General features: G+C 40.3%; 3 protein-coding genes across 3 annotated transcripts; all 3 read right to left on the bottom strand.

Moving 5' to 3' along the window:
• Positions 1 to 11,865: 11,865 nt before the first annotated feature.
• vat1l (vesicle amine transport 1-like) lies at positions 11,866 to 96,847 on the bottom strand. The gene is made up of 9 exons (XM_079838062.1): positions 96,543 to 96,847; positions 93,690 to 93,819; positions 93,198 to 93,413; positions 86,886 to 87,028; positions 83,187 to 83,290; positions 72,297 to 72,352; positions 72,011 to 72,205; positions 21,380 to 21,463; positions 11,866 to 16,577 (listed from the first exon to the last, which is right to left on the bottom strand). Exons 1-9 carry the CDS (start codon positions 96,824 to 96,826, stop codon positions 16,479 to 16,481), a joined length of 1,311 nt encoding a protein of 436 aa, XP_079694188.1. The 5' UTR covers positions 96,827 to 96,847; the 3' UTR covers positions 11,866 to 16,478.
• A 226-nt stretch (positions 96,848 to 97,073) lies between these two features.
• Positions 97,074 to 105,128, bottom strand: bola3 (bolA family member 3). The gene is made up of 4 exons (XM_079811252.1): positions 104,965 to 105,128; positions 104,679 to 104,808; positions 104,520 to 104,608; positions 97,074 to 98,066 (listed from the first exon to the last, which is right to left on the bottom strand). Exons 1-4 carry the CDS (start codon positions 104,992 to 104,994, stop codon positions 98,001 to 98,003), a joined length of 315 nt encoding a protein of 104 aa, XP_079667378.1. The 5' UTR covers positions 104,995 to 105,128; the 3' UTR covers positions 97,074 to 98,000.
• A 4,969-nt stretch (positions 105,129 to 110,097) lies between these two features.
• bco1 (beta-carotene oxygenase 1) lies at positions 110,098 to 124,613 on the bottom strand. Its single transcript, XM_079801978.1, has 11 exons — positions 124,441 to 124,613; positions 120,487 to 120,615; positions 120,224 to 120,353; positions 117,636 to 117,783; positions 116,989 to 117,130; positions 113,215 to 113,435; positions 112,845 to 113,096; positions 112,551 to 112,653; positions 111,090 to 111,184; positions 110,829 to 110,940; positions 110,098 to 110,694 (listed from the first exon to the last, which is right to left on the bottom strand). Exons 1-11 carry the CDS (start codon positions 124,502 to 124,504, stop codon positions 110,540 to 110,542), a joined length of 1,551 nt encoding a protein of 516 aa, XP_079658104.1. The 5' UTR covers positions 124,505 to 124,613; the 3' UTR covers positions 110,098 to 110,539.
• Between the last annotated feature and the right edge of the window lie 8,371 nt (positions 124,614 to 132,984).

Genomic DNA, 132,984 nt, shown 5'->3' with positions numbered 1-132,984 from the left:
GCAATGTGGATTGTGTGCCTCTCCTCTCTTCCTCCAGACTCTGGGACCCTGATTTCCAAAGGAAATGCAAAATTTACTTTCATCAGAGAACATAACTTTGGACCACTCAGCAGCAGTCCAGTCCTTTTTGTCTTTAGCCCAGGCGAGACGCTTCTGACGCTTTCTGTTGTTCAAGAGTGGCTTGACACAAGGAATGCGACAGCTGAAACCCATGTCTTGCATACATCTGTGCTTAGTGGTTCTTGAAGCACTGACTCCAGCTGCAGTCCACTCTTTGTGAATCTCCCCCACATTTTTGAACGGGTTTTGTTTGACAATCCTCTCCAGGGTGCGGTTATCCCTATTGCTTGTACACTTTTTTTCTACCACATCTTTTCTTTCCCTTCGCCTCTCTATTAATGTGCTTGGACACAGAGCTCTGTGGACAGCCAGCCTCTTTTGTAATGACCTTTTGAGTCTTGCCCTCCTTGTGCAAGGTGTCACTGGTCGTCTTTTGGACAACTGTCAAGTCAGCAGTCTTCCCCATGATTGTGTTGCCTACAGAACTAGACTGAGAGACCATTTAAAGGCCTTTGCGGGTGTTTTGAGTTAATTAGCTGATTAGAGTGTGGCACCAGGTGTCTTCAATATTGAACCTTTTCACAATATTCTAATTTTCTGAGATACTGAATTTTAGATTTTCCTTAGTTGTCAGTTATAATCATCAAAATGATAAGAAATAAACATTTGAAATATATCAGTCTGTGTGTAATGAATGAATATAATATACAAGTTTCACTTTTTGAATGGAATTAGTGAAATAAATCAACTTTTTGATGATATTCTAATTATATGTCTGTGATTGGCTACGATGATCAACGCTCTTCACCAAGTGCTTCAATTACGCTCTTGATGCGTTGATCATTGTAGCCAATCACAGACATATATGTTGAACACAATGGCCAATCAGAGATGTATATGTTGAGCGCGTGAACACAATGGCCAATCAGAGACATATATGTTGAGCGCGTGAACACAATGGCCAATCAGAGACGTATATGTTGAGCGCGTGAACACAATGGCCAATCACAGACATATATGTTGAGCGCGTGAACACAATGGCCAATCAGAGTTATATATGTTGAGCATGAACACAATGGCCAATCAGAGACGTATATGTTGAGCGCGTGAACACAATGGCCAATCAGAGTTATATTTGTTGAGCGTGAACACAATGGCCAATCAGAGACGTATATGTTGAGCGCGTGAAAACAATGGCCAATCAGAGACATATATGTTGAGCGTGTGAACACAATGGCCAATAACAGACAAATATGTTGAGCGTGTGAACTCATTTGTTTTAACCTATGCTGATTAATCAATCAAAATGTATTGTTTATTTTATTTTGTATAACTCTCTTGTTCATAAACACGTCTTAAGGATATGAATAACTTCACATTGATTTTAGTCAGAGTTGGAGACAGAGGGGCTGTTGATCAGGGAAGGAAGTCCAGTTCAGAGCTCCGTGTTCTCAGCTAATTTTAGAGTGTGATGCTGTGAGATGAAGGGAGTGGAGAGACGAGTGCAAAAAAGAGCAAACAGCCCAAAGGGAATATCTTTCATTGTGTGTCTTTGAAACCCATGACATGTGCCTGGAATATCATTTAAAGACTCCTTCTCTTTTTAAAAAGAAACAGATTTTGACAGCCTAATTTATGTTTCATGAATATAAATTCACCTGAATTTAGCATTTTGTGCCATGTGTAATTCCTGAGCTGTGATTTAATGGTTGTAAGGTAATTTTACTTAGTCAGGATTCCCACACCTTTTAACTCATGAATTTGGTTGAATCCATGACTTATGATTGTATTAATTATCAAAGCTTTTCCAACCAGGGAATCATATTTCAAAATTCTGTGATGCGTCCAAGTTTTGACAGACTGGAAGTCTTAATGCAGTGGACACAGTTTAAAGAAATGAAATGTTCTACTCATTAAAGGGTTAGTTCACCCAAAAATGAAAATTCTGTCATTAATTACTTACCCTCATGTCGTTCGACACCCGTATGACCTCCGTTCGTCTTCGGAACACAAATGAAGATATTTTAGTTGAAATCTGATGGCTCTGAAAGTCCTCCATTGGCACAATGCACGGTTCACTCTCAAGACCCTTAAAAGGTTCTAAAGACGTCGTTACAAAGTCCATCTCACTACAGTGGTTCTAAAATAACTTTATGAATCAGTGAGAATAGTTCCCTTTCAGTCGGTCACTACGACGTACGTCGGTAATAACCGACGAATTGGGATCACTTCAGAGAGCCCCTATCAGCTTCGAGAACTTAAGAACAGGCCAATGAACAATTGGCGTGCGAGATTTGCATCTCGCGCTCCGCCCCGCGCCGCGGGTATAAACGGGAAGCGAGAGCACCGCACTGACGTCATTCACTTCGGAGCCGAACCGGCGTTTGAAGTTGCAGAGACTGCTTTCCTGTCTTTTCAGCGAAAGAGAATTCATCAGAACAGAGAAGAGGATCGTGTGCTGGTGTGACGGCGCTTTCCAGCGGGACCGCGAACTCAAGCTGCTAGAAGGAACAAACTGCTGTTCTCACAGCAATCTGTTGGTATCGGTGGGCGTTCCATTCTTTGAGTGCAAACACAGGCTGCACTATCCCCTGTGTGTTGCCGCGGTTTCCCTGGGTGCTTCAGCACTCTCTTAAAAGAGCGTTCCTCACAAAAAGAGCAACACGGGTGTGACACTGCGTCTTTTTCAAGACGTCATTCCACTCGTGCGTTTCTGGATGCGGTTGTTTCCTGTCCTGACGGCCACGATCCCTCTCGCATAAACATGTTGAGACTGTGTTCGTGGGTGATCCGTGTTCTCTCAGGGGAACGGGACCACGTCGACGCGCTGGTCATCTCGCCTTCCGCGTGAGGGTTTGAGTGTTCAGCGCGCCGTGTGCCGTCTAGCTGCCGAGTGACAGCGCGGGTTGCCACGGCAGCTCAGCGCGCGTCACTCGGCGGCTACGCATGTTGAGACAGTGTTTGTGGGTGGTCTATGCTCTCTAATGAGAGCATGGCCACGTCGGCGCGCTGTTCATCTTGCCTTTTTAAAACATAAGGGCTTGAGTGTTCAGCGCGCCGTGTGCCGTCTCACGGCCACGCCCACTGTCTCACATGTCTGCCGGTAGCTTACAGATGGGATTGCTGGTCCTAAAAAATAAATAAATAAATAATTTAAAAAAAAAAAAAAAAAGGACCTAGCGTTTCGTTTGGGGCTCTAGCAGAGGACAGATGTCAATCGCTGCATCGGAGAGAGGGCTGTTATGTGTTGAAAATGAAGATGATGCTGAGATTCCCACTATAATAGTGGGTGCTCGTGCTGAATCCGATTCATGCTCGACAGCCATGCTTTCCCGGGTGGCTGAGGCATAGTGCAACGCATAATTCGCCTTGCCTGCCTCTTGCCTTTCCCGGATGTGCGTTGGAAGGCTTTTGCATTATGGAACTATTGGTGGCAAAATATGGAACACCAATAGGGCCATAATCTGTATAAAGTTTTCCTCTCTCTCACTACCCTCATCGGTGGGGTGGCAGTGCCACTGGCAGGCCACCTCCGCCCTGCTTAGGGCATGAGGGTAGTTCTCAGCCGAGGTTGAGCTGCGCACAGCGCTGGCCCTTGGCTAGACGATGTCCAGAAACACCATTGACCCGGATTTGGTTCGGGACTGTTCTTCCCCCGGAGGAGGGCCGGGTAAAAACCATTAGTAATTCTGTTCCGCCACTGGGGTTAAAAACAGCCAGTGGTACCCAAATATATATCTAAAAAAAAAAAAAAAAAAAGAGAAGAACAGTTCCAATATCTCTGGGTCTCAGGAGTTCAGGAATGGCAGCGTGTGACGCTACAAGCCTCGCCGCCCTCATTCCCCTCCCCACAAGAGGGCGAGAATGGCAGTGTGTGACGCTACAAGCCTCGCCACTCTCATTCCCCTCTTCTCAGCGGTGTGTGGACGACAGTGCGCAACGCTATGCCTCGCCGCTCTTGTTCCCCGCTGAGGAAGGAGGTGAGGCAGACCGTGTGCAACGCCACAAAGCCTTGCCACGCTCAGCCCCTCCTTCATTTGGAGAGCGCGCTGGGCGGTGTACAACGCTCCCATGCCTTGTCAGCCTCTGGTGCCTCTCCAAATCGCCAGCAGGGGGTGCCGGCTGTGGGAACGCACTCAAGCGGCCTTCCCACACTCGCGCACCCCCTCAGCGGATGCAGGTCGTGTGTCAGACCCAGACCCCTACACGGACCACTCCCATGTCGTCCTGGGGTCCCTGCATTCCGCCTCGCTGCCCTGCTGCGGGTACGTCTGTGGTACCGATGACCCCGCTTGTTCGGTCTCTGGGGGCCTGGCTAGCGCTCCCCAGCCCGTCTCGCTGGGTCATCTGTACCATCAGACTCGGTTTGCGATTCAGTTCGCCCGGCGTCCGCCCAAGTTCGGGGGCGTTCACTTCACGTCTATTGCGTGGGTGGATGCCCCCGTGCTTCGGGCGGAGATCGCTGTCCTACTGGCGAAGGACGCGATAAAGCCGGTCCCTCCAGCCGATATGAAGTCTGGGTTCTACAGCCCGTACTTCATTGTACCCAAGAAAGGTGGCGGGTTACGACCGATCCTGGACCTGCGTTACCTGAACCGCTCCCTCCACAGGATGCCGTTCCGAATGTTAACCCAGAAACGCATCTTCAGATGCATCCGTCCCCAGGATTGGTTTGCAGCGATCGACCTGAAGGACGTGTACTTTCATGTCTCAATTCTCCCTCGACACAGACCGTTTCTACGCTTTGCTTTCGACGGACGGGCATACCAGTACAAAGTCCTGCCCTTCCGGCTGTCCCTGTCGCCCCGTGTCTTCACGAAAGTCGCGGAGGCGGCCATTGCTCCCATGAGAGAGCGTGGTGTTCGCATCCTCAACTATCTCGACGACTGGCTGATTCTTGCCCAGTCACGGGAGCAGTTGTGCGAACACAGGGACATGGTGCTCCGGCACCTCAGCCAGTTGGGTCTTCGGGTCAACTGGGAGAAGAGCAAACTCTGTCCCGTACAGAGGATCTCTTTTCTCGGGATGGAGATCGACTCGGTCGCCATGACTGCGCGCCTCAAAGAGGAGTGCGTCCAGTCGGTGCTGAGCTGCTTGAGTACGCTCAAACGCAGTACAGCGGTTCCACTGAAACATTTTCAGAGGCTCCTGGGGCATATGGCAGCAGCAGCCGCAGTAACGCCGCTAGGGCTGCTCCATATGAGACCGCTTCAGCACTGGCTACACGACCGAGTCCCGAGATGGGCGTGGCACAGCGGGTCCCTCCGTGTCCAAGTGACGCCGAGATGCCGCCAAACCCTCACCCCGTGGTCGGACCCTTCATTTCTACGGGCAGGAGTGCCTCTAGAACAAGTGTCCAGGCATCATGTCTCCACGGATGCCTCACCCACGGGTTGGGGGGCCACGTACAACGGGCTTGCAGTATCGGGTCTGTGGACGGGGCCCCAACTGCAATGGCATATCAATTGCCTAGAGTTGCTGGCAGTTCGTCTTGCTCTCAGCCGCCTCAAAGTGTCGCTCAAAGACAAGCACGTTCTGGTCCGGACGGACAGCACGACGGCCGTTGCGTACATCAACAAACAAGGTGGTCTACGCTCCCGCCGTTTGTCCCAACTCGCCCGCCATCTCCTCCTGTGGAGTCAGAAGCATCTGAGGTCCCTTCGTGCTATCCACATTCCGGGCCTGCTCAATCGTGCGGCCGACGAGCTGTCACGGTTGCCAGTGCTTCCCGGAGAGTGGCGACTCCACCCCCAGGTGGTCCAGCTGATTTGGAGTCGCTTTGGGGCCGCACAGATCGATCTGTTTGCCGCCCACGACACGACCCACTGCCAGTTGTTTTATTCCCTGTCCGAGGGGACCCTCGGCACGGATGCACTGGCACACAGCTGGCCCCGGGCTCTGCGCAAATATGCGTTTCCCCCAGTGAGCCTTCTTGCACAGACACTGTGCAAGGTCAGGGAGGACGAGGAGCATCTCCTCTTGGTAGCTCTGTACTGGCCCAACAGGACGTGGTTCCCGGAACTAGTGCTCCTCGCGACAGCACCTCCTTGGCCCATTCCTCTGAGGTAGGACCTTCTGTCTCAGAGACGGGGCACCCTATGGCACCCGCGTCCAGACCTCTGGAAACTCCATGTCTGGTCCCTGGACGGGACGCGGAGGTTCTCGGTGACCTACCGCAAGCGGTAGTCGACACCATCGCTTCCGCCAGAGCCCCCTCTACGAGACGGCTTTATGCGTTGAAGTGGAACCTGTTCGTCGACTGGTGCTCTTCTCGCCGAGAAGACCCCCGGAAGTGTTCGATCGGATCTGTGCTATCTTTTCTTCAAGACGGGTTGGAGCGAAGGCTGTCTCCCTCCACCCTCAAGGTATATGTTGCCGCCATCGCCGCAAGCCATGACCTCATTGATGGTGAGTCCTTAGGCAAGCATGATCTGATCGTCAGGTTCCTAAGGGGAGCGAGGAGACTAAATCCTCCTCGCCCTTCTTCTATACCCTCTTGGGACTTGACTCTGGTGCTGACCGCACTTCAGAGGGCGCCCTTCGAGCCTTTACAGTCAGTAGAGCTTAAGATCTTGTCTCTAAAGACAATACTCCTGATTGCATTGGCCTCAGTTAAGAGGGTAGGGGACCTGCAGGCATTTTCGGTCGACGAATCGTGCCTGGAATTCGGGCCGGGTGATTCTCAGGTGACCCTGAGACCCTGGCCTGGATATGTGCCCAAGGTTCCCACTACTCCCTTCCGGGACCAAGTGGTGAGCCTGCAAGCGCTGCCTTCGGAGGAGGCAGACCCAGCCCTAGCTTTGCTCTGTCCCGTCCGTGCTCTCCGGACTTACGTGGACAGAACGCAAAGCTTCAGGACCTCAGAGCAGCTCTTCGTCTGTTACGGAGGACAGCAGAAGGGAAAGGCTGTCTCCAAGCAGAGGATGGCCCACTGGATAGTGGATGCCATCGTCTTGGCGTATGAATCCCAAGACGTGCCCTGCCCGCTCGGGGTTAGAGCTCACTCCACCTGGGGTGTAGCTTCTTCCTGGGCGCTGGCTCGTGGCGCCTCGCTGACAGACATTTGTAGAGCTGCGGGCTGGGCGACACCCAACACGTTCGCTAGGTTTTATAGCCTGCGTGTAGAGCCGGTGGCTTCTCGTGTGCTCGCTTCCCATAGTCAGCTTCACTGAAGTGCCCGTTCTAGTGTCGGCTTGCTGCGCCATTCCCTTCCCCTGGAACGGATACGTGCGCTTATTTTCTCCAGTCGAGTTCCCCAGGATAGGCGAACCCTGTTGAGTCCTCCGCACCCCTCGGCAGTCGGATGTTGCGGAGCGTCCGACGCCAGGTCTGGCACTCGTATGCATTGGTGGAACTTGTGTCAGGCTGGGTTCCGTATGTCGTGACCCCTACGGCGGTCCCATACGTGTATTTCCACGGTACAGCTCCCTACGGCGAGCTCGTGTCTTTCCCTTGGCAGAGTTCTCTGCCGTCTCAGTACGGTGTCGTCCCCCGCCTGCATTAGGCCGGGGCCTCCCCTGGGACTCCGTATGTTGTGCTGCCCACGGCCAGCCCATACGTGTTCTCCACATGGTAACTCCCTCCGGGCATGATGTGGCTCCCGCAGCGTCCTTCGGGCACGCTTCCCAGCGTTATCCAATCAAGTCTGCTGAATGGGTCTTGCGGAACAGCAGTATGACTCTTCTAGCGTGAATCTTCCCGCCCGCTTCAGAACGGGGTCTGAGGGGCTCTCGCTGGGCGCTGGAAGTGGTAGTAACTGTGGCGTTTTCCATAGGGATCCCAATTCGTCGGTTATTACCGACGTACGTCGTAGTGACCGACTGAAAGGGAACGTCTCGGTTACGTATGGTAACCCTCGTTCCCTGAAGGAGGGAACGGAGACGTACGTCCCGTCGCCACAGTTCCTTCCATCACTGCTTGGCCGAGTCACTGGTTCGGCTCCTCAGTGAAAAACGTCAGTGCGGTGCTCTCGCTTCCCGTTTATACCCGCGGCGCGGGGCGGAGCGCGAGATGCAAATCTCGCACGCCAATTGTTCATTGGCCTGTTCTTAAGTTCTCGAAGCTGATAGGGGCTCTTTGAAGTGATCCCAATTCGTCGGTTATTACCGACGTACGTCTCCGTTCCCTCCTTCAGGGAACGAGGGTTACCATACGTAACCGAGACGTTTTTGTGCGCAAAAAACCCCTAAATAACGACTTATATAGTGATGACGATTTCAAAACAGTCTCATGAAGCTTCGGAGCGTTATGAATCAGCAAGTGGATTCAGCGGTTTGAATCCCAAATTTCAGCAGTTTGGCGGTTTGACACGCGATCCGAATCATGATTCGACTCACTGATTCATAACGCTTCAAAGCTTCATGATGCCGTGTTTTGAAATCGTCATCACTATATAAGTCGTTATTTAGGGTTTTTTTGCGCACAAAAACTATTCTCGCAGATTCATAAAGTTATTTTAGAACCACTGTAGTGAGATGGACTTTGTAACGACGTCTTTAGTACCTTTTAAGGGTCTTGAGAGTGAACCGTGCCATTGAGCCAATGGAGGCCTTTCAGAGCCATCAGATTTCAACTAAAATATCTTCATTTGTGTTCCGAAGATGAACGGAGGTCTTACGGGTGTCCAACGACATGAGGGTAAGTAATTAATGACAGAATTTTCATTTTTGGGTGAACTAACCCTTTAATGTAACGTTCCAAACCTGTATGACCATGCAATTACAATGAATAGGGACCAGTTTTGGGTAAAGTTACTTTTAAAAGTAATGTGTTACAATATTGTGTTACTCCCTTAAAAAAAGTACCTAATTGTGTTACTTTTTATGCAAAGTAATGCATTACGTTATTTTTGCTTTACTTTTTCTCACGTGGGCTGTGCTTGCTTGTTTGTTTTTCTAATAACTTTTTTTTGGCAGATGTCAAGGGAGGAGCCAGGAGGTGACCAAGAGAGCAGCCAGGACGATAGCCCAAGGCGGAGTGGATGGAGGGAGGGGCCATGGTGGAGACTTGTCTTATGATACCTGGGGTATCGAAGAGCCCTGGGTGTAGACGGAGAGCAGATGGGACTGAGTGACACCAACTGTCCTGGAGGCCAAGGTGGAGCCGCAGCAATGAGCCTCCGATGTGGAGCCATGGTGCCTGAAGCAAGTGGGACTGAGGATCGAGGTGGAGCCGGAGGGAAGGTGGAGCCAGACGGATATGAAGGGGTGGAGTAATGGAGCATAGTGAATGGCTCGTAAGTCCATGGGACAGGTAGGGGGATGTCTCACCAAGGCAGAGCCGGAAGAACGTGGGAGCCCAGGGGAGCTGTAAGGACGATGGTATTTAATAGAGCCGGGGGAGGGAGGAACCATGGCGGAGCCAACGGGAGACTTGAGCTGGGCGGAACCAGTGGGGACTCAGGAGACTTGAACTGGGTGGAACCAGTGGGGACTCAGGAGACTTGAGCTGGGCGGAACCAGTGGGGACTCAGGAGACTTGAGCTGGGTGGAACCAGTGGGAACACAGGAGACTTCGAGATGGGCAGAACCAGCGGGGACTCAGGAGACTTGACCATGGTGGAACCAGTGGGAACACAGGAGACTTTGAGCTGGGTGAAACCAGTGGGAACACAGGAGACTTTGAGCTGGGTGAAACCAGTGGGAACACAGGAGACTTTGAGCTGGGTGAAACCAGTGGGGACACAGGAGACTTGAGCTGGGCAGAACCAGCGGGGACTCAGGAGACTTGAGCTGGGTGAAACCAGTGGGGACTCAGGAGACTTGAGCTGGGTGAAACCGGTGGGGACACAGGAGACTTCGAGATGGGCAGAACCAGTGGGGACTCAGGAGACTTGACCATGGTGGAACCAGTGGGAACACAGGAGACTTTGAGCTGGGTGAAACCAGTGGGAACACAGGAGACTTTGAGCTGGGTGAAACCAGTGGGGACACAGGAGACTTGAGCTGGGCAGAACCAGCGGGGACTCAGGAGACTTGAGCTGGGTGAAACCAGTGGGGACTCAGGAGACTTGAGCTGGGTGAAACCGGTGGGGACACAGGAGACTTCGAGATGGGCAGAACCAGCGGGGACTCAGGAGACTTGAGCTGGGTGAAACCAGCGGGGACTCAGGAGACTTGAGCTGGGTGAAACCAGTGGGGACTCAGGAGACTTGAGCTGGGTGAAACCAGCGGGGACTCAGGAGACTTGAGCTGGGTGAAACCAGCGGGGACTCAGGAGACTTGAGCTGGGTGAAACCAGTGGGGACTCAGGAGACTTGAGCTGGGTGAAACCAGCGGGGACTCAGGAGACTTGAGCTGGGTGGAACCGATGGGGACTCAGGAGACTTGAGCTGGGTGAAACCAGTGGGGACTCAGGAGACTTGAGCTGGGTGAAACCAGTGGGGACTCAGGAGACTTGAGCTGGGCGGGACCAGTTGGGACTCAGGAGACTTGAGCTGGGTGAAACCAGTGGGGACTCAGGAGACTTGAGCTGGGCGGGACCAGTTGGGACTCAGGAGACTTGAGCTGGGTGGAACCAGTTGGGACTCAGGAGACTTGAGCTGGGTGAAACCAGTGGGGACACAGGAGACTTGAGCTGGGCGGGACCAGTTGGGACTCAGGAGACTTGAGCTGGGTGAAACCAGTGGGGACTCAGGAGACTTGAGCTGGGTGGAACCAGTTGGGACTCAGGAGACTTGAGCTGGGTGAAACCAGTGGGGACTCAGGAGACTTGAGCTGGGTGAAACCAGTGGGGACTCAGGAGACTTGAGCTGGGCGGGACCAGTGGGGACACAGGAGAACCAGGAAAACTTCCTCTTCCATTTCAAAATAATTCCCAGAGGCCAGGCACAACACATCCACAACAGGTGGCGGAATCGCAGAAGTCAAAAAATGTCCCAGATTACCCGAATTCACCCTACATTTACATGACAACAATATGGTTAAAATTGAGTTTAAAATTTAAGTTTAAAATTGAAGTTTTACGTGTACAGATGACACCATTGTCAAAACTATCCCCATTCACACAGATTCACAGAGGCGACTAAAAACGCTGTTTTTCTCTGCCAGGCCATTTGATGGCGATAAAACACTATAGTTTAAACATGTAATATGCTTGTGCATGACGTCCTCGTTTCACAGATTCACGTTTTTGTTGTTTACACAAGACCGTTTTCAAAAACGTGCACTTTGAAACCCGTTTTCAAGTACCAAAATCGCCGTTGTGGTGTAAATGAACAGCCAAAACGCATAACAAGTTTTCAGTTTGAAAATGGTGTTGTGTAAACGGCCCCTAGGACAAACAGACAGGGAAACCAGAACATGATAATAAAACAGAACATACACGTTACACATTTCACTTTTCAGACTTGAAATACAGTGCACAAATCATACGGACATACTTGGTGTTTTTGTTTCATTTTTGAAGCTTGAAAGCTTCAATCCCAGAAATATTCTTCAACATTTTAATTTCTGGTGAGGTAATCCTGGAGATATTTGTGGCTATAACATGACGATTTTCAGGCAAATCAATATGGCAAATATTTGCATCACCACAGTGACGGTTAGAAAATCCATGGGAAAGGTCAAACATATTTTTATCTAGTCATATTTCAACTTTCTGATTAGCAAAACCCTGCAAAGGCCACTGACTGTAATATTTTGAACTGGAAAGAGCAAAGTGATGCTTTGTTAATTTCCACAGTGCCATTTGTGAGAGTGACCTCAGGGGTTACCGAGAGAAAACAATCTAACATTTGTGTCTGTCATGCGCTACCATTTCTCATTTCTGTGAAAAAAATCAGATATGCCGTGTCAAATGTTGTTTGGTTGATGCACGGAACAGCATTTTAATGGCATAAACACCAAATCGCACTCCACACAAATGCTCTGCACAACATTTTATTCAGGTTTCATGTGTTTGCAATATATCACAGTCTAACATAAAAGCACGTCTACTAACTAAACTACACAGCAACAATACTTTTGTGTGTTTTGAGCGGATATTGGCTAACACATCAGAAATGTAGTGCTTTATCTTTAAGGCAAGTTTTTAAACAAATCTCACATAACTGTAACCCAAAACCATGACAGGAAAATGTGGAACGATGCTGTCACATACGTCTGAGTTTCACATAATGTGCATTAAAGAAACAAGCAAAAAACTACTTCCTTTGTGGGCCTATCTAGAAAGAGGGTAAATGGGTCATTATTATCAGTCTTTTTTTTCAGTCATCTTATTGTAAAATAAAACTGTTTTTGTATATACTCTATATAAAGCCAACTAGTTTAATTATTAGAGAAGAGTTGAATAAAAAAAACTAATTTTGTTAAACACAACAAAAATATAATACCACATGAGAACACAATCAAAGTTTTCATTTATGAGGTATATGTAGGCCAGAAAAGATTTTCATTAAATATTTTTGACATTAAAGTCTATTCTCCATAAATTACAAAGAGAAAAAGCCTTCTGGTCCTCAGTGCAGATAAGGCACTAAGAATATATGTTTCATTTTTTGTTGTTGTCGGTTACTAGTTTGAAGATGAGACCCGACTTTCACCTTAATGTCAAAACGTTTTCCTGTGATTCTTTAAAGGGACAGTTCACCCAAAACACACTTCTGTCATCATTTACTCACCCACATGGAAAAGAGCAATCTTTCAAATATCTCCTTTTGTGTACCATAGGAGAAAGAAAGCCATGTGGGTCTGGAACAACATGAGGGTGAGAAAAATGATGACAGAATTTCAGTTTTGAGGTGAACTGTTTGGGTTATAGTACATCATGTCGCTGATAATGACAACTCATTTAAATGTCTTTTAAAAGGCTTAAATAATATCTTTATGATCTGAGATGAACAAAGGGTAACGAAGATGATTTTTATTCTTGGATGCAGGTAGTTACCTGCATGACTACAATAAGCTCCAGTAGAACTCTGCGCACACACACACACACACACACACACACTGGCTTTATGTAGTTGTCTTTTCTTGTGTTCACTGTGTTACTCAGAGAATCATATTTGAGCCATAATCTGAAAAATTGTCAGAAAAACATGATTTTTTCCCCCCTATTTTAATGTAAACAATAAGTGTGAACAAATTATTCAACTTTTCAGGGTGAGGTTAAACTCAATTCAACTTAAAATTAATTTAATTTTAACATAAAAACCTACAACCCTATTACAACTATAAAAATGTAGCAGCTTTACAGCTGGAAGTGATTTTATAAAATGATATAAGCTTATATAAGCACATTTCTGCTTTTAATCCTCCAAAAACTGAGCCTATTAACCTCCTTTGTAAGTACCTCACTGTAACCTTGATATATACACTATATTGCCAAAAGTATTGGGACACCCCTCCAAATCATTGAGTTCAGGTGTTCCAATCACTTCATGGCCACAGGTGTATAAAGCAAGCACTAGGCATGCAGACGCTTCTACAAACATTTGTGAGAGAATGGGTCGCTCTCAGGAGCTCAGAGAACTCAAGGTTGCCACCTGTGCAATAAGACCATTCGTGAAATTTCCTCACTACTAAATATTCCACGCTCAACTGTTAGTTGTGTTATAACAAAGTGGAAGCAATTGGGAACAACAGCAACTCAGCCATGAAGTGGTTGGCCACGTAAAATCACAGAGCGGGGTCAGCGCATGCTGAGGGTCACAGAAGTCGCCAACTTTCTGCAGAGTCAATCGCTACAGACCTCCAAACTTCATGTGGCCTTCAGATTAGCTCAAGAACAGTGTGTAGAGCTTCAGGGAATGGGTTTCCATGGCCGAGCAGCTCATCCAAGCCTTACATCACCAAGTGCAATGCAAAGCGTGGAAAACCACTGGACTCTAGAGCAGTGGAGACGTGTTCTCTGGAGTGACCAATCACGCTTCTCTGTCTGGCAATCTGATGGACGAGTCTGGGTTTGGCGGTTGCCAGGAGAACGGGACTTGCCTGACTGCATTGTGCCAAGTGTAAAGTTTGGTGGAGGGGGGATTATGGTGTGGGGGTTGTTTTCAAGGTTTGGGCTTGGCCTCTTAGTTCCAGTGAAAGGAACTCTTAATGCTTCAGCATACCGAGACCTTTTGGACAATTTCATGCTCCCAACTTTGTGGGAACAGTTTGGGGACGGCCCCTTCCTGTCCCAGCATGACTGAGCACCAGTGCACAAAGCGTCGCTCCATAAAGACATGGATGAGCGAGTTTGGTGTGGAGGAACTTGACTGACCTGCACAGAGTCCTGACCTCAACCCGATTGAACACCTTTGGGATGAATTAGAGCGGAGACTAAGAGCCAGGCCTTCTCATCCAACATCAGTGCCTGACCTCACAAATGCGCTTCTAGAAGAATGGTCAAATATTCCCATAAACACACTCCTAAACCTTGTGGAAAGCCTTCCCAGAAGAGTTGAAGCTGTTATAGCTGCAAAGGGTGGGCCAACTCCATATTAAAGAATGGGATGACATTAAAGTTCATGTGCATGTAACATCAGTTATCCCAAAACCTCTGCCAATATAGTATATATATAGAGTCTGTATAGTATGTATACAATCTTGCTCAAAAGTTTACACACCCCTTGCAGAATCTTGTGAATAATTTTACCACAAATATACAACTTTTTGCATTTGAAGATCAAGATTTTTTTTTTTACTTAACTTGTCTTGCGGGAAACATGCAAATATCTTCTGTTGCTTCTGAAGGGCAGTACTAAATGAAAGAAGAAGAAAAATATATAAATAAAAACACCTTCATCTTGTTCAAAAGTTTTCACCCTGGCAGGTCCTGGAGGATTTTTCTGAAGAACAACATCACAAAACACACACACAGCCATGGATCATCAGGGAACGACACACAGCACTGTCATTTTTTGTCTTGTGGACTATATGTAAACATCTTTTATGTCAAATATCTTATTCAGGACAGTACAAAATAAAAAAATAACATGAATTTTGTATGATCCCTCTTAAAATGATTCACATTTTTCACAAGGGGTGTGTAAACTTTTGAGCCAGACTGTATATATAGTTTAGGAAAGAGTACAAATTATGTTTGTGGTAATCAATATTGTCACAAAAATGTGGTCCACAAAGTTGTTATGTGTTAAATTCTGTCATCATTTTCTCACCCTCGTGTCGTTCCAAACCTGTATGACGAAAAAGACGTTTAAAAAAGAAAATGGGTTGAAAATGGGAAAAGGGTTGTTGTTGTTTTTGTCCGTACAATGGAAGTGATAATGCTAATATTCTTCCAAAAAGATGAAAATAAAAGTCAGACGCTGTCGAAGAAAAGTGCAACACACACTGTAAACAGACTTGGGTGTATTTCTTTAAAAAACGGTTTGTTTCTGCCAGCTTCAAGGCTTTCATCAGACATCCATTCCAACATTATTTCAAATTTCATCTTCTGTGTTCAGCAGGAGAATGAAAATCATGCAGGTTTGGAATGACATGAACATTTGTTTAATTTTGGGGGTAGTTCTTCCTTTGAATTGGTAGTGAATATTCCTTTATTGTGAGGAACATTCCCAAAAATCTTTTCCTTAATAAGCATGTGATGGTAAATTGGCCACTGAGGTAAACGTCATAAGAAGACACTTGAAGATTTAAAGTCCCTTATATCAGTGAGGGTCCTACCGTTCGACCTACACCATGTTTAAAACTGCAGCTCCTTATAAAGTTGCTGCATTTCATTTACTTGCCAGAACCATTCGTCTCTTGGCAAGTGTTAATTCTGGACTTTGACTGCAGCAATCTGTCAATCCACGGATTGCCAGGCCCAAATAAAACATCCGAAAGGCTGCAAAAGGCATTCAGGAAAAGTCAATCCAATAATGACGTTTTGGGCTGAAACACTGCAACAATTCAACACTGCACTAAGAATGGCACTTCAATCAAACATTAAACAGCACAACAGGGCCAGATTTACTAAACAGGGCACATCAGCTTGAGAAAAAGCCTGATCTGACCACGTCTAAATGAAAGAACACAGACGCAGCCGGATCATTTCCATAATGACCAACACAATCTACCAAGAGCAGCGCAAATTAGCATCTGGTTTAAGACGTGCTTTTCTGGGGCGTTAAATAATGGAGCAAACACCAGTAAATTGACGAGCAATTAAACACTCTCCTCTCATTAATACTGTCTGAAAGAGAAACTCCTACAAATGCATATGCAATAAGATCAGCCGCAAAAATAACCCTGTCCACGGCTTTTCAGCGCTAATTTATCACTGCGTGTCTTTAGTAAATCCTGACAGTAGTTTTTAACACCAGAAGAGGGTTTGTGCTGTTAGTAAATCTGGCCCCCAGTGTTTTGGGGTTCTTTTGACTGCATTGTCCAAAACTTCCAAAGATACAGACAAACAACAGAGCAAACACATCACACTAACATATGTTTCATAATGGCACGGGTCATGGCAGTCTCTGGTTGTGTCTGGGTTCACTGAATGAAGGGCATTCGCTCCTTGTTGTCGATGTCTCCCTCCTGTTCCTCTTCCTCCTCACCGGCTTCACTGGTCTCTGTGCTGTCATTGGCCATCTGAAAGAGAAAAAGAAAAATCATGTGTTTTCACACTGACTGACAGGATTTGTTCAGTGTTTGAGTAGTTTTTGTGTTACCCAGATCCTGGGTCAGACGTAACAACCCAGTGTTTGGGTAGTTTTTGTGTTACTTAGATCCTGGGTCAGATGTAACAACCCAGTGTTTGGGTAGTTTTTGTGTTACACAGATCCTGGGTCAGACGTAACAACCCAGTGTTTGGGTAGTTTTTGTGTTACTCAGATCCTGGGTCAGATGTAACAACCCAGTGTTTGGGTAGTTTTTGTGTTACTCAGATCCTGGGTCAGATGTAACAACCCAGTGTTTGGGTAGTTTTTGTGTTACTCAGATCCTGGGTCAGATGTAACAACCCAGTGTTTGGGTAAGTTTTGTGTTACTCAGATCCTGGGTCAGACGTAACAACCCAGTGTTTGGGTAAGTTTTGTGTTACACAGATCCTGCGTCAGACGTAACAACCCAGTGTTTGGGTAGTTTTTGTGTTACCCAGATCCTCCGTCAGACGTAACAACCCAGTGTTTGGGTAGTTTTTGTGTTACCCAGATCCTCCGTCAGACGTAACAACCCAGTGTTTGGGTAGTTTTTGTGTTACCCAGATCCTCCGTCAGACGTAACAACCCAGTGTTTGGGTAGTTTTTGTGTTACCCAGATCCTCCGTCAGACGTAACAACCCAGTGTTTGGGTAGTTTTTGTGTTACCCAGATCCTCCGTCAGACGTAACAACCCAGTGTTTGGGTAGTTTTTGTGTTACCCAGATCCTCCGTCAGATGTAACAACCCAGTGTTTGGGTAGTTTTTGTGTTACCCAGATCCTCCGTCAGACGTAACAACCCAGTGTTTGGGTAGTTTTTGTGTTACCCAGATCCTGGGACATAACCCAGTGTTTGGGTAGTTATTGTGTTACACAGATCCTGGGACAGACATAACAACCCAGTGTTTGGGTAGTTTTTTGTGTTACCCAGATCATGGGACGGAAGTAACAACCCAGTGTTTGGGTAGTTTTTGTGTTACCCAGATCATGGGACAGACGTAACAACCCAGTGTTTGGGTAGTTTTTTGTGTTACCCAGATCCTGGGACAGACGTAACAACCCAGTGTTTGGGTAGTTTTTTGTGTTACCCAGATCATGGGACGGACGTAACAACCCAGTGTTTGGGTAGTTTTTGTGTTACACAGATCCTGGGTCAGATGTAACAACCCAGTGTTTGGGTAAGTTTTGTGTTACACAGATCCTGGGTCAGACGTAACAACCCAGTGTTTGGGTAGTTATTGTGTTACACAGATCCTCCGTCAGACGTAACAACCCAGTGTTTGGGTAGTTTTTGTGTTACCCAGATCCTGGGTCAGATGTAACAACCCAGTGTTTGGGTAGTTATTGTGTTACACAGATCCTGGGTCAGACGTAATAACCCAGTGTTTGGGTAGTTTTTGTGTTACCCAGATCCTGGGTCAGACGTAACAACCCCGTGTTTGAGTAGTTTTTGTGTTACACAGATCCTGGGTCAGATGTAACAACCCAGTGTTTGGGTAGTTATTGTGTTACCCAGATCCTGGGTCAGATGTAACAACCCAGTGTTTGGGTAGTTTTTTTGTTACCCAGATCCTGGGACAGACATGACAACCCAGTGTTTTTTGGTAGTTTTTGTGTTACCCAGATCCTGGGTCAGACGTAACAACCCAGTGTTTGAGTAGTTTTTGTGTTACACAGATCCTGGGTCAGATGTAACAACCCAGTGTTTGGGTAGTTATTGTGTTACACAGATCCTGGGTCAGACGTAACAACCCAGTGTTTGAGTAGTTTTTGTGTTACCCAGATCCTGGGTCAGACGTAACAACCCAGTGTTTGAGTAGTTTTTGTGTTACACAGATCCTGGGTCAGACGTAACAACCCAGTGTTTGGGTAGTTTTTGTGTTACTCAGATCCTGGGTCGGACGTAACAACCCAGTGTTTGGGTAGTTTTTGTGTTACCCAGATCCTGGGTCAGATGTAACAACCCAGTGTTTGGGTAGTTTTTGTGTTACTCAGATCCTGGGTCAGATATAACAACCCAGTGTTTGGGTAGTTTTTGTGTTACTCAGATCCTGGGTCGGACGTAACAACCCAGTGTTTGGGTAGTTTTTGTGTTACCCAGATCCTGGGTCAGACGTAACAACCCAGTGTTTGAGTAGTTTTTGTGTTACACAGATCCTGGGTCAGATGTAACAACCCAGTGTTTGAGTAGTTTTTGTGTTACACAGATCCTGGGTCAGATGTAACAACCCAGTGTTTTTTGGTAGTTTTTGTGTTACACAGATCCTGGGTCAGACGTAACAACCCAGTGTTTGGGTAGTTATTGTGTTACACAGATCCTGGGTCAGATGTAACAACCCAGTGTTTGGGTAGTTATTGTGTTACCCAGATCCTGGGACAGACATGACAACCCAGTGTTTGGGTAGTTATTGTGTTACCCAGATCCTGGGTCAGACGTAACAACCCAGTGTTTGGGTAGTTATTGTGTTACTCAGATCCTGGGTCAGACGTAACAACCCAGTGTTTGGGTAGTTATTGTGTTACTCAGATCCTGGGTCAGACGTAACAACCCAGTGTTTGGGTAGATTTTGTGTTACACAGATCCTGGGACAGACGTAACAACCCAGTGTTTGGGTAGTTATTGTGTTACAGTTTAGACACTCTCAGTTGTTTCTTCTAAAACCTTCCATCTTCAAGGAGAAACATCTAAGATGCAGCAGATCAAGGCTTCTGAGCTATATATATATATATATATATATATATATATATATATATATATATATATATATATATATATATATATATATATATATATATAAAAAAAATATTTCAGATGTTTCTCTTCAGTTGCTCCCAAAACCTCAGGTTTATTATTCTGTTATTCTATTATTTATTATATATTTATTATTAAGGTAAATTTCATGAGAGCACACTGTTGTACGCCACTATTTCCACTGTTTATGCCTCTCCTCTGAGAACAGCGTCATAAGGCGCAGTCTCCATGGAAACTGCTGAGGTGATGTCGCCTGACTCGTGGATCAGTGTCACAATACCATTTTTTGTTCCTTCTAAACAGGTGCATTATTCAAATGTGCCTTTGTGCTTCACAGGGACGTCACTAGGATTGGAAGACAGGGGGGGCTTAGCCCCCAGGGTATTTGTAATTTGCGTTTGCAAAATCTTTGCACTCACATCTAGAGCTACACTTATGTCAACAACCAGTCAAGAAACCAAGATGTTAACAAGTAAAATGTGACAGAAATCCTCTTCATCCATTTCTACTCTGTTAAAGAAAAGTTACTGTAATGTTAGCTTTTAGACACATCAAAGCTGCATGGGGGAATTTACTTAGGCCAGACTTTGCTCCTGATGAGTTACTATAAACAATGAAAATGCTATCTGTCTGCTCATGTACATGATAAAGTAATAGCACACAATATCTAATTCCTCTCTATATAAGTTGTCCACAGAATGCTATTTAATTACACAGAACCGCATGTATTCAACCCATTTGAGATAAAATACAAATATACAGCTAAACCTAAATTGAGCTAAACCTATACAAATGCCACAGCTGTACAGTTTTCACACCCTATACTAAATTTACCCTATAGCCTACAATAGCCTAATGACATAACATTATTTAATATTTGAATCACAGCTTATATAGTGTTTTGACGTCGACAACCCAAGTGCATTTTACCTCAAACTTGTGACTAGTTAACTTTCTAAAGTAGCAATCGCTTTCTCGGATCGACATTAACACTGACAAAATTATATCCTGAATTAAAAATATTTTTATACCACTTTTTAATGTGTGATAGTGTAAAGGTGTTCACGAGATACCAACCTTTCGCGAACTTGCTAGTTTCAACGTCAAACACTCGCACGAAGGGGATGGGCTGTGTGTGTGTGTGTGTGTGTGTGTGTGTGTATGTGTGTGTGTGGGGCGCGGCGTGCGTGAGTGAGAGACGCAGGGAAAGGAAATGCAGCTGAACGTTATTTGCTCTATGAAAGACATTGATAAAGACGACAGCTAAGGACATTTTAATCTATAATTTTATTTTAGTTAGTTTTGCCAAACACACATTACAGATTTGGTTAGATATATCGTTTTTTTTGTAATGCCTCTGTTTTTTTTTTTGTTTTTTTTTTCAGTTAACGACAACCCACCGAGTTTTAGTTTTTTCGTTCATTTTCGTTAACGATTATAACCTTGGTAACGACGAGAGGAGATGAATCCTCGAGTCCAGACAGTAACTTGCAGTAGCGCTCCGGTCTGCAACGCTCTGAAAGCTGCCACAGTTCACACCAATGCAAGGAGACGCGGTGCATCATCTTGATAGCACAACTCGTACTTCTGTCCAACTTCCGACTTCTCGGCTATTTTTTTGTAGCTGGATATTTATAATTTGTTGCGTCTAAATATAAATGAGGATACAGTTATTGATAAATCAAATTGTTATCGTAGTTCTAATTATCATTTAGGGGGGCTTAGGAACATTTTGGGGTAGCTTCAGCCCCCCTAAAATAGGCCTAACGACGTCCCTGGTGCTTCATAAAAGAACATTTCTTTTCTCTCACAGTTTTGGAGAGTGTGTACACTGAATGTGAAAAATAATAATGTTAGAAAACTGAACAATGCAAGACATTATGAAAATGAAAGGGCAGCACCAATCACTGACATGATAATTATAATGTTGTGCACATAATGTTTCGCTTGCCTTAGAACACTGGTCTGAATTCAAAGAGAGGTTTTCAGATGACTCACTCACCAAAGGCGTGGGAGACTTTTCCACATCCAAAATGAGCTTCCCTATGTTTCCTCTGTCGTGGATTCTCTGCATGGCTTCCTTCACCTACAGGTTAACACAACAAATCTCGTAAAAACAACTCATTAAGTCAAACAAATGTGCTTTTGCTCTCATGAAGTGATGCTTAAGCTCCATATTGCCTCATGTCAAGTGTGTAACACCACATACGAGACTGAAGAGGGCAGCAGAGTCACAAACAGCGATCAAACTCATGTAATCTACTTCAGGTTCGATAGATAGATAGATAGATAGATAGATAGATAGATAGATAGATAGATAGATAGATAGATAGATAGATAGATAGATAGATAGATAGATAGATAGATAGATAGATAGATAGATAGATAGATAGATAGATAGATAGATAGATAGATAGATAGATAGATAGATAGATAGATAGATAGATAGATAGATCTTGTAAAGTGACTGTTAATACTGGATGTATCAGTAAATTAATAAATATGACAGCTGCTAGTCAGGGCCTGAGAATAGAAACATGACAACAGTCCCTGGCATCAGCTTTCTAAAGTCAAAATGACAAAAAAAAAAAAAAAAAAAAAATGTTCATTTCAAACCACTGGATTGTACCAATACATAATGATTCAAAATGTCAACCCTTTGGCATAAACAGTTAACTGATGTTTTTCATCAACAGTCCCCTACAGCAGCCTGTCTTGCTCAAGGACAAACGTCTTTCATCCGGAAGAGACGGTGATTTCCTTCACACCTCAAATCCTTGTTTTGCTTTTAAACCAAAAGTTTCTTAAGTATGTTACAGGCAACCTTTCAATACATTTTTGGAAACAAATAATTGCTAGGGTTTCATGTTCAGATTAGCACTAATAAAGGCCGGAGTGCCACAAGTGTCTGTTCTAGGACCATTAACAATGCATTAAATTAACATCATTAAATTAAAATTCACTGACATTCATTTAAGCACTAAATGAAAACCAAAAGCTTTTTAAGCAGTAAAACAATTTCTGAGCTATCTTAATATAAATGAGCAGTCGTTGGACAGCACATGCTGTCACTAATAATTCAAAATGTCAAACCTTGGCATAGACGGTTAAACTTTTATGTTTTTCATCCACATCCTATGAACCAAAAGTGTCTTAAGTATGTTATAGTCAACCTTTTAAAGGGCTGGTTGATTATAATTTCACTTTTTTAACTTTAGTTAGTGTGTAATTTTGCTGTTTGAGCATAAACAACATCTGCAAAGTTACGACGCTCAAAGTTCAAAGCAAAGGGAGATATTTTCTTTTACAGAAATCACTTTTTAAGGACTACAACAAACGGCTGGTAGGGACTACAATGAGCTTCTTCACAGGTTAGTGACATCACTAACCCTAAAATTTACATAATTAATTAAACTTTAATTAATTACATAATTAAACTATACCTGTTCTGTCTTCATGCAGCAGATATTCTCTGGCTCTGTGCATCTTACAACAGTTCCCACACGAGTGATTTATAGATTATAATGACAGAATATGCAAATCAATGAAGATAGTAACTCCACATCAGCTACATAAATTCATCAACTAACCATTCAGAAACGTCCTGTCTCATTCTACATGTTGTCACTTCTTCTTGAGTCTCTCCATCATTGTCCGACTCCGATTTGAACATAAAAAGGCTGAACAGTTTCTGACATTTTCAGTGTGTGTCTGCGTGAGGTAAACATGAGCTCTTGAAGCTCCGCCCTCTTCCTGAAAGGGGGCTGTGAGCAGCAGCTCATTTGCATTTAAAGGGACACACACAAATATGGTGCGTTTTTGCTTACCCTCAAAAGTGACAAATTTAACATGCTATAAAAAAAATGTGATTAATTATTTGAGCAAAAACTTCACATACACACTCATCTTGACATCAGAGACTTATTTTACATCTTGTAAAAAGGCATAATAGGACCCCTTTAAAACACAAGATCCTCTCTGTTCTTCACATAAAGATATCGTATGGCTTCAGAAGACTTGCAACATGAGTTATTTGTAATACTTTAATACAGTTTGTTTTGTCTGTTTTTGCAATAAATACCTGTGATTGCACGTATATTTGCCTGTTACGTGTATTACAGCAGGCCCGGCACCCAATCAGAAGGTTGTCCCACCCTGAGGCCCCATGCCAAATAACCGATTTAAAGAGAGATAATAAACCAGATTTTGAGAGAGATCATGGTTTTCGGTTGCTTGCCATCAAAAAATCTGCTTGTTATTTAGAAACTAGAAAGCCTGATTTAAGTCTCTTTTTACAGTTTAAGCATTCAAATTTTAAATCATTTCGCAAAAAGACTCTCTCGAGCACTGTTTTCAGACGAGAACACACCTTTGGCAGGGCTCAATCTGAGGGGCGGGATAAACGGTTGTCTTTCAAATTCCCTCTGCACGCAATAGGATAGTGCTACAACCAACCAGAGCAACGAAGAAGGTGAAGCAGAGCTAGTTGATAGATTAAAACCTTTGCCGTATCCGGTCGGCAAAACTCTGAACACATCCTCCTTTCTTAAAGGAACACGCCACTTTTTTTGAAAATGGCCTCATTTTCTCACTCCCCTAGAGTTAAACAGTCGAGTTTTACCGTTTTCTAATCCATTCAGCCGATCTCCAGGTCTGGCGGTAGCACTTTTAGCATAGCTTAGCATGGATCATTGAATCTGATTAGACCGTTAGCATCTCGCTCAAAAACTGACCAAAGAGTTTTGATATTTTTCCTATTTAAAACTTGACTCTTCTGTTGTTACATCGTGTACTAAGGCCGACGGAAAATGAAAAGTGTCGATTTCAGGCGCTGTGTAATATCAATAGCAAAGTTCCTTGTTTATTACGCAGGAATGAGAGTATAGTTCCTAGCCATATCAGCCTAGAAAATCGCAACCTTAAATTTTTCGTCGGTCTTAGTACACGATGTAACTTCAAAATAGAGTCAAGTTTTAAATATGAAAAATATCGAAACTCTTTGGTCATTTTTTGAGCGGGATGCTAACGGTCTAATCAGATTCAATGATCTATGCTAAGCTATGCTAAAAGTGCTACCGCCAGACCCAGAGATCGGCTGAATCGATTCGCAAACGGTAAAACTCAACTGTTTAACTCTAGGGGAGATGGAAAATGAGCCTATTTTCAAAAAAAGTGGAGTGTTCCTTTAAGACGTCTTCCAGAGTTGCGGCCAAAGCCGATTCGAAAGACCGCTGTTCGCCAGCTTCTTTGTTTACGAGTAGCACGCGGAACCGCCACATCTCTGTCGTCATTATGTTAAGCCCGCCCACCGACTCTATACACGATGTGATTGGCCTGACCAGAGTTTGGTTTTTCCAGCTCGCAAACCAACGGAGAGTTGCTAGACTACCCTGGCTGCAAATTAGATTTGCTGCTGCTAGGGTGCGTCTAGATTTCTAGGCTAGATTTCTGTTATTTTTTTTCCACTAAACTATGCGATCTGAATGGTTTTGAGCGCTCACTCCCATCTCACTGCCATCACACTATAGTGGGGCAGAAATGTCATCAAAATTTGTGAACAAAAACTATTTAATAAGTTCCTTTTCTTTGTATTTATTACATAAATCTATGATATATGAGTTATCACACAAGCAACAGTGCTGTCTTTCCGAACATCTGCACTGTGACAACAGAAAAAAAGAAGTTACTGAGTAACTTCCATAGACACATTGTGATTCTGTTTTTGCTCTATCAAAGAAAACAGAACAAACAGCACAACCGCTGCATCTCTGAGCAACACTGTGTTTGATTCCTCAAAGATTCAACATATCTGAACAAATCAGATGAGTAAATGATTTATTTAAGCTACCCATTCATAAATACAGTTGTTTGTCAAGTTAAACAAATTAGCACTTTGAACGAATCAGTTGAATTCAACTCACTCATTAATACAGTAGCTAACCTACTAGCTACTGGCGGTTTTCGTTTCATATTTAAAAAGTAGCGTATTATTTACTTTTTTAAGTAGCCTATTATTTAATGAATTACTAGCTACTAATTTCATCTTCAACAGTGATTAGATTCAGACTGTCCTCCAAAAAAACGACTCCATAGGTCGTTTTTCAAGCACCTTATTACAACGTTTATTTACGTTTTAATGTCTTGCGCCCTCTAGCTGACATAAAAATAATGACAGTGTCGTGTTACTTCTGTCACTGTCTTTACCAATCAAAATGCATGTTCATTTAAATGCAGGGGTGTTTCTAGGATTTTCATTTTAGTGAGGGTATGGAGGAAAAAAAATGGTAACACTTTAGTTTAGGGTCCAATTCTCACTATTAACTAGTAGCTTATTAGTATGCATATTAGGATATTGGCTGTTTATTATTACTTATAAAGCAAATATTTATGGCTTATTCTGCATGACCATATTGTACATCCTTTAATCATACAATGTAGGCAGGTTTATAATCACTGAGATCCCAAATGTGAGGTAGTTAGGGGGGTTCAGGGGCTCCCCCGAGAACATTTAGATTTCCATGATCTACATACAGTATGTGCATTTTAAGATGTTCTGAACGCCCCAAAAATTGATAACAATAGCTTAAACCATGGCAGTGGGCAGATATGACTGATTAAGTTTTTTCCATTTTAGTCAGCGAAGACAGTAAACATGTTTAACTGATATATGTTTTATGAATCATTTTTGTAGATGTTAATTTACTGAAGGCTAACAGGAAACTAGGTAACTAAATGTATTAAATTAATTCACAATATGCACACATTCATTAGGCTACTAATCTTATGCCCAATACAGGCTGAAAAAAGCTGAGCTTTTTTATTTACTGAATGCTACAAATGGAATTACATTTATTTACAATATGCACTATTAATCCTAATCTGAAGAAAACGGCTTTGTTAATGTTTCTTGTTTGTTAATTATATTATAAATGACATTACATAGGCCTATTTCAAATCAAAATGGCGAAATTAGACAAAAGTTTATTAATTTGCCTGAATATTTTTGTCATTTGTTTAACATTTCTGACTTGAAGCAGCTGTCAAATATGTCCTTGCATCTCTCACACTTGACGTCGAGTCGTGCTGCTAAAATTCGCGCTCAGCCTCAGCAGATTCTGTGCGTACATAAAGCCCGCCTAGGCTGAGTTTTTCCTCCAATATGTTGACATTGATGAGCGGTGACAGACCAATGAGGCTCAGATCAACGCACACACCTCTGCTCCTGAAGTGCGCTCTATTCGCCGCCACAGCGGATTGAAGAACACGCTGATTAACGCGGATTAAAAGACGGGACGAAGGCGAAGCCTCACGCAAGTTTCATATGTTATAAGGGTTCATCACAATTTTTTTAGGGGGGCTGGGCACAAGTTTAGGGGGGGCTGATGCCCCCCTAAAAAGGGCCCAGTGACGCCCATGTTTAAATGCAATGTGTGGACTTTTTACCACCATTTGTCATATTTCCATTTAACAAAAATCGTTTTCATTAACAACTACACCCACCCACCCCACCCCTAAACCTACCCAGTGATTTATAGTGCATATACACTTTATGAGCACATGCGTTCCCTGGGATCGAACCCACGATTGCATGATCACATGCTTACATGATGTTGTATTTTGCAACAATTGAGAGACGCAAAACCCGAAATATGACGCCAATATAAGGAAACAAAGCATTAAAATGAAAGTGTCCTGTTGTCGATAGGGGCGCAACTTTAGTAAACGCTCATATGGGTCGTATTTCAGGGAAGTGACAAACGACCTATATAGGCGTACTGGAGGTAGGGTGACCACCCGTCCCGCTTTGCGTTGTAGGCCTACCGCACAGCATTTTCACCCCTTGTCCCGCACGTCACATATTGAGAAAATGTCCCGCATTTTCATCAGTCTGTTGGTTTTTAATTATCATATTAAGAAAACATGCATGCGTTATTTTGCCTTTTTAAGAAAGCATTTCATTTATTCTTTTTGCGGCATCGTTTTTCACCTAGACATATTTAACAGCGCTTCGTCAGACGTAACATCCCGCCTTTCACAAATAGCCTACAACAACAGCCGTTTTTAAAATCCTATCCAATGGTTGAAAAGAAAGGAGTAAACACGGTCACTAGTAGGTTGTGACGGCTGTCAATCAAAATGTGGAGCGGATTCGTTCCATGTAGAAAACGAATGGATAATTCGGTAAATTGGTTATATTCTTAACATATAATATAATATATAAGTATAATATATAATATTTCATGTTGCTTTATATTTTATTTGTTCATTATTGGACTTGGTCAGATCTGATGCCTGCTGCCTTTGGGCTCAGGGATGTTGAATTTAAATGACATGTAAAATGTTACATTGTGATGTAATGGTGTTTTCTGGAAGGGACTAAAGAACAAAGTATTTTTATCATCTGAAAGGCAGAATACATATGTTTTTATTAAGTTAGATAGACATTGTGTAACAGTTTCAGGTTATGTTTTAGTGTCGGTAACATGTCCCACATTGTCCCACACAAACTTAGTAAATGTCCCACATTTGGTTTGTTTGATGGTGGTCACCCTAACTGGAGGACATGTTGCAGAGATTACTTTACCAATTATTCTCTTTCTAAAAACGTTTATTACTTATTACCAACTATTTTCTAAATCCCATATCAATCTCGACCAGATGAACAAATATAGACATGAAACTGCTCTTTTAATTCTTTCGAATAAATTATATAAAATTGCATAAATTATTCTTGAACTGACCAAAATATTTAAAGAGAGAAGGTTACATTACAGTTTAACATAAGATGTAAAATGTTAAATCCACTATTGTTTTATATAGAATTGTTGTAGTCTATACAGTATTTGAATCACATCAGAAGTAACTGTAAATTACAAAGAAATTGAGAGTAATTCCTTACTTTACTTTGAAATAATTAGAGTAATAATTAATTGGTTATTAATGCATTACACCAACACTGATTATGCAACTGCAGAGTAAATCAATTCATGCCGCATCCGAGTTGCATTGAGTGTAAATACATTGATGGATTTTGTTGATACTGACTTTATTTGATTGGTAATAAACATACAGTGTCTTCTTATTCTGATTGAAGTGATTGATTTATTGTAATAATCTGACATAAGAGGACACAGATATGACAATACATTTAAAAATACCGTTCATCTCTGGCTTTATTGTTTTAATTGTTTTGATCTTCTCTTGACTGAGAGACACATCATGTAATTTATTGTATTATGATATACCTCTAAACTTTGACTAGGCTAGGCATGTTGCATATTAATTGTTCTAGGAACCTCAAAGGATATTTACATTTTTGTGTATTTTTTGCTACTATGTAATGATGTAGTTGAGGTAATTTGTAGCGTAGAGCCCAAACATAAACTCAAGCCCAGGGGCCCCCAGACCCCTCAGTCCTGCCCTGATTCTTTTTATTTGTGCTATTGCTTGTAAATTGTACTTACTGACTGTTGACTTGACTTAATATTTATTAAAATACTAATGAAACTATTTTTTGTGGTGGGGCCAGTGAAAATTTTTGCAGGGCAAGTAAAAAATCTGGACCATAATACCCTGTAGAAATGCTCCTTTGCGTTGAGCCCTTTAAATATAGAGAGTTCCTTTCAAGGCCTGCCTCTTTTGTTATAAAATAATTTTGTTACTGGGAAAAAATTATGTTAAAAGTCTGGGCTCAGCAGGAATTTCACTTGGCCCACCCTGCATCTCAAAGCTGGAGAGAAGTGGGTAGGTTTAGGGTAGGAGTGGGGTTAGTTGCTGCAAAATATAAAAGTATAGATATTTATATGCTTTTACAAATGCAAAGAATTAAATGTGTCTCGATCTGACTCATAAGGCAAACAACTGAAAGCAATGGAGTACCCTGTACGTCACTAAACGTGTACACTGTGCATGTGTTAAAAAGTGTGTATTTTTTGGGGTCCTAACCAAGCGTCAATATGTGACGAGTTGGGAGTGAGAACGTGTTGCTCAGATTTGAATATTACACTCATCTACTTCGCGCCCTGCCATCATACACTCATTTCATTTGATGATTTTAAACTGTGTTGTTAATGGTGCTTGTTAAGACCTGCTAAGTATTAAACTTCTGCATGTAGCTCATCTCAAAAACACCTCAGCTTTAAAGGCAAAGGACACCGGGATTTAATTATTTAATGCCACTGCTGTCTGAGTAATAAGCACGGACATCATCCCTTCCGCCCTCTCTTCCCATAAAACATCAAGGGTCATTTCTCCAGCCATGCACCTCAGATTCAGCTTCATTTCACCGCTGTTGCAAATATGTGGAGGGCTTGATTGTGTCTGAATGAGTCACAGAGGTCATGCTGGATCGGAGGCAATAAAATGCATCAGTGGAAAGATTGCCTCAATATATCCCCAGAGGCACAGAATACGGTCACTGAGGAGTTTCAGCACAAATCGAATTTTCAAAGTCTCACAAATATTAATTTATACATACAACTTTCTTCACAGAGCCATGTCAGACTTCATAAAATTTCAGTCTAATATAATTAGTTCTTCCAGCATTTATGAACAATCAGGGCCGTAACCATGTCTTGAAAAATGGGGGAGGTGGGACCAGTTTTTTTTTAATGGTCTTTTTATAAAAAGAAATTAAATAATTAAAGGAATTTAAGGAAATAACTATTTGCAAATACTATATGTATTTTAAAATATGTATTATAACATTCACTCTCCTCATACCTACACTCTAAAAAAAAAAAAGGTTCTATATTGCACCAAAAATGGTTCTTGGCTCGTAATCATAGGGGAACCTTTTTTAGTGCTATATAGCACCAATTTTGGTGCTTCAGTGGTTCTTCAGCGGTTCTTCAGAGGTTCTTCACCGGTTCTTTGACTAAGGTGCTATATAGCACCTCTGAAGAACCGCTGAAGAACCACTGAAGCACCAAAATTGGTGCTATATAGCACTAAAAAAGGTTCCCCTATGATTACGAGCCTTTTTTTTTTAGAGTGTAATATGTTTAAAACTGGTATGTTAGTGCTTCACATTTGGTTATGAATTACCGTATATAAATGATAGCCTACATTTTCGTATGTATGCATTAGTATGCATTATTGGATATTACTGTCTGTAATATTTCTAATATTTCATAATACAGTTGTCAAATATTGAAGTGCCCCTATTATGCTATTTTAAAGGCTCCTAGTTTTGTTTTGGAGGTCTCCTACAACAGGTTTACATGCATCAAAGATTTCATTTCATTCTCATAATTTAGGGTTCTTTCACATCTCTAGTTCGGTTTATTTGCTCCGAACCAAGGGCAAACAATTATACATTGTAGCATTTTTCAGCTTTTTTGTTTTTTTTTCACACTGCACTGATTGCTTTGGTCCGAACCAGCAGAAACGAACCAAAATGCAGTCACATGACTACATCCACATCACTCTTTGGCCATGGCGTATTTCCTAAACTGTTTTTCGATTGGTCTGAATTTACGTGCCGGAAAATTCCAACAGAAGAGGAAAAGCCAGCAAACAACACGGAGACAACACAACTATGGAGAGACGACTGCGCGGGCTGGTTTTGTCCCTGGCCATAATCTGTTACATTTTCTGTATACACCACAATATGCTAAACAATGAGAAGATTGAGCTGTTCTTGTGAGTTTTCGAAAGTTGGGACCTAATAGGGTCATCAGACCAAATTTCTATGAGGCTCCGCTCCTCCTCACTACTCCAAGTTTGTCCGCAAGCTGCCATGCTAAAGTGAAAACTGTCAACAAACACTTTCCCATCCCACAATGCACAGCAAAGCTGACTACGGCAGCTGGTTTAGTCCAAAAGTACTTTTGCAGTTGGGTCTGTTCGAGGTCGGATCACGTTCTCACCACAAATGAACCGCTCCAGAGTTCGTTTGAAAGTGTACGGAGACCACCTCTTCAAGGAGCTTGTTTGGTCTGCTTTTGGTGCGCACCCGAGTGCGATTGCTGCTTTCACACCTGACCAAACGAACCGCACCAAAGGGGAAAACGAACTCTAATACGATTCAACCGAACTAAATGAGGCAAGTGTGAAAGCACCCATACATTGCAAATGACCACATGATTTGTCAGATGAATCAGTCTCTCTAAATCCCTCCTTACTCTGCTTTGATTGGTCAGATGGCCCAGCCTATTGTGATTGGTCTACCGCTTACAGCGCTTGTCAGAAGCTAAACGCTCATTATCATAACTGAACTTCAGCTCCATCTGGAGGCTTCCTAAAGCTCAGCGATTGTACACACTGTAAAGATGTAACGATGCCGTCGATTTTACCATATCAATCCCAGCACGAGTCTGATGATGAAACATTGGAAGAACTAGTTATACAATCCGAAACGGCATCGCAAGGACGACTTGAGCAGGACGTTTCTCAGTAGCCGCCTTTCCATTACCCTTCAAATTGCACAAGTTGAAATTGTTAATTGAAAATACGCCCAATGTAAATGAGTCAATTTCGCAAATACTCACATATATCGCAAAAAAGTTTTTACACTTGCATAAGGTGGTTTTTCAGGCAATTCGAAAAAGGAAATTTTCGCACAACTTCAATGGAAACATCTACAGGTCACCTGTCGTGCGTAGAAGTCATAGACTGTAAAAAAAATGTCAACCATAGGATTCTAAAGAGCAGTTTTGAAATTTAAAGTAGGGTCGAGCTGGCCATTGCCATCTTGGCACTCCCGGATAAGAGAAAATGGTCAAAGAGGCAGGACGTGGGTGGAGCTGAGGTGACTGATGAGTAACAGACAGCAGATAAACGGCAATCCACCTGTCACTCAAAGTGGCCACGCCCTTAATTATGCAGAACTTTAAGGCTTTATATAATGTCAACGAGTGAGTTATAAAAAAATTCACCCCCCTCACAGTTGTCATGAAGGGCAAAATTTGCCGAATAGACCAAAACCACAATTTGTACCAGACTGTAAACATGTGTTTTTCTGCTGTAAAGTTGGGCATTTTAACATGGGGCTCAATGAGATTCTGCTCCTTCTGGAGCCTGTCTCTAGTGGCCAGTTGATGAATTGCAGTTTAAGTCACTTCCGTATTGGCTTCAAGAGAAACTGGGGGAGGTTGCCGCTTGCTCCAACCCTGAAAGACATCTATAGAAGCTCTTATTGAGAATTAACAGAGGTTTAGATGTTGATGTTTTATTGGTCGCCATTATGGTGATCAGTGTTTCCTTTAGTTTGGCAGTTTGACTCTTGGCTTTTTAAGTATGTGGTTTTTGTTACAGTGTTAACAAAACATAATCTGCTCAAATCAAAAGAAGCCATAAACAAAAATTATCATGAAGAAAAATGTTTGACTAAACTCATCACTGACTAAAAATGTTAATAAATAATATTCACCAACAATACTTTCTTGCCACAGATCAGACATTTCTGATTTTTAAATATATTCTAAGGGGAAAAAAGTTTAGACGCACACAGATATAAAGAATCAGCATATGAATCTCAACAATGGTGACATACTTAATGCTGCAATGCATGCTGGGAGCCATGAGTTTTATACTGTGGTGGCTTAGTTGGGTTGGAGCTAAACTCTGCAGGACATCAGCTCTCTAGGACCGAACTTGCCTACCCCTGACTTCGAGGTGCAAAAATGTACCCTTAAGGATACAGCCCCAGTGACGGCCACTTGTACTCTTTTTTTTTTTTTTTTGAGAGTGTATAATGTACTACAATACACTGAGGTGCAAGTACAGCATCTGACACTAAATAAGCATAAATAATATCTAACAACTATTTACACGTAGTGCAAAGAAAATACTGTTTTTGCACTTGGCACTTTGCAAATGGCCTCAGCCATAATATTATTCCAGACAAAATGAAACTCCTCCTATGAGAACAATTCTCCCCAATCTGTACCCTGAACTTGTTCATTATCACAGAGACAAAAGGTGACCTCAGATCAGCCTAGAATGAGCTGAGGTTGGCACTGGTTTTCACCCGCTGGAATTCCCCTCCCACACACTGAAGTCATGGGAGCCTGACCGCCTGGCACTCAACACACTGCCCTCGCTCTCAAACAAACCTCGAATAATGCACCTGGTCAAGAGCTACACTGGAACAGACGGACGATGTTGGTCAATTATTAAAAATGAACATCACTAAATTGAAATTCACTGACATTCATTAAAGCACTAAATGAAATCCAAAAGCTTTTTAAGCAGTGAAACTATTTCTGTGCTATCTTAATATAAACGAGCAGTCGTTGGATAGCACATGCTGTTACTGAGACACCGCTCTGAACTGTTTTATTTTCAAGTGTGAACCACGGCGCGGCCTCGCATTAGTGCGTTCCCTAGTGTTATGTGCCAGTTTGAGCCTGGTGCCGCCACAGATTGTGAAGACGATTAGTCTCTTGTCAGACACATCATCAGAGCACATACAGTCTCTGACTTTATCAGGCTGGTCGTTGTGTTCAGCCGTTTGAATATAATGATCTGGGTTACTCTTTAACTTGGATTAAAGCTACGCTGCCCACAGAAAAAGAAAAAAAATCAGGAAATATTATCAGTCTTTCCCGTTACCTATTAAATGCGGTTTCACATAGCTATACGGTCTATGTGTTCTGGGTGTTTGGTCTCTAGTGATTTATTCAGCAACATTACACTGTGAAAAAACTGTAATTTTCTGGCAGCAGGGGTGCCAGAAAATGTCTGTTTAAAAACAGAAAAATACTGTCTGGAAAAAAACATAGATAAACTGTAAAAAAAAACTAACTGTAAAAAAAACCGTAGCAGTGTTTGCCAGAACTTTACTGTGAAAAATACGGTAGCGACATTTTAGGTTTTACGGGATAGCACTTAGTTTACTGTCTATTTTACAGTTCAAAACCATATAATTTAAAGGTTTATATTGTAATAATTACGTGTACATTGTAAAAAAATTTTTTTAATTAACTGAAATAATGTTAAATTACCAACCTATTGAAATATTAATATCTGTTATGTACCTTTGATATATACTGATAACCACCAAATACAGTGGTGATGAGAGTCACATGATAAATCAAAGCTTTAATCACACCAATCATAGTGGAGATGAGAGACCTCATCACAAGCATTAGGAGGACAATACTAATATACGGAAGGTGTCATTCACACAAACACTAAACACCATCATGGTAACACAATTTTAAAAATGCAATAAACATTAATTTAACAACATAAGATGTAACATAAAACCCTAATGTACATAACTGATTAGAAAAAAAATTGAAGAAACATGGTTATTTAAATGAAAATACATCAAATGTGAAGTGTCACGCAGGGAGTTCTGGAATTGTCAATTTACGGTTTTTTTTGCTGTAAATTACACAATGACTTGTTCTTTTTCACTTCCAAAAACTGTCAATTTAATGGTATTTTACTGTAAAATTAAATTAAATGTAAGGTAAGATCTATTACAGTTATTCACCGTATATAGTACGGAAACACCGTAGCACTTTTACAGTATTTTACCATTAAAATCACATACGTTTTTTCAGTGTACTTATTATTTACTAAACAGGGCAAATTAACATATGGGCGCAATTCCAAAAAAGGGCAGATGGGAGAGGAAAGTTCTTATATGATCTACTGACGACGCTCAAATGAAACAACACAGACGCAGCCGGATCATTTCCATAATGACCAACACAATCTACCAAGAGCAGCGCAAATTAGCATCTGGTTTAAGACATGCTTTATTTTGGGGCGCAAACACCAAACAAATTTACAAGCGCAAACCTTAGTAAATCCCCTTGCGTGATTCATTTAAATACTCTCCTCTCATTAATACTGCGTCTGAAAGGGAAACTCCTACAAATGCATATGCAATAAGATCAGCCGCAAAAATAACCCTGTCCACGCCTTTTCAGTGCCAATTTATCACTGAGTGTCTTTAGTAAATCCTGACAGTAGTTTTTAACACCAAAAGAGGGTTTAGTGTGTTATTATAGCATTGATGTGATGTCCACATGTGTGTATATCAGCTATTTTCCAACAAGTTTGAATGCGGCTGTCACATGTCTGTCTGTGTGTTTGGTCTTTCTGTTGTGTTTTGATGTTCTTTTGTCTTAGGCCTCGTCCACACGGAGACGCGTTTAGCTGTAATACGTAAACAATTTTTTATTGTATCAGGGTTTCGTCCATATGGATCCGCCGTTTTGAACCTGTAATTTTTTTAAACCGGGTCCCAGAGTGGATATATCTGACACCCTTGCGTCTTCGTGTGTACAGCCAATCCGTATATTTTGTCATCACACCACGTCCCGCACGGTAAGGACTAGAAGGGATACAACTACAGACACTGGGTATGCGCACATCAATATTTCGTCATTTAATTACTGTATTTGCATTATTGTAAGGGTAGGTTTAGGGTTGGGGTATGTGTAGGCGTTAATAAAACACAATCTGGTGAGTAACACATTTATTTACTGTTATTTTATTGTGAGATTTTGCCTCATTTCCTACCATTGCTGTACCCCTTCTGGCCACAACTCTTCTTCTCTGTTTTTAGTGTATTTCTGTGGCAGAATTATAGCGCCACATGCTGGTCTGGCATGTATACTACATAATTTTTAGTCGGTTTCAGTGGTTTCGTGTGTGCGCAGATATTTCTTGAGGGGGAAAAAAGATCAGATAGGGATGTGGATGTGGCATTAGTTTCCCGCCACTTGTCTGTTTCCTGAGATACCCTCGTTAGTTAAGTTCTGTTCCACTGTGTTTAGTTAATTATCTCGTTTCTGTCTGCTATTCAAGTTCCTCTTGTTCACTCAGTCTTTGTCTAATCACTGTTATGTTGGAGTGTATTCCCCTGCATTTCTGTTCGTTCCTGAGCGGGATTATTAAAGCTTAAGTTCTTCAGTCTGTTCCTGGTTCACCAACCGTTACAACGGCTTAGTTTACAGTTTTATTTCACCTCATTATTAGGCACACCCCATAAATAAGATCAGAGTATTTTACTTGTTCTTCTAATGTGAATCAGAGAGTGCTCTACAAACATCTTTGTCAATCAGACCAAAATTAACCTATGCTTTCAGTAGCACAGAACTGCATGTCCTCATCCCATGAGATCAGCACAAGGGAATCTGTCAGGCTTTCAAGAAGCCTGTGATGAGAAAGAAATGAAAGTGTGCATGGTCTCCCAACACTCAGAGGTCTGCTTTTAATCTGTTTATGGAGAGGCCTTTGTCCCACTTCAACAAAACAAAGGCTGTCTGAAATCGCCCCCCCTTTACCCTTAAATAGGGCACTATTTGAAGGGACAGCAATTTGTAGTGGTGTCCAAAGAGAGACCCCATACAAAGCATGTTGAAAACTTTACACTATTACTCCTATATAGATTATCAGCCATTATACGGCTGTGTGTGTTATGAATCTGTGCAATGGTTTTGACTGTGTGTTGTGAATGTGTTTGTGCATTTCTTTATGGCATTGTCTCTATGGACAATCATAGTTCTCAATGTTTTATGTTTTATCAGACTCTGCGCAATGGTAGAAACCAGTGGACGTTATCAAGCGCACTCATTCAATCCCACAATGCACTGCAATAACAAGTGTAAAACTGATGTGTGCTCAACGGCTAGAGAATCCCCATAATGGTCACACACACAATGCGTAATCCCCAATCTATCCTTTTTTTCCAAACTGCTGGTCCAATGTGGGTACAGCGTAATATCATACAGGTATAAATTCCTTTTTAATTGATTATTACATTGTTTAATTAAGGTTTATATATATTTCCCATGATAATGTTCAGGATAAATCTTTTCATTACCACTGGAGCTGCCAGTTTGCTTAGTTTTTAATTATTAAACAGTAAGCACAAGCGGCAAGCCATATGCAAACACGGCAGCCCTTCCTGCACACTCAGTGTCCGAATTCACTCACTCGTTTTCATTCACTCCCTCAAGTGAACTATATTAGTGAACTAATGTAGGGAATAGTGAACGAGGGTATAGGGGTGATTTCGAACACAGCTCATCAGTGTTACACTCGTTATTGAGGTGCATTGTGGGATTGAATGAGTGCACTCGATAACGTCCACTGTGGTTTTGGACACCACTACAAATGGCCGTCCCCTCAAATAGTGCCCTATTTATGTTACATATCTGTGTTTCTGTCGTGTTGTTTACTTTGGTCACATGTTCCTTTGTCTATGTTTCCCGCCACTTTCTGTGTTTCCTTGGTTACCCTCGTTAGTCTAGTTCTGTTCAGCTGTGTTTAGTTATCCTCATCTGTATCACCTTGTTAGTCAGTCATCAGTGTTTGTATTTAGTTCCCTCTTGTTCATTCCTTCCTTGTCTGGTCTCCTTTATACTACCCGTTGTAGGGGAGAGCAGGGACGAAAGTACCATTTTTCAGAAAATCGTAATTTTAAAAGATAATGTTTTAGACCGAGATTTATTTTTGCTGTGGTCAATAACTCACAAGTGTGGTCTATCAATAGCAGGTGGTATTTTGTACAAATGTAGAACGACTACAGTATAATTTCACTTTGAACATAAGCTGCACATTGTTACTTTTGACCCCATCAGGTGGGACGAAAGTAACACACAGGTGGGTCAAAAGTAACACAACAATACAAGCTAGATTTTTTTGGTGCGACTCTTGTTTTTATTAAACATACCTGACTATGACCTTGTTAATATGTAACTGCAAACATATTTTGTCCTTTATCTTTGCAAAAAAATTATTAAATTACATTTTAATTTAAAATGTTAAAGTTCATCAAATGTTTCAAATGTAATATGACAGTACAAACTTGAATTGTTTAGAATATTTTTTATTTGCAATGTCTGTATCTATATGATAAGTTTTTTCTTCAACAGTATGAACAATATGAAAATTAAATAAAATTAGCATAATATGCATTATATATATATATATATATATATATATATATATATATATATATATATATATATATATATATATATATATATATATATATATATATATATATATATATATATATATATATATATATTAGCGGGACAAAAGTAACAAGTGTTACTTTCGTCCCGACAGGAAGTCCTGACATTTAAACACGATTTACTTTTATACTGAAAAACTCTGAAAATACAAACCTTCAGGGTGTGTAACAGCACTAAATAACCCGAAGATTGATCATTACTGTGACACATGAAACAAGAAACACAACTTGTAATTAGAAAAAAAGGACCGCTTCATTAATTTACTTTCTGTACTTGAAAACTGCATTTCGGACCTAACCGCGGGAAACAATGGTGGAATCACATGATATTTGGCAGATCCATCAAGGGCTGTGTGTTGAACGTGCTGTCATAGCTTGGAATGTAAATGTATTCAGGGCTCGGAGAAAATCGCTTTGTTACTTTCGTCCCGGTTCTCCCCTACTTACACATTATGTTAGTGCTGTTTGAAGTTCTGCTCTACGTTAATTTGAATAAATACCTATCTTTGTGGAAGTCCCGAATCTCCTCTTCTCTGCAGCACCATACACCCGTAACAATTTAAGGGTATAGGGGGCGATTTCAGACACAGTCATTGTCACTCTACAAAATGAAGAACACAGCAGCATTAATAATGACGACGACTCGGCAAGGATTCTTCTTGATGGGGAGGATGAAAGATAATCTCACATCTTAAAGGAATAGTTGAATAGCTCAAACTCTGTTTTCTTCAAGGAACACAAAGGAACTTTTCCATGAACAATGAAAGCGCTTCGAAGCTGACAAAAGGCAAAAAGGCACCTTAAAAAGTAGACCATATGTTCTGTATAAAAAAAAACAACAACTAACAATTTCCCCATTCACAGCATGGTTCCGTCCTGTCTCTGAGTGAGATCAGATGGTAAACTGTCAAATTAGAGATGTCTTCGAGTTCGACGAAGAAGTACAAGTCCTGTCATCAAAACCAAGGCTACAGAGGGCAGAGAGAGAGAAAATGACAATTACTCACCCAGTTCTTCAAAAAGAAAGGGTGTATGCTTATTCGCGGAGCTTTCTTTGCTGTAATGTTAGCGCTAGTTGCGTATGTAACGGAGGTCAGCTAGCAGTCTCTGTGCAAGTAAACCTCACTCCTCTGATCTCAAGAGACACTAGGGGTTGCAGCCTTTAGTCTCCTTGTTAGAGCATCTGATTCTCATGCTGGCGGACCCCGGTTCGAGTCCCACTTGGAGCAGGTGATTCGAACAGGAGGGATTACACGTAGCCAACCACAACTACCATTTTTCACCACTGAAAATAAAAAGAATGTAATGTTGGCTTTTGTAAATGTGACTTATATAATGCATTTAACGTCAAATAATCTATTAAAAAAAAAGTAGGCACTTAAATGTTTCTATTGATAGATATATTTCTCATGTTAGTCTGTGGGTCAAGTATTCAATGTGTTTTGGTTCATTTTTGTGCACGTGAGCTAGAAAGACGCTCAAGGAGAAAAATCCAAGTGATCGCGCCGGCGCCTCACGAGCGCATAATATGTCAGCCAATTTGAAATTGCAGCCTGTTCATTATCAAAATATAATACAGTCAACCAAACAAAGTTCTGCGGTCTTTATGTTCACAGCTGCTGAGCGCGAATTCTAGCGCAACACTTCAGTTAACAGTCATGAAGTGCTAGATGAGATGTGTAGCAGCTGTGTTACGATAGAAGTTTTAAATGAGCGACAGAAACTATCCATTTGCAAAGACTGAATCCACCAATGCTCAGCTTTGGGAAGGGAAATATGCAGGCAAGGAAGGAGAAGGAAAGGAAAATTGCTGTCAATGATTTTGGATCGCTGTAGGTTGGCCTGCATGTTTGGTACCGAACCTCATATTCTTTCATAGGGCCCAAAATTGCTAGCGGCGCCCCTGGTGACATCTCAAACCCAGAGATTAATTAGAAACTGTGAAACATGGATGAATTATGGTTAAAAGGGATCCATGAAGTGTGAAAGCTACTTAACTGTATAATAACTCAGGAATACAGCTGCGGCCTTGAGCATAAAGCTTCATCTGCCGCGAGGACGCTGTAATGTGGCTGACATGCTGCTTTACACGTGTGTGGGTGGCTGAGACTTAACAGTATGCAAAGAAACAGATCGTTTCTGCGCTTGTGCAAACCGTGTACAAATGATTAAGTGCTTCTTTTTTCTTTCATGCGTCATACAATACTCTCTTGAGCAAATGCTCACTTAGCCATGCAGTATGAGGAACTAATTGGTTAAAGCCCACAAGCACAGACCAATTAAGCAAACGTCCAGCATGCCTGTCAAGCATCATGCTTTGAGATACAGCTCCGCCGTTCCTTTCCACAGGCCTCAGGTCAGTGCTGAGCTAGACGTTTTTTTGCAATGCCAGGTCACCAGACACCAGCACAGAGCAGGCCCCTGGTTACCACGACAACAGTGCAACGCACCGTGTGATTGAGAGGAAAATGTCACCGAGCGGCTTCTTTGTTGGGCACAGCAACCAATGAGATTCGCTGCGGTCACTGACGTGAAACAACACTACACGCCGAGCTCAAGTGAACATGAATGGCCAAATGTTCCAAAGAAAAGATTAGTGCTTGAAAATGGTGATTAGGAAGAATGTCTCAATTAGTCAAAAATCATGGCTGAGTCATGTCACCTCCAAATCAAAAGAAAACAAAGCCTATTTTGAAGGACATTAAGATGTTTTTTGTGTTGCAAAAAAAGTATTATTTGGTGTAAAGCTTTGAAAATAAAATAAATTAACAAAAGTATAAAACATGAAAATATATGCACAATATAATACATGTTTAGTATGTAATAAATATATATTCAAGATTGCATTATGATTTTTTATATATATATATTGCATTGAAAAGTCTCTTTTAAACTAACTAATAATTTGCATTGAACAATGAAGAATTAATAATCACAATTGAAAGATTCTAAGAGAGTATAGCCCTGTTAAATCCGTATAAATGAAAGTGTAAAGTCTTTCATTTATATACGGATTTAAAAAAAATATATATATTCAAAAAATTTATAAATGCACAATATAATTCTTGTTTTAGTATCTAATAAATATGTACAAAATTGCATAATAAAACTGCATTATATTTTGCATTAAAATAAGTTTTTTATTTATTTTGGGGTGAATATTCAACCATCTTTATGATGAGAGAAATTATCCTATATCTGTAACGTGTAGTTCTAAGGCAACTGTCGTTCTAAGTCCGAAGTCTGATTTCCTTTAACAACGTCTGACTTGTTTAAGTTTTACGTGGCGTGAGAAAGTCACATAAACCACACAAAATCCAATCAGAGCAGCCAGACTGAAACAGATGTCCAGAGATGCAAACCGCATATCAATGTAGCTTTTCATTTTTTTAACGTTCACTCTTGCTAAATCTGATCGGATTTCAATATCTGATATGCACCGAAATCGGATTTGCACTGACAGTCTCAACGTAGCGTACATCTGTTCAATTTAGCCACGTTTCCACTGAAATTACCTAGAGCAATGTGTCCCAGGAACTCTTTTTCCCCCAGACTTGTTGCTGTCTATGTTTCCGTCGTTTAAAGTACCGTGAAGATTCATCCAAGGACCGTAGGACTGCACGCGACATTCCAGTTCCTGCTGGATTTCGTCCTTCACATTTAAGGCCTGTTCACACCGGGACGATTTTTGCACGTGTTTATCGCCGACGTTTAACGCCTCGTGCCTAAACAAAGGGCGCCAATGTGAGTGTGCACACCGACGCGTAAAACGGCAGGCGTAAAAGCGGCACTTTTAAAAAAACGCCTCGGGTTGGTTTTTTTATTTTGACGCGGCGCGTTAAAAACTGGCCGACCAATGAGGTCAGTGCTTTTGTTCACGTGCCTGGAGCTGCTGAAGTGACATTAAAATACGACTTGGTGGTGCTCAAGCACAAAACGGTCTTGCTGAGCACACATTGATACGACGAAGAAGTAGTAAGTAGACAAAGAAGAAGATGAGCTGCTAATGCTGCTTGGCAGTTAGCAAAAAGTGTGTGAATGATTTTGGCAATAGACATAATATATCTGTGGTTTTGGTAAGCACGTAAATACTGTCTCTCTTCTTCTTCTGTGTGACAAGCGAGTGTCAGAAGCGTAAAGTGCCTCAGCACCGCCTTGTGGACCAGGAGCGCCATCTACTGAATGTGCACATTCACTCGCCGCATCGCCAGTGAAAATCGCTTGGGTGTGAACACTCAAGATGCGCTGAAAAAGTCACGAAAAACGCTGGCGATAAGCGCGCGCAATATTCGGCCCGGTGTGTACAGGCCTTTAAGCTTAATCAAGCCTGAACCTCACCGTCGGTCCATCGGTCGCATTTATCGGTCCTATAACTCCATTGTTGATTTGAATAGCAAACACTCTTACTGCACGCACCGCAACAGACTTTTAAAAATGGTGGTTGAAATAAAATGCTGCGTTGGAGACAACAATTCAAAATGCTGCGTGAGCTCAACCAATCAGCTTGTTCAGCGCCCAAGTCCCTACCCCGAAAGTTCCCGAACTTTGAAAAAGTACTACCAGAGCAGGGCTGCTTTGAGGGGGAAATCTTTACCCAGAACTTAATTTAGACCCTGGTCCCTGCGGTCGAAACACACCGAGTACCACCCCAAAGTCCATAGTTCCTGAGGAAAGCTCCTGCGGTTGAAACGCGCTATTGGTGGAAACACGGATTTTCTGTGTGTTTTGGTTCCATTTTCCCTGTTCTAGTTTGGTGTTCACTGTACTTATTAGTTTCCATAGTTCTTAATTAATTAACACACCTGTTCTGTTTAACCTTGATTACTCTCCCCATGTGTTTAAGGCTTTGTCCACACTAATGTTTCAGTTTAAAAACGCATCTTTTTCTCTCAATGTTTTGGCCTTCTGTCCACATTGAGATGGTGTTTTTGTCAACGAAGATTTTTAAAAGCCCTCTCCCAAGTGGATAAATTTGAAAACGCAGTTTCCGCGTCGTAGTGTAGACTGTAAAAACGAAGGTATTTGAAAACGATGACGCATGTTTAGTCATGTGACGCATATTGAACCCATAGATATCTATGGTTATACAAGGTTGTGCCTGCTATATTTCCAAAGTGTTGCTAAAGAGAAATGTTCCTTTGTACAGTCTTCATGTTGCATTCCTGCAAAGATGACTGAAAATCTACTCGCAATTGTGGTCCTGCAGCAAAACATGATGACAATTGCGTTTTAGACCATGCGATTTTGAGTGCAACCTGGACATAACACTGAGTGGTGGGATATTTTGCTAATAAAATGAACATGCTAAAACAGAAGAATTGCGTGAGAACTTTATTATGTCTGCTCTCTCGGTGGCATCTTGTGAACTTTTAGGGCCAGATTTACCCCGGGCTGTAACCACCATAGACATTGAGGAGGACAAATCCCCCTGAACAATTAGAAATGGTCCCCCCCAATATTTGATATTGTTGATGGCGCTCTGCTGTACTCCATTACACACCGCTCTGTTTGTTGCTAGGATGACAAAAGTAAACTGTTAAATATTTAGGTCGGTCTGCCTCAGCGGTCTAACAGTGCTCGTCACTGAGTGAGATGACCAATCAAATCAAAGTAGGCGGGGCTTACTGTTAGTGCGAATTCCAACAAAACGCTTTATAGCTATGCAAGTAGCTAAACATTTCATATTTGACAACTGTTTTATGATAAAAAACGTTCAGCGACCATCAGCATATCAATATTGATACTACTTGACTTTTTAAAAAAATTTAATTTCACCATTTTGAATTGAAAATATTTAAGTAACTGAATTTGACGTGACAAGAAACGTTTTGCATTTCTACATATTAGGCAGAGGAAAATAAGAGTGAATGTGTGCATATTTAAAAAAAAAAATATTGTTAGCAAATAGTCTACTTCATAACTACAATAGAACTGGAAATTTTACCATTCTTATTTCTTTTTCCCCTTACCCATGCATGTCTAAGACACGGTTACGGCCTTAAATTTACTAACAGCTTGCGCCAGCACAAACCCTCTTTTGCCATTAAAGAACTACAGTTGGGGTTTACTAAAGACACTCGTGATAAATTAGCGCTGAAAAGGCGAGGACAGGGTTATTTTTGCGGCTGATCTTATTGCATATGCATTTGTAGGAGTTTCACTTTCAGACACAACATTTATAAAAGGAGAGTATTTAAATGAATCATGCAATGTGATATACTAAGGTCTGCGCTTGTAAATTTACGGGTGTGTGCGCCATTATTTACCGCCCGAAAAAGCGCGTCTTAAACCAGACGCTAACTGGTAGATTGTGTTGGTCATTATGGAAATGATCCAGCTGCGTCCGTGTTCTTTCATTTGCATGTCGTCAGAAGATCACAGACAGAACTTTCCACTCCCATTGGGGCGTTTTTGGTTTTGCGCCCTCACGTTAATGTGCTCTGTTTGGTAAATCTGGCCCTTAGTGTGTTTTACTCCTGCACAGTAAGGTGATTTAAGCATTTTCAGATGTTTCAGTGTGGATGAGCAACTTTTGGAAAACGCTTGAAAACACTAGTGTGGACCGGGAGCGTTTTGAAATGAAAACACAGTTTCCGGATTAACCGTAGCCTAAGCCCTGAGTTTCCTCAGTTCTGTGTTCGGTCTGGTTTGCGTTTATGTTGGAAGTGGGTGTGATTCTCCTGTGTGTTCATTATTAGATTAAATAAAGAATTTCTGTTTATTCTCCAGCGTTGTGTGCTCATTACAGCCACACGACCGTAACAATATCATTAACTCAGTAGATTTGATCAGTAAATAAACATGACATTTTACATGGAACACAGACAAAAACCTGTCCTGCCGGCTGTATCATTTGTCACAAACAAAAACAACTTAATAACGATTGAATATCCGCCAGGTAAGAGTTCTAAACGCTTCTGATGTTCAATTTCACATCAGGAAAGCCATCTTCATATCATGCCGAGGGGGAGACAGCAGCTTGAACTGTAAACACGTAATGAGATTCTAGTCCCTCCTGCAGCGCCGAACACATTACTGTCTGCCGAACTGAGGCCCGTGCCCCCTCAGATTTTTACAGCCAATGGATTTTAAATGCGAAAACTTTCTTCCATAAAATGAGCTCCCATTTGGTGCCTCTTTTTTTAAAAGAAGAAATAAAAAGGGTGCATGACGCTCCTGGTTTGCCATCTGCGCTCAACCTCGGCTCACTTTTTTGTCATCTCTCAATTCAAAGCCGTTTCTTTCCCTCCTCCTCCCTCATTTTCATCCTCCCCCACTCTTTTTTAACTCCACTCCAATCATTTTGTCTTCTTTCACCCTTTTCTCTTTCTTATCAATGAGGGAAGTGTCAGTCAGTGATTAGAGCCACACGTGTTGTGTCTTTTGTGTTGTACATAATCACCTGACACTGGCTGACAAGGATCTAGCGGCACTACAATCCCCAATCACCCATCTCCAGCTTTAAAGCGGCCATCTGTACCGCCTAAAGCAGAGGACATGCAGTAAATGTTCGGGCAAAGCGCTATAATTCATCACAGAACATTTTCAATAGACCCAAAGGCTCTTGTGATTCTGGTGCAGTTGAAACCAAAGACCTGTGTAAGTCAATGATTCATGATAACATAACGGTCTTTGCGGAAAAAAGATTACACAAGCATAAGCTGGTCTCCCAGTCTCCCAGCATTGCTCAGCTAGTGTTAAACTGGTTTGGCTGGTCTCAAAAAGGGTGTGGGGGGGGAGTATCTTGCTTCCGCCAGACTGCCTATTCAACTTATGGAAAAGCGTAACTGACGCGACGCCGGACGTAGCGTAAGTGTTTTGAACTGTGAGATGCGTTACACTTTCTTCATAACTTGAATATGGAAGCCGGTCCAGCGGAAGCTAGATATTTTACTTTATAAAGTGTTAAATATGCATATTTTTCTCACACAAACACATTGCTTTGCTTCAGAAGGTCTTTATTAACCCCCCCAGAGCCGTGTGGAGTACGTTTATGATGGATGGATGCACTTTTATGAGCTTCAAACTCAATGGTCACTGTCATTATAAAGCTTGGAAGCGTCAGGATATTTATTAAAATAACTCTGATTGTGTTCATCAGAAAGAAGAAAGTCATATCCACCTAGGATGGCTTGAGGGTGAGTAAATCATGGGCTAATTTTAATTTGAAAGTGAACTAATCCTTTAAGTGCTACTTAAAAGGGTACTTCAGCGCAGAAAAGATGAATGTGTATTTAAACTGGGTCATTTATGTAGTAGAAATGTGAAATTATTTTAGAAGTTGGGGCCTTCTAGACTGAGAAAAGCCAGAAAATATATTTTTGGCTCATATGGATGAAAGACAACAACTCCCAGAATGCATTTGCTTCGCTGGCCACTCCCAAGGCACGCCTACCGGTTAGATCTCTTGCCCACCACCACACCGCCCCCACCTTCATTTTGTATTTTATAGTAATAGAATAATTTAGTTCAGTTAGAGAACGGACACTACAATTAAAAACTGAACGTGTCTGTTCAATAAAGCGTGAGCCGAATGAGAGTCACAGCACAAAAAGCAGGAGTCAGATCTCATTCATCAGAGAGTGAGGAGCTGACAGAAAAGATGATCGCGGACGATTTGGTTTCAAAGCAAAATGTGCCTATTTAAGTGAGTTTGTCATTGTACCGTTTTGTTGTTGTGTTTTCATGAACCCACAATTCAAGCAACCCGCCCCCCGTATTGGCACTAATTCAAAACCGAAACTAAAATGAGCACGGCCGCCCGGCATTTATCGACGGCTGCGTTGTCATTCATTTTTCATGTTTTCAGTTCATGCCTATGGAAGCTTAACTTTCATAGGAATTAATTGAGCACACTCGCGTTGCTCCGCAGCACTCCGTTATGAATGTCCGTGTGGCCGTCTGTGTTTTACAATCTGTGAGTGAAATCCCACCCAATGGGCGGGTTGAAAATATGCAGAACTAGCTCCTACTACTGGCTGTAGTCTCTAGCCTCTGGCCAAAAAGGCCTCAGGTGACGCAAAATGGCGATATTTGTGTCATCTGAGGCTTTTTTCCAGACATAAAATACATAAATCTCTTGTCTCAGGGGGATATGAGAGGGGGGGGGGGGGCACGAACATTTGAATATACTACAGAGTTTCTACTGACACAGAGCTTAATGCTAAATCGCTGAAGTAACCCTTGGCTCGCAATTGTAGTACACGTTTGTATTTTAAAAAGGTTTAGCCAATTTATCATTTGCTACAAGGTCAAAAAACACATAGGCTATAGGGCAGTCATACAAATAAACAAGAACAAAAAAAATCTGGGAGGATATTGCTACAAAACTAACTGCAACATGGGGCATTAAAAGATCAGGGAAGGAGGTCAGGAGAAGTGGCAAGACTTTGCCACAAGCCTCAAGGGCACTGTAGAGGACAACCATTAATAAAACAGTTGGTGGGCCCAATGAACCCCCCCCCCCTTCTTACACTGAAAGAAGAAAAGGCACTGTCAATACTTGGCCCAAGTGCTTCAGATGGGATTTGTGGTGGTATTGACCTCCATGGAGGAGTAGGGATGCCTCAACCTGAAGCTGAGTCAGGTCCATCATAGTCTCGCGTAGCCAGACCTTCAGACTCACGGCAGAAGGTCTGGACTCCATCGCAGCTTTTATTGGCATGTTTGACTGACATGTAACGCAACCAATCACAGTTCGTTTTGTTCCGTGTCATATTTAGGGGTGTGAAAATATAAAGTTGATGTCCGCGCAAAAACAGACCAGCGTGTGTCTATGAATTATTAATTCAAGAACGTTATGCAAGTTTAATGCAACAATGGAGCCCCAAACTTCACATACTCTTGAAAACCCAGCATTTAGTTGATCCTGGTAAGTGATTCTGTCCCAAATGGCACACTTAATTTGCACTTTCGGTCTTGTGGACTTACAATGGAGACCGTAGGGTGTCCCATTTATCATTTTAGGTTACAGAAGGGTGCTCGAGGTCGATATGTGCCCTCGATGTGCACTTTTACAGAGCCTGCACTGAAGCGAGCTCCACAGCTGACTTTTTCTCGACAGTCAACGCGACGTTACGTCACGAATGTGCGAACTCGTAGGAATACCACTAGGGTTTAGGGTGAAATATTTGGGACAGGGCCATTGTCACAGTTGTAAACATGACGCTGTTCTTCTTTCACGAGGGAGTTTGGTGTCACAGCATTTGTTTCCAGGCAGACCATTAAAGAATGCAACACACACGTCTAGTGGACATCCTGTAGAATTCAACCAATCAGATGATGACTTCAAAACTCCTGGGGTGTTTCCAGAAAAGTGTGCCATATTCAGCCAATGGCCCGTGGGCATGTCTGAGGCTGAGACTAGATCTATCATGCTCACAGGAGCAATCAGGTTCACCTCCCATTGGCAGACACCTACCATCTCCTACCATCTGTCATAAAGATGCCAATGAGAGGGACAACTTTCAGCAGCAGCTCACTGACCACAAGAAGACCAAGCTCACTTTAGAAGAGAGGAGATTGGAACAGGAGGAGATGAGGTTTGCAAGGCCCTCCATTTCGGTGCCAATTATCTTGCCAGATGATTCAAGTAATATTGTTTAATGCTGTTAAACCATGACTAATAATATGTTTTAATAATCTCTTGTGCAACATGACATGTTCTTTTTCCATGTGTAGTTAGGACTCATCCCATTGTGGCACAGCTGGCGAATATCCAGAAGTTAAAGCTGGAGCAAGAACAATCTTTGCTGAGTTTTGTTGGTGGCCATAATGTTGTGGCCCTCCTCCCCACAGGTTTCAGGAAAAGTTTGATTTTCCAGCTCGCTCCGTTAGTTGTGAAGTTGGCTGAAGCCCTATTTGAACGGTAATTGTTTCTTGTGGGGTCATAAGGTATTGTCATCATTTACAGTGGTGATTTTATTGCCGTCCGTCTCCCACCACCCACGTAAAATGACCTACTGCTTTTGACAAACACCAAGTTCCTGTGGTAATTGCTGTCCGAATCCACATCTCTGAGTTTTCAAGAATATATCACTTCAAAATTCACTGTTTATATCCTTTTTGACCCCTGCAGAGCACCGTGCGGTTGCGCTTCGCTGTAATTTGGATGCATTTCTAGACTTGTATTTCTTTAAATGCTGGCAAGTATTTACAAGAGCAATATATTTCATCACTGCTCAAAAAATAAAAAGAAGAAATGCACGTAAACATTTTAATTGGGCCGTTATTTACGGCAGCATTTATTCTTATCATACCAAGCATATGACATTTTATTTACAGTATACAATCATGTTACGGACCACGTGAGTAGCGCGTTCCCGATCACAAAACTCTCCCCTCCACCGTGAATAAATCACGAGTTTTAGGTTTTATCACTGAGGTGGTGTGCACAGTTATTTTTACGGACTTCCATGTGAGAAACAAAAGGCGAACGGCGCGTGACATACGTCACAACCAAACGTTAGCGATTGGTTATGGCAGATCCAGAGTGGATCCAACAGATCCAATAGTTTTAAACTTCAACAGAGTTCCCGCCTTCAAGGAAGTCAACACTTGTCAATGGAGAGTGGCCAGACTCTCTGTACAAATGAAATGTACGAGAGTCTGCTAAGACCAGGCTAGGCTTACGATGCTTTTGGGAAACAGCCCTGTTAGGTTCGGGTTAGTAGAATAAGTTGACACGTACACTCGAAAAAATGCTGGGTTAAAAACAACCCAAGTTGGGTTGAAAATGGACAAACCCAGCAATTGGGTTGTTTTAACCCAGTGAATGGGTTGTTTTAACCAAGCGATTGGGTTGTTTTAATCCAGTAATCGGGTTGTTTTAAGCAAACATTTAACCCAACCGCTGGGTTTTTAACCCAGAATTTTTTAGAGTGTACTTTCTAAGTTACTTATAGACAGTAGAATGTCTGGGGGAGCATCAAAATAAAGTGTTAGCAGATATAAAGCAGACAGTAGTTGACATGTATTTGCAAAGTTACTTTAGGGGGTCTATAGTTAGGCTAGTAGAATGTCTAACGTGGACCATTGAAATAAAGTGTTCCAAATTATTTTATTTTATTCAACATATACAAGGACGAGATGTCAGTCAGCTAAACACATCAGTCAGCACTTATTTGTAATGCTGAAAATAATTACTTTAAATGTTAAAACATGTTCTCAGTGCTGCTTGTTTATGTGCAGGCTATAAGGAGCCTGTCATATTTTTCGGCTGTCAGAATCATGGGGTTCACAGTTCTCCTGCCAAACATCAGCCCAGCACAGGCTCAGATTCTGGCAACACACCGGCATGAGAACCAGCACCATTTCAGTGGAAGAGAACGGTTGATTACCCTTGAATTAAAATGTTACTTTTAAATGTTTGTTAAACGAGTTTAAGTATGCTCAAATAAAACCTGAATGAAATGTGCTGTCTTTAAACTGTATTCATCCAAAATAAAGAATGTATCTTGTAAAACACAGTGGTTGTGCAGTGCATTTTACACAATTTTACAGGATTTAAAATTAATCTGAAAACATTAACCCATCTATGAGGTAAAATAAACTACACTCTCAGAAAAAAAGGTACAGTGAAGGTACAGTTTTGTTCCTTGGGGAGCAAAACGTATAATTGTATCTTTAAAAGGTACACAATTGGTCCTTGGGGTACAATTATACCATTGTTTTCCTCTACTTAGAGCAGGGGTAGGCAAGTTCGGTCCTAGTGAGTCGCTGTCCTGCAAAGTTTGGCTCCAACCCTGAAAGATGTCTATAGAAACTCTTATTGAGAATGAACAGAGGTTTAGATGTTGATGTTTTATTGAAAATGTTTGGTCACCATTATGGTGATCAGTGTGCCCTTTAGTTGGGTAGTTTGACTCTTGGCTTTTTATGTGAGTTTGTGGTTTTTGTTACAGTGTTGACAAAGCACATAATCTGTTCAAGTTTAGACACACACAGATATCAAGAATCAGCATATGAATCTCAACAATGGTGACATACTTAATGTTGCAATGTATGCTGGGAGCCATGAGTTTTATACTATGGTGGCTTATTAGGGTTGGAGCTAAACTCTGCAGGATATCAGCTCTCTAGGACCAAACTTGCCTACCCCTCACTTAGAGGCACAAAAATGTACTCTTAAGGGTACAGCCCCAGTGACGGCCACTCTTAAATAACCCACATTTTTGTTTTGTCCACAAAAATGTTTTAAAGTGTGCTGAGCTCCCTATGTAGGCATCATGGGGCGTCTACTGTCTAAATTATGATTGCAATGAGCAATCGCGAAAACGAGCAATGTTTGCTAAAAATCACTTTAATCGAAGGTACTGAAAAACATAGATCAATCAAATTAAAAGGATTTTATTTATATTTGTGTCAGGGTCAGAACAAGTCCCGCCCCCAATAATTAAAAATGTTTTTGTTTTTTAAGCTTACCTCAAATAGATACTGTAGTTGTGGTAAACAGGATTACAATAGTCATCTTAAAGTTATAAATAATTTTCATTCATATAACTGGTGTGAGAACGCAACGAGGTTGTGAACTTGTTGGGATAGCAACGTGATACTTCCTGTTTCCTTCTCTGCCTGTGTGTCCTACAAAGGATGTCTCGTTTAATTCTGATGTAGGACACCCCGTATACCGCATCCTTTACAGCACATATGTCAGAGTCAAGGCCCGCGGGCCACATCCGGCCCGCGAGAAGGTTTTTTACGGCCCCTGGGATGATCTTGATTTATTATTAGAACCGGCCCGCAGACCGCAGCAAGCCGGCAGCCCGCAGATCTTTTACACGCACCAATACTACATTTCCCACAATGCAACGGTGACGCACCGAGCAGTAGGCTGCTTCATTTCAATATTTATTGGCACAGCAGTCGTCAGCATCACAGTAAAATTAACTTTCAGATACCAAAGCAAAGGGAAAGACACAACACAACTCCGAGACGAAATGTTTCTGTGTGAAATGGCTTTTCTGTGTGACATTACGAGTCATCTGAATGCAATGAACTTGCAGCTGCAGGGTCGGGATCATGTCATCTCTGATATGTACAGTACAGTGAAGGCATTTAAAACCAAACTGACTCTGTGGGAGACGCAGATGCGGAAAGAAAATTTGAGCCACTTTCCCAGCTGCCAGACCATGAAAGAGAAGCACTCTACCAGTGCGTTCCCGAGCGCACAGTTGGCTGATAAAATAGGTATGCTTGCCGCTGACTTTCGACGCCGATTTGCTGACTTTGAAGCACAAAAAAGCAGGTTGGAACTGCTCGGTAACCCATTTGCTGTTGACGTGGAAAGCTCACCACCAAACCTCCAAATGGAGTTGATTGACCTCCAATGCAATGATGCACTGAGGGCAAAATATGCGGCAGTGGGTGCTGCGGAGTTCGCCCGTTTCCTCCCCGACACAATGCCCCAGCTGCGCATCCAGGCTGCTCAAACGTTGTCTATGTTTGGCAGCACATACCTGTGTGAACAACTGTTTTCTTTGATGAACCTGAACAAAACATCACACAGAAGTCGACTTACTGCTGAACACCTCCACTCAATTCTGAGGATTTCCTCAGCTCAGAGCCTTACCCCGAACATTGATGAACTTGTGGAAAAGATGGGACACCACCAAGTATCAACCTCAAACAAGTGAACATTACTGTGCAATCACATATTTAGAGTTTTTACTCAGTTCAAGTTTAAAAGTTAAAGTTTAATATTTGTTTTCACTGCATGTTACTTCTCCTTAAACAAAGTGTTGTTTTTGATTAATAGATTTTTGCACTTTATTTTATTGTATTTCAATCCAATTATATTTTAAAAATATTTCAGTTGAGTGGATGATAGAAAATTGCTATTATTGTTTTTTTCTTTGAAGTAAATTTAGCCCACTTTTGCTAAAATAGAAAATATAGGCTACTGATGGTGCCTTGAATACCGGTTTCTTTCATTTAATGTTCATGTTATGGGGATTTTTATATAAAGGAAATTTGTCTTTTGTGTCTGTTGAAAATTAAAGATTACTGACAGAGCCATAAGAAAATATTGCTTTATTTATCTGATCATATTGGAATATATTTGTTAGGTTTTCAGTAGGTTCAATTAGGTTCACTAGACTATATGCGTCATTTAAAAATTTTTCAATGAACATTCGAACAGTCCGGCCCTCGGCTTGTAGCTAAATTTTTTATTTGGCCCTCCGTCCATTTGACTTTGACACCCCTGCTTTACAGGATGTGTCCTGCGGAGGACGCAGCCTTCGGAATTCAGTTAAACGAGACACAGCTACAGTCTTCACACAGACAAACGCGTTGATCTATCGCTTAATGCCATTGCATGGACTCTATTCATTCTGGCGAAATCAGAAAACAAAATGCACACAAACGTGTCCCTGCTCTTAATATACAATCATTGAACATCTTTGATTTTAATGAAGAAAAAAAACGGACCCACTTTATATTAGGTGGCTTTAACTATGTACTAACATTTTAATTAATAATTTGATACAATGCACTTATTGTGTACATACATGTTTTTACATTGTACATACATTTAAAGAAATACCTGCATGTAATTACATGTGTAATTAATTTCTGTAGTTACATTTGTAATTACACAGCTGACACTTCCCTTACACCGAACCCTACCCTTAAACTAACCCATACCACCACACCGGTCCCTAACTCTACCCGTATTCCACCTCAATATCAGCAAAAGTGTTTTGCAATACAATTTGAACACAGTAAGTACATTGTACTTATTTTTTGATGTAAGTACATAGTAGTTAAGGCCACCTAATATAAAGTGGGGCCAAAAAAACTATATGAGGGCGGATTAGAACATGTAACCTTTGACACGGTTTACAAAAATTCTACCGCCAGACCACTAAGACCAGACCACAAAGGAACTCTAATGTTAACAGCGGATCTATGTATTTATTCACTAACGGGAAGAATCTCGAGACTAATGATACATTTGACATTAATGAATGCAAATATTATTTGCAAATAGTCCCAAAATGATTATTTCCCAGCTAGAATTAGACCTAGAATTTAATTCACTGTTCTGTTTCTTATTCTTTATTGCCCATTTATTTCAGTTAAATTAAGTTGCAAAATTGCCTTTGTCTAAAATGGACATCAAAATTACTTATGTCTAAAGTGGACATCAAAATGAAGTGTAACCAAATATTTACAGAAAAGTAAAGACTTTTGCCATCATATTTAATAAAATCCTAATACTCACACCAGCTTAAACTGGGAAAGGTAAATTTTTTTGCAAATTTTTCCTTATCCCTAACCTTTTAATGTGATCGAAATGTTTTAATTCTGAACTATCTATTTCCATCATCCCTGCAGCACTCAATATTAACATTAAACAATATTATGGTGTGATGATAACAATAGATAGTTCCGAACTAAAGCATTTCGATCACATTAAAAGCTTAGGGAGAAAAGAAACTTAGCAGAAATAAACTTTCCAAGTTTAAGCTGGTGTGAGTATTAGGATTTTATGAAATATGATGGCATAAAGTAGCATGGGATTTAAAGCGACACTGCACACACGCAACATTGAGCGTGAACACCAGCTGTACATGCTAATGTCATCAGTACAGCGCTTTGAAGTCTCTCCAGAAGATCACAGCTGACAAACAGGATCACAGGTGTGCCCTGCATAATGGCTCTCAATTAGCATTTACAAGAACACAATTATTCCGCCTTCTTCACATCACAAGCTGAAAACGGCAAACGATTTTTAAAAAATACACTTTAACTGTAGTGACATGATCCTGTATACAAGTGAACCGTGACAAGGCAAGAGCCCAAAATGAGTCCTTAATAAATTATTATTATTTCTGAATTTATGAATTGTCTCTCTTTCAATTCATGAGTTTTAATTTCAACTTTCCTTTACTAGTTAATAATTACACTCATGGAGGGTTAAATGCATTTATTTGAATTTCAAAGCACTTTGCATTAAATTCTGTTGAATTAAATTGTAAGTTTAAAAACATTTTTGATTCAGTTGTTGGGTAGGCATACGTTAGTTTGTACACAACCTTATGTAATATAAACTGAACTCTTTGTTATTTTTTGTTCTGTGAAAATGTACTTCAAATATTGTCTGGAAGTAATTAAAACAATATTATATATATATATATATATATATATATATACTGTATATAAACACGACAAAAACGGCAGCTGTGCTTGCCAGAAATGTACATAACACAAAAATACGGAAGCAACATTTTAGGTTTTACAGATTTAACAGTAAAAACCGGATTTCATTAACTGATATAATATACCAACCTATTGAAGTACTAATATCTGTTTTGTATCACCATCATTTCAGTTCAGTTTTCACAGGCATGAAGCGTGTGTTGCTTCCATCTTATTGCCTGTTCTATGAATTATTACTATTAAACCTTTGTGTTAGATATTGTTTCGTCTTCTTCGTCTGTTTGCCTGCAACCACACATGACATTTTGTACCATTGTAATGCACTGACAATCACTAAAAACAAGAGGTGAAGAGAGTCACATGATGAATCAAAGCTCAGCACAAGCAGCTTTTCCACAAGCTGAAAAGGTAAATACTAATGTATATAAAAGGTGCACAGTGTCATTCACACAAACACTGAACACCATCATGGTAACCTTGACACTAAAATAATGCAATAAACATTCATTTAAAGAACATTAGATGTGACCTAATGTACATAACTGATACAGTAACAAAAATAAATAAATAAACATAGTTATTTCAATGAAAATACATGCAGTGTGTCACGCAGGGGATTCTGGGAATGTCAATTAACGTTTTTCACTCTAAATTATACAATGACTAGTTCTTTTTCACTTCCAAAACAGTATTTTACTGTAGAAATGTAAGGTTAGATATATTACAGTTATGCACCGTATAAGACAACTTACGGTTTAATGGTTTTTACCATTAAAATCAGGGTCATTTTGAAGGAGCCCTATAATGTGTCTCTGATGTGCGTATGTGAAGATTTAGCTCAAAATACCCCACAGATCTTTTTCATAGAGTTAGAATTGTCACTTTTGAGGGTGAGCAAAAACCATAGACTGTAAAAAATATGGACGTAGTGTCCGTGACGTCACCCATAGGATTCTGATGAGCAGTTTTGAAGCGCAAAGTATGGTCGAGATGGCGTTGCCATCTTGGCAGCGCGTCATCGTGCGTCACATCCGGATAACAGAAAATTGACAAAAAGGCGGGACGTGGGCGGAGCTGAGGTGATGACTAACACACAGCAGATAAACAGCAATCCACCTGTCACTTGAAGTGGCCACGCCCTTAAATATGCAGAACTTTAAGGCTTTATATAATGTAAACGAATGAGTTATAAAAAAATTCACCGCCCTCACAGTTGTCATGGTCAAAATTAGCCATATAGACCAAGACCACAATTTGTACCAGACTGTAAACATGTTTTTTCTGCTGTAAAGTTGGGCATTTTAACATGGGGCTCAATGGTCCTCATTTATCAAAAGTGCATACACCAAATTTCCAGCGTACACCTGGCGTACACCCAAAACCACGGTGACTTTGAGATTTATCAATATGGACGTTGGCGTACGGCACGCTCAAATCCTACGGCAGCTCAGGAGGTGGTGTACGCACGTTTTGAGTTAGTGCGAAAATGCGCAGAAAAACAATTCCTAACACCACTAAAACGCACTGACAAAGATATGCTATATTATGACCCACTGTAAAAAACAACAAACACAACAACTAAAGCCCCATTCGCACGGGATAAGTAGGCTATTATCTGGGGACCTCGTGTGATTTAGAAATTACTCCCTCACATCTGAATTTTGCTTGGCACATTCGCACGAGATAAGCTGTGATTTTACTCGAATTTACTGACCTATCTCCCGGATATGATGTAAAGACTTGAAAATGTTTTTTCGTAATAGATATTGCTGTATGAAATTATAAACAGTCGTATCGATATCATTTTGATTGTTTTATAGTAATAAAAATAATTTCGTTCAGTTAGAGAACAGACGCATTTAAAAAAATCTCATTCTAAAGTGAAAGTAATCCGCGCGGCCGCACAGGAATTCATAACGGTGCACATATGCTTGCAAAAATTATATACGATCCGCCTAATCCCGGCCAAATCACAGAGATGCCGATTCGCACGGGACTAATGTTATCACAGGACCTCGGTGTTTGGCGAAATATGGTAGGTCATTTGCGGGGGAATTTTTACTTTACATATTACAGACATGGCCGATTCGCACGGGATTAAGATCACAGACATTCTCTGCAATTATTACAAATCACCAGAGGTCCCCACATAATAGGCTACTAATCCCGTGCGAATAGGGATATAGTAATTATAAACTTCAGTGTTTATTTTTGTGCAACATGGACTTTAATTTGTGTGACTTTACCAAAGCATTTGATTTGTAGGCATATGTATTCCTCCAGTTGCGAGCCTGTGCACTTTACCTGACGTTGGTTAGGCCCGACAGCTGCGCACGGACTGGGACTGAAAATAATTCAGACAAAATAATAAAAATGACATTCTTCTTCTTTTAAAGGGGTCATAGAATGACATTTTTGTACAAGTTAATATGATTCTTTAGTGTCTGAATGAAAAGTTTGTAATATACTTTAATTAAAAATTCTCATTAGTATTGTAAGAAAACACTCATTTTACCTGGTCAAAACCAGCTCAGTTTTCAGCAAGTCATTTCAGTGTATGTGACTTTCAATGATAATGAGCTTTGCTCACCCCGCCCCCTCTGCTCTGTGGGGCGTTCGGTTCGACCCGACACAACAACACAACACACGTGGAGTGTTGCCTTGACAACATTTGAGGGTATATTTTCGAGAAATAATGGCAACAGGAGTCTCTGAGGAAACATCTGAGCAACCTTATCATTTTGAACCGGAGTCGGACCAGGAACAGATGACGAACCCATCGAAGTTCGAACAGGACGTTTCTGAATGGTTGGTTAACGTCATGTCACTTTGATCTATCTTTGTACTGGCAGAGTAGTGTAGTTGCTATGTGTTTACTGATGTGTTAGTTCATTGACAGATTGATGTTATGTTATAAGATTTTTTTTTTCATTACTTCTTAATCAGTAACAGACACCGTTATAAACCATGTACAAAAGTAAGCTTAGTGTAGTGTTACCACGTTAACTTTATCACCCGAGTACACAGTTTGTAATAACAAACATAACGCGTTGTTCATTATAAACGTGGGATTATGAATTATATTGAGAACGTCATACACAGAAAGCATGCCGTAATGTAACTTACCCTGTAAACTTTAGCCTCATTCATCGTGAAGCATGCAAGCGATTTGCAAAGATTAATATAAAGGTTAATAAAACGTTACACTCACATCTTCCTGAGGTGCAGCAGGAACACAATCCTTTTTTCAAGAGCAGCTTATTAGCAAGACCTGCTTTATACTGACGCTCGTTTATAAAGCAGTCTGCTGAGAAATGATTCGCGCAAACATTGACGTTGATCGGGGGGAATATTCCCTTCTAAAACAAAACTCAGCAGCCACTGGGTCTTCAGCGGTTCGGATTTAGGAACATCAAAATGACTTCTGTGTTCGTTATTACACCCAACAACACAACAACACAATGGCTTAGACGCCTTGATGACAGCTCGTTCAGGGCGGGTCTGTGTTGAAACGCTGCTGTCAATCAACAATCTTAGGAGGGGCGTACACCGTGTAACGTCACACGATCAGACGGCTCGATTTGAGACAGGGGAAAATATTTAAGGAGATTAAAAAAAAACACTGGATGTATTTTTATCATTATAGGATGGTTGTGTACAGGCACTGCCAACACACATTTCCGTATAATCAACTTGTAAAAGTGCATGTACCATTCTATGACCCCTTTAAATAATAATAAAATAAATAATAATAATAATGACATTCTTCTTCTAAATAACAATAAGCATAATTAATAATAAAAATCATAATAATAATAAGAATCTTACAAATTGTCATGCAATTATTAATGTGAATGAATGGTACTCCACATCACATCATCATCACTATTGCTACACCCCAATACATGTGACGTGATTCGAAATTAAATGCTAATTATTTCAAAACACGTGCTGTAAAATAATGAATTGTGATAGGTAATTTCTCATCCAAACAGCTATTTAAACTGGATTTCCACCGTACACCTTTTTGTGGGCGCCTTTAATCCCACTCTTTAAACTCCCAAATAAAACAATTTAGGTTTTTTTCCCCTTCCCTGGTGATGGTCTCGATCTCCACGTCAGAGAAGTTTCGCTTCTTTGCCGTCTTCCGTATGTCCATGGCATAAAATGAGGGCGTGGGGGAGGCAGACTTGAATATATAGGGGCGTGTTATTCTAATGACGATCGTTTTCAGCCGCAGCATTTATCAAGGGCAGGTTTTGCGTACACCTGGATTTCAGAGGTGCGCACAGCTTCATAAATCAGGCGGTGAGAGGAGTGTAAGCATAATCTTACGCCAACATATACGCCCGTTTCTACGCAAGATTGATAAATGAGGGCCAATGAGATTCTGCTCCTTCTGGAGCCTGTCTCTGGTGGCCAGTCGATGAATTACAGTTTAAGTCACTTCCGTATTGGCTTCAAGAGAAACTGCGGGAGGTTGCCGCTTCGCAAAAACGCACAGTTTTTGTGTGTGTCCCTTTAAATGCAAATGAGCTGCTGCTCCCGGACCCCTTTCAGGAAGAGGGCGGAGCTTCAAGAGCTCTGATTACCTCACTCAGACACACACTGAAATTTCCGTAACTGTTCAGACTTTTATGTTCAAAGTCGGACAATGATGAACAGACTCAAGAAGCAGTGACAACATGTTGAATGAGACAGGTTTCTGAAGGGTTAGCAGATGAATTTATGTAGCTGATGTGGAGTTACTATCTTCATTGATTAGCATATTCTGTCATGATAACCTATAAATCGCTCGTGTGGGAACTGTTGTAAAATGCACAGAGCCAGAGAATATCTGCTGCATGTTAATATAGTTTAATTACGGTTATAACTTGTGTTGTCATCTTGCTTTTATGACATGCTATTGCATTTGTGTTTGTACTGTACTGCAATAAATGTGAAAAGACGGATGCAAGAGCTTGAGCAGACTCACAAATGTGCTCGACTACAACAACTCTTCCTCTTCTCAACATGGCCTTTGTTGTGTGTTCCCGGGGGCGGGGTTTATGTCCATTTTTGTGTTTGTGATATCACTAACCTGTGAACAAGCTCATTGTAGTCCCTACCAGCCGTTTGTTGTAGTCCTTAAAAAGCGATTTCTTTAAAAGAAAATATCTCCATTTACTTGGAACTTTTAGCGTTGTGTCTTTGCAGAGGTTTTTTATGCTCAAACAGCAACATTACACACTACCTAAAGAGAAAAAAGTAAAATCATAACCAAGGACCCTTTTAAAGCCTGCAGCCATTTCTTATAAATATAGTCTTTCATGAGCAGTCCTGCTGCTGCCTCCTGCACGGCACTAAAACATCTGTCAATGATGCATTCTCGTGCTGACAACCAGCAATTTGCCTCCAAAAGACAGGTATGAAAAACTGAATTTGATTACACACACAAAAAGACACCAAATGCTGTAATATCCACAAATTCAAGAGTCTGACACATGCTCTCAGTTGATGCAATCAATCAGTGTGATATAAACACTGCACTCAGGCAGCTGCAGGGAAATGTGTGAGAGCGTTCAGTGAGAGAGTGAATCACAGAATCTGGAGAGTCATGCGGATGACAGCGATCAAAGCTTACGGAGCATTAGATTAGACACATTTTCACATGAGCAAAAGTATTGTTCAGAATATGAGCATGGCTGTGATTCGGCCATAGGTACAAAGCAAAAGGAATATAGTTTGATAGTACAAATCTACTGCGAGTGTGCTATTGATTTTATACTAAGTAAATGAGAAATTATATAATTAGAGAGCCGAACTGGAACAGCTGAGTCGACTGGAGCGGAGTGACATTAACCTCCCCGCTCAAAGCATTCGGTAATCTGGGTTTTTCCATTTCCTCACTAAGTAGAGAAACCCACTCTGAGCAGGAAAAAGAGACACAGTTCTATTGGATGATTTTAGACTCAAAATGATTAATAAATGCACACACAATTATCCATGAACTTGATAAATGTTGCAGACATGTTTTACTATCCACAAACAAATGCCTTTTAACTTGTGTGTGCAAAATACAGAATTACATGAATATGCAGGGATTTGTACAAATAGAGACATAGTTGTGAATACAAAACTTTGATTTTGTATTAATGGAAGTCAGAATTTGTGCGTGCAACGAGTAAGATGTGCATTTGTGGATCTAGTGATGCGCATGCATTCATTGACTCGTTTGTGAGTCGATCCTATTTGATTCATTTGGATTTTGAAACTTTCATGTTTCCGGTTTGGCCTTCGCGATCCACACACACACACAACTGTCTAAGAAAACCTGCTGCCACTAGATGGCAGCATCTGCCAAAACAGACACCGGCACCGTGAGCGTTATTCTGCCTGAACGAGTCTGATGGTTTCCGGGTTGTATGAAGCCAGTCCCTCAAAAATACGCAAAGGGCTCAGATTGGTTAGCTGGCTCAGTGTGCTGTGATTCGCTAACCGCAGTGCACGTTTGTCGGAAACGTCACGCCCCTTACCTTACCGGTAGACTGTGCTTTGGTCAGTATTAGAAACGATGGCGTCAATAAAACCACACCAATCTGAGCCCGAATCAGACCCAGAACATTTTAGTGAAGATGATCGAGCAGAACCTGTTCAGCCTGTTCATTCCTCAAGAGTAAAGACTGCGGATCTATAATGATCGCTACTGAATGGCACCGTTACTTTTGTATTTTTAGAACGATTATAGCCAAATATCTGTCGCAAGAACTATTAACCCAAAACGAACACTAAACACTGGCTTTACTAGTAAGTTAGCCAAATCACACACAGAACCATGTTTAGCAAGCCTGTAGATAAACAATACATAAAAGCTCTAATCAAAGAATCATTTACACTAATGCCAAGTTCGCTGTTGAGATTTTTACGTAAGGTGTTTGTAACGATAGGTGTTCGTCGGATAACGTTAAGTATGAATGAGCATTAACAGACTGGTTTGCAGAACAGTGTTGTCATCTGTTTACTTCCTTGCTACAATGTACAACCTATTACAGGAAAACACATCGGTGAAAAATAAATCAGACTTACAGGTTGTGGCCCGTAAACAGCTTCTGTTTGTAAATCCAGCTTTCAGGACAAGCCGTTGTGCATATCCTGTATTGAACTCGCGAACATTGTGGAAGATTTCCTCCGTGAGATGTGCTGCGGGAGCCCCGCACAAGCCTGTTTCCCTCTGTCTCATACACACGTGCATATAACATGTTGTATGTTAAACGCTCTGCAACGCACCCCCGTCCCTATGAAGGCTGAACAAAGCAAGTACCAGACCTGCAATCCGGATGAATATAACAGCGTTTCCTCGGCATCGCGGCAACAACACTCCAGCCTAACTATACCACAACAGCGCCGCGATACAAAATGGCGTCCCCCCCTATTTAATATTCTCGGAGGAGGCGTTTATGTAAATATTGAGCCTGGTGATGTCACCAACCCTGGAGGAATGTGTGTCGTCGCCTACTGGCCGTTTGCTGTAGTTCTTAGAAATGGATTTCTTTAAAAGCAAATATCTCCCTTTGCTTTAAACTTTGAACGTTGTAACTTTGCAGATGTTGTTTATGCTCAAGCAGCAACATTACACGCTAGCTAAAGTTAGAATAGTGAAATCGTGGTTTACCACCCCTTTAATACAAAATCTAAGTTTTGTATTCTCAACTATGTCTCTATTTGTACAATTCGCTGCACATTCATGTAATTGTAATTCATGTATTTTGCACACACAAGTTAAAAGGCATTTGTTTGTGGATAGTAAAACATGTCTGCAACATTTATCAAGTTCATGGATAATTGTGTGTGCATTTATTAAACATTTTGAGTCTAAAATCATCCCATACGGTTCCACTAACTTCTAAAAAGCCTTGCTTCAGTTCAACACCACACACATAATCTGGAACACCATGAACACATAAAAGTGGAGTGATACAAACATAAAATCCAAGAGCTGTTATAATCTATGGCCCTGTTTACACTAGTGCATTTTCGTTTTAAAACTTTTGCTACAGTTACACCTAGCATTCACGCTACCCCAGAGTTTTTGAACTTTAAAAACCCTGGGTTGCGCTTCAGCACAGATGGACCAAAATGGAGGCTTGTGTGGCTGCCCGCATTCGCTCCAAGTTTGGGTCCTCTGGATCATTGCATATCCTTCCCTGATTCGTAAAGCCCCTATATATGACCATTATGCTACCGGAACATGGCAATCTGCTTGTTAAGTCGTGACGGTTTCTGGGTCCAAGCCTCAACTCGTTTCACTTGAGAATGCCATCGACGGCCGTTTATGAGTGCTATTTATTCATATTAAACATCAAACATTTTAAAAAGTTAAACCTTTTACTTACAGTCTACACAACAGTATCTGTGCTCACAGCGTCGCAAACATTAATATTTTAACGATTTATAAAAGATGAATCACTGTCTGGCCATCTGGAATTTTGGCATGGAGATAAAAGTTATGATTATATATATTTTTGTAGTATTACACCACATTGTGTGTGTATATTAGCACCGTTTGTTGTTTTTCTTGTGGTGTGAGAGAGCGTTTGGACCCGGAAGTACACTGTAATGTTTCAAATAAAGTGCAACGGCTGCAATCGTGGCCTTTATATTAAGTGTTACAGAGAGGATTAGGGCCAAGCAATAATAAAAAATAAAACCATCTCGAGATTAAAGTAATTATAATGTGAGATTAAACTCATTACATTTAGAGAAAAAAAGTCAAAATACAATGAAATAAACACCTGCATGTAATTAATTTCTGTAATTGCATCTATAATTACACTGTTGACCCTTCGCTTACACATTAACCCACCCTTAACCTACCCACACCACCACACCTGTCCCAAAGTGAAACACCAAAAAGTGATTTGCAATACAACATCAACACAATCATTTCATTGTACCTAACAATTAATAAATGTACATAGTAGTTAAATACACCTAATAAAGAGTGGGACCAACTTATTTTAAGGTGGATGTCCAGTTTTATATCCTCTGATTTTAAATCTTACATTTATTTGATCTTTTAACTTACATCTCGTCATGTACTATGTTACCATGAATGAGAGATGCACTAGCAGATGTATTGAGAAAATGTAATTATTATGAACTAAAGTCAAATCCTTGCTGTTTTTATTTCATAAAAATGATGTGAGTGAATCAACCTCCTCCCAAAGCAAGGGAGACTTTAATTCTCTGTGGCGAGTGACTTGATTTGATTTACTCACCAAAACCAATTTTTCTCTTGCAGTTGGCACTTTGCTGAGTGTTTATTTTGGACCCTGTTAACACTGTAGCTGGAAACTGCAATTCAGGTTTTTATATGGACTGTGAGGTTGAGGATTACTGTTATGTCTGACATTAAATATTCAGTCTTTCATACATGTAATGAAAACTATTTGTATTTCATTAAGCTATCTAGTTAAAGACTGGTCAGCTGATTCACATATTTTGTTAAATTAAAAAATTAAAAAATGATCAATTTCAGATATTTTGTAATATACACTATATTGCCAAAAGTATTGGGACACCCCTCCAAATCATTGAATTCAGGCGTTCCAATCCCTTCATGGCCACATGTGTATAAATCAAGCACTAGGCATGCAGACGCTTCTACAAACATTTGTGAGAGAATGGGTCGCTCTCAGGAGCTCAATGAACTCAAGAGTGGTACTGTGATAGGTTATATCATAACAAAGACAGCGACTTAGCCACAAAGTGGTAGGCCACTTAAAATCACAGAGCGGGGTCAGCGCATGCTGAGGGTCACAGAAGTCGCCAACTTTCTGCAGAGTCAATAGCTACAGACCTCCAAACTTCATGTGGCCTTCAGATTTGCTCAAGAACAGTGTGTAGAGCTTCATGGAATGGGTTTCCATGGCCGAGCAGCTCATCCAAGCCTTACATCACCAAGTGCAATGCAAAGCGTGGGATGCAGTGGGGTAAAGCACGCCACCACTGGACTCTAGAGCAGAGGAGACGTGTTCTCTGGAGTGACCAATCACGCTTCTCTGTCTGGCAATCCGATGACGAGTCTGGGTTTGGCGGTTGCCAGGAGAACGGGACTTGCCTGACTGCATTGTGCCAAGTGTAAAGTTTGGTGGAGGGGGATTATAGTGTGGGGTTGTTTTTCAGGGTTTGGGCTTGGCCCCTTAGTTCCAGTTAAAGGTACTTTTTCATGTAGAAATTAGTTTTTTCTGTAGTATTTACTTATTTTTATCAGTGCAGGAAATAAGGCCAAAAAATGGCAACACTGGTACAGTTACTTTGGCACACATGTACATTCCTTATACCAATAAATAGTACTGTGTAGTATAGCATAATATCTACAGGTGACCAATGCGGTCAACCAGCAGATTACAGTACGTCACTTCTCAGACATTCCACGACCTGACAAACGCTGATTGAACATGTTGTCCAATCTATTAAACAAGTAAAACCCAGCGAAGCGTCTGCTGTCTTTGGTCGGCATCCATCTGTTCAGTGTGAACTGGCCTTAAGGAAAAGTAAATTAAAGCTGTGTAATCAAAGAAGCAAAGTGTGCCTCCACACCACACAGGAAAGCACACAGTTATCCATAATTTTCAGTGTCAACAATGCAATAGTTCTAAGAGACACACACACAGCTTGATAAAACACGGCCACAGACTGTGCTGCTCTGCGGGGTTTCACAGAGAGAGGGTGTCTGAATGTGTAGGAAGAGCAGAACGACATAAACCAGCCGTAATCAAAGCAGAGAAATGTACCAGAGCCGGACAGCCCACACGTCATCTGACGGTCTGAGACAGCAGCTGATCACATGCAGAAATAGAGGTCGGCGTGTGTCTTCTTTTTTAAATACCTCAACAGCCAAGCTTTCAAAAGGCTTCTGGGAATTTGATTTTCAGGGATTATGAGGAGGTAAATGCATTGCTTGGCTGATGGTGAAATCACTCTGACAGAGTTCAAACTCAGCTACTGTTGAAATGATCAATGGCGTTAAAATCAACATTAGATTAAAAATAAATTCATCTGAAATGCATTGCATAACATGTCAAATGGGTGGGATATATTGATGTTTTGATTTCATAGAGATATTTTTGAAACATTTATCATACCCTAAGCTTCACTTTTTATTTTAGTCAAGGTTTTGCACACAAAATTTTGATTTGCATTACCATTTTTCACCTTAGAATTAAAAAAGCCATTTTTCGATCACCTACTATTCCTTTAAAACTAGGGTAGGCAATGTTTTTCATAAATACTTTTTATTATAATGGTTGAAACTCTCTTTACATCCTGATAGCAATTAATAAGGCTACGATCACACTGCAAGCCTTAAAGCGTTGTGAAACCCTAAGCCAAATTTTCTGAGATTTTAACAGAATTATGTGTGTTGAACATCATGGAAAACAATTTTACAATCTGTTAGTTTTGAATGTGGGAGAAAACTAGTTAATTTGAAACCTTTTTGCTCTATTTTCAACTTCCTGGTTTAAATTCGTCTTCATGTCAACGTCATAGGCTGTGGCGTTTTCTCGTACTATAGTACGGCGATGACTCATCAGTGTCTCATAATTATTCATGAGACTGCGTGTCTTTGTCCTATGAAAAGACGCGTTGCTTAATTCATGACAGCACGCGCTTAATTATTCATGACAGCACGCGTTGATAGGCATTTTCCTCAAACAGAGTGAGATTGCGCACAGTAAGTGAGAGATGCATTAATGGATCAAAAACGAGTGTTTGTTTTTGCTTTGTATGAGTTTCTGCGTTGCATACGTTCTCTTCAATAGATCCCGAGTCTACGACACAAACGTGATTCATCCACACTGTGAGTGTAACCGCTCTTACGGCTATTTAACCGACCAAACGGCTTGTTAAAACTCCACAAATTTAGGCCTCAAACGTTATCAGAGTTACGCAACAGCGTGTTCATAAATATTTTCGATGCAGAGAACAAATTGCGAATGGCTTTAATTGTCCATTGAATTATAGCTGTGACAGGATATATATGTATTTGTGTATTTGACAGGATATAATTTCATTTGCAGCATGCATTTGTGGGAAGTTTTGATGCTTTTAATGAAAGCAAAATAAAATTGTCTGAATCAGAAGCCGTTGATGTGCTGTCAGGCTTTATTAACCCCCGGAGCCGTGTGGAGCAGTTAAATTATGGATATATGCACTTTTATGGACTTCAAAAACGACAACCATTCACTGCCATTATAAAGCTTGGAAGAGCCAGGACATTTTTAATATAACTCTGATTGTATTTGTCTGAAAGAAGAATGTCATATACACCTCGGATGATTTGAGGGTGAGTAAATCATGGGCTAATTTTCATTTTTGGGTGAACTATCCCTTTAAATGCTCGATTCCGATGTATTGCTCAAATATAGCTGTTCACATTGGCTGTGTTTACACTGGCACAAATAATCCGATTTTTTACTCACATCTGGCACAGATGGTAATTTTTTGCAGACGTGTAAACATTAGAGCATTTTTTTCACATCCGATCTGAGCCACTTACAAATGTGGTTTTAAATGAGATACATATCCGATATCTGGACATCGAAACACGAATATCCGGTTCCCTTTTGAATTCCAAGCCAAAACAAGGTGAGGGTGACATGTTTGCCCACAAATGTAGCTTTTTAATGAGCTATTTTATTGAGGTGGAAACTTTATAAAGGAAAGAAATTGCGGGCACACAGAAACATTCAGGAGCTGGTTTTCAACCTCTGTCCCCGTCAGTTTTATAAAATAAAACAGCTTCACTACTGAAAGCTACATTATATTTCTCAGCAATGAGGTGATAACTTCACTGTAATTAAACCAACAAGCTTTACTATCAGGCTACTCACTCACTCACTCCCTCGCTCTCTCTCTGTAATTCATTCAAAAATTTTAATCTTACAGCGCTATTTTATTTCACTTCAGAATTCTAGATATAACCAGCTGTAGACTAGATAAAATAACAAACCAAAATGACCATTATTATCCTGTCCATTTGGTCAAACATCAATGACAGCTGTTATCTTGTCCATGCTGGCAGATAATCATGGCCACCCGACATTAATTATAGAAATTATTTTAATAGCACGGCCATTCAGAACCAGAGGGCCTACCATGTGCATAGCAATCACTGACACTTATTTTTGGCGCGAATTAATGTAAACGCAGATATTGGACACGTGCATGCAAACAGGCGGGCCAAAAAGGCAGATATGGACAAAAGATCGGATCTGTGCATTAAGACTTGCCGTGTAAACGCAGTCAGTGGGAACAGATCGTGGTCCTGAACTGATCTGCATGTGCAAAAGGATGATAAAAAAACGGAGGTAAGCAATATGAAATTCTACTTTTATTTTGGGTTGCCATGAAGACCTTTGAGTTTCTGTGTGTTTATGATATGACGATAAAATGCTGATGAAATTACTCTCCGAGCGGCTCTGGAGATGAAGTTCATGTGTTTATGTCCTCATATAGTGAGGCGGCAAAGCCTGAAAACACAGCGAGCGCCACGTTTTGTGTGGAAAATGAAACCATGCGTCTGTCCCATTCATTCACATGGAGACACGCAGAACATCCAGGATTCATATTTAAATAGTATTTTTGCGGTTTAATATTCGTAATCAATAGAAACTAGTCTATATCAAAATTTTATTCAAGTGTACTGACCTGCCTTTTATTTATTCATCAAATTCATCAAAGAGTTTGACAAGGGCCAAATTGTGATGGCTAGACGACTGGGTCCGAGCATCTCCAAAACTGCAGCTCTTGTGGGATGTTCCCGGTCTGCAGTGTTCAGTCTCTATCAAAAGTGCTCCGAGGAAGGAACAGTGGAGAACCGGCGACAGGGTCATGGGCGGCCAAGGCTCATTGATGCATGTGGGGAGCGAAGGCTGGCCCGTGTGGTCCAATCAAACAGACGAGCTACTGGAGCTCAAATTGCTCAAGAAGTTAATGCTGGTTCTGATAGAAAGCTGTCAGAATACACAGAGCATCTCAGTTTGTTGTGTATGGGGCGGCACAACCGCTGACCAGTCAGGGTGTCCATGCTGACCCCTGTCCACCGCCAAAAGCACCAACACTGGGCACGTGAGCATCAGAGCTGGACCACGGAGCAATGGAAGAAGGTGGCCTGGTCTAATGAATCACGTTTTATTTTACATCACGTGTATGGCCGGGTGTGTGTGTGGCTTACCTGGGGAACACATGGCACCAGGATGCATTATGGGAAGAAGGCAAGCCAGTGGAGGCAGTGATTCTTTGGGCAATGTTCTGCTGGGAAACCTTGGGTCCCGCCATCCATGTGGATGTTACTTTGACACGTACCACCTACCTAAGCATTGTTGCAGACCATGTACACCCTTTCATGGAAACGGTTTTCCCTGGTGGCTGTGGCTCTTTCAGCAGATAATGCGCCGCCACAAAGCAAAAATGGTTCAGGAATGGTTTGAGGTGTTGACTTGACCTCCAAATTCCCCAGATCTCAATCCAATCAAGCATCTGTGGGATGTGCTGAACAAACAAGTCCGATCCATGGAGGCGCCACCTCGCAACTTACAGGACTTAAAGGATCTGCTGCTAACATATTCGTGCCAGATACCACAGCACACCTTCAGGGGTCTAGTGGAGTCCATGCCTCGACGGGTCAGGGCTGTTTTGGCAGCAAAAGGGGGACCAACAAAATATAAGGAAGGTAGTCACGAGCGCAGTCATAATGTTATGCCTGATCGTGGTGTATATGTCTTCAGTCTCAGGACCAAAAAATGTTTGTCCAATCATTGCATTCAGCCTGAATAGGTAGGATGTCCTACCTGCCTGTCAACTTATATATTTGCATAACTCCGCCCACGCCATCAGTGCATTACATGAGGCTATGCATGAGTTGTTTACACATTGCTAGAGTCACAGAGCACCGCAGACAAACAGCAGCCGCACTGAATCAAAACAGAGAGCTTTTGCTGCGTTCACGCCATGTCTTAATACCGTAATTATGAGACGTCAACCTGTTACGTTCTATTCAGAGATGTTCATGTACTCAGACTCGGATTTATGCCTTTATATGGCAACCCTATCAACGGCTAAATTAATATGCAGCAGTCAGGTGGTACAAGTCAGAGCTTCTGCGTTTACAAGGTGAAATTACGAGTTATAGGACAACTTTGAGTTCTAAAAATAACCGTAAAGAAGTTGTGTATATTCATAATTATTGTAATGTTATGTGCTTTGAGACATGAGGTAATTTAATGCTGCGTTCACACCAAACGCGAATTGAGCGTCTGGCGTGAGTGATTTCAATGTTAAGTCAATGGAAAGGCGCGTTGACGCGCATCTGGAGGTCCCGCGGCGCGGAAGGCGCGTTACGCGCGGCGCGAAGGACGCAAATCCGCCTCATTCGCGCGTCCAGTTCGCGCGAATGGCGCGAATTGGACGCGAATTGAGCGTCTTGCGCGATACGCGCGTTACACGCGAATGGTGCTTTTGTGCATTCACGCGTTTGAAGCGAATTCGCGTCTGACGCCCGAGTTGAAAAATTTGAACTTTGGCGTCAATTCGCGCCGCGTTAACCAATCAGGAGCCTGCTTGCTGCTGTCACGTGGTAAAGTGACGTGTATGAAAAACCCTGCATAAATTAAAAATAGTACTATTGTGTCACAAAATGTAGTTTTAAGACTTTTTCAGGTGGGAATGTAGTTGTTTAAAGCTCAATCTGTGGTTTTTTATAAAGAGAGCGCCTATTGAAAAAAAAAATTCTTGTTGTTTTGGAGTTGTGAGATCCAAGCGATCACCGGGCATTCACTGCTCATAACCCCGGCGAAGGCAGCCTTTCCTCGGCCAGTCCTTCTGGCGTCTGCCGCTGGCTCTGATGTCCTGTAGTGGTTCGTCTTGTGTGGATCTAACGGGCGATCTTTGCTCTCATGAATATATAATTTGTTGTCTGCCAAATCGTTTTGACTGAGGGCAAAGAGAAGTTTCATAACTTTATATTTTAAGGATATTTAAACATACATGCAGTGAAGATAATGTAGGAGTTGCCTGGACCACATTTGTGTGGCTATTAATGCTTAATATATATGTTTAATGAAAATGAAAAGAGGCAGAGTGGTGTTTTATGACATATTTCTCCTGGAGTGCCTTGAACGCGCGTCAATTTCGCTTCCAGCGCTCGATTTCTACGCGCGTCCAATTCTCTGCTGACGCGCGAATGCATTCAAAATGTACGCGCGTGAAACTAGACGCGGTAGACGCGATTTTGACGCTCAATTCGCGTTTGGTGTGAACGCAGCATAAGGCCGTCTCTCATGACGCTTTGCAGACTCTGCTCTGGCTGGCTCTCGCTTGCTATTGCATATAAATCCCCTCTGTTACGATTGGCTAACTTCTTCGCATATGAGTTACAAGGTGTGTTTTAGTTCTTAAAGTGAAATATGCACAATCAGACGAGTATGATATGTTTACATACTGTAGCAATTGGATTATGCTTATGAAAACGCTGTCTCTTACCTCCTCAAGCGCCCACAAGGAGTCTACCAGAGGCTTGATCTTCTTTTGGTCGTAGAGGGAAAGAAGTTTTTGCACCACTTTCTTGACTCGGCTGCATCCCCCCTGCTTGAAGAGGAGGTTAAGGAGCGAGAATCCGGCCATGACTTTATTCTCCTCATAGAGTTTGATAGGGTTAACCTTCTCAACCTGCCACCACTGGGAGACAAAGAGCAATTTTTTAACAATGACAACTGAGCACCAACACTTAATATGTTTACATGTTATGGAAAATAGATATAAAACTCACAGATTTAGCAAAACTGAAGAAACTTTTTGTCTCTCCCGTCACCATGTTTGATGAACCTGGAAATGTGTTCACAAAAGTACATTTTAACAGTTTATAAGGTTTCTTAAAGATGATATATGATTGTTTTTTTACTTTCTTCTACCCCAGCCTAACCATGTAAAGCCTGATATATGAAATAATATATTTTTTTAATGGAACTGAAAATGGTTTATTGAACCTTTAGACAAAATAGTTAAAAACAATCAACAACAAAAAATGCATGCATGCTTTTTGTTGCGAATTATACATTCAATGGGGAAAGAAACACCATTTTAGACCCAAACTGAGCAAAAATATGCAATTTGGCACAGTTGTTGATATTTATATGGCCAAAAAGTAAGACATAATATAATATAAAGTAATAATATGATATAATGTAATATAGATAAAAAAATTATATAACAGAGTACTTACATAAGATGCATTTCAATATCAGTTGTCACTCTATTTCTGCCAATAATGTATTTGTAAGATGATATTTAAATGCTTTATGAGCAAAGCTGAAGAGAGCAAAAGGCTTCTTCATTAATGCAATACAATGATGACTGAGAGATGAACAAACAAACGTTCTTCAAAAGCCTCATGGATCATATTTGATACATTTGGCATGCAGGGATAATCAATTAAACTGAAGTTGCTTCAGTCCAGTAAGTGTTGATCTTGAAATATTACTAACAATATAAAAGATATTCTTATATTTAGTTTGTGAATATCATTAAAGATTTCACAGCAAAAAGACACTTGAACCACAACCTGAAGGGGGACGTTTTAAGAATAATACAAAAAATTGCTAAAAAGTGTTAACTATTAATCAGTCAACAGAAGGCATGCAGTAAAATGTGCAGGGGCACCTTAAAGGATTAGATCACTTTAAAATGAACATTTCCTGATAATTTACTCACCCCCATCTCATCCAAGATGTTCATGTCTTTCTTTCTTCAGTGGAAAAGAAATTCTTTTTTTGAGGAAAACATTCCAGGATTTTTCTCCATATAATGGACTTCAATGGCAACCAAAATTGTGTAATCACGTCGGAAAGGTCACACTAGACGTAGGCAGAAGTACCGCCCATGCCAACGTGTGAGGACTAATACAAACGCCCTTTACCAAAAAACACTCCATCTTCAACATTGTTGTTTTACCTTTTTTTGCTAAAGGATGTTTGTATTCGTCTTCGCACGAGCGATTTGTAAACACGGGGCGGTACTTCCGCCTACGTCTAGCGTGACCTTTCTTACATGATTACGAAATCCGTGGTGTGTCGCTAAGCAGCGCAAGATTTACTTTTTTTTTTTATAAAGAAAATGGCCGAAAATGGTTTTGCTAGATAAGACCCTATTCCTCGCCTGGGACCGTACCGAGTCTCTGAAGCCCTTCCTTTGAAACTGCATTGATTTGGACCTTCAGCATTTTGGTTGCCATTGAAGTCTATTATACAAAGAAAAATCCTGGAATGTTTTCCTGAAAAAAAGAATTTCTTTTCCACTGAAGAAAGAAAGACATGAACATCTTGGATGGCATGAGGGTGAGTAAATTATCAGGACATAAGTTAACTAATCCTTTAAGACAACCAGAGGCCCTACAGCATTACGGCAGTGTTGTTGTGACGTACTGCTCTGAGACAGAAGGTAGAGGATCCAAACGCAGCTTTATTAAAGGGTAATCCACAATCAAGAAACTGGCAAAAGGTCATACACATGCAAGCAGTCCAAACAGGCAATCAAGACAGGAGAGACAGGCAAAAGGGTAATCCACGGAACAGGCAAGTAATCCAAAACCAAGACAAGAAACCAGGGAAAACGCTCAGAAATGCAGTAATACAACAAACAAGACTTTGCAGTGAATGACAGAGTGAACATGGTTTATATACACGGGTTTCCTGTTTACAAACATTACAGGGTGCGTGCGCATCCTGGAGGCAGAAAGACAGATCGCTGAGCTGGTCCGCTACTGCAACAACCTTAAGTATTGAAGCTTTCCTTATTGTTTGTATATAACTGCTGACTCAATAAAACGTGATTTTAGTTGGAACTGTTTGTCTGTCTTTAATTTTGCAGTGTTGCTGTGATACATGTATGAATGATCATGTTAGGCTAGTAATGTACTAGCCGCATCTACTGGACAGCGCGAATTTGTTTTTATTTACGTTAAGCTTACGTTACTTTACGACCTGCCACATTTCATGACTGCACATATATACACAAAATACTAAACTGTAAATAAAATATTTGACAATGGATTACGTGGGAAGCCTTAGTACCTCCGACCGTGCCGATTATATAAAAAAAACTTACTCTCAGCAATGGTGAGATCTTGCCAGATCCTTACGCTATACATGACGATCTGTGGATTGTGGATGACAAAAAATGGCCAGCAATTGAATGGCCTGATATATACAATTATCTAATTCAGACACCAAGTGTGTATACTAGAGAAATAGAGCGTACAAATCCCTCGATGCATACAACTACGTGCGGTCATGTGCAGCTTGTTAAATACTTTGATGCTGCACCGGATTTTTGCGTGTTTAGGTCAGGTGTGCTCCCTAGTCAAAGGCAAGGGATTAAAGCCAAGCCTTATGATGCCTGGGTGTATGTCCACAAGGCCCTTGGGTACATCCTCACAGCTAACTGCAAATGCATGGCAGGGTACGTCTACCTATCAAAATGTACCTGCAATAACAAAAATATTTTTTTGGCAAACGCATGCTTCCCCCTAGGTATGTTAAACATCAGGCACCCAGCACTGGCTCTGTTGGTACAATTAACCACGCAGCAACTCCTTGGCATTTTGACTTACAGACACGCCGCTACTAACCTACAACACGAGAGGTTTCTTCTTTCTGCCTCTCGGGTGCGTGCGCAAGCAGTGATGACGTCACCGAGAAATCCATGTATAGGCTGGGGTAATGGGGTAATGAGACACAGGTGCAAACAATGAGTGATGATGAGTCCAGGCAAAGGATTATGGGTAATGTAGTCTTTGATGGAATGACAGTCCGGGTTGGAGTGCCCTCTGTTGGTGATCACGGGCACTCACACTGGTGAATTGTGACAGTTGTTATGCAATAAACGGTATGCAATAATAACAAAGTGTTAATAATTATATTTAATAAAATTATTAAACGGATGCATTATTGGGAAAATAAAGCCCTCCCTACCAGAGTCCTGCACGGCTCCGATTTTGAAAACCCGCACCTGCCCGTACCCGCAGTGCTTAAACCCGCATCCAACCCGTTTTCCGACAACAGCACTAATTAAAATCCGCACCCGACCTGACCCGCTTAAAATAGAACTGACACCCGACCGGCATCCGCAATAAAATCAGTTTAGCATTTCACATTATTGACACACTTACAAAAATGTTTATTGCCAGCATACAGAAGTTATTACACGACCATTAACACAAGGACAACTTCTGCCAGGAGCTTAACGTGGCTTAATGTACTGTTATTAAGAGACCAAACTCAGTAAACATAATACTAATAACGTATAATATGTAAAAAAAATCAGATGAGCCCAGAATATGAACGCAACGCGTATAATTACACGTTAAACGTTTTCCTACCATAGAAAACCATTATAAAAAATACACAACATGGCTTAATGTAGGCCTACTAAGACAGTGTTATTAAGAGACCAAACTCAGGAAATATAACACAAATACTGTTCGATAGAACTGCTTGTGCTTGGTTTTTTACCACAGTTATCTGCGTGCTTCCTCAGCGATGAAGTTCCACATTTGCGGCTATCTTTTCTTCAACTCCTCATGATCCATCTCGACGAGTGCAGGCAGAGCGCGCGCGCGGTTGTGATTCTTCTGTGAGGGCACGCGCGTGCCGCGCGGCCACAGATGAACTGATATGGATTTGAAATTATTTTATCAACTTGGAATACAGGCAAGGCATATTTTTTTTAGGAACACATCTACAATATACATGCATATATTGTTTATATATAGGCCTATATTCGTTTGCACGTGACTGTTTAAAAACCGTGTTTAGACCCGTGTTTCTCCCTTGTCCGACCTGACCCACACCCGCATCCGACACAGTAGGATGTTTTTCAGCAATATTCGCGGGTCACCCGTCGGGTACCCGCACCCGTGCAGGACTCTGCTCCCTACACCTACCCCTAACCTTTACCGATTATACAAACACACTTTATTTCCACTTTTGGAATATTTCTTAATTTTTATTGAAAATAAATGCCTTTCCGATCGGATATGTGATGGGAAAAGGGATTAGAGAGAGTTCGGCAAAGGGCGGATTCGAACTCGGGTCGATTTGCATCAAAACTTTCTACCACGCGCAACAGCACTATGTTTTTACCTGCAACATGCAGTGCTTGTGTTTATTTAATTAAATCATAGCCTTATAAAGTTTAATTCTCACATTTAAGCAATATTGTGATTCCTGTTTTTCAAAACCTCCTGAAATTAAAATTGAAGCACCTCTTTCGACCTGTTTGACGTTACAGAAAGTTGTCCAGTCCGGTTCCGTTCAGACAACAGGTCTTCACCGAAAATGCTGTTGCGAGTCTTGAAAATTTACTGGTGTTTGAGTTCATTTCTAGAATTATGTTGTCATTGCTGTAAACTCTCATATATAATATTAGCCTATTTGAAAAATATAATTTTCATGCAGCCAGTAGGCCCCTCCCCAGTGTGGGCTTTGGCCCATGGAAGCCTGTACGTTAATGCACCCCTGATTGTGTGCAACAGGTTTTTCTGCAAAGTTTGACAATGTTGATAATTTAGAGGCCTTTGAAATGTGCGTATCATATTAATTAATATAGAGTTAATTAGCAGAGTCAACTATAAAAAGTTCATAGGTTGAAGTGTAACATAACACTCTGTCTCTCTGGAGCGTTCAAATCATTGCACTGAGCATCCCAACAAACCGACACTACAAAATCAGTCTGTTTCACTGAACAATGGCAGATGGGATGTATTCAGGAAACATGTCTGAAAACAATCATCATTTTTGCAGGTGCAAGTGGCTCAGAAATGAAGCACTCAGACATTATAAAAGATGTTAAAAGATGCAAAGTAAAGTCTTGGCATTTGAAGCATTAAAACATGGCACTATTACAGCTATGCCAATTGGCTCTTATTAATAAGCTCCATCCAGAATTATGATGCCTGATTCATTAATTTGGCAGTAATGTGTTTTTAAACCTAACTTTTACATTATCTCCCTCCTAATTAAATATTCCTAATGGACCAGAAAGCGAAGGGAATTGGAGTAATTAAAGTTGCAGGAATTATCTTTTATGTGAATTAACCTCAATTTGCTGTTGGCCACCTGCAATGTGACACTTTGTGTGTCTTGTGCGACTGCTTTCAAATGAGGGTCAGGAGGTCAGAAATTGCTATATTTTTTCCTCTTTTTCTACCTCTACAGTCCAAGACTACTGCATGATGCAACAGTTACCAAAAAGTGAACATTATGTCATCACCAGTCAACCCAGTTTAATGCAGTATGCAAATGAGAGAATAATGTGTTTGTTCAATAAACACAGCTATCATGGAGAATTAGATAATAGTGCATGAGGCAAATCGACCCTTGTGAAAAAGACTTAGATGTATTGAATATGCACTTCAAATCTTAAAAGTATAAAACATAATATAAATATAACTTGGATAGAGCACATTATCATGAGATTACAAGAGAGTACATTTCCATGACTAAGTTACTTAACTTTAGTACGTTTTTTAAAGGTACACTTTGTAATAATAATAATAATCACTGTTTCAATAATCGGTAACACTTTAGTTTAGGGTCCAATTCTCACTATTAACTAGTTGCTTATTATCATGCATATTACTAGGATATTGGCTGTTTATTAGCACGTATAAAGCACATATTAAAGCATTATTCTTTATGATCATATTCTACATCCCTTATTCCTACACAATACCTAAACTTAACAACTACCGCACTAAATATTAATAAGCAGTAATTAGGAGTTTATTGAGGCAAAAGTAATGGTTGATAATTAGTTAATAGTGAGAATTCGACCCTAGTCTAAAGTGTGACCCAATAATCTTTTGCCGTGCTTTAAAATAGTTAAAATAAAATTGCATGCATGCTTTTTGTTGAGTATTATATGCTTGAGGAGGAAATAAACACCACAATTTTAGACCCAAACTGAGCAAAAATATGCAATTTGCTGCAGTTGTTGATATTTACATGGCCCAAAAGTAAGATATTTTAGTTATATTTAGTACCACATGTCATAGAATTATGAAATTACATACAAATATGTACTTAAGTTCAAAGCACTCTTAATTTCAACTAATTGCATCTAATATAAATTTAAACTAGAATACTTTTTAATTTAATTGTAATTAATATGCATTTATGTCTGAATTTTAGGAAAACATTATTCAGTTAAGCACATTGTACATTCCATTTAAGTATATTATTTCTGTAATAAGTACATGCTAAAATTGACTGTTTTAACAGGGCTACTTTTTTGTCCCTGGTCTCTGAATGCTTTCAAAGGGATAGTTCACCCAAAAAGCAGAAAGTGTAGCGCCTCTCGCAGTTCAAAACACTTACGCTACATCCGATGTCATACATTGCGCCAGTTATGCTTTTTTTGTAAGTTGAATATAGACAGTGGTCTGGTCGAAGCTAGATATTTTATTACTATATATATATATATATATATATATATATATATATATATATATATATATATATATAATTTTTCTTACACAAACGCATCACTTCAGAAGGCCTTTATTAAGCACCCGGAGCCGTGTGGAGCAGTTATATGATGGATAGATGCACTTCATAAAGCTTGGATTAGCCAGGACTTTTTTAATATAACTCTGATTGTATTAGTCTGAAAGAAAAATGTCATATACACCTAGGATGACTTGAGGGCGAGGAAATCAAAATGTTAATTTTTGGGTGAATTATCCCTCTTAACCCCACCAAACACAGAATTTTCCGTTATTTGTGAGAAAACGATTCCCTACCAAACACAGAATTTTCCGTTATTTGTGAGAAAATGCTTCCCTGTCAAACACAGAATCTTCCGTTATTTGTGAAAAAATGCTTCCCTGCCAAACTCAGAATCTTCCGTTATTTGTGAGAAAACGCTTCCCTACCAAACACAGAATTTTCCGTTATTTGTGAGAAAATGCTTCCCTGTCAAACACAGAATCTTCCGTTATTTGTGAAAAAATGCTTCCCTGCCAAACTCAGAATCTTCCGTTATTTGTGAGAAAACGCTTCCCTACCAAACACAGAATTTTCTGTTATTTGTGAGAAAACGCTTCCCTACCAAACACAGAATTTTCCGTTATTTGTGAAAAAATGCTTCCCTGCCAAACACAGAATTTTCTGTTATTTGTGAGAAAACGCTTCCCTACCAAACACAGAATTTTCTGTTATTTGTGAGAAAACGCTTCCCTGCCAAACACAGAATTTTCCGTTATTTGTGAGAAAATGCTTCCCTGCCAAACACAGAATTTTCTGTTATTTGTGAGAAAACGCTTCCCTACCAAACACAGAATTTTCTGTTATTTGTGAGAAAATGCTTCCCTGTCAAACACAGAATCTTCCGTTATTTGTGAAAAAATGCTTCCCTGCCAAACTCAGAATCTTCCGTTATTTGTGAGAAAACGCTTCCCTACCAAACACAGAATTTTCTGTTATTTGTGAGAAAACGCTTCCCTACCAAACACAGAATTTTCCGTTATTTGTGAAAAAATGCTTCCCTGCCAAACACAGAATTTTCTGTTATTTGTGAGAAAACGCTTCCCTACCAAACACAGAATTTTCTGTTATTTGTGAGAAAACGCTTCCCTGCCAAACACAGAATTTTCTGTTATTTGTGAGAAAACGCTTCCCTGCCAAACACAGAATTTTCTGTTATTTGTGAGAAAACGCTTCCCTACCAAACACAGAATTTTCCGTTATTTGTGAGAAAACGCTTCCCTACCAAACACAGAATTTTCTGTTATTTGTGAGAAAACGCTTCCCTGCCAAACACAGAATTTTCTGTTATTTGTGAGAAAACGCTTCCCTGCCAAACACAGAATTTTCTGTTATTTGTGAGAAAACGCTTCCCTGCCAAACACAGAATTTTCTGTTATTTGTGAGAAAACGCTTCCCTGCCAAACACAGAATTTTCTGTTATTTGTGAGAAAACGCTTCCCTACCAAACACAGAATTTTCCGTTATTTGTGAGAAAACGCTTCCCTACCAAACACAGAATTTTCTGTTATTTGTGAGAAAACGCTTCCCTGCCAAACACAGAATTTTCTGTTATTTGTGAGAAAACGCTTCCCCACCAAACACAGAATTTTCTGTTATTTGTGAAAAAATGCTTCCCTACCAAACACAGAATTTTCCGTTATTTGTGAGAAAACGCTTCCCTGCCAAACACAGAATTTTCTGTTATTTGTGAGAAAACGCTTCCCCACCAAACACAGAATTTTCTGTTATTTGTGAGAAAACGCTTCCCTACCAAACACAGAATTTTCCGTTATTTGTGAGAAAACGCTTCCCTACCAAACACAGAATTTTCTGTTATTTGTGAGAAAACGCTTCCCTGCCAAACACAGAATTTTCTGTTATTTGTGAGAAAACGCTTCCCCACCAAACACAGAATTTTCCGTTATTTGTGAAAAAATGCTTCCCTGCCAAACACAGAATTTTCTGTTATTTGTGAGAAAACGCTTCCCTACCAAACACAGAATTTTCTGTTATTTGTGAGAAAACGCTTCCCTACCAAACACAGAATTTTCCGTTATTTGTGAAAAAATGCTTCCCTGCCAAACACAGAATTTTCTGTTATTTGTGAGAAAACGCTTCCCTACCAAACACAGAATTTTCTGTTATTTGTGAGAAAACGCTTCCCTGCCAAACACAGAATTTTCCGTTATTTGTGAGAAAACGCTTCCCTGCCAAACACAGAATTTTCTGTTATTTGTGAGAAAACGCTTCCCTGCCAAACACAGAATTTTCTGTTATTTGTGAGAAAACGCTTCCCTACCAAACACAGAATTTTCCGTTATTTGTGAGAAAACGCTTCCCTACCAAACACAGAATTTTCTGTTATTTGTGAGAAAACGCTTCCCTGCCAAACACAGAATTTTCTGTTATTTGTGAGAAAACGCTTCCCTGCCAAACACAGAATTTTCTGTTATTTGTGAGAAAACGCTTCCCTGCCAAACACAGAATTTTCTGTTATTTGTGAGAAAACGCTTCCCTACCAAACACAGAATTTTCCGTTATTTGTGAGAAAACGCTTCCCTACCAAACACAGAATTTTCTGTTATTTGTGAGAAAACGCTTCCCTGCCAAACACAGAATTTTCTGTTATTTGTGAGAAAACGCTTCCCCACCAAACACAGAATTTTCTGTTATTTGTGAGAAAACGCTTCCCTGCCAAACACAGAATCTTCCGTTATTTGTGAGAAAACGCTTCCCTGCCAAACACAGAATTTTCTGTTATTTGTGAGAAAACGCTTCCCTACCAAACACAGAATTTTCTGTTATTTGTGAGAAAACGCTTCCCTACCAAACACAGAATTTTCCGTTATTTGTGAGAAAACGCTTCCCTGCCAAACACAGAATTTTCTGTTATTTGTGAGAAAACGCTTCCCTGCCAAACACAGAATTTTCCGTTATTTGTGAGAAAACGCTTCCCTGTCAAACACAGAATCTTCCGTTATTTGTGAGAAAACGCTTCCCTACCAAACACAGAATTTTCCGTTATTTGTGAGAAAACGCTTCCCTGTCAAACACAGAATTTTCCGTTATTTGTGAGAAAACGCTTCCCTGCCAAACACAGAATTTTCTGTTATTTGTGAGAAAACGCTTCCCTGCCAAACACAGAATTTTCCGTTATTTGTGAGAAAACGCTTCCCTGCCAAACACAGAATCTTCCGTTATTTGTGAGAAAACGCTTCCCTGCCAAACACAGAATTTTCTGTTATTTGTGAGAAAACGCTTCCCTGCCAAACACAGAATTTTCTGTTATTTGTGAGAAAACGCTTCCCTGCCAAACACAGAATCTTCCGTTATTTGTGAGAAAACGCTTCCCTGCCAAACTCAGAATTTTCCGTGTTTCTGTGTTTTCACTGTTATACTCTAGGGGGCGCTATATTTTTACGCATCTTCTGAATGAGTACAGATTCTCCAGATCAAAACACAGGCGAGGAAGACGCAAAAAAAACAAACGATCGTATGTAAGCAGATGCATATGTAAAATAACATGATCATCCACATTAAACAGCATATAAATCAAAACTATCTAATGTTACTAACTGAAATGTGACCCAGGACGAGCTATAGGACTGTGAAGCATTATGGGTGTTGATGGACTCCATCTACTCAATCTGTGTTTGAACATCGCTCTGAATCTGATCTGGATGTAGTCTTTGACAAAAACGTGATTTTCTTAGATTTTTGCTCAAAATTTAGCTTTTTTATGAAAGTGTTGATAAAAATGGAATGCATGAAGCTAGAATAAAACGTCCTTTTTTGTTTAAAAAAAGAGGATCTGCTCTTTCTTTTGATATATTGCATGATCAGATATTCATACAACAAAATAGTCTATGGGCCATTACATTTTTGTGAAAATTGTCAAAAACCCTGGCGGTGGCTGGCAATTTTTTTTAAAAACACTGGCAGAGAAAGAGTTAATAACGAAAAGAGCAGCAGGAACATTCTTCAAAATATCTTTTGTGGTCAAACGGGTTTATAATGACAGAATTTTCATTTGGGGGTTCACTGTCCCTTTAAAGCATTATATAAGGCATATATATCCTCAAAATGTTGAATTAATTGCAGTGCTATGAGAATGCTCTTCCTCTGTGTGTACCAACCATACAGGATGTACGTTCCCATGGGCTTGAGCAAAGTTAGGCCTTTTCCTGTGTTCTCTCCACACAAACTGTCCAGTACAATATCTACTCCCTCTGGAGATATCCTGCAGGAGAAAAAAAAACATCATTAACCATATTTTTGTTCTGGTAAAGTTACTTAAATGAGGCCCTAAAACATTTCGGAACCATAAAAATATCAAACATCCGTAATGTTTTCAGTATCACAGCTGATAAGTAATGAGAGGCATGGGCTCTAATGCATTCCTGTCTTCATGGTGCTTGGACCGCCTACAAGGCTTAACCAGTAGGAGGTCTTGTGATGCCCGGGGTCCTGCCTATTGTGGAAGAGAGACCGACCTGAGACCAATTTAATTTTGCTTTGCCCCTGATCCTGAGAAGAATGTGGAAGCACAGAGATGAAAAGAGTCCTAATCTCCTCTCTCATACTCAGTTTACGTGAATTTGTATGAGCATAAACGTGTTAGAATAACGGTTACACTTTATTTCAGAGAACGTGTACCTACAGTGTAGTTATCCAAAAAAAGTACTGGTAATGGTAACTACATGGGTTAAGGTTGGGTTCAGAGTTAGTACCTAGTGTTATTACACAGTTATTGCAATAATAAGTATATAGTGTGTACATGGGGAACAGGACTGTAAAATAAAATACTACCAGAATAACACTAACACAAAGTACCAAGTACTACCATCGTTTTCTGGAGATGAACCATTGTTTTACAATGTGGCCAGATGAGAACTGACCCCCTGACTAAACCTGGTTCCTCCCAATGTTTTTTGTTCTCCACTATTGTCACTTCATGGAGTTTGGGTTCCATGCCACTGTCGCCTTTGGCTTGCTTAGTTGGGGTTTAAAATACACTTAATATTCAGTAACAGGGCTTGACATTAACTTTTTTGCTCACCAGCTACTGTGACCAGTGGTCACTAGCCACTCAGCATTTTCTCAGGCCACAATTTTGACATCCATACCAAGGGGAAAAACTGCCATATAGATATTTTTATATTATCTCATAATTTGGCAGCAGGAATATTAGGCTGCTGACACTTTAAGAACTGACGCATGGATCCATTATACTGGTGCACATGCGTTTTCTTTCTCAACTGTTTACATTCACTAAAAACAGAACTGACTGTGTTCACGTGAATACTCGCCAAGACCGGCATTTTGACATTATTTCGTGTGTATTTGACTGTTTAAGTGCAATAAGTTCCTGATAAACAACTGCTAAAAAAATCCCTAAGAAACATAGGAGAAGCCACCATATATAATCATTTTCATATATAATCAATTATTTGTGTCTCAGAGAAACTTGTGCGTCTCAATGAACGTGTTGTCATGCTTTCAGAGGCATATGCTGCGGTAAATGCGTTTCCATCGTAGTTTATGCGCATGTTTTCGTATCGGATAGAAAATGTATCCGGCTCAAACGAGCACATAAGTTTTTTATGCGCATTTTTTAGAATTTATGTGCGTTTCCATTCAGCATTTTTTGATGCAATATCCCAAAATGCGCATAAAAATAGGTGGATGGAAACATAGCTATTGTCCGTGTAACCCATGCTTTTAAACATGGAACTAAACCGCCAACTAACCATCTTAATGAGAGTCATTGAGTTATTCATTCAAACGATTCCTTCAAACAGCTGATTCATTCAAGAATGAGGCAGCTGTTTATGAATGGGTCATTGAATCGTTGACTCAACCGATTCGTTCAAACAGCTGATTCATTCAAGACTGAGGCAGTTGTTAATGAATGGGTCATTGAATAGTTGACTCAACCGATTCATTTCATTCAAACAGCTGATTCATTCAAGATTGAGGCAGTTGTTTATGAATGGGTCATTGAATCGTTGACTCAACCAATTCATTCAAACAGCTGATTCATTCAAGACTGAGGCAGTTGTTTATGAATGGGTCACTGAATCATTGACTCAACCGATTCGTTCAAACAGCTGATTCATTCAAGACTGAGGCAGTTGTTTATGAATGGGTCATTGAATCGTTGACTCAACCGATTCATTCAAACAGCTGATTCATTCAAGATTGAGGCAGTTGTTTATGAATGGGTCATTGAATCGTTGACTCAACCGATTCGTTCAAACAGCTGATTCATTCAAGACTGAGGCAGTTGTTTATGAATGGGTCACTGAATCATTGACTCAACCGATTCGTTCAAACAGCTGATTCATTCAAGACTGAGGCAGTTGTTTATTAATGGGTCATTGAATCGTTGACTCAACCGATTCGTTCTAAGTGCTGAAACATTTAGTAATGAAAATGCGGTTGGGTGTTGCTGTGAGATGCGCTACGGTTCTGCTGTGATCTTTGATTGGAACAATTTTCGCTAATGAAACAGAACGTAAACAGTGAATATTACATCTAAAATGTAAGTGACTTAATATGAACTACTTGTTTATTGAACTGTTGTATGGAATCAGTGTCACATTTCAATCATAATGGTATTCAGGAAAACTTGGTCGTGTGATGTTGCTTAACTGTATCATTTGTTATAAATATAAAAATTCCCATTTTTATTGCAGTCTGTTAAATTAGTTTATTTGTGTGTGTAACCTTGTTACCGTCAGTGCATTATACATTATATAATATATTATTATATCAATCGTCACTTACACTGAGGGGCAGATTTACTAAAAAGGGCAAATTAGCGTGAGAGCGCAATTCCAAAAAAAGTGCAAATGGGAGTGGAAAGTTCTCGCGTAATCTACTGACGACGAGCAAATTAAAGAACACAGATGAAGCCGGGTCATTTCCATAATGACCAACACAATCTACCAAGAGCAGCGCCAGTGCAAATTAGCTTTTTTTGGGTGGTAAATAATGGCGCAAACACCTGTAAATTGATGAGCGTAAACCTTAGTAAATCACCTTTTGTGATTCATTTAAATACTCTCCTCTCATAAATACTGCGTCTGAAAGAGAAACTCCTACAAATGCATATGCAATAAGATCAGCCGCAAAAATAACCCCGTCCACGCCCTTTCAACGCTAATTTAGTGTTTTAGTGTCTTTAGTAAATCCTGACAGTACTTTTTAACGCCAAAAGAGGGTGTTAGTAAATCTGGCTCTAATCTTGCCTTTTGGTGATTCCTCAGTTTTAGTTTTTTTTTACTGACGTTTTAATCAGGATACTTATCTGGTTGCGCAAGTAAAATTCTCTTTCACTTGCCCCTTCAAGCCCTGTAAAGGTAACTACGCATTTTAGAACTACCATGGTATTTTTTACCACTACCCTACCATGGTCTTGCTACAATACTTTTTGTTGTAGGGGAAACCAATACAAATGGACAAAAGATGCTTTACAAATGAGATTTCCACCACAGAAATGGTTAGGCGGTTATAAATAAGGTTTCCTCAAATGTGTTGCGGTTAGCTCTGAATGAGTCAGTTGCTGCACATTTTCTGGCTTTGTGTGGTTGATCAGAAGGACGTACTGGTGCCCCTCCCCATAATACAACACACCACTTTCCCATCTGCTGGGTGTTGCCATGGGGACTGGAGCCACGCAGGTCTAGAGGAGGTACTGGTGACGTCTGCTTTCTCAGACTTGCACTGGCCTCCCAGTATGACTCATTTATTTTATATTCTCACCATCTAACTGTTTCTTTTTTGCCCCTTCATCTCATCTACATAATGACATCAACCGCATTTGTGCTTACTTCTTAACTTCTGGAACGTAGTCAAGGTTTCTGTCAAAGAGATGAGTGACTGAATGCTTTATGGCTTCGTGTTTGAAGGGCGAGGCGGTCCCAAACACAGTGACGTTGGGGACGGTGGAACAAAGTTGAGCGACTGCTTGACCCTAATGTGGAAAAAGAGGACAAACAGAACAGAATATGATTAATGGTGAATGTGTTTTTCCATTCCACTGCACTACTTTTTCATTATTTTTCAATGTAAACACACGCTAGACGGACGTTTTTAACCCTTGCGCCTCGTGTCTTTTGCAGCGTCTCGCGCATGAAGGCTGATTTATACTCAAGTTTGCTTGGGTGCGCGCTTCAAAAATGACTTTGCGTCCAGGGTTGGGAGGGTTACTTTTAAAATGTATTCCGTTAGTTACAAATTACGTCATTAAAAAGTATTCAGTAATGTAATCCAAGCACCACAATATAAAAGTAGTCTGATTGCTTTTGAGTCACATATGTAAATAAAGTCAGGTAAAAAGCAATATCAAATTAATTTTATTTAACTATGAATTTTAAATAAAAACTGAGCAATCGTGTCTTGTTTCACCAACTAGAGATTACTCAGCCCCGTATATATAGATAGTATATTAATATTATTCTACATTTTCCAGCTTATTATCCGCTAGTAACTTACATGGGTCAATGACAAATAAGAAAAATTATATTTTTTTTAAGATAAAAAATAATTTGAAGCAAAAGATGTATGGTGTTGATTTTTGGTTTTAAAGCTTTAAGACAGCATTAATTCATTATTAAAGAAGATTTCTGATTTTACCACCCAGAAAATGTCAGGTGGTGCGACCATATATTAATTTAAAATAATATACATATCCAATATACATATGATTCATTGTAAAATGCATATCACATGGTAAATTCCCTTTCCCTTTTCTATGTATTGCCCTTTTAGTCCAATTCATATAAACGGACACTTTTCTATGTGTTCAGAACATAATTTTTTTTATTATTATTTGTTTACATTATATAATGGTTTACATTTATATTTCTTACTTCATTTTGCAATTGCAGTGGGAATTGATACTTTTAAATGTAAATTTGCTGGTCGCACCACCTGACATTTTAGGTCTTTGAAACACCACAACTCAAAAAGTCAATTACATTTTTTTTTTAAACAAAAGAGTATCTTATAAAGGAAATATTGTAGATCAATTTGATATGTGACATGTATTTATTAATTATTTTTTTAGAAAAATAATTAATTTGGACCAAAAAAAAAATACATGTCATATCATTGACCCACATACAACTGCAATCATGCAAACTATGCAATTTTAAATCACAAACAAACATAACATTTTTGCCAACATGATTTCCGTGCTAGTCGTACCTGCAAATGGTTGAGTCCTTTGATAAAAAAAAGCATCTTCATAGCTGGAAGGCATGGTTTGCGCTATACAACTATGTTGTTTCCCTTTTCTTCTTTGAAAACAAAATAACTGTGAAATTTCCGGTCATGAAAGCGCTTTTGCTCCACACGACTTGGAGGTGAATCTGGTCAAGCAGGTACTTTATGAAAATAAAGGTCCATGTTTAATAAAAATGTTCACGAAATTAAATGAAAATGTTTAGTGAAATTAGAAAATATTTAATCGTTGTTTAATTTAGTACATGTACTCATATCCATACACAGATCAGGCATAAAATTATAACATCAACACTAATATTGTGTTGGTCCCCCTTTTGCTGACCCCTGAAGGTGTGCTGTGGTATCTGGCACCAATATGTTAGCAGCAGATCATTTAAGTCCTGTAAGTTGGGAGGTGGGGCCTCCATTGATCAGACTTGTTTGTTCAGCACATCCCAGAGATGCTCGATTGGATTGAGATGTGGGGAATTTGGAGGCCAAGTCAACACCTCAGGCCAAATCCCCCTGATCTCAATCTTCCATTGCTTCGTGGTCCAGTTCTGATGCTCACATGTCCACTCTTGGCGCTTTTGTCGGTGGACAGGGGTCAGCATGGACACCCTGACTGGTCAGTGGCTGTGCCGCCCCATACGCAACAAACTGAGATGCTCTGTGTTTTCTGACAGCTTTCTATCAGAACCAGCATTAACTTCTTGAGCAATTTGAGCTCCAGTAGCTCGTCTGTTTGATCGGACCACACGGGCCAGCCTTCGCTCCCCACATGCATCAATGAGCCTTGGCCACCCATGACCCTGTCGTTGGTTCTCCACTGTTCCTTCCCTGGATCACTTTTGATAGAGACTGACCACTGTAGACCGGGAACATCCCACAAGAGCTGCAGTTTTGGAGATGCTCGGACCCAGTTGTCTAGCCATCACAATTTGGCCCTTGTCAAACTCGCTCAAATCTTTACGCTTGCCCATTTTTCCTGTTTCTAACATATCAACAAAACGTTCACTTGCTGCCTAAATATATCCCACCGACTGACAGGCGCTGAAGAGATAATCAGTGTTATTCACTTCACTTGATCACCGGTCATAATGTTACGTCTGATCAGTGTATATTTTTTTCTAATGTCACAAGTAATAATCTCAAGGTTTACTGGGTTTTACACGATTCTATTGTAGCGTGGTTTTAGTGAAGTGTAATAAAACAAACATTGGCTGAATCCAAAATCGCCCCTAAACCCTAATTCCCTATTCCCTACTTTAGTCCACTAATATAGTTCACTTGAAGGAGTGAATGAAAACGAGTGAGTGAAGTCAGACAGCCATTGAGTGTACATCAGCTGTACACTCGCTATTGCGGTGCAATGTGGGATTGAATGAGTGCACTATGGTTTCGACACCACTACAAATGGCTGTCTCCTCAAATAATGCCCTATTTGAGGGAATAGGGGGCGATTTCGGATTCAGCCATTGTCACATGTGTAACTTCTTCTCACCGTTGATTCATGATGGCTTAGAGGACAATTACTCAGAGTCGTTTCAAAGAATAGTACAACGGCAAGCGCTCCAAGTATAAACACCTCGTCCTTTTGGGGAGGTGTGCATGCACAGCGGAAGTATAAATAGGCTTGACACGGCATTCAAAAAACAGTGCTCAAGTTAAAAGAAGTTCAGATGTCTAGAGAGGTGTTTTACTTTAGAGAGAAAGTTAAACTTTTAACTTCCACATTTTTAGAACGCCCATGTCATGCACGAAACGCTGCAAAAGACGCAAGTGAAACGGTTAAAGAAGTCAGTCTAGTGCGTGTTTACATAGAAAGACCATGAAAAAGTAGCGGAAAAACACATTCTGTTTGAACGGCCCTTTAGGGTGTTTTCACACTTGTAGTTTGGTTCTCTTGTTTCCTTTGGTCTGGACCAAAAAAGAAAAGATACATTTAGTCCTGGTTCACTTAGCGTCCACACTGTCATTTTTAACTCCAAACATAAAGATAAAAAACAAGAAAATGGATTTTATTATGTATATTTTCGACAGAACTTACCGAACATCCTAAACAATGCTGTGTGCTGGGCTAAATGCATGTCCATATGATGACCAGCTGAGAACACATAAAGAGATTATAAAATGTGTAAAGGAGTCAAAACAGTGGCAGGAATCCCTCTGTCACACACACAAACGAAGATCTGCTGCGAGAAGACGCGGTTCTGATGCCTGTACTGAACTGTGATGGGCAACATCACGACTATGAGGAGAAAAACAGATGTGCTTGAGCATTCAGTCCTTTTTAGGGTCGCATCTGGTAACATCACATCCTGTTTTTGGTTCGTGTTGAATTCATATTTTAGTCGAACCACACCAGAGTTGGTTTGGAGGCTCTTGTTTTAGGGCGTTTTCACTCCTGAAAGTCCGCACCAAGGTCCGAACCGAAGTTCATGTTTTGATACATTTTATACATTCGGTTAGTTTTGGTTTGGTTTCACATTGCAATTATGCGAGCGCACTAAAGAACTTTACATGATATACTTGTGTCTTGTCATCATCTATGTGGGCGGCATCTGGACTTTGATTGGTTTGTAAACGGACGTGCGTCTGACGTCAGCGTCTTTGACAAGAATGAATGAACGGACGCATATCGTTGCCACTATTGAACAGTGCGCATTGCTGGACTATTTTCTTTTCGTTACGTTTAAAAGTGGACATTTCAAGCTTTATATACACATATTTCTCATTTTTGTGAGACAAGTAGCTGCTGAGTTTCGGTTTATTTGAGACGCTCCAGTTCATGTGCAAAGCATGTGATCGCTCCCGCGATTATTGTCTGCTATAGACTATTTGCTTCTTATTTATTAAATCCAGGCAATTATCTGATTAAACGTTGATTAAAATTAAGATACAATTTAAACAAAATGAAATTCACATTAAAGAAAGGCTTTCTAAGCAAAATCATTCAAAATTTCTTTCAAAATAATTTCTGACCTTCTGTCGTCAGACATATTGCGCATCTTTTCAATTTTCATAATCAATGTAGCCTAGATGAAATTTAGAAATAACATTATAATATTTAAACATAAACAGGAACTTCCTGTAATGGTCTGAAAGTCCGAACCATACAGAAAATGCTTTCACACTAAAAACTAACCAAACCTTTGTTCAGTTTGATCCAGACTGAGACTACCTCTTTTCGTCGGACCAAATTTTGTCTGTTTGGTCCGGACCGTGGTACAGGGGAGGTTTCACACCTGTAATTTTGACTTGGACCAAACTAAAAAGTCCGAAAATCCGGATCAAACAAGGTAACACTTTCCGACGAAAAGAGGTAGTCTCGGTCTGGATCGAAATGAACAAAGGTTCGGTTCGTTTTTAGTGTGAAAGCATTTTCTGTATGGTTCGGACTTTCATCTAGGCTACATTGATTCTGAAAATTGAAAAGATGCGCAATATGTTTGACGACAGAAGGTCAGAAATGATTTTGAAAGAAATTTTGTATAATTTTGCTTAACAAGCCTTTCTTTATTGTGAATTTCGTTTTGAAATTGTTAATTTTAATCAACGTTTAATCAGTTAATTGACTGGATTTAATAAATAAGAAGCAAATAGTCTATAGCAGACAATAATCGCGGGAGCGATCACATGCTTTGCACATGAACTGGAGCGTCTCAAATAAACCGAAACTCAGCAGCTACTTGTCTCACAAACATGAGAAATATGTGTATATAAAGCTTGAAATGTCCACTTTTAAACGTAATGGAAAAAAATAGTCCAGCAATGCGCACTGTTCACTAGTGGCAACGATATGCGTCCGTTCATTCATTCTTGTCAAAGACGCTGACGTCAGACGCACGTCCGTTTACAAACCAATCAAAGTCCAGATTCAGCTCACATAGATGATGACGACGGGACACAAGTGTGTCATGTAAAGTTCTTTAGTACGCTCGCATAATTGCAACGTGAAACCAAACCAAAACTAACCGAATGTATAAAATGTTTCAAAACATGAACTTCGGTTCGGACCTTGGTGCGGACTTTCAGGAGTGAAAACGGCCTTTGTTAGTTATTTGATACTAAAAACGGGGGATGTGACGTAATGATTGACAGCTGAGATTGACGGCTTCTCTGAGTGAAGTTGTCACTGAGGCACTAATGGACTTTTTTCAGGATTTTTGGGAGGAGATTGGAGCTTTAGCTTTATTTTCTAAATTTCTATAACTACGAAAAAGCTTCAACTCTGGTCAGCGGATGTCAGTGAAGTCGCATCGTCCATATTTTTTTACGTTCTATGGTTCGGACCAAAGCAATCAGTGTGGTGTGAAAATGAACCAAAAAAGCTGAAAAATTCTACAATGTATAATTTTTTGCCCTTGGTTCGGACCAAATGAACCAAACTAGAGATGTGTAAGCACCCTTATTCTAATGAACCGCACTAACAGAGCAATCGCACCAGGGTTCGTTTTAATCGTAAAAACACACCTTTAAATTAATGATCATATTCCACCATATAATAAAGCTGTAAATTTCCATTTGTTTAAAGGCCCGTTCACATTAAAGAATAGCAGAGTCCACACCACAACTATAACGGCATGAGAAACGATATCGTTGGAATTACTTTTCCAGACGATGAACGATAAAAACAAAGACAGCCAATCAGAATCCATCCTGCTTTAAAGAGCTCGAGCATTTAAAGCGGCAGACGACAACACAGAACGATATCGTCACTGGTGTGGACGCTAATATGGTTAACGTTATCGTCCTTGGCGTGAATGCGCCTTAACCTGGAAAGCTAAACAGCAATATGGGCTCAGATATGTTTGTGTCCAAAATTCCAATTTTTGTATAAGCTATGATAAATATCAATATCTGCTACTTCAAAGTTTCTTTACTAGTCCTATCGCTCAAAGCAACAGACTTACCACCCCACCTCCTGCTGAGTGAACTAATACAGACATCCCCTCCTGGAGATTGGCCACTTCAAACAGCATCATGTAGGCAGTCACAAAGTTCATAGAGAAGGCAGCCGCCTCTGGGAAAGTCATGTCGTCTGGGATCTTATACACGAAATCCAACGGTGTGCAAACCACCTCTGCCCAAGCATTGTAATTTACAAAGGCCATCACTCTGTCACCAATCTGAAAGAAGAAGAAGAAGAAGAAAAAACACGCTGTTAAACTCCATTACTATTCACAGTTTCAGACTGAATGAGCTGATGTTAAAAGCCTGTAATGCCAGGGCTTATTCTTTTCCAGTTCGAACAATGAATTATATTTTCATGCAAGGTAAAAACTCTTTCTCACCACACGAAGAGCGATACATTAATAAAGATCAGTTAATAAAGATTCTGTTAATACTGCCCATCATCGTCTGAAATTCCTGAATCAGTGCACAACCAACATTTCTGCACATACCTCAAAGCCTTGGGTGTTTTCTCCTACATTCTCTACGATCCCAGAACACTCAAATCCAGGCACAAGAGGTGTTTTTGGAGGATTATCAATGTTTCCTTGTCGTACCATTAGATCAAGAAAGTTCAGTCCACTGTAAAATTAGACAATTGAGATAATGTAATATTTCATTCTAGTTCAATTCATCATAAATACAATATCAGAAAGTGTGCTGAAATGCCCCTATTTTATCAAATTCCCTTTAAATAAATAAACACACACACACACACACACACACACACATATATAGTTATAGTTATAAGAAAATGTTTGTGAACCCCTTGCAGAATCTGTGAAAATGTGAATAGTTTTAACAAAATAAGAGAGATCAATCAAAAATGCATGTTATTTTTATGTAGTACTGTCCTGAATAAGACATTTGACATTAAAAAATATTTACATACAGACAAAAAAATGGCTACATTTATAAAAATGACCCTGTTCAAACCCTTGATTCTCAGTGCTGTGTGTCGTTCCCTGATGATCCACGGCTGTGTGTGTGTTTTGTGATGTTGTTCTTGAGTCTCTTGTTTGTCCTGAGCAGTTAAACTGACCAATGTTCTTCAGAAAAATCCTCAGGTTTCCAGCATCTCACCGGGGGGGCGAAAACTTTTGAACAGGATGTAATATTGTTTAAATATCCTCTCATTTTTTCATTTAGTACTGCCCTTTAGAAGCAACAGAAGATATGTACATGTTTCCCGGAAGACCAATTAAGAACAATTTACCTTGATCTTCAAATGCAAAAGTTTTCACCCCCCGGCTCTTAATGCATCGTGTTTCCTTCTGGAGCGTCTGTGAATGTTTGAGCCTTTTTTAATAGTTCAATACTCAATCGTCCTCAGTGTGAAAAGATGGATCTCAAAATCATACAGTCACTGCTGGAGAGGGTTCAAATATGCAAAAGATGCTGGAAAACTGAAGAATGTGCAGGACCTGGAGGATTTTTCTGAAGAACGTTGGTTAGTTTAACTGCTCAGGACAAACGAGACTCAAGAACAACATCACAAAACACACACACACACACACACACACACACACACAGCCGTGGATCATCACGGAACGACACACAGCACTGAGAATCAAGGGTTTGTAAACTTTTGTCATTTGGTCATTTTTTATAAATTCAGCTTTTTTTTGTCTTGTGGACTATATGTAAACATCTTTTATGTCCAATATTTTATTCAGGACAGTACTAAATAAAAAAAAAAAACATTTTCTATGAGCCGTCTTATTTTGTTAAAATTATTAACATTTTCACAGATTCTGTAAGGGGTTCACATACTCTCTCTCTCTCTCTCTCTCTTTCTCTCTCTCTCTCTCTCTCTCTCTCTCTCTCTCTCTCTCTTTCTCTCTCTCTCTCTCTCTCTCTCTCTCTCTCTCTCTCTCTCTCTATATATATATATATATATATATATATATATATATATATATATATATATGTATATATATGTATATATACAGTACCAGTCAAAGGTTTGGAAACATTAAGATTTTTTTATGTTTTTGAAAGAAGTCTCTTCTGCTCAACAAGGCTGCATTTTTTTTTGTGATAAAAATACAGTAAAAACAGTAATCTTGTGAAATATTATATTCATGTGATCAAAGCTGAATTTTCAGCATCATTACTCCAGTCTGCAGTGTCACATGATCCTTCAGAAATCATTCTGATATGAGGATATTATAATTTGCTGCTATCTTATTACTATTAATGTTTAACACAGTTGTGTTAAACATTAATTATACTTTTATTCAGCAAGGACGCATTTATCAGCACAGACATTGATTAAAAGTGACAATAAAGACATTTATATTGTTACAACAGATTTCTATTTCAAGTAAATGCTGTTCTTTTTACCTTTTAGTCATCAAATAATTCAGACAAAAATGTATCACGGTTTCCACAAACATATTAAGCATGTAAAAATGTGTTTCATCATTAATAAACATAAGGACCATTATTAATAAATGAGCACCAATAATAATTGATAATAATTAAGCAGCAAATCCGAATGATTTCTGAAGGATCATGTGACTCTAAAGACTGGAGTAATGATGCTGAAAATTCAGCTTTGATCACAGAAATAAATTACATTTGAAATTATATTGAAACAGAAAACAGCTCTTTAAAAGTGTAATAATAATTTACAATATTACTGACTTTTACTGTATTCTTGATCAAATAAATACAGCCTTGGTGAACAAAAGAGACTTCTTTCAAAAACAATATATATATATATATATATATATATATATATATATATATATATATATATATATATATATATATATATATATATATATATATATATATATATAATACTTAAAATTACCTTTAATAGAATTTTATAATACAATTTATGACTATTATAATAGGCTACACTAAACTTTAAATGTCCCATATAAGCCGTCAAGCACATCAAGAACCAACCAGATGAATCTGCTCGTTACAAAACTGTTAAATAATGTTTTGTTTATTATTTAATAGTAATAAACCAAAGTCAACCTTAATTTTTTTGCAATGTTTCCAGCTTTTTTTCTGTGGTTTGAAATCTATGTCAGAGGAACCAACAAATCACGTATAGCCTATACACGAATTTACTTACATCTGCGTCTCACCTCCAAAACCACCCAGATTCATATCATACACTGTTTAAAATCCTAGATGAATAACTAATATGTATTTTAGGAGAAGGCACCTGTTCTTGCTGCAACATGTTGCTGCTGTTGCCGGGCGCGCGCAGTCTCAGATGTGCCATATGTGGCATTATGATAAAGAATACATACATTAATGACTATTTAAGCAGAAATATTTACCATGCTTTCACGCGAATTTTGACTTCTCCTTCTTGAGGCTCTGGCATTGGTTTCTTGGTGACTTTGAGTTTGTTTAGACCACCAAAGCCCGTCAGAACAACAGCCCGCATTTCTTTTGGATCTACTATCGTAGAAACGGGATTCTCCGGCTCCTTCTGGTCTATCATTTGCTTGGTCTCTTCCGCAATCTCCGTGCCTTCATTTGCCATGTCTGAAGATGATAAGAACAGCCTAACGGTTTGCTGAAGCCCTGCTGGAAACTGCGCTCTCTCCTGCCGCACCATCCACTAGTGATGTCCGAATCCTTCTTTTGAACGGATCATTCGAACCGATTCACACAGCATTTGTGAATCATTGGATTGTTAATGATAACATGGGACAATGTAGGAGGCATTTTAGAGATTAGTAGTATTTAACTACTTAGGTAGGCACCAACAAAAGGTTTATACCGTAAAATGGTCTTCGGTAAACACTTTTTAAGTGGCTGAGGCGAGTCGATAGATCAGTTGTTATGTTGAACCGACTCGCTGAAACCAAATGTATGCGATTTATTTGTAAATACAATGTTAAATAAACACATCTAACTAATCATTTACGTCGATACAAAAAATTACGCAGAGGAAAATCGATTAATCAGTTTGAACCACTGAACCGAGCTGTCCGCACGAACCGACTCGCCAAATTGAATTGAATCCTTTTCATCCAAACTGGAAAGCCAGCATCATGTCACAAACGTTACCCAAATATATAACAGTAACGTAAAACTAGTAATAGCAAACGTAATGTTTGAGGGGAAGGCGGGTTCAAATAAGCACTTCAGAAAAAAAAGTATATATATTGAGGACAAGGCACCTGTATTCAATTGGTGATACAATTCAAAACACCACTTTTAACGCTTTCGGTGTTAAAACACACACAAAAATGACATCTAGTGGTGAAAATGGTTTCCGTAGAACCTACTATTACACATGGATTTGGTCATTTAAAACAGTGAATCGATTACATATTACATAATAATTGGTATACTCGTCTCTGAATACAATCAATCGTGTGCCACACAAGTTTGTCAGGGAAAAGGAAGTGACATAATTTAATAGATCAACAGACCTAATGACAGAACAGAGAAAAAAACAGATAACTTACAACCTAGTGCAATTTTACACAAACAATGAACCATGACTGAAGATTCAAACAATCCACACGCCTTATTTCTTGCACACTCTCATTTACTGGCAAAAACAATATTATTACATTCTTTTATTTTGTGCGTTTAAAGCATCTGAGAACCATAACTTGTATATCTTATTGTAACTGTACAGCTTTTATTCATAAAGATCTATAAAGTATTTCCCTGTTGCTGTGATTATTTAGTTCAAAAGCAGACAGACAGATGTATGTGACACAATATTGCAGTGAGATGGCAGACTGACGCGACGTGAGGATGACGCTGAGAAGCTCCTACTTTCTAGGAACATCAGTGAATATGCGTAGACCGTGCATGGCTTTAATCTCATCTTTAAGAGCCTGTTGAAAAACAAACCACAGATTATAATTGACACTGAATATTCTTTTAAAGTGCCCTATTATGGTATTTTAAAGGCTCCTAATTTGTAGTCTCCTACAATAGGTTTACATGCATCCAATGTAACCCCAAAAAAAAAAAACTTTAATTTCCTGATAATATAAGGTACATTTCAGCATCACCTCATTTCTCTGTGTCTGAAACAGTTAAATTAAGGATTCAGTCTCTCTAAACCCCTGCTTTCTGTGAGCTTCCTCTGCTCTGATTACTGCAGATTTTTGAGATTTTATGGCATTAGTTGACCTCTCAGGAATATTAATAGAAGTGGTATTTTATGAAGCACGTTATAGTTAAGGTTTATTTTTATATAATAGATCATTAGACTCTAACTGCAGTTAGATAACGTGAACAGCACTGCTACAACTACTATATCCAGATGCTATCGGTCATTTCAACAGTTTTTAGTCTCTCTGAGATCTTTCTGTCGAAAGCGTTTCTATGAAGTAGCCTTAAGCTTAAGACATCAATGTGTCGCCACGAGCCGCATGGTTTAATAAGGATTCGTATGTCCATGTGTTTTTACTCTCATTGCTCTCATACTCTAAAATATCCCTATTGACATGCATTATACGACTATCACACTGCAACGGTTGGAATTAAAAATCTTCATTTGTGTTCTACTGAAGAAACAAAGACACCTTGGATCCCTTGGGGGTAAGCAGATAAACATACAAATTTAGTTTTTGGGTGAACTATCCCTTTAACAAAGAAGTTAACCCTCTGCAGCGGCTCTTTGTTAAGAAAGACTACTAATGATTTAAATTTTTATATAAATTTGTGCTCTTTTGTCAATTCCAGATTAATGAGGTCTGACGTTTCGGCATGTTAACATTATAATATGACATAGCCAGCACGTCGTGGAGGCTTGTTTACGTTTTTAACCAATGATATATCAGATATTTATTTGACACCGCTTTCAGCCAATCGTTTGTTTGACCAGAGATCTTACGGCATTAGACGCTATGCTGCTGCGTCCCAATAAAGATTCCAGAGCGGCTTTTTATAGGCTGATTCAGCGCAACTCCAAAAAGGAGGACAAATGAGTGTCCGGCTTGAGGCTGCGCCGGACAGGGGGCTTAAAATCCGGACTGTCCAGCCAAAATCTGGACGTATGGCCACCCTACTTAATCCTACCCAATACCTAAACTTAACAACTACCGCACTAACTATTAAGAAGCAGTAAATAGGAGATTATTGAGGTAAAAGTCATAGTTAAAGGGTTAGTTCCCCCAAAAATGAAAATTAGCCCATGAATTACTCACTCTCAAGTCATCTTAGGTGTATATGACATTCAGAGTTATATTTTAAAAAGTCCTGGGCCCGTATTCATAAAGTTTCTAAGAGTCCTCTCAGAAAACTCCTAATTTAGCTTAAAAACTTTTACGTAGGAATCTTAGCTTAAGAGCTATTCGGGACCGATCTGAGAGCAACTCTGAGCAAGGAAAATACAAAAACTTTTATCTTATTGAAGAGGCGGGGCTGACCTGTTACTACGTATGAGACAGTCTTTTGAAGACTGTGATTGGTTGGTTGTCCAAAAAAGGGGAAAAAAGGAGCGCTTTTAAGTATAGGGTCTATTCTATATAGCCTTCACTTTGAATTTACAAGCGCAAATTGCCTATTTTACCGTTCTCACTCACTCACTCACGCACGCACACACACACACACACACACACACACACACACACACATTATATATATGTACACTGAAAAATTAAATTAAGCATAATTAATTTGTGCTCGTTTAAATATTTTAAATTTAGTTTTTTTATTTTAATTTTAAAAAATGAATTGGTTTTATGGGAATTGCATGTGTTTTTGTTTAAATTGAGATCAAATAAATTGATTGCGACCACTTACGATAACATTTTTTTGTAAATTCAACAAAACATTTTTTTTCAGTGTATATAAATCCTTTTATTATTTACCATGCTGTTAATTTCCTATAAGGTATTTGATTGGCTTAGAATTATAAACATTGTTCCGCTCTTTCCAATTACACTGATTGCTGGCATGTCTATTTAATTGGTGGTCTGAAAGTTGGATTTAATACAACAAACATGATCCCTGCACGATCTAATCTATAGCGTTTTATTAAGTCACTGTCATCCATTGTTTGCAACACATTTCTTCTCCCTCTTCGTCTTTCTGCCATTTTCTCCGCTGCTAAAGAAACTCTTAAGCCTCTTAAAAGTCCTCGTCCGTGCTCCAAACAAATTTGACCTTAAGACTTCTTTTAAGGGTTAAGATGCTTTCTGAATTACTTTTTTCTTTACTAGGATTCTTTAGTTAACTTTAAGAGTAAACGCCCACATTTCTAAGAGTTTTCTTAGAATTTTGTCACTAGGAGCTACTCTTTCCATTAAGATTCTTTATGAATACGGGCCCTGGCTCTTCCAAGCTTTATATTGGCAGTGAATTGTCTCGTCTCGTTTTCGAAGTCCATAAAAATGCATCTATCCATTAGGGCTGTAATCTCCCAGTCGATTAGTCGATTATTAGTCGTTACGTTCTGGCTCGACCAAAATTCTGATTGGTCGATTTTTTGCCGTGTTCATTTCATCAGGTGGAAAGCACAAACTGCTAATGGGGGTGTTTTCAGAGCACCAGTCAGTGCTCAGGTAACAGTCTGTCTTCAGAACACCCCCCTTTTTTTAAAACTAATTTTGGATAAGGCCCACCCACTGGAGAAGAGAGACAGATTGAAGTAACGTTAGGCTATACTTTGCTGTATATTATTTATTTAATTGTGAGAGCGTTTTCCAAGTCAGTCCTCTTCTACCATGTCAACAAAGACATCGGAAGTGTGGCAGCATTTTTTAAAAATAGAAAATGGGGAAAAAGGACGAATGCAAATTTTGCAAGCAACAGTTTGCATATCACAGCTCGACGACAAACATGTCATATAACCTAAAAACGGTAAGATAACTTGTCTGCGTTAGGTTGCCCCGTCTGTTTTGTGTAGGCTATATGAACCATATTTCAATGTTTTTTATTTGGAGCCTAATGCGCAATGCGCTGTTTGTATTAGTTTTGAGCCAATGCTTTATTTTTCAGTTATGCACTTTATTTCGTTTCTGCGCTTTATCTGGCTTCTTTAATAAATATTCCCTTTTTATTAAAGTGGACGTGCCTTTTATGTTTAAGAGTAAAAGCTTTAAGTTAATAGTCTATTCGTGTCTCAGCTGCGAAGCTGAGCTCAGCTCATGTTCGAGCTGCACAGAGCGGCTGAAATGAGTGTCTGTCAGTTATTATAATACATATGACAAAAACAATTGTCTAAATTATTTTGCATATTCCTCAAAAGTTCTTGTGATGATATCACTAGTTGACAACATAGTATTATATTTTGGGAAATCATAGGCCATGATATTGTGCAGGTGCACGTAATGCAACGCTGTCAGAGCCGACAGACTCGTGTGTCAGACTCCTTTCAGTGCAAAATAATCAGCTCAAAAACATTTAATATACTGCAAATAGCCTACTAGTTTTTTATGTTTATTTATAATTCATTTATGAAGACAACAAGGCTACCAAGTACTGCGCACAGTGCACAGCTAATTCATTTAAGTTTTTTTTTCCTAACGTCATTTTAATCGATTCTTAGTCAAAAATTTCAGGACTTCAGTCAACCAATATTTTCTTTGGTTGATTACAGCCCTACTATCCATCATATAACTGCTCCACACTAGCCTGACGTTGTCATACTCAGATTCTAGTCAGAATATGAGTGATTCTGCTCCATTGGGCTGTGATTATGAGGCTTGTTTCAACCGAACCAGGAAAGAAAATGCCTCTGCACTCAACTGGATAGACTTACAACCAATCAGAGCAACTGGGTGAACGCCGTTACATACTCCACAAGAACTAAGAAAAAAGTTCTTGCTCCCAGATAGGGCTACAACGACGTGCGTGAAATGCGTCGACGCGTCGGCGGCACATTATTTATGTTCTAGAATGGAACAGCAGATCTAGAATAATGGCAGCTTCTGCTCCCGGGCATAGTGAAAATGATAATTTATCATATAAAGCCAGACCGCGACATTCAAAAGTGTGGGAGTACTTTAAACAGAAGCCGAATAAAACTGTGCTTTGTTCGCTCTGTAACGCCGGTTTCACACTGCGCGCGGTGGCAGAGCAGAAGCTGTGCGCGTGGAGAGCGGGAGCTTTCACACTGCCAATCAGTGTTGCCAAGTCCGCGTTTTTTTCCGCGGAATTGGGCTACTTCTACACTGTTGCCGCGGGCTGTGTCTCATGTCCGCGGGTTGAAGCAAAAAAACACACATATTTAACCCCCCGAACGCGATGTTTGCAAGAGAACCTCCCCGAAACGCGATTGGGCTTGTTTTGGGCTAGTTTTGAGTAACGAATGGGTGGGTTTTGTTGTGAAAACCTGGCAACCCTTCTGCCAGTGTTCGTCTCGCGCAGCTGAACCGTAGCGCGTGTATTGCGTGTATTTTACAGTCTATGATTGCAACAGACGGTCACATTTTCCGGTGTTCACTCCGACCCCAGTACATCTCGTGCTTTTATTTATTATGGGCTGCATATATCTCCTGTTAATGCGACCCGGTTCCCCTCTGTCCCAAACACATATACATGATAACATGCTGTATATAGGTAGTTTGCACGATTAAAGTAACATTAAAGTTAAGATATGCCTCTAGCTTTAATCATTTAAATGTGTCTTTGAAGTTTGGGCAAAAACTTCTGGCAGCTTTAGTCGTTGTTTATGCACATGTATCTTCAAAATAGACAACTAGTTATACATTAAAACTATGCTGAAAGCTCCTGTATGTGAACCTTTTGCAGATAAATACAAGTGCATTTTCGTTTACTATTGACACAAATCAATAAGTAAATCATACTCAACTATAGTAAGCAACTTTTCCTAATTAGGCCTACTCTGTATACTTTTTATGATGAATATCATTATATATTATGTTTAAAAAGCTTCTTGTGTTCATATATTTTATTATATTTTCATTATAAAATGGCATACTATGTACACTACCCTTCCTAAAATACAATTAATAATGTCATCATTAATTGATTTCATGTTAAAATAATATACAAATTCACTACCCTCTTTGAAATACAATAATCAGTAAAAAAGAATTAAAAGATTAATCCGGAAAAATAATCGTTAGATTAGTCGACTAATCGAAAAAATAATCGTTAGATTAGTCGACAGAAAAAATAATCGTTAGTTGCAGCTCTACTCCCAGAACTCTCAAACCAGTGGTTTGGGAGTTCTCACAGCTTGTTCTCGAACACATCGTCTGAGCAGAACTTTTTTTCTTGTGGGTGTCCGAGAACTATTGTGTGATTGGTCAGAATTTTAAAGTGGGCGTGGTTAATGCAGAGAAACGGAAATGTTCGGCACCTGCTTTTCTCGTGAAGTATGGAATGTACTGTCCAGAACGACCTCATGTTCACCTCGAGAAAACAAACTTATTTCTTTGTTCTTGCAGAATATGTACCAAGCTTAGTGACGTATGTTGAGCAACGCATAGAACTCAACAGACGCACGCTGGAAGAAGTAGAAGAAGAAGAAGAGTGTAAACGAACTTTGCTCGTGTTGTAAAAAGAATTTAAGGACACACGGAGTACTTCCGATCATCATTTTTGAATGAAATAGTAAAGGTGACTGCATATACCAACAAGTTCTCCGTTTAGTAAACTAATTCAACCCAAGCGCTCTTTGGTGACGTGAATGATGACGTTACTGTTGATCATCTGTCCATCATTGTATAAACCCCGCCCTGACAATTTGATTGGTCCGAACAGCTCTGGTTCGAGCATAGTTGCTCCACAACAGATCAAGTCCAGACCGAACTTCCCGACCTCAAATGTTGTGGGCGTGGCTGAGTTCGGCTGGCATCCAGACTAGCTCCACACGGCTCCGGAGGGTTAATAAATTCCTTCTGAAGCGAAGTAATGCGTTTGTGTAAAAAATATCCATATTTAAAAATAAAAAGTATAATATCTAGTTTCCACCAGATCGGAAAAAAAAAACTGGTGTGCAAAGTCATCAGACGTAGCGTAAGCATTTTGAACTGCGAGAGGCGTTACACTTTTTCCATAAGCTGAATACAGAAGGCGATCGGCCAGAAGCTAGATATTTTACTTGATAAAGTTAATTATGGATATTTTTCTTACACAAACTTTATTTTTGCCTTTATTAACCCTGGAGCCGTGTGGAGCAGTTATATGATGGATAGATGCACTTTTATGGACTTCAAAAATGAGACAACAATTCACTGCCATTATAAAGCTTGGAAGAGCCAGGACTTTTTTAATTAATCGATTTGACAGCAGTAGAAAAAAACCACTACAAACTGTTTACTGCTCTATTATACTGAACCTAATTATGAACACTTAATTTAACTTACCTGGTTGACTAACTGGTGCTGTTGTACTGTTCTCTTTCCTCTAAACTCGTCAGACTCGATGTGTATTTCGTACATTGCACCACAGCCCCCTGAAATAAGGCCAAAATATATTACCTAACTGTCTAAAAACACAAGATCAGATCTGCAGTCAGGACTCACCTGATATATCCACAACCTTGAGCGCCGACGCCTGAGGAAACTTCTCCTTTAACACCTGCGCGATTCGCTCCTCTCCATCAGTCAGACTGGACGAGGACCGCGAGATTACGTTTCTACACAATGTTAAAGTCTAAAGACACAGGGAAACGGTTACAATATGACATTATGTAACAATGCAACTTAAGCTCACAAACGAATCTCTCACATAAACACTGTTGTCATCGTGACAGTATAGCAGGCAAAATATACGGGTTTAAATGAAAAAAGATAAGATTCACATATTTACGTTGTATCTGAAGGCTCTGAGAAGAGACATGTTGGTGTCAGACAGTTCCTCGATTCATCAAAGTATAATATAATACAACTATAGCCTATATTAAGCTGAAAAGGCACTTCACAAAGTCATGTCCTGTTCAATTCCAGCGCTCGTCTCCTGAATATGTCGTCATCACGTTCACGTTCACGTTCTCGTCTCTGGCGCCCCCTAGTGATCCAAAATGGTGGGGGTTCGAATCGTCCTATGGATTCGAATCTTTTAAATCGATTCCCTAAAAAGATTCACACTGGCTGTGAATCAGCCAGTACAATTCTTTTTAGGGAATCGATTTAAATCAGCGAATCAGCCAGTACGATTCTTTTTAGGGAATCGATTTAAATCAGTGAATCAGCCAGTGCGATTCTTTTTAGGGAATCGATTTAAATCAGTGAATCAGCCAGTACGATTCTTTTTAGGGAATCGATTTAAATCAGTGAATCAGCCAGTACGATTCTTTTTAGGGAATGGATTTAAAGGTGATCAGATTTCTTAGTTTGGACAGTAGTGAAGTCTTTTTACTTTCTCCTCAAGTACTTTTTTCAAGTATATGTACTTCATCATCAGTGTTTTTCTTTGGAAAACTTTTACTTCACTATATTTCAAAGCATAATGCCGTACTTTTTACCACACTACATTTCATGGCTAAAAGGGTTTTTTATTATTATTACCTTTAATACTTAATTACATAAAAATGGAGTGCTTTCTTACTTGTACTCAAGTAAAACTTTGAATTACTTTTACTTGAGTACAAGTAAGAAAGTACATTTTTAATGTAATTACAGTTTTTCTCAATTGCTTTGGCTCAATTCTCCAATGAGACTTTTTTTCTCTCATAGCAATAAGTTCAGATCTCTGAAAAATGTGTTTCTTGTTCACATCAGATTAGTTTTTCTTAATGATTTAAGCAAATTTAATATGTTTTGGCTACATTATTAACTTTTCCCAGTCAATTTTTACCTATAGTCTGAATCTACAGTAAAAAGCTCAGTGTGATCCACATTCAGAGACAAAACTCACATTATTGTATAGAACAGAAAGCAGTTGGTGTCCACAGAAAATAAAAACAATCATGAAATGTGTATATAACAAATATTTCCATGGTAAATAGACTGCATTTATATAGCGCTTTTAACAGACCCATGGCCATCCAAAGAGCTTTGCATTTTGCCTCACATTCACCCATTCATACATTTGGCAGATGCTTTTATCCAAAGCGACTTACAGTGCCCTTATTACAGGGACAATCCCCTGGAGCAACATGGAGTAAAGTGCCTTGCTCAAGAACACACTGGTGGTGACCGCTGGGATCAAACCAGCAACCTTCTGCATATCAGTTCCATGGTTTAACACACTGGACCACTGACGGCAGTGTCAGCCATGCAAGGCACCATCCAGCTCGTCTGGAGCAGCTGGGGTTAGGTGTCTTGCTCATGGACACTTCGACACTTGATCAAGTGGAACCGGGGATTGAACCACCAACCTTCTGGTTTTGAAGCATGAAATAAATGTTTTGGGTGAGTAACTACGCTCTTAAAAAATGGTGCTATATAGCACTAAAAGTGGTTCTTTGGCTCGTAATCATAGGGGAACCACTTTAAGGGCTGTATAGCAACAAATCTCGGTGCTTCAGTGGTTCTTCAGTGATTCTTTGGGATGCCTGAGGTGCTATATAGCACCGCTACCGTATACAGAACCTGTTGAGCCCCTTTAAAGGTTCTTCAGCGGTTCTTTGGGGTGGCTAAGGTGCTATATAGCAACGCTACCATATACAGAACCTGTTGAGCCCCTGTATGGTTCTTCAGTGATTCTTTGGGATGACTGAGGTGCTATATAGCACTGCTACCATATACTGAACCTGTTAGGCCCCTGTATGGTTCTTCAGCGGTTCTTTGGGATGACTGAGGTGCTATATAGCACTGCTACCATATACTGAACCTGTTAGGCCCCTGTATGGTTCTTCAGCGGTTCTTTGGGATGACTGAGGTGCTATATAGCACTGCTACCGTATACTGAACCTGTTAGGCCCCTGTATGGTTCTTCAGCGGTTCTTTGGGATGCCTGAGGTGCTATATAGCACCGCTACCGTATACAGAACCTGTTGAGCCCCTGTATGGTTCTTCAGCGATTCTTTGTGATGACTGAGGTGCTATATAGCACCGCTACCATATACAGAACCTGTTGAGCCTCTGTATGGTTCTTCAGTGATTCTTTGTAATGACTGAGGTGCTATATAGCACCGCTACCATATACAGAACCTGTTGAGCCCCTGTATGGTTCTTCAGCGATTCTTTGTAATGACTGAGGTGCTATATAGCACCGCTACCATATACAGAACCTGTTGAGCCCCTGTATGGTTCTTCAGCGATTCTTTGTGATGACTGAGGTGCTATATAGCACTGCTACCGTATACTGAACCTGTTAGGCCCCTGTATGGTTCTTCAGCGGTTCTTTGGGATGACTGAGGTGCTATATAGCACCGCTACCGTACACAGAACCTGTTGAGCCCCTTTAAAGGTTCTTCAGCGGTTCTTTGGGGTGGCTAAGGTGCTATATAGCAACGCTACCATATACAGAACCTGTTAAGCCCCTGTATGGTTCTTCAGCAGTTCTTTAGGATGCCTGAGGTGCTATATAGCACCGCTACCATATACAGAACCTGTTGAGCCTCTGTATGGTTCTTCAGCGGTTCTTTGGGATGACTGAGGTGCTATATAGCACCGCTACCATATACAGAACCTGTTGAGCCTCTTTATGGTTCTTCAGCGATTCTTTGTGATGACTGAGGTGCTATATAGCACCGCTACCATATACAGAACCTGTTGAGCCCCTGTATGGTTCTTCAGTGATTCTTTGGGATGCCTGAGGTGCTATATAGCACCGCTACCGTATACAGAACCTGTTGAGCCCCTGTATGGTTCTTCAGTGATTCTTTGGGATGACTGAGGTGCTATATAGCACTGCTACCGTATACTGAACCTGTTAGGCCCCTGTATGGTTCTTCAGCGGTTCTTTGGGATGACTGAGGTGCTATATAGCACCGCTACCGTACACAGAACCTGTTGAGCCCCTTCAAAGGTTCTTCAGCGGTTCTTTGGGGTGGCTAAGGTGCTATATAGCAACGCTACCATATACAGAACCTGTTAAGCCCCTGTATGGTTCTTCAGCAGTTCTTTAGGATGCCTGAGGTGCTATATAGCACCGCTACCATATACAGAACCTGTTGAGCCTCTGTATGGTTCTTCAGCGGTTCTTTGGGATGACTGAGGTGCTATATAGCACCACTACCATATACAGAACCTGTTAAGCCCCTGTATGGTTCTTCAGCGATTCTTTGTGATGACTGAGGTGCTATATAGCACCGCTACCATATACAGAACCTGTTGAGCCTCTGTATGGTTCTTCAGTGATTCTTTGTAATGACTGAGGTGCTATATAGCACCGCTACCATATACAGAACCTGTTGAGCCCCTGTATGGTTCTTCAGCAATTCTTTGTAATGACTGAGGTGCTATATAGCACCGCTACCATATACAGAACCTGTTGAGCCCCTGTATGGTTCTTCAGTGATTCTTTGGGATGACTGAGGTGCTATATAGCACTGCTACCGTATACTGAACCTGTTAGGCCCCTGTATGGTTCTTCAGCGGTTCTTTGGGATGACTGAGGTGCTATATAGCACCGCTACCGTACACAGAACCTGTTGAGCCCCTTTAAAGGTTCTTCAGCGGTTCTTTGGGGTGGCTAAGGTGCTATATAGCAACGCTACCATATACAGAACCTGTTAAGCCCCTGTATGGTTCTTCAGCAGTTCTTTAGGATGCCTGAGGTGCTATATAGCACCGCTACCATATACAGAACCTGTTGAGCCTCTGTATGGTTCTTCAGCGGTTCTTTGGGATGACTGAGGTGCTATATAGCACCACTACCATATACAGAACCTGTTAAGCCCCTGTATGGTTCTTCAGCGATTCTTTGTGATGACTGAGGTGCTATATAGCACCGCTACCATATACAGAACCTGTTGAGCCTCTTTATGGTTCTTCAGCGATTCTTTGTGATGACTGAGGTGCTATATAGCACCGCTACCATATACAGAACCTGTTGAGCCCCTGTATGGTTCTTCAGTGATTCTCTGGGATGCCTGAGGTGCTATATAGCACCGCTACCATATACAGAACCTGTTGAGCCCCTGTATGGTTCTTCAGTGATTCTCTGGGATGCCTGAGGTGCTATATAGCACCGCTACCATATACAGAACCTGTTGAGCCCCTGTATGGTTCTTCAGCGATTCTTTGTGATGACTGAGGTGCTATATAGCACCGCTACCATATACAGAACCTGTTGAGCCCCTGTATGGTTCTTCAGTGATTCTTTGGGATGCCTGAGGTGCTATATAGCACCGCTACCGTATACAGAACCTGTTAAGCCCCTGTATGGTTCTTCAGCGGTTCTTTGGGGTGGTTAAGGTGTTATATAGCACCACTGCCAATACAAAGAACCTGTTAAGCCCCTTTAAAGGTTCTTTACGAGCCAAGAACCACTTTTAGTGCTATAGCACCATTTTTTTTGAGTGTACGTTTTGCAGAAATGCAATAGAGTTCTGGTGTCCAGCAAACAGTTGTGACAATTGAGCTTACAGTTTAGATAATGTTAAGACTGTTTTGAAAAATTTTCAAAGCGATTGAGAAAAACTGTAAGTATTAAAAGATATTCAATATGAAACGCAGTGCAGTAAAGAGTACAATATGCGTTGGAATGTTGTGAAGAAAAACACTCAGATAAAGTACAGACACTTGAAAAATGTATTTAAGCAGAGAAAAATACTTCACTACGGTCCGCCTCAGGTCAAAATATAATTGGAATCTCACTCGTCATGTTTGCAGGTCAATGATGGGCACTGAGCAGCACAGAGAACCAGCTGGACATGTGACAGTGGCTTACATAAAAGATGTGGGTCTGTCCGGCACAGATGTCGTGTCATTGGTGCATTGAGGTGTTTACCAGATACTTCACTCTCTTTGCTTACTACAACTAAGTAGGAAAGTGGAGTCATTTTACACATGACTTAAGAAAATAAAGATGGGCCTGCCAATCTTTTTTTTTGCAAGGTGAGATTTATAGCTTAACAAACACATGAGTTGAAGATATTAATAAAGCACAGCTGCATGGTACAAAAATTTATTTAGCCTTTTTAACATACAGTATTTTAAACCACCCTAAAGTTCTGACAATTCAAACACAGGCTAGCACCATAATAACTTCACTTTATGATTGCTTTATGCCAGCAAAAATGACAATGTGTACACGGTTGTTTGATATAACTACATGCAATTAATGACCTTTCAAACAGTACATTTTTTACATGTTTATATTATTCACAGACAAAGAAAACACAGTGTAGAAACATTTTCACAGTCATTTATGGTCCAGCTCTTAATACAGTATACTTTTGACAACTTTGTAACCAGACCATCAAAATATCAACATTTACAGGACATTCTCCATCTCTGTCATTATGCCTAGACAGATGGCAGACGTGAAACTCTTAGCTACTGTCTGGGATGAAGTAGCCATGCATGTCCATGTGAAAATCTACTTCTACACAAGCCCGGGCAACTTCTTTGAAAGACTTGCCATCGAGCATCAGCAGAAAGCCACCCTCCTTTGGTTTGGCGTTTATGAAAACTGTTAGGACTACACCTAAAATTAAGGGGGGGAAAAAGACTAAGTTTGAACACTATTATCATTTAATTGAGGCATCAATTAACTTTGTTAATTAACTTTTTGTCATAAGCACAAACTTGATATGATTTCTAATGAAAGCGGCAACTAACCATCATCTTCATCAACTGCATCAGGCCTGGGAATGAAAACGGGCTCTGATGCGAAACCGTCCTCTCCAGTCCACTCAATCCGCTGCTTTGTTTCAGCATCAAGCTTTACGATCTGTAAAAAAACAGTCAGTGCTCAGTACCAATTCACAAACATGTGTTCCTGTTGCTGGGCCATGGGTTTGATTCCTATGGAATGCATTTACTGAGAAAATGCTTTACATTTCTATATAAATGTATAGTAGAAATGAAAAAGACCAATACCTTTGTGGCCACTGGGGATATGTCCACAACACACATGTAAGAATATCTGTACTTCTTTCCATTGAAATTGTAATTAATTCTTGGAAGTTCCACACCTAAATGCAACACATCAGTTTAGAGGTTAAACGAGTATTGAAAAGTAACAAAACTGTGAGACAGACAGAGACTGTACAATGACAGACACAAAGAAACACACACACACACACACACACACACACACACAGAGAGAGAGACACAATGACAGAGACAGACACAACAACAGACAGAACGACAGACAAATACTGTACAACGACATACAGACACACAGACAGACACAATGACAGACAGACCGACCAACAGACAGACAGACAGACACACAGACAAAGAGACAGACACAATGACAGACACACACACACTGACACAGACAGACAGACCGACACAATGACACAGACAGACACACACACACACAAAAAGACCGACACAATGAGACACACACACACACACACACACACACAGACAAACAGACAGACACAATGACACAGACAGACACACACAAAAAGACCGACACACACACAGAAAAATAGACCAACACAATGACACAGACACACCGACACAATGACACACACACAGACCGACACAATGACACAGACAAACACACACACACAGACAGACAAACAGACAAACCGACACAATGACACAGACAGACCGACACACTGACACACACAGACCGACACAATGACACAGACAGACCGACACACTGACACACACAGACCGACACAATGACACACACAGACACACACAATGACACACACAGACACACACAATGACACACACACACACAGACCGACACAATGACACAGACAGACACACACACACACAGACCGACACAATGACATAGACAGACACACACACAGCCCGACACAATGACACAGACAGACAGACAGACCGACACATTGACACAAACACACACAAACAGACAGACATACACAGACACTATACAAATGACAGACAGACAGAAAGACAGACAGATACTGTACAATGACAAACAGGCCGACAACGACACAGGCAGACAGATACGGTTCATTGACAGACAGACATGACTGTCAGACAGACGGACAGACAGACAGACAGACAGTGTGCCATGGTTATGGTGGTGGATAAGTGAGAATTAACAGGGGAAATTCAAGTGAGAGGTGGCAATGCATCCATCATGCTATGATTAGCCTATTACGCTGTTTACATGATAAATCCCGCCTCTCATTTTCATGCACATTCCACATCCGCAAATCGGTGTGAATGAATAAAGGATGCCGTTAATGGGAAGACTAATTAAAAGGGAAATAACAACTCACATACAGTCATGTCAAAATTACACTTGAAATGACTTGATAGATAGATTGATACGACAGACAGAAACATACATATACACATACACACACACACACAGAGTTGAAGAAAGTCACCCCAGTGTCATTAGCTTACCATCACAGAGAACCTCGCCCTGACACAGAACTTTCCCATCTTTCTCCTTCACAGCACTTGCAGTCGTGTATTTAAGTTTGACCAGATCTTCACCCGTCTCACCCTGAGTGTCAAAGAAAAAAATGATGTTCACTGTCTATAAATCAGAGGCTTTGAGCACAACATCATAAAGTAGGTTTCCATTGATGGAAATACCAGTGTTTGCATAGCAGCTTAAAAACAAACCCCAACCAGAATGTTTGACAAACATGAATACACTGCTGGCTTGCAAACTCTGTTAACAATATAACACACCTTGTCACTGAGTGGCAACACAAATCTTCTGCACTTGGGCTTGCAGTACACAGTATTTTTGCCCATCTGCTCCTTCAGCTTGTCCAGGTAAAACATGTCATACAAGCTGTTGTCATCATAGGCGATCACATCGAAAACAACATGCCCATCATCTTCAAAGGCATTGATGTGATGGTAGACAGCCATCGCACCCGTGTAGAATTTGGTCCCGACTTCCTTCTTTGTCTTTCGGTCAATAAGATGAATCAGGGTCTGATGAATATAAGGAGTAAAAGGAGAGTTTAGAGATGCAAAGTAAATGCTAACAGTGTCCAGCTGACAGATGCGTGTCCCGACGTGCATTCAAAGGTCTGAAAGAGTTGGTCCTTACGCTGTCCTCGGGGTGGAATTTAATGCAGCTGGCCCAGCTGACCCTCCTCAGGTAGGCTGTGGCCATTTTGAGGATATCCAGCTTCAAGGGCTGCTCGATAAAGATGAAGTAGTTGTCAGTCATGCCAAAGCTGTGGTAATAACTGGGTGTGAGGAGGGAGCGGCAGGGCACAGTGCACATGACCTCAGCGTTTTTCAGTGGTGGAGAGCCATCTGAGCTACCTGATAAAAAAATAAATAAAAAAAATTCAAATGTTGAGGGTTGGTAGCTCTTAGCATGTCACATAATTAGTCATAGCTTTTCTAAACTAAGAGCCAGTGAATCAATTGACCGTTCGCAAAAACCCGCCCCCTTTAGTTACGGTTGCTATGTCCGACAAGCCATGGCGCTCTCACACCACACACACACACACACACGTTCTCACGTAGAGAAAATACATTGCAGAGCAAAGAGGACACTGACAACACGCCGACAGACAGGAGAGACCAAGTTACTTTTGATATGAAACAAAGTCTCAACTTTAAAATGTTGTCTTTTTTAAGAAATGTAAACCACAAATAGCGTTTTGTGGCTCTTTAATGTGTCGTGATCGCTGTAGCGCCTCAGTTAAAGCTGCTTGTGAACCGATCATCTCTTCCTTCTAGTTCATTGATAAGCATGAAATAAACATGAATGAACACTAAAAGAAATGTTGTTTCAACCGCGGAAAAAGACGTCCGTAAACACTGTTTTTCAAGTTCAAGTCCACCGACGTTAATCTACTAACTCTCCTGACTGCTTTTATTCGGCGATGTGATTGGTCAGATCGCCTGTCAATCAAACTCGTGGCGAAGGGTGAAATTAATCAACGTTTTTGAAGCGCTCCAAACACCACACACTGGCAACACGTGCTGGTCAAAACGTAAAAGCAACAAAAACTACCTAAAAACATGTCAGACACCTTTTACAGAACAATAGAGAATGTTTTCTTGAAAGTGTAATTCATTTAAAGGGATAGTTAACTCAAATATGGAAATTGTCATCATTTACTCACCCTCATGTTGTTCCAAACCTGTATGAATTTCTTTCTTCTGTTGAACACAAACAATGATATTTTGAAGAATGTTGGTAATCAAGCAGTTATCGGCACCCATTGACTTCCATAGTATTGTTTCACAAGTCAATGGCACCGTCAACTGTTTGATTACCAACATTCTTCAAAATATCTTCGTTTGTGTTCAACAGAAGGAAGACCCTCAAGTTGTTCCAAACCTGTATGAGTTTGAGTAAATGACAAAAATGTTGATTTTTGGGTGAACTATCCCTTTAATAAAACCCACAGATCATCAAATACCATTATATATGAAGTGTCTGCATGTGTTTTTTTTTTTTATTTATAGGGCTTGTTATGCATTGTTTTGAAATGCAAGCAAAATTGAAGAACGAACTGGCCTGCGTAATTTCGAACAAAATCAGGCCATTAGTTAATTTGGAGTTAGTTTCCCTGACTGGTAAACAGCTTTGAACTACAACTATTTGTCCATGGTGATGATGTAACAGGTGGGTGTGGCTAATGGGCTCCGCCTTCTTTTACGTGGAATTATTCTCTGGTAAATTTTTTCTATTCAATCCATCAAGGTCAGACACGAGTAAAACATATGCACAGCGCTATGATCCGATGCTTTCTTAACTGCCATTTTATCACCGCTGTTATTTTTGTTGCGTGTTTATTTTGTTATTGAGAGAAGCGTGCAGCACATATTTAAATATTTATGTCTCTCTCCGCAGTGTGGGAGATATTTGTTAAAAGTATATCGCTGGGTGGTGTGACGAGACACAAGATTGAGTTCACTAGAACGTTTTAACATAGTATTTTTAAGAAATCCTCAATGACGAAATACATGATTAGAAAAAATGTTTTTTCAGATGCATTTGAAATGTTTTAACTCATCATCTTGTAATGAATGTCATTTCAGTTCTACTTTTGGAGTATAAATTATCATATGCAGTAAAAGACAACAATCCTCAAGCAGTGTAAAAGGTTTTGCCACAAACTCAACTGACTGGCTTTTCTTTTTTTGATCGTCTCTTCAGAACTTGCACATGATTTATGAGCTTCTACAACCTTTGACCTCCTAACTGAACTCATTTCCACAAATTGATCATAGATCAAGTGCAAACAATAAGTGCAACCATAATCAAAGTACTCAATATTCAACATGCAAATAGAGACCCAGTTTTTCTTCAAGCATGATACAGCGCTAAGAGATGGTTACAACTAGACAGATAGTTTTCATATTGAGAGATATTTGCATGCCTCAGGGAGTCGCTTTCAAACAGCGGTGAAGTGGCATGAGATCTCATCACACCCAAAGGTATTCCAAACTTCATTTTATCCCTAGGTAAAGAACTTTATATAGCGGGCCTTTATGGAGGGCTTGGCTAATCAGACCAATAAGAGACCTACTACTCCTTTTTTTATTCTATAAATGTAACATTAAAAAAGGTCTACACTATCCAAGATAGGGTAAAAACCATAAAGACAGAGTTTCTGAAATCGCCCCTAGTGGCAAACCATTGATATTGACACATTTAATGACAAAACCAATCATCGTTTACCTAAATCATGTAACTTTGGCAGTTTGATACATGCTCTGAACAACTGGTTCAACGCAGTGTTTCGAAAGCTCCAATCACTACATATAATACTTAAAGGTGAGGCATGTCATTTAGCGACCACTAGTCGGTATTGCAAAAACAACAATGCATTTACATGCAAAAGATTCTTGCCTCTGCAAAATAGCACAAGGTTTAGAGGGTATGCACGTGACATAACCATCGGCCTGAGTGACTGCGGTTACGCCCACTGAGTGGCAAAAAGACTGAGCAGCAGCATTGGTTTTCAGCGCGAATGCCGCAAAAAACACACAAAACGGACCTAAAACGGAAAAGAACTTATGAGATTGGCTTTATGAATAGATTTGACAAGAGGTATATTTTTTACAGACCGCCGAAAGCTACAGAAAAGAGCAGCAAATGGATCACTGCAATTCATAGAAACAACTGGACTCCAGGCAGCGAAAAGTAGGTTTGCAGTTATCATTTTGTCAATATGTTGAATTTTGGGGTAAAATCATACCGTATGTATTGTATTGACAACTCATCAATTAAATATTTACCATCTTATATTCTGCATAATTGGATGCATTTTAAATAAACGGTGACAAAACTATGCATATACAGTTTTAGGGCTGGACGATATAACATTGATATCAGTGATCACACAATTTTAGACCTACCAATATTGTATTTCTTTAAAGCGTTCACAGGCAAATTTGCTTTATGTATTCCCAGACGTCGAAATCAGGCACATATAAATGTCAAGAAACACTATTGCTGACTGCATGTCAATATCCATGGATCAATGGATGTTTGGTAAGTTATTAGGAACTAGAGTCCAACCTTTAGTTGAAATTGATAATTGTCTGTTTTACTGGTGTTTTCCCCGATTAACTCCAGTCATGCAGCAGCTCTTCTGCCACTCAGTCCGGCTGAGGGGGCGTATTCCGGTGGGAAACTGACGTCAATGCATACCCTCTAAGTAGTTTTTAGCATGTTGCCATGCAGTTGTGAGAGTGGTTTGGCTGCTTACTGGTCAAAATCTAAATTAGCTACTCCTAAATCCTCTATGAAACCTGCAGGCTAAGTTAAGTTAATTACTAAGGATTATGGATTGGAACAAACCCCTAATATGAGCAATAGTAATGTGAAACAGAATAACGACGGCATACTTACTTCCTCCTGCAACCTTGAACAAAGTGTATTTGGTTTTGCCCTTCTCTGCAATGCATGTTCCCATACTGTAGCTATTTCCCTCTTTATCATAATGCGTATGTGATGCCACAATATTTACAGGAAGGTATTTCAGGTAGTCCACCTAGAGCAAATAAAGCAACAATATTCTCTGAGAACATGAAAACAGAAATGAAGAATAGCATTTCAATCATGACAACTCTCAGAATAGTTTTAGCATGTTAATGGATGTGACGCTGTTAATGTAATTGGTCTTGGAGGATTAAATCTGCTACAACAGAGCAAATATGGACTTGTTACTGCTAACAGATACACAGAAACGCTGCTATGAGCATGTAAGATACGCTGCTGCTGCTGCATGAATATACATATATAAAACTTGTAGCAGATCTTGGCAGGTGGAGCTGGGGGAGGTGGAGGGTCTCAGAGGAACTCTGATAGCATTGTAGGACCTCCCTAAAGCAAACACTGAACCAGACTAGACTAGACCCAGACCAGAGCAAGAAATTTCATTGGCTGCAGATTCAGCAGAGGCCAATCAGCTTGTGCGATGTAATAAATGATGTAATTGCCTGTGCCAACTAGAGTTTCAAGACTAAACTAGATATTTTACAAGCAATATTGTTTACCTTTTCTTTTGTCTCTAAAGTGATGGGGTCAATTTTACGAATATAATTGGTTTCAGATGTAGCATGGTAGTCATTTCCATATTTGATTATGTTATTGGCACAGTTGTCAGTGAAGTCTGGGATGGTGTGGCTGAGGAAGGTGATCACTCTGAAAAGAGTTAAAAAGAACAATTCAATTCACAAATAACAATATATACATACATACACAAAAACTAATTTTACATTTTATTATTAAAATGGGTCATGAACTGAGAAAGCAAATTTTCCTTGAGTTTTTGACATACAAGAGGTCATCATACTATAAGAATATCCTGTAAGTTTCAGAACTGAAAACTTCCTTGTTGGTCCAAAAACAGCTTTTATTGAAACCAAGCCCAGAGGATGACTCGCTGTGAAGAGTGGCTATATAGGTGAAAAACAACCTCTGCAGATCAACGCCTACTTCTATATCGTTACCACTGTAGCATGACAAGTAGTAGGTAAATAACATGTGTGACCCTAACACTGGATCGAGCAACTAAGCAATAAACATGACAATAAATTACACTTTTCACGATTAGTTAACCTTAATGCTGCGTTCACACCAAACGCGAATAGAGCATCAGGAGCGAGTGATTTCAATGTTAAATCAATGGAAAGGCACGTCTGGAGGTCCTGCGGCGCGATTCCGCCTCATTCGCGCGTCCAGTTCGCGCGTATTGAGCGTCTTGCGCGATACGAGTGGTGCTTTTTGTGCATTCACGCGTTTGAAGCGAATTCGTGTCTGACGCCCGAGTTGAAAAATTTGAACTTTGGCGTCAATTTGCACCGCGTTAACCAATCAGGAGCCTGCTCGCTGCGGTCACGTGGTAAAGTGATGTGATGAGAAACCCTGTATAATTAAAAAATACTACTATTGTTTCAAGACTTTTTCAGGTGAGAATGTAGTTGTTTAAAGCACAAATCTGTGGTTTATTTATAAAGAGAGCGCCTATTTTTTTTTTTTTTTAATAATCTTGCGTTTTTGGAGTTGTACGTGAGCTCCAATGGATCAGCGGCGCTCAGCGCTCTCATTAACCCCGGCGAGAGCAGCCTTTCCTCGGCCAGTCCTTCTGCCGCTGGCTCGGATGTCCTGTAGTGGTTCGTCTTGTGTGGATCTAATGGCCGATCTTTGGTGTCATGAATCTATAATTTGTTGTCTGCCAAATCGTTATGACCAAGGGCAAAGAGAAGTTTCATAACTTAATTTTTTTAAGGATATTTAAATATACATGCAGTGAAGATAATGTAGGAGTTGCCTGGACCACATTTGTGTGGCTATTAATGTTTAATATAGTTTTTTAATGAAAATGAAAAGAGGCAGTGTTGTTTTATGACATATTTCTCCTGGAGAGCCTTGAACGCGCATCTATTTCGCTTCAAACGCTCAATTTATACCGTGCGTCCAATTAGCTGTGGATGCGTGAATGGATTCAAAATGTTCAAGCGTCCAACTAGACACGGTAGACGTGATTTTGACGCTCTATTCGCGTTTGGTGTGAACGCAGCATAAGAGTAATAGACCCTTTTCACAGACTGTGATGACGCGTTTCATCAATAAAATCCTGCAACGTTATGTTGTGTACTTTTATAACACTAATACTTTATATTTTATTACTTTTGCATCAAATTACAAAAAACAAGTTACCGCTGCTGCGTCTACGGGAGTGATGGTAAAAATTAACATAATACTCTCTTTTGACTGCCGTTATCAATCTCACTATTTTTTCCCTCTTTTTGAAAGTTGTGAAATCACTATTGTGGCGTTTTTCTTTTGCTATTTGAGCAAATGGGCATTCATTTTCTTTTGAAATGTAATTTTTTGGTTGAAAAAAATCCCAGTTAAACTGTCAACTTCCATGAGCAGGCACTGCTGGCTTGGCATTTAATCTACAACTACAACTTTTCACCGCATCAATACTTTATATGGAATAACAAAAATATATTGTACAAAAAAATAAATAAAAATCTTTAATAAGACTGGGTGCGAAAATAGAATTCTTACTGTTAGTCAGTTGCTTAATGAACAAGGTTTACTTTTAACATATTCTGAATTTCTCAATAAATGTATGATTGTATTTGCATGTACAAACAGGTGCCCAGTTTGATAACCTGTCAAACTGGACGTGTCAATAAGCTCTTCACTGATTGGCTTGAGCGATAACACGGCATGCAAATTTTCTGCTCAAGTTCAAATTTTTCAACTTGCACGGAAGACGTATTTGACGTGTCTTCCACTTCGGGCCATTCGCTTCACCCGGTGCGAATTCGCATCTTTGCATTGACTTGTATGCAATCTAATTCGCGTTTGGTGTGAACACACCATTATAGTCACTAGTTGAATTTTAGCTGACCGTGTCATGTGTTAAAAAGGTTTTTATAATATTTTCAATTCTCTGTCATATTGATTCATTTGAGGTAGATCCATAAACATGCTTAAGTCATTTGTAAAGGTCAAGCACTCAATTTAACATCCAGTAGTATTCCTCCCTATGATTAAATTAAAGATAAAATATCACACAAAACAATAATTGAGAGGTTTCTGAATCAGTCGCAGTAACGTTACTTACTTGGAGAATATATTTTTGCATGGGTCTGGGTACGCCATGGTCCCCATCTCGGACACCACTATTCTGTTGGCTTGCATGTTGCAGTTGTAGGAGTCGCCTCGAAGATATTTGCTCCTGTATGTTACCTCTCCTGAAAATTAAACAATAGTGAAAACATTCATGTGAAGCACTGAGGTAACAAAGGCCCCTGATGACAGTAAAAACCCAAATACAGTGCAGCCTGTTTAAATCATATAATAGGCTTTAACTAGAAAAGCAAATACCTTTATTAATTGCGAAATTGTGCAAAAGTGCCATGCCATCAAACCAATGGTTGTACGACGTCTCTCCCACTGAGAAAAGGCCGGGTCCATTGCGGATAAGCGTGCCCTGCAGCCATTCAGGAACCAAGCCTGTAGAGATGATGAAACTGGAGTTAAGTGGAGCCGTTCGGTCTAATTAACTGATTATGTCCACTTCTCCGTCCAAGCCATCTGCTACTAAAACCCTTCAGAGAGAAAATTGCTAAAGACCTCCTCCAAAAGCACTTCACTTAACCAGGACCATAAATAAAGACACCTACAACAAATAAACCTTCTCTGTTTTCTGTCATTTTCAGTAATGTACAGCCTGCTCAAGTTGTGCATTATTCTGGTTTACTGAAATTCAGTATCATGATTATACTAATATTGTCTGCTTCTTTATGATAAATGAGGAGAAAATACAATCAGTCTTCAAGAGATTTCTATAAAAGCATCTGCTAAATGAATAAATGCAAGTGAAAATGTTCATAAAGATTTTTAGGAGTGAAATGCAAGCACTTTTATAGCACTTTCAATCAGTGCAGGTGTTTTTCAAAGGTGGGGAAGCTGTTTATAATAAACTAATAATTTTACTGACTAAAAATCCCTTTGCAAAGTCTGGCCTATTTAAGAGTTCATTCAATCATCAAATAAATTATCTAGTTGCCCAGTCAAGACAAAATATAGTGATTAAAAGTTGAAGATGAATAATCAGATGTAAACACAGCCTGCTGGGAAACTGTTATATGAATGGCAGACCATAGCAAATATAATTCTTGTTCTCCTATTTGCTCCTGCAAAAAGAAAACATCCACTATTACTTTCTAAAAGAGGGGAAAATAAAGAGAGAAACCACATTACAGCCATGTTCACTAGTACATACAAGTACAAATACATACAGGGCACAACAGGAACACCTTCCAGCTGCAATGCCATTCTGGATATCAAAAGTACACAAAGCAAAACAAACAACAACAACAACAATTTTAGCAATACAATTAAAAAGAAACGTGAGATTAAAATCCATAAATGTATGCTTGCATTATTTCACCAATAGACCATTTAATGATTGCAGTTTGTTTGTATTACCATTGGTTTATTCATTTTGACGAATACTCAATCGGTATGAGATATTGTTCCAGGGAGCAGCTTCTGTCTGGTGTCTATTTTTAAGCAGACACAAACATTTTACAACTAGTGCAATTCAAACAGACAGACAGTTTCAGAAACACTTAAGAGCTACAAGGTTATGCATTAAAAGATGACAATCTCAAAACGATTCAAACCGCCACGCGATCTTATTCAAATGACAGTGAAGCCAGAGAGAGCAGTTCTCATGCAGGCTGTTTTCAACATCACAGTGTCATTATTTCTGTGTTAGGGTACAACGGGGCTAAAGCCACGCCTTAAGGGAAAAAAAGTGCTTTTCACTACTCCCAAAGATAGAAAACATATGTTTGTATTGTGATAGAGCAACAGATGCCAACAGCAACAGTGTTTTTTTCTTTAAAAATCGTATAAATGTCTTTTACCCCACAGACACACAGGGCAAAAGACACTTAATTAATAATGTCTAAATTAATACTTGTTCAAAGCAATCACTTTAGCAAAATTTGTACTATTTTTTGTGTTTATTTTGATGAATAAAATAACCATATACCATATTTTACCATACTTTTATTCTTCCATTATTGAAAACTGGTGCTTTAAAATCACATTGAACAAAACTGAAAATCATTAAGACCACCTTTGACCTCAAAATATATTCAACAATTGTATTCGATTCTCATTGGCAACTTAAATCTACAACATTAAAAAAAATATATATATTAGATTAAATTATCCCGGCTGCCCACGATCGCATCAAGGATCAGACAAATTCCCACGTGCATCTTGAAAAGCAGATGTTTTGGAAAGTGCTGAGGGAAGTTTGTATGCCATCCAGTGGTTTAGAGGAGAATAAAATCAAAGGCGCCTTTAGCCCTACAATATTTTCACAAAATGTGTTTATAGTTGAGATACAAACACGGATGTCTACAGTAGCGTAATAGAATAGAATAGATTAAGTCACCTGTTGAAAGTAACTTGAACGCAACACCAGTGGGTGGCAACAAGTGACTTAAAAAAAATTATTTGTCATTGAATCATTCATACAAAAGATTTTTTTTTTCAAACACACTGATTAATCCAGTAATGAAACAAGTGAAGTATTTATGAGTGAGTCATTCAATCATTTTTTCAAACCGTTTTTATAATAATTATTTTTATTTAATTAAAAATATTTTTTAAATAGACTACAGCAATTAACATTTTTGTCAGAACCTCTAGTAAATTACGTTATTTTGTTTAGTTGTCTTACTTGTCTATTCAGAATCATGATTTTAAACAGTTGTGCAGCTCTATCTTACAATACAATGAATGAACTGTATAACTCATCAACTAGTAAAACAATACATACTATTTTAGTCTTTTGGCTGGTAAAGTAATTTAAGCAGAATACACAAAGATATGATGTGAATGTAAAAACTGTTGCATAGGTGATTTGGTCACCATGGGAATGACAAGACTGGGTTAGTACAATTATGTATGCTCTAGTGTGCATTTAACGTATACACAGCCATCCATTTCACAAGGCAAATATTTGTCCTAAGTAAATGAGTTATTACTGAAGAGCCTCACAACGCATTGCCTCAGAGATTGCATTCCACACGCTTGTGTTTAAATATAATCATTTTAGCTTAATAAAACTCCATGTTTCAGGTTGCTTTAAAGGCGGGTAAGGAGAGCTGATCATTCTCATGCACTTTTTTTTGTGCGTGCACTGCCTCAATGCATTGACACTCAGGATACACAAGGGCTCCATGACTCTATCTTTACCAAACGTTACTTACTGGACATTCAAAGGGGAAAATATCAAGCATTTCCAAGGAAGATATTCAAAGGTAGTCAAATTGGACTTGCACATTTCAAACAAAAACACCAAACATTAAAATCAAGTATTTTCTAAACTATGTACAAACCCTGAGAGTAAATAGGAAGAACTCCAATAAAGGCACATAGAATATTAGATTGAAATATTCCGTTTCCACCTGGAGGAGGCAATCAAAACGGTTTTATGGTGTCTGCTGAAATAACATTTGGTTTTGAGTTCAGTAGATTCTCATTATTCAGTGTTATCAGGCATTATCAACTGATCTTTTCCTTGCTCACGCTTACAGGTGGTTAAATATAGGACTCCAAGCACAAAAAATTTATGAAATTTGGTAGGCCCTACATTGCTGCTGCATGTAAAACATAACACAGGCCAGATGGTAATGCTGTAATAAAAAAATATTTTTAGTATATTTGAATTTTAAGTTCAGACAAAAGAGAGTTTAAGGACCTAAAGACCTGTAAAGTTCTGTTCCCTTTGGACTAAACAAGAAAAAAAAAATGTAAAAGGTATCATGTGCTTTGACATGAGAATTGCCTTCATGTGTTTTGAGGGAAGAAACAGTTCCTTGGAAAACTTGGTATCTGGTATTTGCCATATAATATAAGCTACAAAGAACGTTAACAAAAGTGATATATTTAATAAACAACACAAAGCACTGCAATGCATTTTGTAGCAAAATTGTATCTGGCTCTAAAATATAACGTACAAAATTTTGCATTTGGATCCACTGTGGTATTTTTTAGTTAATAGTTATTTATCTGATGGACAGAGGTACAAGAATAAGCACATAGCTAATGTTTACAATATCACAGCGCTTTACCTCAGACGTGCTGCCTCTCCTGAAAAATACAATACAACTCTAACGTTACAGTCAAAATGCATGAATGTTTCGTGTTGCTCGCAGAAGTGTTTAGTAGCCTACTTGGTTTATCAACAAGCAAAAAACAGCAGAGATTCACTACAGGCGCGTGCTGTTCGGCAACGTCTTTTTCTCCACCTACCTTTTATTTCAAGTTTGATGGGCTCCGGATGTTCTTCCTTGTTTTTACCATAGTCGTACTGCATCTTTCACGCGTGGTCCAAAGTTTCCCCAAAGAAGTTATGAGTGGCATTCAGCGTTGAAACACAAACGGATAAAGCTTCAGGGAGAGGAAGACCCCGCCTCTCATGACACGACGTATAGACTCGTGTTTAATGTGCTAACTTCTCTTATTCTTATCTCCTCATCACTGCGTGAGCTCAGGATTGTTCTTAAAATGTAAACAAGTGCAAAATTGTATTCATCCAATTGCACAGATCACAGATAAGCAGGTCAGTCTGACCTAGCAAACATAGAGAGCTGCAGACATTTTAAATGGAAGAAAAGAAAATATATATCCTGTTTGGATTTTGGATTGTCCTGTTTATTTAATTGAACTAAACTATAGCAAACATATAAAAAAAAAAAAAATGTTATTGAGATAAATATGAAAAAGTAAGGTCAGTCAGGTATATTATTTTTGTAGTTCTTTTTGTGCATCATATTTTAGTTGAATAGGATATGACGTGCTGCCTCAGGAAGGCTGACATGTTTAGATCATGTGACTTACAGTGCTTTACTACTGACTTGATCTCAGTAATGTCCTATTATTATTTTATATTTAAGAATTTTGTGAACAAAATATTTCTACAATTAAATCAGGAACTAAAACATCTACTTTTAAAGTCACCATGAAATCAAAACTGTTTTGTATGAAATATTGTGGAATTATTTTTTTAATTCATGCACCTCGTAATATTTCATCAAAACAACTTCCCCTCCCTCTTGCATTCACATTTCTTCTCTGATGACGTGTTTGCAGGCATGAGGGCGGGGCAACATGTCACTCACATGGGATTGACCAATAGCAAACCACAACCATCCAATCAATTCCCGAGGGGAAAAAATCAAGGCTTGCCCTACATTTGTTATTGTTTTTCTTGTTCCTTTGCACTCAGATATATACGGTATATGGAAGCTTTTTCTGCCACGGAATGAAAAATAAATAAAAAGGTAATTGCGACATTTTATTTTACTTTTTTCCCTCACAATTGCAAGTTTACAATTGTGAAATATAAACTTGCAATTGCGAGTTATAAAGTGAAAAATTGCGACATACACTCTCAGAAAAAAAGGTACAGTACTGTCACTGGGGCGGTACCCTAAGTTACAAAAGTGAAATACATCTTTGTACCTTACTCACCCCTAAATGGTACATATTAGTACCTTAAAAGGTACATACCAGTACTTTAAAGCTACACTGTGTGATATTTTCCCCCATCTAGTGGTGAACATGTACATGACCATCCAGTGAATTTTAGTTTCTGTTCCTCTCAATTCCGATTTCGTTTTAATTCCTACGGTGGCCGATTTAGTCCAAGATTAACATGGCTTCCAGTTCGACCTCGTCCACATTCGACACGGTGCCATCGAGTGTTAAAACGCGAAAGGCGAAGCTTGAATTCACAGGTATGTCCCTCTTTGGCTAATGTACTTTCAAGATGGAGGGGCAACATGGCGACCCGCATTCGAACCCATTACCCGTATGTATTTTCAATGGCATATTATAAACTTATGAGAATACTTTATTACTTGAAAAAAGTAAATATACATTAATGAGCACATATCTTTTTGAAAGTGTTTTTAGCTAAGAATAAACAAAAAGTTACACAGTGTAGCTTTAAGAGTGCATATTAGTACCTTAATGGTACATATTAGTACCTTTTCGGTTTTGTACCTTAGGGTACCGCCCCAGTGACAGCAATGTACCTTTTTTCTGACAGTGTATAAACTCACAATTGCAAGGGGGAAAAAATCTGAATTTATATCTCACAATTTAGATTTTTTTTCAAAGTTGTGTGATATAAACTCACAAAAATATTATATATTCACTGCTTTTGATATCCCACAATCCTGTGCGTTCCATTCTGAGACAGTTGAGCTGGAAAAAAAAGATCCGAAAGTTGCGTTTGTTGGTCAGTTTGATTGTAAATATACGTTTTTTGCCAACATTTTCTACTTCTGATGTCATTTCTTGCGAGAAATTACTAATGTTGTAGTTAAATATTTGTTTAGTTCTCACCAAAGCTCTCTCTATTTTGTTGTAGATCATTAAACGGTTACACTACCTAAGAAGTCTGTCCAAAATTTGTTTAGTGAGGTGGCTTCATGCACAAGCGCTGCCTTACAAGCCATTGTCTGATAAGGCAGCGAGGCAACGAGTCAGTGCCTAGGTTTTCAGACGCAGCCATCGTGTGTCGTTATCGGTCGTTATGTGTAGTGAGTTGGCTTACGTGAATTAAGTTTCATGCTTCAGAACTTCCGTTAAGGAAACATAGTGAGCATCGATGCACCCTGGGTTTTGCAGTGCATTGTGGGACTTTTTAGGGAGCGGACGTTTCAGTGCGCTGAAGGATTCTGTGATTGAGACAGCCCTTAAAATGGCCGACTCCCTGATCAGTGCCTTGACTACTGAACTAGGGAGCTGATTGAGACACACCCTATTTAAATGTTGAGCGAGCAATCTCATTGGCTGTGGCAGAGGCCAATCAGCTTGTGCCATGTGGTAATCAGACAGCGCCCTCTAGAGTTTCATGACTGAACTAGATATTCATTCATGTCTGATCACATATTGAAACTCTAATCACAAAGAGCAAGTGATTATTAGAGGGCTAATTCACCCAAAAATGAAATTATCCTCTTATTTACTCACCCTCAAGCAATCCTTGGTGTATATGACTTCCTTCTTTCAGACGAATACAATCAGAGTTATATTAAAAATGTCCTGGCTAATCCAAGCTTTATAATGGCAGTTTAGATTTTGAAGGCCAAAGAAGTGCATCATTCATCATAAAAGTGCTCCACACGTCTCCAGTGTTACAAACAGAGGGACACGGAGAACAGGGAACAGAAGTAAACAGCGTTTATTGATGAAACCAGGTAGTGAGCGGATCAGGTGAGTGTCAGATGTGAGAGTTCAGATGATCGTAGATGATAGTTGGGTAATACTGTACTCTTGATTGCAGATGAAAGTGGAGAACCAGACGATGGAGCGAAGGAGACGTTGGAGACAGGAGACGAGGAGACACACTGGAGACGAGGAGCTACGTTGGGAGCAGGCAAGTATAGCAGAAGAGTCCTTGTGGTAAGCAATAGTGTGAGCTTGATGTGAAAGAGACCGGACAGTGATGGAGTGTGCTCGTGGTGCTTAAATGCAGACAGTGATTGTGGTGATGATGAGGTGCAGGTGCGTGTGATCAGTACTCTGGTGAAGGTGTGCGTTGCGACTGGGAGAGGGTGGAGCCTGGCGTGCTTGTGACATTACCCCCCTCCACGGCCCGCTCCTTGTCGACCTCGAGGCGTCGGTCTGGAAGGTATCAAGTAGGTTAGGGTCAAGTATGTAATTTCGAGGTCCCCATGAGCATTCCTCTGGACCGTAACCTTCTCAGTCCACTAGATACTGTAATTGACCACCACGACGCCTGGAGTCCAAGATCTCCTGGACCTGGTAGGCTGCGCCATCTTCAAGGATGAAAGGAAGGGGGGACTCCGGGTTAGCGCCAGGCTTGGGGAAACAGAAACAGAAGGGTGGTGAGGCTTGAGGAGAGAGACATGGAAAGTAGGTTGAATGCGATACTATGGTGGAAGTTGGAGCTTGTAGGTGGCGGGGTTGATCTGCTGGATGATTGTGAAGGGGCCAATGATTCTGGGACTCAACTTCTTGCACTGCAGACGTAATCTGATGTCCCGGGTTGACAGCCAGACCTTCTGCCCAACCTGGAAGGCTGGGGTCTTGGAGCGGCGAAGGTCGGCTGTCATCCTGCGTCTGCGGAGAGCCCGTTGAAGTTGGTGATGTGCAGAGTCCCAGACCCTCTCACTCTCCCAGAACCAGAAGTCGACCTCGGGAACGTCCGATGGATCTCCTGACCACGGGAACAGAGGTGGTTGATAGCCGAGTACGCACTGGAATGGAGTGAGGCCGGTGGAGTGTGGAGTGGGCTCGTGGTGCTTAAATGCAGACAGTGATTGTGGTGATGATGAGGTGCACACAGTGGCACCTTGGAGATGTTCCAGGGCAGTTGGGATGAGAGGAAGGGGATAGCGGAACTTGACGGTGATGTTGTTCAGTGTGCGGTAGTCAATGCAGGTCCTCAAGCCTCCGTCCTTCTTTGCCACGAAGAAAAAGCTCGAAGCAGCAGGGGAAGTGGATGGACGGATGTAGCCTTGCTCCAGTGCCTCCTTGATGTACTCCTCCATGGCCTTTTCCGGAAGTGAGAGAGGGTAGATCTTTCCTCGGGGCACTGGCTCACCCGGCAGCAGATCAATGGCACAGTCCCATGGCCGGTGTGGGGGCAGCTTGGAAGCACATCGGGGGCAGAAGACGTCGCTGAAGGGGGCGTAGCATGAAGGGACGTCCACCGAACGTTTCTCTACGGGGCTCTCGATGGACGTAGCACAGACAGGGAGATCTTGGGAACTAGGAGAAAGACGAGCTGGAAGTGCAGAGAAACAGTTTGGGAAGCAACCGTCGCCCCACTTCAGGACTTCTCCCGTCTTCCAGGATATGACAGGATTGTGCTGCTCCAACCACGGGCGCCCTAAGATGATGTCAGCGGTGGATTCCTCCAGAACCAGCAGATGCAGATCTTCTATGTGGAAGATACCCTCTTGAATGCTGATGGGACTCACTGAGGAGCATACCCGTCTTCGACTGAGTGGTTTTCCGGTTATTGAATGGATCTGGTAGACTGTCGGGGTAGCAGAAGTCTGGAGCTTGAGCTGGCGGCAGAGGGTGCCCGAGATGAAGTTGCCGGCTGACCCAGAGTCGAGGAGTGCAGTAACTGGAAGAGACACACTGGCAGCAGTAAGGTTTACAGTAGTAGTGAGTGGTTGCATTTTCCTTAGTGAAGGCACTCACCATGGGACGTGGAGGACAAACGGGGCATTCGGAGATGAAATGCCCTGGAGAACCACAGTACAAACACAGACTCTGGGTCAGACGCCTCTGCCGCTGATAGTCGGGCATTCTCCAGTTGCACAGGGTCATTGGCTGGTTTGTTCCAGCCACTGGCAGCAGCGAGGGTGCGAAACTGGAGGGCATTCTCATTTACAGACATTGATCCTTGTTTTAAGTGGTAAAGCTGCTCACCTATCGCTGAGTCCCAGGAGGGTTTCCCAAACACGTCCTTAAAGTGGGACGTGAAACTGGCGAGAGATTGGGTTATAGGATTATTTTGGGACCAGAGAGTTTCTGCCCAGTGGAGCGCTTTACCAGATAGCTGAGAGATGATGAGCGCTATTTTAGCGCGATTGTGTGGGTACAGGTGCGGCTGCATCTCCAGGACCAGCGAACATTGTAGGAGGAACCTGTTGCAATCCTCCGCCGAACCAGAGAAGGGCGCCGGTTTGGCCATGGGACTGGCGTAATCCGGAGGCGAAGAAGCGGTGGTGTTGTTCCTAGAAGTGCTCGCTGGTGAAGGTGCAGGCGGGGTGGTGGTGAGAGCTCGCTGAAGAGCATCGACGAGCTCTTGGAAGGGATCCGGGGTGCTCATTCTGGTGCTGTGCGATTGTTGGTCCGGTCTTCTGTTACAAACAGAGGGACACTGGGAACAGAAGTAAACAGCGTTTATTGATGAAACCAGGTAGTGAGCGGTTCAGGTGAGTGTCAGATGTGAGAGTTCAGATGATCGTAGATGATAGTTGGGTAATACTGTACTCTTGATTGCAGATGGAAGTGGAGAACCAGACGATGGAGCGAAGGAGACATTGGAGACAGGAGACAAGAGACGAGACGAGGAGACACACTGGAGACGAGGAGATACGTTGGGAGCAGGTAAGTATAGAAGAGTCCTTGTGGTAAGCAATAGCATGAGCTTGATGTGAACAAGACCGGACAATGATGGAGTGTGCTTGTAGTGCTTAAATGCAGACAGTGATTGTGGTGATGATGAGGTGCAGGTGCGTGTGATCAGTACTCTGGTGAAGGTGTGCGTTGTGACTGGGAGAGGGTGGAGCCTGGCGTGCTTGTGACATCCAGGGGGTTAATAAAGGCCTTCTGAAGCAGAGTCTTTGTGTAAGAAAAATATAAAATGCTAACTGTCGTACGAGCATTCACAAGAGAGCGGCGTCCCAGCATATGACATAGGACGCAGGCGTAGCGCCAGTTCCGGTGACGAACGTGGAGAGCAAAATAAACGACAGATGACGGAAGCTATTACCTATTAATGACGGACCATTATTCTAAAGTGTTACCCATAGATGTACTTAATGATAATAACTTAATGTAACAACAACATAAATCAAGATAAATTGGAAGAGGAATATCAGAAGGCCAAGTCCTGACTGGACGAGAGGAGGAGTAAGCGATAAAGCTGATAATACTGAATGGATCTATATGGGATATAGGTCATTTCCTATGAGAGTCAGCGGATGCAAGCATGACTGACGTGACTAACGCTACACTTAATAGCCATAAAATGATTCCATGATTGGAACCCCTAAACGTTTCTACTCTGTCTGTAAAGCGCCTGACAGAACCCTTTTCTTTTAAGAGTTATTCAAAATGCTTTTCGCAACATTACATAATGGTATTTTGGTGCATATTCACATAACCACAGCATATCATTCACTGATATGTTAATATACCAGCCTTCTTCTTGACCTTCAACATTAACTGATAACCACCATGGTAATACAGATAGTGAAATAAGGCCACATGATCACTGCAATGAAAGATCATAAAAATGGGCCTTTTCAAGAGCCATGGCCAAATGCAGACAGAAGAGGAACAAGACTTTGAATCAATTCACACTGCATGAGACTAACCTTTAAGCTTCAACAGAGTTTTCTGTTTTGAGAATAATTTCACAGAATGCATGCAGTGATGCTGCTCATTTCTCTGTAGCTCCCTTTGTTTTCATTACTGGAATTACAACACATTTCAGAAAGAACTTCACGGAAAGTGAGTGTTCTCAGAACTCAACATTAATAGACTGTCAATTCATTTTTAATAATGTTCTCAAAAACTTTATCAATAACAGTATTTCTACATTGTTCATAGAGTGTGTTTTTTTTTTTTAAACGTTCACTGTAAAAAATATATGGGTCTTTATTGTCATTGCATATGTATATACAACGCAATTCTGTTGTAGCGATCCAATTTGCAGCATTAAAATAAATAAATAATACGAATAATTTTTACATTTTACATTAAAATACATTTTCCCATAAAATAAATAAATACAAAAATATAAGACTATTATATAATAATATAAAAATATAAGAATATATAGGACAATGTAACACAAAAGGTCATTATTGCACAGACATAATATATATTCAATGCATATATAATCAATTATTAGTCATGAGTCTCATTTTATAGTATTGCGAACATGTTTTACAGTATTTTTATAGTATTGAGAATATGTTTTTACATTGCTTTAACTTAATTTTTACAAGATTTACAAGAAGTCAGTTTAATGACATTTAAGTTGATATGACGTAAACATCCAAGTTGATTGTACTTAAACATTTAAAGGTGCACTATGTAAAATTCTTTGAGTAAAATATCCAAAAGCCACTAGGTCAGTGTTATATATTTTATTCAGTTGAGTACTTACAATATCCCAAATGTTTCCAACTATGTGTAAATCGTGAGAAAATTACTATTTTAACCGAGGAACAGGGACATGTTAGGGAGTCGCCTGTCGATGGCGTCATATCTGCGTTACCCACGGTTTCCGGTATTATTTTGCAGAAATGCTTTACTCTTATTATAGTGTGAAGTGTCATAGCAGCCGCCGAGCGAACGCACAGAGTAACGCCATAACATCATTTTTAACACACTCAAATGTATCTAATATGATAAACAGAGCTGAGTTACCTCATACTCATGACCGCAAAAGCGGAAATGGCGCCGGCGACTGTGGCATAATAAAGGTCCAGCTGCTCGCAAGGCTTGTGTTGCTTCTTATTAACACTCGCTCCTGCTCTGCTTCATACTACAGTAACGTGTAACGTTAATAATCACATCCATCAACATGATTTCTGCCCGTGTCCTATCCCGATTCTTTTCCACCGGCTGTGAGGTGAAGACCACATGTCCCAAGATTCTGCGCTCAAACTTGGCATCATCAAACTACGCCTTTGTTTTGAATAGGCGACCTCTAGTGGACGGAAAAGTTACATAGTGCAGCTTTAAGGCAGCAGATTTTTTCTACGGTGTTTTAGTTGGACATTCGTTTAACATTTTTTTAAATATTACAACTTGTTTCAGAACGTTAAGAGAACCTTCAAAAGTAACATTCCCATAACGTTTAAAGAAAAGAAAACCCTTTTTTAAAACCTGTTCATAACTTAAAGGGAACATTAGCAAAACTGTTGTGGAACTAAGGCTTTTTGAATAATGGTGTGTTGTGAAACATCCTTCCATTCCAATAATTATGGTAAAAACTAATGCATAAAAGTCAAAATTACAAAAAAGGTGTGCACAATCCTCAAACCCAAACAGGGCTCACACTCAAAA

The sequence above is a fragment of the Gobio gobio genome (assembly GCF_949357685.1).
Source record: "Gobio gobio genome assembly, chromosome: 2".
Classification (NCBI taxonomy): Eukaryota; Metazoa; Chordata; class Actinopteri; order Cypriniformes; family Gobionidae; genus Gobio; species Gobio gobio.
The sequence above is the reverse complement of the archived record's forward strand: the minus strand, read 5'-3'. Positions and strand labels throughout refer to the sequence as shown.

Bases quoted from the DNA above. Each gene is read 5' to 3' on its own strand.
- vat1l (XM_079838062.1), bottom strand. From the start codon at position 96,826: ATGGTGCGGCAGGAGAGAGCGCAGTTTCCAGCAGGGCTTCAGCAAACC. The intron at 83,291-86,885 runs GTAAGCACAAAT...TTTCTCCTGCAG, and splicing joins TACGTTCCAGAAGTTAAGAA to GATATCTCCAGAGGGAGTAG. The intron at 16,578-21,379 runs GTGAGTGAGTCA...TTTCTCTTTCAG, and splicing joins AAAAGTCTCCCACGCCTTTG to ATGGCCAATGACAGCACAGA.
- bola3 (XM_079811252.1), bottom strand. From the start codon at position 104,994: ATGTCTCTTCTCAGAGCCTTCAGATACAAC. The intron at 104,609-104,678 runs GTGAGTCCTGAC...GCCTTATTTCAG, and splicing joins CAAGGTTGTGGATATATCAG to GGGGCTGTGGTGCAATGTAC. The intron at 98,067-104,519 runs GTAAGTTAAATT...GTTTTTCAACAG, and splicing joins AGCACCAGTTAGTCAACCAG to GCTCTTAAAGATGAGATTAA.
- bco1 (XM_079801978.1), bottom strand. From the start codon at position 124,504: ATGCAGTACGACTATGGTAAAAACAAGGAAGAACATCCGGAGCCCATC. The intron at 113,097-113,214 runs GTAAGGACCAAC...TATATTCATCAG, and splicing joins AATTCCACCCCGAGGACAGC to ACCCTGATTCATCTTATTGA. The intron at 111,185-112,550 runs GTAAGCTAATGA...TGTTGCATTTAG, and splicing joins GGGCGAGGTTCTCTGTGATG to GTGTGGAACTTCCAAGAATT.